Raw genomic sequence first — 144,179 nt, 5'->3', positions numbered from 1 at the left:
ACAACATAATGTTTTCCAATCTACCTGTGTGAAGGGGAAACGGATCACACTACTTAGGAGAGAGACTAGAGTATATTATTAGAGCGTAATTAATGCCAAACTGATTAGATTTGATTGCACTTTGCACAATAATATTGTTAAGAAATTTATTTAAAAGATATATTGCATAATGCTATATTTAAAACAACTGGTCTAGACCTGAGTGATTTGACCAAAATGCCACATAATGCAAATAACAGGTTAATTAGTATAGCACTGCTTACATTCTGTACATCTTAGTCATCCAGTACAGCCCTCGATCACCTATGAGAAGATAAAAGTGTTTACCATTTCTGTGACATAGAAGTGTCCTATTTCCTGTAAGGAAAGAAGCAAATGTGCATCAAAACTGGGAGAACCTTCATACCCTCAAAACTATCAACAGCCAGACCCTGATGATAACAAGGAACAAAGTGACCATAAACTAGCAGGTCCAAGCTGAAAAGGAGGTTTTTGTTTTGTTTTGTTTTGTTTGTTTCTTTTCCCCCCTCTATCCTTAAAACACAGTGTTCTTTTATTTAATATTAATTGAAATATTACAAGCAGGGCTGACTTTGTCCACCTTTGGTTATCTATTCTCATTTAGCATTGTAGTTAGCACTTGCATGTATAGCAGTACATTCTGTGTTAACAGTAAGCATTTAGGCATTCTGTGAAACCAGTACATAGTGTAGAAATACCAACATATGAGCAAAATAGACTGACCATGAGATGGCCATTACACTAAAATTATTGATGGTCACTTCATTTTTTTCAGTGGATTCATTTTGTTAATGTAACTTCAAGGCATATTTTGAGACTCTGACCTGAAACAAATACATTTCTAGTTTATGCATTTATAAATATCTTTAATATAACAAATTCTGGCTTCTCCTTTGTCAGATTTTTTTTTTATCTATGAAGAGGGAGCGATTATTAAATTAATAACTCTTATTTTAAGATTTATGCTCTTTGTAAATGGATCTTTTGTCCCTTCCCATGAAATGGACACACTTTTTAATGCTAGAAAGACAATTTTGAAATTACAAATGCAATATTTTTTTCTGCTAGGCCTATTTACTAGATAAGTCTTTTACATTTCTAGTCTTTTTACATTTATTTTACATTTAGTAAATTTTTATATTTACTAGATAGTCTTTTACATTTCTGTGATTGTGAACTCAAAGGCTAAAATCATGGCTACAGTTAGTGAATGAGAGTTTTGCCAGTGCCATTTTGCCACTCAAGCCATTCCAACAGCTTGAGATTAGCCCATAATGTATATACAGCTTTCGACAACAACAAAAATAATAGCCACTTGTGCTTTTTTGCTTTCATTCTAAATGAAATTGCTTTTCCAAAGTTTTTTGGTTTTTGTTTGTACTTTTAATTAAATTTCTTACAAATATGCCAAATAGAAGCTTTTTCTTGCATTCTTTCCTCCAGTCAGTTCCCTAATTTATGTTTAAAATGTCCTCCATACTTGCTGTAAGTCATTCTATATTTTCAATAAACCAGAGTACATTATATCAAAAAATATTTTCCAGTATTCGTTACTATTTTGCATGAGTTTGTCTGTCAGGGTATCATTAGTTACTAAAAATGTCAGGTTTGATATTTTTTGTTTTCCTGACCAATCACTTTTTGTCTATTTCTTGTCTGTTTGTGAGGAAATCAGAGATTCACCTTGGAAAAATGAAAAAGAAGAAAAAAAAAAAAAAATGGGTCTTATTGAAAGCTTTTAAAATTGTGTTTCTAATACAAAAGACATGACGTTTTTTTGCTGAAGGGGAGAGAAAAAGCAAATAGTAGAAGTTAGTCTTCAGACACTAGGCACGCAGAATTTATACACAGATAATGATTTATTTTTTTGATTTTTTTTTTCAGTTTTTAACTTTTTACATCTTTCCAGGACCAGATCATCACCTTGGATGCCTATAATTATTATTATTATTTTCTGTCCATTTTAGTCTCTGTAGACCCTCTGAGTGTTCAGTCCTACTTTGACCCAATACGCTGTTGCCATTTCTGAGACCCTTAGTGATCTTGAAATGTTTGATTTCATTTGTCATTGACATAGCAGCAACTTTGGCGATGTTGCCAGTATGCAAACAGAAGAAGCAACAATTCTAGGACAGAAACGCAGTGACTAAAAGTCTTGAGAAAGGCAAAGTTAGTAGATTTCAGGCAACGTAGTGCAATGGTTCAGTCTGTATTGTACTGATCTCTTTTTATGACCCATATACATGTATATACATATGTGTATATATATTTCATTGGGAAAATAAAAAATCAAAGGTTATCATTGTTAACCAGTGCAGTAGTAACTTACATTACCATGAACATGTTAAAAACTTACTTTAAGTTACCATTTTACTTTTTTAGATTCAGAATGTAAAGTATATTTTATGCCACTGGAATTGTGCCAATTTACAACAGTTGAAAATATGTCTTAGAGAAATGCATGTAGGACACCATCCTCATGCGCATGAGTGGTTAATCATGTTCAGGCGTCTTAGCTGATCTCAGCTGATAGGATAAAACATACTGAAGAGGTCATGTTCTCTGAAACAGATGGCTCAAGCCAAAAAAGAACATTACAAATGATAAATATTTTCTCAAGATGTAATTGCATTCACCCTCAACAACATTGAACAGCCCCAGTCCAACATGCAATCTGTATGGTTTCTCAGGAATAACTCACCTCTTCATACAAAAGCCATCTTTTGAGGTTTGCTCTTTTATTCATTTTAAGATGGAATTATTATGATTTACCTATGAAATGAAATTCTGAGAACGTTCCTACTGCATCATCATGGCTGAATCTTGTAATATACTGAACCCTCATGACTCTCCTAAAATTCACTCACTGCAGCTGCAGATTACTTTATGTATTGATTCTCAGGATCAGGTTGATGTCATCACTATTCCTGAGACCCAAAATATGTTTTATGAAGCATGTGAAAGCTACAGAAATCCTTGAGGCAGTTTTCCATCAGCTGGTATAAAGTGACATTAATGGAATAATGCCAACTTATCCGAACTACAGATTTGGCTTCCAAAGTGGTGCCTGAAGCAGAATTTCATGTGAGAAAATATGTTGATGCCAGTCTTTGAAAGCAGTAGTTATTTTCTGTGTGAAAGTAATATAAAATTAAAAAAAAAAAAAAAAGAAATAAAATAAAATTATACTACATTTAATACTAATGAACAATGTTGACAAGAAGAGGTCACCTATGAAATTTGAGATTAATAAACTAAGGTGACAGGGAAATGAACATTTGGAGAATTAAAGTAAGTCTCTAATAGAGTTAAACACAAAACATTTTGTTGGGATTTTTATGTTTCTGTCTCTTTTATATAGTAAAGTAAATTTCCACCACAAGAAACGTCCTGATCTATATTTTAATGAGACTTTCCACGTGACATACATTTTTTGTTTTATTACTGTTAGTGAATGACAAGTGAAGGATATTCATTTAAACTTGAAAATGTCAGGTATGCACTTTAAGAGATGTATTTTTCCAGTTTTTAATGAGGTGGTGTTTCTTTTTGAAAGAAATACCTATCTCTGATGTGGGTACTATGCAGATGACAACTGATATTTAATAAGTGATGGTTCTTGTATTAGTCGTAGTTCACTAAAGAAAATGTCTCGGATTGCTTTTGAAAAACTCCTAGCGTCACTAGCCCAAAGGCAAGATGTGACCTTTTTATTACATAATGAGAATCATTTATTATCTTACAATGTATCTTAAAGTCACAGACAAAATGCCACTTTGATAATTGCTTTCAATTAGCTTTGAGCATAGCATACATTCATAAAATGTCTTCTCTAATTTAGACTTGAATTAGAGAAAATTGCAGACATAATCTACTTTAAGGTTGTCTCATTTAAGGTGATTCGTAGTTTTATATCAAAGAAATCAAAACGGGTCACTTTAGAGCAGTCTTGCAAAGTGTTTTAAATAGGCTTTTCAATATTTGAGTCTATTCTATTAACAATTAATTAACAAATTGGAATGCTAGTTAATCTTTTTTGACCTTTTTTGTGTGTTAACTTTTGACTTTCATTCATAGTGGCTATTTTGAAATTAAACAGTATCCTGTGTTAGAAGAGAGGTACAGTTTGATTAGATGTATAAACAAAACATACAAAGATACAGTTTCTATCTTAGTAAAAAGCAATGACTTGGTCTGCCAGCACATATGTCCTTTCCAGCTTTTAAATTCTTATTAATCTTGTAAACATGTAAAATATTCAACAGCAAGCAATAAATTCCACAGTCAAGAAGTAAGGTGATATATTGGCATGTATTTTATTGTATATGATTTTTAATATTGATTGCATGTATAATTTAAAGTATTTGTGGTAACGATTATACATACATTGGCTTACTGCACATGTATCATCATTCATAAAAATAAGGATATTTTCCCTTCTTTGATTAAATGAAAAAAGGTTGAAAATTACATATAAAGATAATTCAGGCATTTCAGATACTTGCATGTAGAAACTGAACTACCTCAATGGATAACTGATTTTCTTCTTTCTTCCCCCAGATAAAAATTACCCACAAGAACCAAGCCCCTATGTTGATGGGACCTCCTCCAAAAACTGGTCTTTTTTCTTCTATCATCAAAAGAACAAGGAACCACAGCAAAGAATAAGCCTGTGTAGTTTAGTTTTTAGAAAACCAATTAGCTTTGTTGGGCTTTGGAATATTTATGCTGGAAATCTTTCAAGAATTTCAGAATACATACTACTTGCAAAATCATGGTTTTTGGTTTAACAGTTTCTGTGACTAAGCTAATGTAAAACTATGCTATTAGGAAAAAATAAATAAATAAATAAAAAGCAACAGTTTTGTAGGTATTTTGCATGAAGAAAGCAAATCTTTACATGAAGTGATACAATATTTTTTTTCTTGTTGTTGTTGCATGCAATATCATTTACTAATTTATGCGATAATTCTGCCATGAAATATAGGAAGGGAATGCCATGAATAATTCGATTTTCTCTCTATTCTATTTCTGTCTTCTTTTTTTTTTTTTTTTTTTTTTTTTTTCTATTACAATGATCATATTCAATAAGTTCAACAGTATCCCTTGAATCAAACATCTTTATATCAATAACAAATTAGACCTGTTTCAGAGTAAAGTTTGTTACAGGTCTCATTAACCTGCACTTTTAGTTTATCATTTGTTTCTACCCTAAGAATATTTTTATTCAGATAAGTATTAAAATCTTATATCTTATTCTGATAACTCCTATGTATATGAGTAATTGTATCTGTTGAAATCTAACTCAATGTGTGCATTATTCAAATGATCGTGATTATTCGTGTGTAAGTTTTAGCAAGACTGGAAATCAATGGAAATTTGAGCAAAAACTATGTGGTTAAGGAGATCGTGCTAAGAATGAAGATGTTAATACTTGCAAAACCAAGCATTGGAGTTGTTTGTTGAAACATTAGAATTATCTTAATGAGTAATACATCACTGTAACATGGCAAACTTTAAATCGCTCTGTGTATCGACCGGTAGTATAGTGCATATGCACACAAATAACCAAAGCTCATGCCTAATAAAGTGCATTTCCCACCAAAGATTTAGTGAAGGATGCTTCAGAGAAATGGGTTAATGCATAATTAATCAAGCTCACTGGAGTAGATTCACTTCTGAAAATTTACAGTTCTTTTGATTATGTTGGCAATGTCCAGACAAATGTTGGGGTAGGAAAAAAACATTGAATTAATTGCAAATAAATACTCACTTTTCATTTGTTTCATAAGCTGATAGATATAGACACATACTCTAAATATTGACATTTATAGATACTTTAAATATTGGAAAATTAAACTTATCTAATTTTGTTTTTGTTATTATTTATACATCTGCTCTATCCATAATTTACTTGTCCTCTAAATTCATCTCTTAGGAAAGGATAAATTGTTATCTATTTCCCTTTTGTAGTCTGTTGTCTGGAATCAAATCATTTATTGTCATAAATTTTGTGGAGGCAGTTTTTCAAGTCTTTACTTTCCTAGCCCTCTGAGAGACTTCCTAACAGCTTAAAAATCATAAATCAGGGATTTGTCTGAGGATTGCACAACACTATCTAATGTTGAAGGGGAGTCCAAGAATGGCAACTTATTTTCAGTCTTGTATTTAAACAATCTTAATCAAAAATTTTGTGCAGTCTTAACATTGTTCTTCGTTCAGAGTGAGCTGCTTCTCTTCTCTGCATGCTTTAATGAAATTTCATGAAAAAAGAAAAAAAAAAAACTTTGCTTGAAATCCATGATTTCCCATTTTTATCTAGATTTTAAAATGCTAATGATTTATTAAATCTATTTTTCTATTGATTCATCCTTCCATCAGAAAATAGTATTTCATCATCTTGTAGTGCACAGTATTGTGCATGTACTTAAATAAAGTTGATATCATTAGTTCCTCAGTGTAAGAATTCAACAGGGTCCTAATTTATATAATAGACATTGAAATGAAAGTCAGTATATAGGTAAGGATTTTGTCTTTGAAATATATAATCAGTGTTTTGTAAACATTAGGAGGTAAATATTAAGTAATGTTATGTTCAGCATTAGGTAGAAAAATAAGAGGGCAATTATTTGCTAAAATTAAGATCTTGTAATTCCCCATTCTTGGGTCCAATGGTGTTGACAATTAGTTACCATATGAGTGAACTAATATTTTTCTTGTGCATTGCAAACACACACATACAAAACACATTTGATGCACTTCTTGACTGCACATATAAATATAGAGTTAAAGATACGAGCAAAAAGGAGAAACCTGCTGACATAATATTGCATAAAGTGCACAGTGGTTTTATGAAATTATGGTTACAGGTGATATTTTCAGATAACTTGATATAGCATTTTCTACCAATGCTCCTTTTTTTTTTTTTTATTATTATTTTTCTTTGTGGCAAAAATGTGTTTAAGGACTATATATAATGTGTTCTCTATGATTATCTCATGAACATTGTAACTCTGAAAAAAAATAAAAACATATATAAGCTATTCTTTAATAATGTATGCAATTTTAAAAGTGCCAGTCTGAATAGCAAATTGATCATAACATGCTTTTCCATATAAAGAGATGGGTTCATGTAATCACGATTACATGTAACTCTGACTAGATCTAGAAAGTGTAAATCAGATATGTTTGTCAGTGTGTGTCTAATTCTTACAGTAGCAAAATATAATGAAATAGCCATTTTATTACATACTGACACATTGCAACAGTAACATTCTTTCTTGTGTTTTTTTGTTTGTTTACAATGGCCTTTAACAATTTAAAACCATGATCAAGATGAACATGATGATGATGAATAGAATATCTTAGAGTACATAAAGCATAGTGTGAAAGGAAAATGCTTGATTTAGTGAAAGAGAACTTCCCTTCCTTGCTTCCTTCCTTTCTTCCTTCCTTCTTTTTCATTTCAGTGTGCACAGAATTAACATTGTGAAATTATATGGTCATATACAGTGAAGTGAAATACAGAAAATATGTACATGTATGTATCTTCATTCAGGTGAAATAAATGCAATGTTCTGAATCTTAAGAGTAGTAGCCCTAAACCTTCCACTGTTTACAATGGGACATTCTTTAAGGCCTCATTAATGACATTTTCAATATACATGGAAATTACAAAGACGTAGGAATTATACCTGACATTGAATTTGCAAATTTTTCCTCTTCCTACTAGAGCGTTGCATGTGGTCAATGTGCTGAAGAAAGAACATGATGTCTCCGAAAGAAATCTAAGTTGTGAAAGTGATTAGCATCACTCTCCCTTCACATGAGTTCCTGTTAAAAGTAGAGTTCAGTGCAGAGACAAATACAGTATTGCTGCTTCTAGTACTTGTAAGATGTTTGCACACATATTGTCGCAATTATTTAAAGCTAAGGGGTTTGATGTCATGGTTTGTGCTTGAGTGTGTATGTGTATATGCGAGCTACATCAGGTAGCATGCTAATATGCTCAGAACTTTGATGAGCTAAGAAGAACTTTGTTTCTGAAGCAGAAATAGATATTCTATAACATTGTCTCATTCTTATCAACTCTGTATTATTACATGTAAATCATAATAGTGATTACCTAATATTTAAAATTATCTAATGCAAATAAAGTCACCGAGTTCATCATGTTCCAAAATATCAGTGTAAGTAATACAGTCAAAGAATATCTGCATTCGATATTATTACTGTATGAAATGGAGAAAAAAAAGGCATGCTTTAATACATAGGTTGTGTTGTTGCTGTTTTTGTTTGTTTGTTTTACTGAGATTGGAGATATTCAAACAGTTACAACAACATGACATATCAGTGAATAAGGATATTTTGTAATTTACTGCCTTCAATCCCAAACAAGCTCTGGGACTTGTAATTTTGACACAGACTATAGGGAGGCCAAGTCTTTCTGGAAGAGAAATACAGTATACCATCTCTCTGGAAAAGTCTGGAAAGAATGGCTGAAAATCTGGAGGGGGGGGGGTGGGGAGGAATCAGACATAATTACCTTTAGGCAAGGAACCAGAGGAAGAGCAAAGAACTCTGCTGAGGAGTGACAAAACAGATTTGCAAAAAGGTTTAAAGCAGACCACAAAAATTGTAGTGTGGGGCCTGAGAGGCCAGATGAAGGCATTCAGGGCTAATGAGCATTGATGTGCCAAGGAAGTGAATTAATTACATTAACCTACTGTCCTATTCTACTTAGGGCTGAAGGACATGGATGTTTGTTTGTTTTGTTTTGTTTGTTTGTTTTTTGTTTGTTTGTTTGTTTTTTAATTCATGGGGTGAAAGGCTTGTGTTACGCCCGAGAGGAAGATAAAATACTGAGCCCTTCCAGTGAAGGGAGAAAGATTTGTGAGAGAAGGAAAGAACGGAAGGATGATGAAGAAAAAAGGTAAAGAATTTGCTAGGCTTTTGTTTATTCTAAATATTTGCATACACTGGAGAGAGAAGAGAGGGAGGGGGGGGAAAAACAAACAAACAAACAAACAAAAAAAAAACCACACACACTTTTGCCCTTGCTGTTAAGTAACAGTTTTGCAAAGCTTCTAAGCAGTTAGATGGAAAATTAATAAATAAATAAATTTAGAAAGCTGAGATGTTTACAAGAAGCACTGCTCAATGTTTTATGCAAGAGTGGTGAAGAACATGCCTATCTCTTGTCAGATAATTGCTGCTTGTCTCTAGCTCTGTGAGGTTTGAAAGCATTTTGTTTTCCCTACACATAAGGAAGGAAACTTCTTGTGGTCCTGCTGAGGTGAGTAAAAGCCTTACTGTAGCTCTGGCTGGAGAATAAATCAAGCATAGATCAGATCTGGAAGCTGAATCTCTGTTAAAGAGACATAAAATAATAGGTTAAAATTCAGCACATGAGGACCTGAGGGTATTCTCTGTATGCAGAAATACCTGACTGATAGTGCAAGCTCTCTTTGGGTTTGCCAAGATTTCTGGTTTCTGCCAAACCTGGTCTTGTGTTATGGTGTGCCTGCTTGGTCATATACCCTCATTTGCAATCAGGTGCTGGATTTTCAGTTAATTTTGAAATAAGTAGGTTTGACCTTTCCTGCAAAGCCAGTTCTGTGGCCAGTGAACCTTTTGGAAGAAGACAGCATTCAGGGTAGGAAGATAGAAACAGGTTTTGTTGGGGACCGGCTAGTCCCCAACAACTCTTTCAATTGGGTTGCAGCAGTACTGTCAACAGTTTGTGGAGGCTTTGTGGAGACTTATGCAAGCAGCACAGTTAAGCTTCTTTTGTGTGCCCATTGGAAGACCATATACTGTGAAGTTAGCTTCTGCTTTTCAACAACTCCTACGCATCTTAAAAGTGTCTAAGGCAGGTGGTGCTGAGATGACTTTAAGAGAAGGGTGGTCATGCTTGTGCAGTATTAACTGAATAATCTTGCCAGACACCAATGTCTCTACAGGCATAGGGTTGAATTACAGTGTGACCGGCGGGGGGGGGCGGGGGACGACTTTGAGTCCAAGTGCTTCCTTTTTCAGAAAACAGTAATGACGTATAATGTATCATGAATAGGAGTTACTACTGGATTTGTGTGCATGTGGCATGGGTATGGACATAGCTTTTCCATTATCAATTTCTCAATTTAACAGGCATAGCGGAAGTAGAGAAACTTCTACATGACCACTGACTTCCATTTTACTCTACAGCTTGAAATTATAAATAGGAGAAAGTACGTTGTAGGCATGGAGAGTCTCGGCATGGTGATATTTCAGAGGCTGCTTCTCTTCTTTCTGATTCAGGATTCAAAGAGACTACCTGAGAAGCACCTCAGGGTGCTCTTTAAATATGACTCATACAAAGAGGAAGTGATAATCACTAGGCTGTGTTATTTATAGAAAGGTGGTAGCTATGTTGATGGTGAAGTAGCAGTTTCATTGTGAACTACCCATTTCTAATAAGCATTGAAAATTATTTCTCATGTCTGAGTGAGAAGTAAAGATTTGGAACATTATATCTTTTTTTTTTTTTTTTTCTTCTGTCTAGGGTTAATAATGACTCAAAATAAATGCTTAGCTGCTGGTTGTCGTACTTGAAATAAATATTATTATTTTTTTTAAAGACAGGGTCAAGTGGTTATTCTGTGAAGCAACATAGCAATTTATGCTAATCGGTAGCTTTTCTGGATTGGAAGTGAATGCTTTTTACTTTCTTGATGAAACATATACTTATGGCCCATGTCCTGCTTGTCAGTAAGAAAATAGAAGTTGTCAATCTTCAGGTTTGTCAGCTATTTACATTGACTACAAAACAAACAAACAAAAAAAGAATATTTGTGTCGGCAGTGATTTGTATATTTCTTAGTGAGGTAATCAGACTTTGCAAACACATCATTAGCACTGTACTAACTTCATGTCCAACTGTGAGGTTGTCTCTTGCAAAGAATAGGTGTGTATGTTTGGGGGGGGGGGGGGGGTTGTTTCTATGTGTTTTTGTGAATCAGTGCATTCCAAACGCTTTTTTTTTTTTTTTTTTTTTTTTTTTTTTAAACCCTGGAATTATAAAGACTTGGAAACTTGATTCAGAAACACATACCTATGTTTCTGGTGTACACATAAGCATGCAATGGCAGGAAGATCTATACCATTTGACCTGAACTTACATTTGTTCAAACTCAGTCCATCAGTCACATTAGGAAAGGAAACTTTAATGACTTATTAATTTTAGATAGCTTGGGAGGAATTCAGGGGAAGGGAATGGTACTCTGGTAGGTTTTACCCAAGAACACTATCAATCTTGTTATAACAATATATACTCAAATATTAAAGGAACTTTCACTTCATTTACAACAAACATTGTTTTCAGTGACTATATTCTGAACTTTTTTCTTTCTTTTTTTTTTTTTTTTTTTTTTTAAACTAGCTTAATCAATCTCTGAGAAGAGAGCTGATACCTTCATACTTTATCAGTAGAAATGGTCAAAAATTCCTTAGCCTCTGTTTCATCAGAATATGCAAATTTTTGGAGAGGACCTCACTTAACCCAATTGATCTAATTTTTCCTGGGTTTCCTTTTCAGAGCATAACCAAATTTACCTTTATAAATGTCAAAATATTTTGTTCTGAAATGTCAAAAGGAAGTGTAAGGTTTTAATTTGTATTGCTGTTTCATTAATGTAGTGATTAACTAATATTGTATTAACTGGCATGATGCTCTTATTTCATCTGAACATAATGACTGAGAAAGTTTGCGCATCCATATATCCATAAAACTTACAAACCTTGTATCTACAAAGTTTTACTGTGCCGCTGGCCAGGATCCAAACTCTCCTTCCTTTCACACCTGGGTACTCTCGTCTTCTTTTGCACTCCTCTCCTCTGTCCTGAGTAAGCTTGTATTTCTGTCTCTAAAAACTTAGTTTGGCTTCCCTGGGTTTTTCCATTGGTTGGTGCTTAGGCATTTTGCTGAGAAATGTGAATTTGAAATTTCTTAGACTAAGGAGGAAATTAAATGCTTCACATTTACTCTGGCATTGTAAATACTGTCACTTTTTTTTTTTTTTTTTTTTTAAGAGCCAGTTAAAGACCTCTAGTCAGACTCCACTCTTTGAATCTCAGGAGCAAGAGGATGTTCAAGCTCCAACTAGGTGCAGCTCGCACAAAATGTTTTATTTTGCATGCATCAATTCAAATGCAGAATTCATGGTTTGTGTATCCAAATATCCTTCTATTCTCACTATTAAGGGCCTTAAAGATCTACCCTCAGTACTCTGAATCCCACTGCTGGGGAAATGTAACACCAAGGTTTGGTACACATAAATACTTGCTTTGAATGTAGCTCTTAGGACTTATATGTTCAAGGGAATATTGACTTGGTATCAAATTCTGTATTGTTGCCTTAAGGGACTCCCACGCAGAGCTGCAAAGCCATGTCTATGTACAGCATAACACAACCCACTCCTAATTATTTTTGCCTAGAGTAGCTGCTGCTGTTGTATTTCTTGTCTTTTATGCTTAGAACAGCAGTGACGCATAGTGAGTCAGGCCTTTACCAGTGCTTATGTATCTTATGCTAGGTGCTATATAAAAAACATCACTCACACACACACACAAAGAAAGCATGTGTGCAAACCTTGAATAACATGTGTTACATCAGAAAGATATGTGAATTTTGTACAAAGTGTACATATTCATTCCCTTGCAATTATATACAGCTTTCTGTTTGCAATGTCTTTTAATGTCTGTACTCTGACTGCTGTTTCGTCATCTTTGGTAGCCGTTGTACTTGTTCAAACTCATGCTGTCCAAAGGTATAAAGCTAATCTCGTAGCTCATTCATTTCACTGTAATTGGATTGTTGGTTAACATTATCAAACAGCACACTAAAACATAACAAAACATATTTTATGGCATTTTCTCCTCCATATCTATAATCTGAGGAAGAACAGCAGTTACTTTTCATTAGATCAAAAAACAGCATTCCTAAAAACTGATAATCTTTTTCCTCAGAAAAATGTTGAATGTGGGATTATAAATTAACTCATTGATCTAATCATTTGGTAAAGGAGAAGTGAGAATAGATATTTAAAGTAGTACTTTTAGTTGTTACATGACCACACTGAATGCTGAGAAGGTACAAGGTTCTTGGTTTTATTTCTTGGTTTGGCTTCATTCAGTTATTTCCATGCACATCATTAGGCTGGCCTGCTACTTAGTATTTCTCTGAATTCTGGCTCATCCCTACTGAATCTTTACTTTCAATCATAAAATTGAATTTGCATTCAATTGAATTCATTGAAGGCATTCTTTTCAATTTTTGAAAATTTTGTTTTTCCATTGCTTCATTTTCCCTCTGTTAGTTTCCTTTCTTTGCTTTGTTCACGTACTTCTAAAGTGCTCGTTATTTTGTGTCTTCATCAAAATCCTTGTAAATTTTCTTTCCTGTTCAGATCCATTCAGGATTCACCTCTCAAAGATCCCCAGTCTGTCAGTTTGCAATCTCGTATTTTCTCACATGCTATATTCCATCCCCCCCCTTTACAGTAGATACAGTTCATTTGGCTTATGCCTACCTTAACAAAAGGTGGTTTTGTATCTGTACCCAAAATCATGCTAGATTTAGAGTGTGCATTCTATGTAATATGTTCAATACAAAGGCAAGTACCTATTTGTATGAGATATCTAATCAAGCCATGATGACTATCTAATAAGGTAGACCTTAAAACAAAGATTTTTAGTCTTTAGTACATGGTGTATTGAATACATTTGAATAAAATTCCTCTGGAAACATCTAAAAAGTTACTCCATTGTTTTCTTTCAAATCCTTCCTTCAAATATCTACAAAAAGACCATGTTTCAGGTATTACCACAAAAACTGGAAAGTTTCTTGCATAATCTTATGCGTCTTTATTTAACTGTCTCTAACCTATTTTTAAATCACAAGGTTAATTTGTTGAGTCAGGGAGAAGAGTTATGGCAGGGCCTTCTCCAGATTGTGTAGTGTTGTAACATCTAACACAGCAGTGGTTCTGGTCCATAACTAATTCATTCCAGTGTTACGGCAACAGAAGTATATCTCTTGTTGCTGTTGGCAGGTGAATTTATAGCTCACTGACTATACTGCAGGTCCCATCTGTGCATGATCTGCAGAGAACGTGAACCCAGATACAGAATTTACTCAGTCACAGTTTCAGCTTTCTTTTCTGACACTCTTCCAAATATGCTCTGTTTTGTTGGCCAAGACAACAACTGTGACATATAAAGGGATTTCATTTCTTCCTATTGCATCCTCACTACTAGTGGAAGGAACTGTAGAGTCTTTGTCACACAAGGTCCCCCTGGACATGTTTGTAATAGCAGATTTAAAAATATATATATCTTTAATAATAATAATCCTAGACCTGACAACCTTGGAGAGTTTTTGTAGAATATCTGCAAGAGAAAAAAGGTATTGTATTCTTGATTTTGACTTGAGTAAAAATACAAGACATTTTACTTTAACAATGATATGGGCATGCAAGATCATATCATGAATGTCAGATACTAGTACCTGAAGTCACAAAGACAAAGTCATGGCTTAGAATGCCTACAGAATGACAATGTAGTGGTAATTTCTGGAGTTAAGTATATGTTCATTTATTTTGATACTCTTTATTTCTCTGAACGTTTCATTTCCATTCCTTCAGTGAGAAGATGCATTGTTAAGGCTCATTCCGTAATTTTGGTGGGGGACATCTGCAAGAATAAAATATATATAAAAATAAAGAGAAAAAACAAAACGTAGAGTTTGTCTTAACTTCCAGTAAGCTACCTTTTTTGTAGCCCCCCACCTGTTATTTCCCATTGGTGTTCAACCAAGCAAGATGTGTTCAGGGATAAAAGAGAGAAAGTGAGATTACTTGGAGTCAGGGGAAATTAATGTGTTATTTGCAACAGAGCTGAAGTGCTGTGCGTTGTATAGAAGGTAGCTTTAATTAAAACCTTTATTTCATAAATATATTTTTTTTAAAAAGTTGAAGTCCACATGAAAGAAAGGAGGAAAAAAAGTTGCATTGTCTTGCATTTTTCTATTTTAGAGACTGTCTACAAGATGAAGGCACTTTCTTTGTCAGGCTGCATTGGTATGTCACAAGCTATGCAGCCAGGTGAAAACATTAGTCTGATGTTAGCATCCTTAACTGCCTGCCTGCAAAATAGCCTAGGTTTCTGCAACTTTATCAAACTACTTTATAAAGGAAGAATCCTATCTTAAATCTACATAGTACTGATTATTCCCTTGCCTTCTCTTATCTCCTGCCCTGACCTTTTTTATTAAAACTTAGGAAGACTAAAAATAGTTTAATGGCTGCTTTCTGCATTGCATTATTTCTTGACCAAGACTTTCAGGGTATTTTGCATGACTTTCAGATAGCTGAAGTCCTTGCTTCTTTACATTTTCCTGGATGGTTAATTCTTCTTCTATAGCTTCTTAATGTAGGAATTAAAGCTTCAGAGAAGACCTTCGCATAGCCATATTTCTTTACCAAATATTTTTATGCAGGGAAGAAATGAGCATACGTCTCCTCCCTCTCATTTATGGTCCACGTGGTGTGTACAGAGAAAGTTAAGTACTAAAAGGGGTTAAATATCTTATTTTTCAAGATTCCAGTGGTATTTTTTTTTTTATTTGTTACAATCAGTTCCCTGAAAAAATAAAAGTATAAGGGAAATGTCACTGTTGCTCCATTATGCATTTCCTTTGCAGAAATTACAACAATTGGACTGGAAGCTAATCTCATTTACTGTAATGTAAGTCAATGGCCATCAGCCAAGTTGTTCTAGATTTTATGTGAGATTGGAATCTGACCTGAAAGGTTAGTTAACCAAAATAAAAGAAGGATAAATAATTGTAATGAAAAATACTTCAGACTTCATCTAACCATCTGGATTGAGTCTACCAGCATCAATATGTTTTGCAGATGTGGGGAAAAAAATATCCAGATTCTGCTAGCTGTACTGACAATGTTTCCTACTGCCTTGAGTGGTCCTTCCTTTCTGTAGTGTAGGTTGCAAAGCTTGTCCCATCCCTGTCCTATATGCCTGCCTCTGCCTCCCTCCCTCAAGTAACCTACCTGTTGGAGAAAACATTTGTTCAGCTGAGCTGTCTTCCTTTAGAAGCATGGTTTGTTTAGCTCCATGGATAATTATTTTTAACTTACATCAGAAATGCATTAATAAAGTGAAAGTGTTAAATATGTAATTATTTATTTATTTCAAGAAAAATGCCTAGTTCTTACAGAAGGGCTTCCTGTTTGTTAGGGAAGAGAAAGTCAAATTAATCTTGTGGCATTAGGGTGTTTATAATAAACTTTCTTTTTTTTATTCTTTTTTTCTTCCTTTATTTTTTATTCTTTTTTTTTTTTTACACTTTTTTTTTTTTTTTTTTTTTTCAGTTACATTGAAATCTTAAGTATAATAGTATTTGGCTTTAACCTTAAAAACTGACCCTCTAAGTGATCTAACAAATCCTTACTAAGAGATCACTTAGCTCTTATCCAGGCAAAGTTTCTTTTGGACCATGTTGTGAACTTGCCCCTATTACATTTGTAGCATTCAGTTAATTTCAAAGATAGACTTCTTATTGATGTACACAGCACACATAAGGAAGGGATACAAAAACTTGACTGCAAACTTTGAAATTCTAAATAGTCTACTTTTAGAGAAAGAATGTTATCAAGATGTCTCTTAATGAACAAAACCAAAAGCTGCAGCCTGCAAAATCTACAGTATAAGGCTGATTTTGTCAATAAAACATCTATCTCACCATAAGCAGCTAGGACTTGAGACCTAACCTGAGATGTGTGGCTTTGCTTGTTCATTCACTCCCTGCAAGCGTTCATTTACTGCCATGCAGATAATGCATTGCATTTCACAGCACAGCAAGTTTAATCAGGACATGTCATCATTAATTTGTACTGATATGCACTGATGGACAATGTTTTCCAGGAGCATGACTAGCTGTTTATCAAACGATCGTCAATTCTGGAGAAGAAATAATGCAATCCCCTTGTTGCTTTACAGCATCTGTTTTATCATCTGCTCACGGGAGCACCTCTTTTTTTTTTTTTTTTTACCTTCCTCTTTCTCTGGGTTTCCCTTTATAGCTGTTGCTTGCAGACAGCTTCATTTATTTCTCCTGATTTCTAATTCCTTTAGGAGAGGTGTCTAAAAGGCAGCTTTGATTTATTGAGCAATGCTGTGGGATTGAAATGGTTAACAATGGAAAGACAAGACTAAATACTACAATCTGTGTTTGATTTCTGATGCTTTCCTGTTATTTACAAAGTGTTTCTTTGAGTATCATAAATAATTTACAGTTCAAAGTGAACACTTCTAAGTACTAGAAAGCCAAATTTACTTTTATTTCATCTGCTAATGTTTCCACAGTATAACACAAAGCATAAAAACTGTTATTGCTCTATAGCTTAACAAAAGACTTATTAGATTAACACACACACACAAAAAAAAAAAGACTCTTATAATAGTAAGTTAAGGAGCAGAATTAGTTATTTGTTCACTCCTGTAGTCCCTACTAAAACAAAATTCTGACTCAAAGCATAGGACTTTATCTGAGGACACCAGAGTTAACCCTTTAACATGTAAAAATTATCTCTCAAGTATGTTGTTTTACTGCTTTGGGGAGTTGTGCAGTGAGAATAACTCCAAAAGCTAATCTTGGAAAATATTTTTGACTTTCAAAATGAAATAATCATAACAAATACTTAAAGAAAAGAATGCCATGGAAATTAAATTTTGTCACTGATATGCAGTTAGGTTCATCCACTTTAAACTCTAGTTCTAGTTAGTATCACATAGATCCCTAAACTGGGCTTAGACTTCTAGAAGTAGTGACTAGCTGAACACTTTCAGTACTTTATGAAATAAAGACTTGAGTATTTTAGTGGCTAGTTCTTTTTGAATAAAACTTATTCCAAATCTTTCTGGTGCAGGGGGAGGCAGAAGAAAAAAAGAGGACATTAATCTTGTGGGCAGTGAAGGGGAAGCAAAGACATAAACTAAAAAGGAACATAGAAATTCACTATTCTATTAGCATTAGAACTGTGAAAAGATTTAACCTAATATCTTGAGCTAGGATAATTCCAATGTAGATAAGTGACCACATCAGGAGATGTGTTGAAGGAGGCCAAGCCCCACCCCTGTTTTTTTGGTAAAAAGATGGATATTAATTCTATCCCATATGTATACACCAAACAAATCACTTTAAGGTTTACTAAAGTTCATCTGAAATAAGATATTTCTGTGACTGATATATAATTTTTAAAATTATGTATAACTTTTGTACTACAGTGTCAAATATTGACATTAATCAAATATCTAAAGAAATTTTGCAGAGAAAATGTAGTTAGGGATCTCTCTGTATTAAGTTTATTTTAACAAAATAGTATTACTGATGCTGGCTTATGAAAATAGTGATCAGTCAGACATATTTACTATCTGTCATTATTTATACGCTATCCTTTCATGCTGAATGATTGCCATTTACTTTACCCACAAAAGCTGATAGAAAGAATCACTATGTTCACTGTTAAAATTGACCTGCAACATTTCACAAAACCTAACAGCTTTGCGCAGCAGTAACCAGGGGGAAGGTGAAAAGAATCGATGCCCAGAAGGAATTTTAGGGAAATAGATACTAACTCATCAGATCGACACTTCGGCACTGGGGACAGTTCCTTAGCTGAGGTGAATAAGAGTAGTTGCCTCCGAGTCAGCAGAGTTGATTTATTACCAGCTGAAAGACTAGCTCCGGAGTGACGGCACCCCAGCCCCGTGAGAGGACACATGCTATTCTTGGTGAATACAAATGGGGTGGGCTTTTTAAACAGGCCTGAGTGGAGGTTTTGTGTGTGCATGCCATTTGGCACATGGTTCATTTTCTGAAGCCTGATACGATTTGCAAATTTGGAGAAAGAATTCAACTGGCAATGAGGAGGGGTGGTGGGGGGTGAGACAGAAGACCAGACCAGACCAAATTTTTTTTTGGTAAATAAAACTCCTATAAGTACAGAGTGCCTGTGCAACCCTTTTCTCAAGTGGGATAGAGCTAAGAGTACTTGCATTTCAGGAGTCAGCCTTGAAGCCTGTCTGCCTGAAGTAACCTTTGTCATCCTCTGGCTTCTAGGAGAAGTCTCTCTCATTAGTCCTGATATACTGGTGGAGGATATCCCTTTCTTTCAAAGCTGCACTTTAAATATACTTCGGAGCAATCCTGGTGTGTGTTCATGGGAAGGAATTACCAAACATTAATGCCTGTTCTATAGGGAATAAATTTCTCAGGGCAAGGACTTCTCAGTGAATTGATGGGTTTCATATAAGTGTTTTAATTGACAGCAAAGGAAGTTTTTAATTTGTGGCAGGCTCAGCAGGCCTTCATAGTAGGCACCAGCCTCACCTCCAAAGGCCTCCCTTCCCTCCTGATGGAGCTCAGGGGTGAAGGAAATGGCTAAGGCACATTGAATACTTAGGCTGTAACAGCTCAGCTGAGGTTAAAATACCCCAGTACGTACAGTGAGATTCTTTAATAGTTTATTTGATGGGAAGAATGGGAAATTCCAAGTATTCTTTCTTTTTTATACCATTGTTCTTCTAATGCTTTAACTTAATAACAGGAGCCCCAGTATGTGAAATGGGGAAACATTGCTTTTGAAAAATTTAGTTTCTTCAGGCGTCTGAGGACTTATTTGTCAACATTTTCCAAGAGATTTGCAGATTATTGAACCTGGGCCATTTTCAGCTGACAAAATTTGGCAAGATGGTAATATTTTAAGTATCAGAATAGTATGGCAATATAAAAATAGCAATAAAAAGGTATATTTACAAATCAAAAACTACTATAAATGTAGTAGTTATAAATGTAAGTGTAACATCTAATTAAAAGGTGTAGTTTCAATGAATGGAACTGTGTAACTCATTTTTAAATCCAGTTTACATCTTTAAAATAGTATTTACTGTATTGATATTATCTTCATAAATAAAGATGAAAATATTTCCTTTTTTAAAAAATAAAAAATAAAAGGATGGGGAGGGAATGAGTAAAATGCCCCAAATTCTTGAACTGCATATTCATAATTTGAAATACAGTTAGAACTGCAGGCAATTTTAATGATGTTATTAAACCCCACCCTCACTACTAAACTCCCATCCAGCTAACATTCAAATTCACTATTTCTACTGGGTTTAGTTTGGCAGTCACATCCCACTCAATATGAAGGCACGTGAGAGAGAAAATCAGTCTGCTAGCATACTATATTGGACCCAATTTCTTACTCATCTCATGGCACTAAGACTTCTTTCATCTGCAGGAATGCCAACTGATAGAGCAAATGACAGATGAAGCAGTCATTTGCAACAGTTTGGCTACGTAATTTAGGATACTTTTTCTCCATTGTGAAATGCTCTTTGTACTGGAGAAAAAAACAAACAAACATAAAACTTGGAGAAACAGTCAAATTTTCAAAGGCTTGCAAATGATCTGGCATCCAGATCTCAAATTCCTTTGTACCATTCCCTTCAAATGTTTTATTTTCCTAGATGCTCCAAAACTGTTGGGGTAAAAGCTACCTATAGCTAAGTTTTTAAAAGAGAAGAGTTGGGTATCCTCAGTTTTCTGGGATGCTTGGGTTACTTTTATTAACTTGACAGTACATTTTCTGCTTTCACCAATAGGGTGAACATAAGAATTATACTGCAACATGGGGAGTATATACAACTTTTGAAAAGGAAGTTCAATATTTTCCTGTCTTAAGTTCTTTTAACGTTATTCAAAATATTACACCATTAATATTTGTTAAGACTTCTGGTCTTCTGAAAAAGAAATTTCTCATTGCAAAGCTTTTATAAACATCTTCTATTTTCACTTTTATTACTAATGTAATTTGTGCCAGTTTTAATGAAATATTCTGGCATCTTAGAATGGCAAAAATACTGTGATATTTGGAGCTCATCTGGTCTTAATGCCCTGTGATATGTGGTCTTTATCTGAAGTTAGATCAGAACCTCATCCAGTTGCATTTTGAATATCTTCAGGGATGGAGATTCTATATTTGACAACTATGTTTGACAGTGTTTGACAACCTTCTTTGGGGAGACTTCTTCCTAGTCTTCTTCCAACCTTCTAGTTGGAAATTCTTTTCCTGCAAATTATGTCTGTTGCTTCTTCCCTGCTTCATGCATTAAGCTTATCATCTTATAGTTCTCTGCCTGTATTTGCTTGTTTCTGCAAACAAGTTAGACTTCAATCTGTTTCCAGTTCCTTTAATTTAAATTTCCTTTAATACAATTGGGTTTTTACACACTTGCATCTCTTGCCATCTGAGTAAATTTTCCTACTTTTACTTGTGAATTTTCAGGAAATATTTTTGTAACTTTTCTGGATAGCTCAACACTACTTCCATACTCTATACACTTCATTTTTGCATTTGAACTCATTCAGGAGTTCCCCATTCAGCCAAATTGGCTTTTTGTGCTTGACTTTTCACATATCATAATGGACAATTCTTGTACCTTGAGATTATAATTACCAAACAGCTTTCTTGTGCCCCTTTGTCCTTCAAGGCAGTCTCCTATGTGATTCTACTTGTCAGTTTCCTGAACATGGACTTCAGGAGAGTAGCCTGGAGCTTAATAATTTTTCAGTTACTTGACTTCCTCGTGACTCTCAGATACTTAAAATCTACCGTCTTCTGCTCAGTTTATCAAGACTACCCTTGACCAATATATTCTCAACCCATTCATTCTTATATGTGATTAGCAGCTAGGCATACTGGAATCTATCTCCACAAGATGAAAAAAATTGTCCTTGATATACTCCATAATTCTTCTGGATTCCCTGTGTCCAGAGATGGCCTTATTCCAGCAAATAACAGTGTGGTTAAAATCTCATTTAAGAAACAGGGTCTGCAGTTATGAAGTGTTTTCCAGCTATTCCAAGAAAGCTTTATCCACTTCCACTTCTTGATAAAATGGTCTGTCATCAACCCATTGCAGCCCACCTGTAATGGCATCATTCCCTATCATGTCCCCCTAAGTGTTGTCTATGAGTACTGTATGACTGGTTTTGACCATTGAAACTTAGAACAGGCCTAAACCTGATTTATTTATTTACTTACTTAATTTTTGTTGTTGTTTACATACCTTCCTAGCCCTCCTAGAAAAAATAGCTTATGTAGATTGGTGCCCACATTAAACACTAAAATCTATGTATTTCCATTTTTAAAACACATCTGTCTGGGATGCAGTTTAACACACAGTTTTTCTATAGCCTGTATTTTAAAGTAGGATGCTGTCTAAATTTTATGAGTGCTGAGAATCCTCCAGCAATTCACAAGTTCTCCCCAAAAGGACATATCCATAATTGATGTGAAAGTGGGAAAGAATACAACAGTGTCATCTCTTGGAGAACCACAGAATATACCACATTCATGAGTGAACATAATAACAACAATGTAGGAAGCAGAATATGACATTTCAGTGGGGCTCTTGTACCAGGCTAGTTAGTTATCTCAGCTTCCAGTCTCCAAATTATTATACTAAGCAGGCAAAGTTTTTGTGTTTTTGTAAGGTATAACTATTATGTCTTGAAAAGTAATGTTTTGAATTATGTCATGAAAATATAAATTGTATAGATATGATTTTGGTCTACTGGAATTTGTTCTTCACCCTCATGATGCATGATGAAATCAAAAGAATATTCCAGTTTAGGTTTCAGAAAACACCATGAGACCTAGATGTTGTTTGTGTTGTGAAGAAACCAAAATACTTTCATATACAAGGCCCTAGCAGAATAACTGAATTCTGGAAGAAAAAAAAAAAAAGGCAGCTTCACAATCCTGTGTTAATGTTCCACTTACCTATTGTGTTGCTCAAGGCTTTCATCCTAGCAGTTGCTGAGCATCTAGCAAAAAAATGAGTGATCTCTAGGAGTAGCAAAAAGGTAGAGTTATTCAATTATATTGCAAAGACCGGCAGCAGTCTAAGGGCACGAGTTGACTGCAAATCTTAACAAGTGTAAGATTCACTTGCGAGCCTCTAAATATACAGACATTATAGATGATATTTCCAATGCATTCTTGAACTCTGGGAACAGTCCTGACATGACAGTATCCTTATAACTTGTTTGCAGTGAGTGGAAAATGCTGCTGCTTTTTCAGAAAGCTCCCTTTTGTTCAGTTTTTGTTGGTGGTGTGTTTTTTTTTTTTTTTTCCCTCTTCAATACTTCAAATAAAATGATAAATATTTCTTCAGCTTGTTAAAATTAGTATAAGCTGGTTGCTAGCTATAGAGATGGTAACTTGGTAGATTATAGATTATTTTAAAAGATCATTTGAGCATCTGAATGCTTTACTTGATGACAATGGGTCTATCTTCATACTTGAAGTTCAATATGTTTTCAGGTATTTTTGCTGTTTTGTGGTTCCTCTTCTCAGACAAATTTCATGACCCAAATTTTTCTAAGTAATCAGAAGGTACTCAGCTACTACAGATAAAAATAGCTATAATTTTTTTCCCTTCTGTAGAGGAAATTGCTCAATTAGTTATTTTTATTTGCTTGTTTGTATGCTATGCATGAGAGAGTAGTTATCATCCATGCGGAAGTTAGATCTATCCAAGACAGTGAGTCAACTGAACTTCATCATCATCAAATGATACTCTTCTATCAGTTTCTTCAGGCAGATTTTGATGTCCAGGAATATATGGTTTGGTGAATTGTTGCTGAGGTTAATTTTGTCTCTGCTTTTACAGATTTAAAGAACTCTCAGGGCTTTGTTTGGAAAGAAAGGCCAGCAATCGCATCTGTCAACTCACTCAGCACCCTTAGGTGAATACCATGTGGTTCCATGGACTAGTGACAGTCCAGGTAGAGCAGCAGGTTTCCACCTGAACCATGGGGGAGTTCTTCTGCTCCCCATCCCAGACTTCCATGTCAGGAGGCTGAGTACCCTGAGGATCGTCTGGCTAGTAAAGACAAATGCAAAGAAAGCAAATGAAGCTGGGATCTTGGATGTTTATGTGTTGATAAATAACTGCTAGGAAAATGTAGTTAATCATTATGCTAATATAATGTTCTTATCTCAATGCTATGACTGCACTTTTCCATTTACTAGCTCTTTGATGGCAGTGATGACTTATTCCAGCCTAGTTCTGACTTTGAAATGGCACACATACTGGATCAATCAGAAATGCAGGCAATGTCCAGAAAATGTCAGAGTCTTTTATTTTTCTGAAACGTGACTCAAAACTCAACAGTATGAAAACTAGAAGAGAAGCCCAGCACAAAAGAGTTTGGGAAAGACTTCTGAGTTGTTTGGCTATACATATTATTAAAAAAATTAATCAAGTAACCTACCAAAATAATAATGCAAAGATCAGAGAGAAAACCAAGGCTTAGACTTTGTAAGGACAGGAACAAACTACTACGCTCTTCTTGCCCTTATTTCAATAACTGCTTGTCTGGCATACTGTCTGGAAGCCTTTAATTCAAAAACATCTGGCAATAAAACTTGGAGATTACCTTTCATGTTTTCATCGCTTTCAGTCTGTCAGTCTTTGAGCACTTTGCTTCCTTGTCTTTCCAAGAATAAATCTGAGGCTTTTTGAAATTTTTTGCAAAAGTTCATGGAATTGGATTTCACTTCTGTGTAACAACACAGATATTTAATCACTGCAAATGAGTTTCAGGTGTTGTAATCTTCACTGCTCAGGCTAAGAATCTCTCCATGGAATAAGTCCACCTCAGCAACTTTGTTAGCATATTGTATTTGTTTCTATGTAAAAAAAAAAAATATATATATATATATATATATATATATATATATATTCATCCCCTTTCTCACCTCTCTGTCACTTGGTGGTAGCATTATGTACCATTAAATGACAAACTGCAGCTCATCTTTTTAATTCCTACTTTCTCTTCCAATGTGGAAGGAAAACATTACATCATCTTTTTTGTGTGAACAGGTCTCTCTCTGATGTACTTGGCCCACTGTTTGAGGCGGTGAGGAGAAGTGAAGCCAAAGGACTTCCTTTTCTTTTCTTTACTTTCCCAACATCTTGTTACTGGAGCCACAAAACAAATGCTACTGAGGGAGGGGAGCATTATTTCCCTGGATAGTATAATGAAAGCAATAACAATCTCGATCTGTTGTAGAGAGAGAGAGTGGCCTTTCCTCCCTGCACTTCTAATTACAGTCAGTAATCTAGGAAAGATAGGAAGGGTCCTTTGGAAACAAGGATCTTGGGTTTTGCCTTGAGCTTCTGTCAGGTCAGGAAGATAAATACTTAGGTAAGGAATAAAATAAAAATAGTAATTCATTCACTATTTGTTCTTTGACATATTCACCATACTTACCTTTTAAGTGGAGGGGGAAGGTTGGAGGAGGTAAGGTGAGATCATTTTACAGTGTTTTGTTCTGTTGTGTAATTTTGGGTTTGTTTTTGTTTGGTTGTTGTTGTTATTGTTTTCATGGAAAATTCTAAAAGCAGCTTTTCTCTCAGTGAGCAAAGTGGTCACATCACAGGCTTGGGGAGAGGACAGATGTGGGAGCACAGTGGCTGCTGCTGTTGCAATGTCTTGATAATAGAGACTCAATAAGATGGTGTTTACTAATGCATCTTCTGGCATTCCAACAGAATGGGCTTATCTGTTCACTTTGTCTTATGAGTAGCAAATTAGTTTGTACTAGACTTCTTGTTTGTTGTTGTTTTTAATATGTCAACACTTTGGACATTTTTTTTTTTATTCATGCTGCCTCTCTCAGTCTAATCTATTATTGAATTTTCCGTTTCCAAATATGATCACCATTCTTTCTCAAACTTTCACTTCAACACGTTTATCAGACAAGAAAAACACATTTTCACTCTTCTCTATCTTAATTTAGAACACAGTGTACTTTTGATCCCAATTTGTTCTTTTTTTTTTTCTGACTTAGAAAAATGAACATTTTGTTCTTTGTTCTTTCATTTATTTATTTATTTATTCCTTCCAATCTGCCTTTAAGTGGTATATTTTGTTCTCACAGCTTAAAACACATCATGTTGTCATGCCATTTGTTTTCTGTCATTTTCTATGTATACATTTAAAATGAAAGTGAAGGTCTCTGACAACCCATTAAGAAGATACTCATAAGTAATAAAAGGAACCTGCATTCTGTTACATATCTTTTAAGAATTAATAGTTGGGATATTTCATTTGTACCTTGATTTTCATTTGTATCTTGTTTGTGGACATATACAAATGATAGACAATTTGACTGAAGCAAACTTAATATAGTTGACTCATTTATAACGAAGACTTCCCTGTCAACAGCATTCCACATTTCTTTTTATGCCAGCCAACTGATCTAAATTCATATGGTTTAGTTTCATTCAGCAGTTCAGGAAAAGATCATTGATTACTGATTCTCTAAAAAAACTCCCTGTTGTGCTACTTCTAATAAATACTTTCTACCTTGACTTTTTTTTTTCCTTGTATTGAATAAACCATTTCTAGTTCTATGAAAACTGTATTGCTGGCAGCTTAGCTTTTGAAAATAAATAATAATAATAAAGACTTTTTTTTAATGGGTTTTACTACAGAAAGAGTGAGAAACATCTGAGTGTGTGTATTTACACTTCAATATATACACTTCATTACACTTCAATATATACCCCCAGAGATCTAATAGTTACACTTGCTATATAAGAAAGGAAGCCATAAGAAAAGATAGCCAGCAGCTCTGCATCAGAGAATATGAAGTTAATGGTGGACAGTATTTTGATGACAACGTTGACAAAATGATCCAAATATTTTACTTTTAAACAAAATCTAAATGTAATACTTCATCTTTCTTAGTTTGCTTTGCAGTATAACCAAGCCTCTCAGATTTTTAAATTCTACAGTACATCGCAGTATCCACCTAAATTATTTTTCTGTGAATGGTAAATAAAATGGTGTTTATGAGCAGCTGACTAGAATTACTCCTCAAACTTCCCTACTACTCTTTCAAACAGCATAACAATATCCATCTATTCTTTATTTTGAGATTAACCAATACCCTTGGTTAAAATGAGCATGGGGAACTTCTACATTTAAATTTCTTGCTGAATCAAACAATTCTGTTCTTTAATGATATGTTTTCAGATTTTTTGTGTAGGTTCTACAATAATAGCACATTATTTTAGAACATTTATAATTAATTGTTGTATACTTAAATTTCTAAAACAACTTTGCACAACAAATAAATGCTCTTTTCCAATTCAATAGGTATACTGTACATTTCTATTTACTAAGAATGTATCTATTCCTTTCATTGGTAAGGACCAGGAGACTGTATTTATCACTTTAAAGTCATATTAACTGGCTTTCTTTCTGCTTTCTGTGTTGATACTGTTATTAACCAAATATAATTTTTATTTTATTATTTTTTTTGGTGATGATAACTGAGGAGAACCTAGTTTGACTTTTGGATTCCTGGCTGAATCTATGACATCTCCTTTTCTTTGAATCAAGCACATTTGATGTGCAAAGTACTACACAAAAAGAACCTTACAGAGAATTTCAGAATCCACACACTTCAAACTTTAAATATAGATTCTCTCAATTTAAGGTGAGATTTGTCTTCCTGCTGAGAACAATTGCAATACTAAGATAATAGCTGTAACTTAGTAGGTCAGAAGGAAGAAAGATATCCCAACCTAGAGCTTTTCTATTTAAGGTGGTTGAAACCTAAGTATCCTGAATACATGAAGCTAAATCTTTCCTGAAGTCACAGGAAATATAAACATATTATTTTTACCTGGGAATGAGTTAGGTCTGGTGGACTCTTTGCTTTGAAAGAAGTATAAGGAGGAACATTTGCTCAGCCTGGAGACTAAACATTTTCCACTGGATGTCCAGATTTTCTGCACAATTAAATTAGTAGACTCTGCAGATACAGCTCATGTTCCTTGGTGCACATAGGTCACAGACTGACCTAGTAAGCTGTGGTACTCTTTTCTTTAGTTCAGGAATTTTACCATCCAGACTAATACTTTGAGAACAGAAATCTACACATGTATCTTCTACCCTGAAAGAAGGTAAGAGTCAACTGTGTGTCCTTGGACATCACAGCTGACTGTAATATCTGCTAGAGTAGACCATGTAAGTGTGTATGAGGATACAAGTTCTATGGGTACACAGAAGTCTGTGCATATTTCAGCATAGTAAGCACCATTTTCACACAGTTCCGTTACACTTCCTGTGTTAGTGAATTTGCTACTAGTAAGTGTTTCCTCAAGCTATCTGAGGAAACTGTTCCTTAAAGGATATCTCTTATGCTGTTAATCTGTACAGAATTTTGGAGAAAAACTTACTAATGTTGTCAGCAACAGAGTGACAGTGAGATTTTCTTTTGGAAAGGGACATTTGCTTTCCTAAGATTTTTCTTGCTATATACCAAACTATATATACAACAAAATGAAAATTTCAGCTACAAGATTTCTAGCTTAACTCTAGCATTACCATGGAAGTTAATCATGTTACAAAACAGAAATATAAAGATTAAATTTAAAATAACTTGTTTTCATGGTAAAAATGCCTCATACATTGGTCAGTCCTACTCATGCAGAACAAGAACATGATGAACCCAGAAAATTTTTGGACATAACAGCAACTTTCTTAGTCTTGGATAGCATTTAAAAAAAATCATACTCCCAGACAACAGACATTGTTAGCTTTTGTTTGTTTGTTTGTTTAACTAAAACTAGACTAAATATCTCTACAAGATTTCCAGTTTTGTAAAGGGAGGCGAAATTGTACTTCCAAAGTCTAACAATGGATTTAAACATTTAAATAAGATCTCAGTGAAATTTAAATTTAAATATTTATATGAGAATACCTAACCACTTTCTGTGTTTGTTTTCAACATCTTCATCAATGCCATCAACGTTTTTGTGGAGCTGGGCATTCTTTGTCAGTGACATGCCTACACAGGATTGAAGGATGTAGTCAATGGGACCTAGCAAGTAGCGTTGAAATGGCATGACTTAAAAACAAACATTTAATCTACTTGCCATCAGACTGTGACTCAACTTTGTTTTTGTGAACCATATGGTTCAATTGTTTTCACCCAATGGTTCACATTTAAAACAAACATCAAAACAAATTGCTCAAACTCCAACAGATATGCACTATATGAAGCTTCCATTTCAAAAAGATCTGTTCTTTTTTTTTTTTTTTCCTTCGACTTATGCATGTATATATTTTCACTAATATTGCAAGCTTTATTTTGTTGTTACCAACTTAGCAACAGGCTAGTATGGCTGATTGTTTTTTGCTTTTTATTTCTTTTGATGCTTCTTAGCACTTTTTCTTCAAAGAGAAACATTTTCTACTTGAATATTTTTTTGCTGTGATACAGAAAATGAATCCATATACCTTTTCATTCTTGTGGAGTTTGTGACTTTGAAAGCAGAAGAGTTGTTGTCTGTACTGTTATTTTGTCTACATTTCATGATCTTTGATCTTTCAACCCCTATTCAGCAGAAAATCAAGTTTCCTCTAGCAGAAGCAGCTCCTGAAGCATCCGCTTTAGTCGTATTAAACCTAGACAGGTTTCTTGAGGGTGTTCACCCTCTGGTTTCACAGACTGTGAAACAGGAAACAATTTAGTGAACTTTATTTACTTGGAAGGGGCAAATGCCCTTTGCTTAGAAAAAGACAACTGACCTAACACACATTACCATCTGAGTGGAAATAATTCCTTGGGCCTGCTGCTCAGTAACTTTTGTTGTCTTTGTTACAGTACCAGAAATTTTGTCTTATTTCCATGAGTCATTTGCATTCTTCACGACACTACTCCTGTCATTGTGTGTTTTGCATGAACAGAGTTGCATCTGGTTGGTAAATGGTTATTTACCATCTATATGTTATTTATACTTAAATATGGACAGGTGCATAATACATTACTTGTTCTCTCATTCTGTGTATATTGGGTAAAGGAGGTGGGGGGAAATTAGGTGTACAGTTTCTATTAACAAGTTTAGGAGTCATATTCTTCAACCTACCATTTAAGCTATGTGAATGATGTTAATATACCCAACTTTGAAAACTGCTTTCAAAGCAGATTTTTTTTCCTTATCACTGAAGTGGGAAAGAATGAAGCCTGAGTTTTTTCTAGAAAGTCACATGTACATTTACCTTCTGCTAAAGGCAAAAACAGAACTTTCTGAGTTCCATAACTATTGCTTTATCACTATGCTTTTCAGTGAATAAATACTGCTCATCAATAAAACCTCAGGCAGGAGTTCAATAATGGTTGAATAAAAATAAAGGTAAGACTACAATGAATGTCTTGATAAATTTATAGGTTGGTGGCAAAAACAAGAGAAATTTGAGAAGGCCAAACAAAATATTTTTAATCAGTAGAGATTAAAGCAAAGTCATTTGATGGAAGTTAGGTAGTTGTTTATCACTGGGAGACCTAATACTAAAATGACACATAACACTTTGAAATGTTGAAGAAGAGTAATCTCAACAGCATTGTTCTGTCCTAAAATGTCTTGCTTAGTTCTGTATAAAATCTTATTTCTCACTTGTTACTTTCAGTGATAAGCAAGATAGATATTTGCTTGCCAGACACTTCAATGAGTTACATTTTGCATAGCAGGAATTTTGTTTTATATATTCCAAATGTTTTGCAGGGTACTTTACTGTTAGATGTATATGCTTTGCCATGCTTGTTAAAAACTCAGATTGTTAATCTGAGTAAGTAAGTATCATGAGTAAGTAAGGTAACAACAGCATAAGTCAAATTCTGTGGTAGGTTAGACCATGTAGATCTCCCTGTTTCTAATTCTGTGCTTTAAATGTAAATTTATTTTTTGTTTTTCCCCTATATTTATAGTAGTGGGTATAAAGTAAAGCTCTTTCTCTCTCTCCTTTTTTTTTTTTTTTTTTCTTTTCCTTTATAACACATAACAGGCATATTATCCTTGAGCTGAATTTAAGTTGGACAACAGAAATAAGTATAAATGTACATGTTTTGGTAATCTAGGTAAGAAAGGGAATTTTGAATTCATCCTCCTGCAGTACAGAAACACAATAGAAAGCCGTGTTCTCATATTATGCATTTTTTGTTGTTGTTGTTTTCATCCTTTTGGATTCACAGCCATTTGACCTGGCTGCCAACAGTATTAGAAAATCCTTATTTATCAGCCTGTCTGGAATAGGTACCAAATGTAACATTGTCTAGAGCTCATCTGTGTTTTTCCTGGAAAGTTAGCAACACAATATATACACAGTGGAGTAGCATTTCTGTCCATTTCTGAAATGTTTTCAGAAACTTCTCGTTGCTCACCTGTTTTGACTTCCTTCTCAGCAAACTGAGGATAGCAGAATATGAATTTGTTGTTTTGTGCCTACACAGTCTTCTTGACTAGTGCTCTTTGTGTTTCCATCAGGAAGTTGTGTATGACTCGTATAAAACTGTATTTAAAACTGTATTTTCAAGTGTAGAAAGGTCCTGATACCTGCTTGTATACCAGCAACAAAATAAAACTTTTATTCAAGTGAAATGTAAAATGCATAACTAAAGCCCATACTGTGGATTTCTTTATAATTACTCTGTACATTTTAAAAAGTTGTCATGATCTTTGACTGATAGGTACAGAATCCTTAAGATATAAGGTATCGTTATTAGAAATTGAAGAAAAAAGAGTGCATTCACTTTTTAAGTAGGAAAGGAGTGAATTATAAATCTAAATATTCCCTGAACCTCCATAATTAAAACATCTGAGTATCATTAAGTCATTAATTAATTCTGTCTTCATAAATATGAAGAAGTAAAGTCCTATTCATTACCATTCTCTAGGTATGTAATCTTTGGGGGATATAAAGGGTATCTTGAGGGGAAAAGTTAACTTATAGAGGAAGGCAATTCATAGAGAAGATAACTTGTCTTAAAAGGCAAATATATCTACCATTTGGAATGGGTTATTCAAGAAAATGACGAGGTAGCTTTTATGTTTTGCATATACCTATCAACCATTTTTAACTACTTTCTATGTGAGGTTTTTTGTTGTTTTATTTGTAACTTGGACCTAGAGATGATTCAGTGGACTATATTTATTTATTTATATGTGCAGCACTACTTTTTAAAGATATAAGCAGAAGTATCTGTCTTCAAGGGCAGCGTCAGAAATGTAGGAATGTCCACATTTTAGTACATAAAAAGGATGAATCTGCAAGAGGCTCCTTTTTGGAGTTTATCCACACAAAGATGAAGTCTGCTTGATAAAGAAAAGTTCGTGGCAATTTTCATTTTCACTTGTATCCCATGTGAGGGTAGCTAAGACTTCTATGGAAAATAAGGAGAGCAAAACTACATTTTATCTTTTTATCTTTATATTTTTATCTTTAACATTTTATCTGCCCTTCTGTTGTTGAAAGGTAGCAATATATTGTGGAATTTTCTGGTATGATGATGTTACTCTGAATCAATAAATGAAACCTCATGTTACACAAAGGATACTGAGCAATTTTGTTTTATAATAGGTTGCAGATAGTGACCACACTTTACATTTCCTGCCCTTATAGTGGTTTTTGGCTTTCAAAGTCTCCATCAATATGAAGAAAGTAAGAGTCAAGTGAGATACAGCCTGCAGTGAAGAGACTTGAAAACTAACGATAAGGTAGGAAGCAGACAGATCTATACCAAGGTTCAGGTTTCAGTCATACCTCTGTCTCCATGTATGTTGTCACACCACCCTGAAATGCTGGAGGCTGGTGCATACTGAAGAATTTATTAGACTGAGAGACAGGTGCTGTATCTGAAGAATAGTAATCACAAAAGATATCCATTGAACTCTGCATTACCACATTGCATTTAATTAACTAGCGAAACACCCTAAAGTAAAATTAAATTAAATGTCTCACTTAAGCCAAGATAGGTGAAAAGTTTCAGAGTTAGATTTTCCACATGTTATTTCATTATTTCAAAAGTAACCTCCAGCTCTTACATAAGATCACTTATGGCTAGGTTGGTCTTCGACATTGTAAAAGTCTTGAATGACTCTGTGCCTTAAGCAGAGTTTCTTCTTTTGCAAAGAGTTTGTATGCCAACTCCATATTGGCTGTGATGCAGTAAGTATATTCTAGGGTCAGGAGATAGTCACTGTTTCTCTCCCTTTATTTGGGTGGGGAAATGACAGTGAAATTCTCTCTTCCCTTTCACTTTTGGAAAATCCTAAACAAAGGAATATAAAGCTACTTTGGAGTGTAGGAGGAAGTTTTTGCTTACCTTTAATCTTCATGTAGTTTTTGGTATGTATGTCAAACCAGCCCATCATTCAGCATTTGTATCATAAAGACAAAAATGCCCACTTTTCAGATTAAAAAAAAAACAAAACAAAACAAAACAAAAAAAAAAAAACATAAAGCATTGGAAAAGCACAGAATGCATTGGAAATATACGGAAAGCTTTTGTATTGAACTTCTCAATTTCTGTCATTCAGATATGCTAGTAGCATAGCTTATCTAAATGTGCTGAATATTTGCATTTCAAATATGAAAGAAGATGTTAAAAATGTCCTCTGTCTTTTTCCTTCCTTTTCAGTAACTAAATTATGATGTCAATGGAAAAGTCTATACATAATGGTTGAGAGTCAAAGGAAGTGTAGGAGACAGTGATCTATTATAATATCAATGGAAGTATATGAACTCTGCAAATAGCATCCTCAGTGGAAGTTTAAAAGTCATTTTACAGAAGTGTAAGATACATTCATTGACATGTATGGAATACATCTATGGATGGACTCAGTCCAGTGTAATTTTGGACTATTACTGTATGTCTTTGACAAGTAAATGATATGTGTAAAAGCTCATAAAGATATCTACCGTTCATGCATATTGGCTTTCTTTTAAATGCTCACTTTTTACAATACATATTTTTCTCTTTTACAGATCTTATATTTTCCACACTTTATCTTAATATGTTCAGTTGCATGATGTGTACTGTGGACTTCAACTAGACTATTCACATGAGTAAAGATACTTGCAATATAAATGCATGTATATTGCAAGATACTTGCAAGATACAAATACTGAATACAGTAACCAACAGTAACTCTGTATGGCTAAAGTACGAAGAAATAGTGTGGGAAACAGAAAAAGTGGTCTTATTTTATCTTATATTTTTTAAGAAACAGGTTCAGAGTAAACATAATACTGCTTTTGAGTGCTCTACAGTTGGAAAGTTGGAAAGATGTAGAAAATGATCATAATTAGAACAAAATCATATTTTTGGCTAACAACTTTTATGTCAGATTCTGTCTTCTTTGAATTTAGCGTAACTGGCACATGAAAAACAAAACCTCTGTAAAAGATGATGGGGATAATACTGATAACAAAAATTTCTTAGAATGCCTAACTACATGTATGGTTAAGGAGCTTTCCTAGTAAATAATTTATGGCATCAAATCAGAACTTCTAAATGGTTCATAACTGCCATAGCCTCCTTGATTTATGTACATTATTACATCTGAAATACTTTTTTTTTCTAAAAAAAAAATAATTTTTTTTAGAATGTAGCTTTTATCTATGAGCTACTTTATTTAAAATTTTGTATTCAGATAATGATCTTCGTTTCAATGTAGATAGATATAAATACCCCCTTTTATTTAAGCTGCCATTTTTATGGTAAGGAGATCACACTTCTAAAATATATATTTGGTGAAGTTTATAAGATTAAGTAAGTATGCATTTAGCTTCATGGAAGAACCTATCCCTACATAATTGTGGTTGTGTGGTTGTTACTTTTCTTTGGACTACTTTTAAGGTTGATCTAAATTATACAATAAGAAAAACTCTTACAGGGTTTTGCTAGCTCTGCTAAGTGGCAACATAATCAGCATATCTCAACACACAGCTGTAGACTATTGGTATCAATATTGGAACGATTACTATTTTGTATTATACTTTAAAATAGTGTAACATTTTATATTATAAGTACTATTTTATATTTCTATCTGCAATACCTCCCTTCATATCTCCCCTCAGATTTTACCTAATTTGTTTAATCTTTATTATGAGGACTGGAAGATGAATTTTATGCAAACATAGAAGAATCTTTAGCACAGAAAACTCCAGAGAAATGTTGGAGCTTCTATATGTAAAACGTTGGTGTTAAAAGGGAAAGAATAAGCTCTTTGTCTGTGGACAGGGCAAGAAGCTATGGATAGTGTAACTATCATGAACAGCAATGTTACTGCAAAGGACAGTTAAGAATAGGAATAGTTTGCCTAAGGAGACTTTGGAGTCTTCATTGCTGGAGGTTTTTAGGAAAAGTTTAGACAAATACATTAGCAGTAGGTTTACTGCCATGTGTGGCGTGGGCCCTGGGGATGGACTAGATAACCTCCTGAGGTGCACTCCAGCCCTAATTTCCAATTTCTTCTATAAAACTTCCAGGATAGATTGAATGAAATCTTTCATTAGAATCTACCAAAACAATTAAAATCATTTTACCAAGCAAACATCTCTTTCAAATCTTTTCATAGAAGGCTTCAGTTTATTGTGGCCTGCTAGGTTTTATTAATTTGATCTTATTCATTTACCATTCACCATCTTTTTCTCTCTTAAGTGTTTGCATATTGATTTCTTTGTTACTTAAATTTGACCTGGTAAAAAGAAAGCCATCTTGTACAGTCTACAGAGAAACAATAAAAGCAACCTACACGTGTAGCATGCCCTCCCATTCCTACCATGTTTTTACATTTTTAGATCCATGTAGCTTTTCAGTGGTCTAGTTAGTTCTTCTTTGTTGGCCTGAGTAACCGCCTAAATAATAAGAATTTCTTAAAACAGAAATATATAGCCCTACAAAAAATGAAAAGGGGGGAAAAAAAAAAAGAGGACAGTTTGTCTCAGCTAGCTACACAAACTTGAACAAAGAGGGAAGGGAAGAGATCCCAACTGAATCTACTTTAGGTTTTGTAAAATTGAAATATTAACTTAAGACAATTTAATAAAAGCTGATCAGAATATTATGACATTATTTTGTCATTCCTTGACCCTTACAGTTCAAGTTTCTGTTCACTAAGATTTACATATTCAGTCCAGAAATAAAAATCAAGCATAAATGATTTTCTTTTCATCAGAAAGTCAGACATATTTCAGAATTAGTGTAGGTTCAGATGTCAACTGATAAGGCAGCATTGTTTTAAAAATTATTGTGGCACATTTCTATAGAGTCATTCATTACTGTGCACTATAGCTATACAAAAATCAATTCTATCATGTTTACCTGTTTATTCTATTTATTATTATATTGTGTATTTACCGAGTTTTAGAATAACTGACACAAAGCAGAAAAATGGAACATTGAGTGCAGAGGTGATGTCAATACACTTCAGTGCAATTTTCATGGCATAATCTGTAGTGACTGTTAATTTGCAACATGATGAGACACCCCTGAGATAGGAATATGTCTGACACATCTGTGACATTTTCAGGAACCCAGATTATTTTTGCAATGGAATTTAATTCACTTAAATCTGCATATCCTCAGCAATTTACTATGGAAATACCCAGTGGAACAGAGAGCTAGAGGGCTTGAAGCCAGCCTGAGGGAGAGTATCTTTGCAGCAAAAACTTCACAAGATTGCCTGACATCCCTGTCCCCAGAAGCTTTCGTTTTAGCCCTGTCTATTAAAGAAATAGAAGTAAACTGGATTCTTAGTATGAAAATGCCTCTCTGTCACAGTACGCATTTTAATGGAATCAGTAACAAGCTTTTTGTTATGACTAGTTTATGTTGAGTTTTAACAAGTATTCTAAAGCATGTTTGTGGTACAAAGCTGAGGTAGTAGGATATTCCACTAGATGTAGTATATATTCCAATAGATTGTGGGAGATGGAGTGAAAACACAGATTAAGCACAGTGTGAATGTTAAATGGACAATTTTAAATCCTTTAGGCCAAATTACTAATCTACTGTTAGAGTTGAATATTCTCATAGAGGATATAACCTCTATTCCAATTAAGTTTAAAACAAGCAACTCTCTACCTTCACAATCCTACAAATTTAAAATTCATTTATGAAGGTAAATTTAATTCCTTCATGGAACTCAGTGAAGCAGTAAAGTAGATGATGTATATATGCCTCATATACATGCATGTTACATTAGCATAAACATTCTTTCGAAAAGATGTACTGGAAGGGTGAAAAAAATAGAATGTTCATAGGTTTCTTTTCACTGTGATGAAAGTTCTGAAGTTTACAGAAATGTTTCCTCTGACTTAATTTGGCTTTACATGAAGATCTAAGGGGTAGATCAAACAAAGAACTTGCTAATTTAAAGTGGGTGTAAGTGTAGGTACTTTTTTTGCCAAAATTGATAATAACTGATTGCTACCTCTCTGTCCTGTTTGTCTAGAGGCAATCAACAGAATAGGTATCTTTTTTTCCTTCTTATTTTGAAATTAATCAGAATTATGTATCAGTGAATGTGTAAGATTGAAAGGACTGGGCAGATGAAGAGTTACTATGCAACAAAGCTTAAATGGCATCCAGAAACCTTCCTTTTCCCAAAAACCTTCTCTGTGGATGTAGAAGTTGTGTCCACACCACTGCCTGTTATTGCTGCTTATGTCACATGTTGGCACAAACTCATTATGTGACTTCACCTGCATGTGTATGAATTACACTGTTTTTGCACATCAGTTATTGTTGCTGTTGTTTTAATAGAATTAAACTTGAAATACATAGGGATGTTATTGTTTCCAAAAGTAGTACAACAAAATACATACCATATATATTTACACACATACATACACACACGCACACACACACACACACACATATATATACGGCATCTGTTTTATGTATTTATAAGTACTTATATATATACACCAGAATGGGAACCTGGTGAAGTCCAATAAGGTGCAAGGTCCTCCACCTGGGTTGGGGCTTTCCCAAACATCAGTATGGACTGAGTGTTGAATGGTTTGAGAGATTCCCTATGAAGAAGGACTTGGGGGTACTGGTGGATGAAAAACTTGACATGAGCCAGCAGTGTGCACTTGCAGACCAGTATGCCAACTGTATCCTGGGCTGCATTAAAAGAAGCACGGCCAGCAGTTCAAAGTAGGTGACTTTTCACATTCTGTTCTGCTACTGTGAGACCCCACCTGGAGTAGTCCTTTCAGCACTGGGGCCCATAGCACAAGAAAGACAGAGATTTGTTAAAGCAAGTCTAGAGGAGAGCCATAAAAATGATCGGAGGGCAGGAGCCTATCTCCTACAAACAAAGGCTGAGCGACCCTGGAGAAGAGAAGGCTCTGGGGAGACCGTATAGTGGCCTACCAATTCTTAAAAGGGGCTTACAAGAAAGCTGGGGAGGGACTCTTTACCAGACAGTAAAATAGTTTTAAACTAAAGGAGAACAGATTTAGATATTTGGAATAAATTATTTACTATATGGGTGGTGAGGCACTAGATCAGGTTGCCCAGAGAAGTTGTGGATACCCCATCCCTGGAAGTGTTCAAGGCCAGGTTGGATGGGACTTTGAGCAACCTGATTATGTGGAAGGTTTCCTTCCCTGCAGATGAAGGTTTCTCATGGCAAGGAGGTTTGAACTTGATCTTTAAGGCCGTTTCCAACCCAAAATATTTGATGATTCTAAAATTTTCCACATGATTCTGACATGTATCTGCATTGACTATCTACAGTGAAATTTTAGTCATCCTACAAGGAATATTATTTTGGTATACAATTTCTATATGTGGAAGTAAACTATTTACTTCGTATGCAATTATTATTTTTTTTTCTTTAAGATGAAGAGGTGTTTTAATGCTGAAGGTGAGAGGAGTTACACTTTCTCAAGTATTACACAATGACCTTTTTTTAAAGTCCTCTTAAGCCATCACTAGAGAGTAGATGATGCTCATACAAAACACTCAATTATTGATTTTTAAGCACTTTTAAGATTCTCAAGATGCAGTTTATAGTTTAAAAGATGCACCACAGCTCATGCTTTGGAAAAGATGCCAGGTATTTATGGTTGTGTGTCGCACATGACCTCCCAAGGAAGTACTCATCTATTTGAAGTGCAGTCAAATCAAAAGAATAGAAAAAAAGTGAATGTTTTAACAATAATTAACGGCAATACAAATTCCTCAAATGTTTCAGTCTCATAGACTAAAAGGTGTGACAATATGAAGCACGAACAATATTTCTTTTCCATATATTTTTTAAATGTTTCTCAAAATCCTTGGAAATTTTGGCATGCAATCCCACTCACATATTTTGATGATGATATTTTCTTCCAAAACTGTTGACTCATTGAGTAGATTCACATTTGGTTTTAGGCTTCTGAATATACTAGTAACACATAACCCTGATTGATTTCAGTAGAGATTACAAGCTATAGTATCTATCTCTGTCTTTAGACACCTCTGTATCTGTCAAACCCATAGCTTTAATTCTCCAAATATAAAATATTTCTTTTCAAAAGCATAGAAATTCATTTGTTAATGAGTTATAAGACTAGTTGGTCTAAGTAGTATTTGATTATTTTCGTAAGTAGACATAGATCTGAAAAAAATTCTCAAATCAGCATCTTAAAGTAGTTCTCAGCATTAATTTTAGACTCAAATTTAGGGAGGAAAAAAGGATCATTTTTATTATTTTAAATTTTTTGTCAATTTTAAATGTTTATATACAGTTACATATTAACTATACCTATAAATGCTATTTTCAGTTTCTGCAATATATCAGCAGAAAAATATTAATAGCTTTATGTTTCTTGGATAGTCTCTAATATAAATTTAAATATAATAAGTAATTTTTTTCTGTGTGTGAGATACATTTGTTCAAAGATGAGACTAAATTTTAGCTAAGGTCAAATTTGTTAGTCATCTTATCAAAAATAAAATTCTTAAAAGGATATGCAGATTACTATAAAATCTATCTTGTAAGCTAACTTTGTGTGTTATTGTTATAAAATCTGCTACTTTTGTTAGAATATTTTTAAAATCACCATGATCAGTTTTCATTAATTATTTATACCAATATTTTGATAAATATATTTATCCATAATTATTTCTGTATTCTTTTCAGCAGAGGATGAGTTACACAATATATCCAGGTAAATAAAGTGACTAGCCTAAGGATAAACAATCCAGTTTTGTGTGTTCAGACAGAATGATCCAAGTCCATATATTTACAGAATTGAATGGTTCTTTAAAGGTTTGAGGGGGAACATTAATTTGTGACTTCATAAATGAGAACCATACCTCACAAGTTTTTTGTCTGTCCTGTTTCTTTACAGCCTTTACATCCTCTATGTTGCAGCCTGTTAAAACCCTTGCAGTTTGGAAAAGGAATGCTTGTCTACTGGACAGGGAACCCTTCCAGATGAAACAGGAGACTAGACCTTCCCCAGTAGCAAGTGATCACGCACAGATGGCAGAACCTTCTGTGGTACAGCATGGAGTAGTTGAGGTGCTCACTTTAAAGAATGCAAAAAATCCAGCTTTAGAAATGTCAAGTTTTTGTTTTTTCTCAGAAGAAGAAGGATAAGCACTCACTTCAGCGACAAGTTGCAGAGGAAGTTCTCCATAAGATATTGGCAAAATTGGAATGTCATCGTGCAGTTAAATAACAAACCATATGAGTTGTTTCTTGTCAGATACCATTTGTGTTGTGCTCTAAAAATTGCTCTACTGATTAGAGATAGTAATAGTATCTCCTCTAAAAAGTAGGCCTTACTGAAAACTTTCTCTAGGTTTTCTTATTGATTAAAAACAAAGAAATGTGAAACAAAACAACAACAGCAAAATGCATTCAGTTGCAAACAGCACAGTTGGAATGGCTAGGTGATACTACCAAGGGTTGATCTCAGTTCTTAGGGTTGGCCATGACTGCAGTGTTGGAGGATAGAAGGAGATGTGCTATGTAGCACACTCTCCATTGTTTTGATGTGCAACAGAGAACATATAACCCTGACTAGTGTTTTGGGGTGACATCCTTATCTTCCTCCTTTTATGCCTAATCTGTGTTAGAGATCTAAGACATTAAAATTTTTATTGAATCTCTGTGCAGCATACTGGTTTGTCACCTACAAAATGAAGTTCTGGCTCGAGTGAAGATTATAACAGAATGCAGTCAATGTTTGTTAAATTTATCTATTCTGCTCTATTGGAGTTTCACTATGCAGCTGGGAGTTTTTAGCAAAATGGCTGCATACTTGTGGTACACCAAAGAGCTCAGCTATGTTCTCAGAAGCATTTAATCTGTGACTCTCTGAGGACTTTTACTTGCAGGAATGAGGTCCCAGCTTTGGCCCCTCAGCACTCTGGGCTATGCTCCTTGTGTGGGTGATGTTTCTGGAAAGCATTGGCAAGGCTGTCTCTTTAGTTTGAGACAACCATAATGTGCTTTGATGAATGCACCCTCTATGCACCCGGGGGTACTGAGAGACCTGGTGGAAGTGCTCGCCAAGCCACTTTCCAGCTTTTATCAGTAGTCCTGGACATCAGGGCAGGTCCCAGACAACTAACAACTAACAAATGTGAAGGCCATCTACAGGAAGAGCTGGAAGGAGGATCCAGGGAACTACAGGCCTGTCATTCTGACCTCAGTCCAAGGGAAGCTTATGGAACAGATTATTTTGAGTGCAATCATGCAACACTTACAGGAAAAACAGGCGATCAGGCCCTGTCAGCATGAGTTTGTCAAAGGCAGGTCCTGCTTGATGAACCTGATCTCATTCTATGATAAGCAAAAGGCTGTGGATGTGGTCTATCTAGACTTCAGTAAGGCTTTTAACATAATTTCCCACAGCATTCTCCTGAAGAAGCTGGCTGCTCAAGGTTTGGACAGGTGTACACTTCATTGGGTTAAAAATCGGCTGGGTGTCAGGGTCCAAAGAGTCATAGTAAATGGAGCTAAATCCAGTTGGAGGCTGGTCAGCAGTGGTGTCCCTCAGGGCTCAGTACTGGGGACAGTTCTCTTCAGTATCATCAATGACCTGGACAAGGGGATTGAGTGCATCCTCAGTAAGTCTGCAGATGAAGTCTGCAGATGACACCAAGTTGGGCACGAGTGTTGATTTGCACAAGAGTAGAAGAAATCTATAGTGGGATCTGGATAGGTTGGACTGATGGGCCGAGACCCATGCTTGAATACTATGAAGTTCAATAAGGCCATGCCAGGTCCTACCTTTGGGGCACAACAACCTCATACAGTGTTACAGGCTGTGGAAAGTGTCTGGAGAGTTGCCAGTCAGAAAGGGACCTGGGTGTATTTGTGGACAGTTGGCTGAATATGAGCCAAGTACCCATTATTTTGGCCATATTCTTTCCATCAGATTGTCTAATGCTGATGTGATAACGTTCTTTTTTTACTTCATGTGCTCTTTGTTTTTCCCATCTACATGGGAAAGAAATATTCCTGTAAATGGGCTCTTCAGGTGATATTCTCCCCACTTGTCCCTTTCAGGACAATTTTATTCCTCTTCTGTTTCACTGACTACAAGGGTATAGAAATTGTAAAGATTTACCTCTGTCTTTCAGTACTAGATTGAATAATTGTATTTGACAAGTACATACTTTCATAGTCCTATCACAATTGTCATAATTTCCTAGTCCCAGCATCATTGTCATCTCTATGGAAATTTTAGGCAGAACAAGAAACTAAATATAATGTTTTAGGCTAGTATCAGTAATTAAAATGAAAATAAATACTGTTGTATCAAATTTATACTGACAAGGCAGATTAGATTTAGGATTAGTGAAATGTGCTCTGTTCTGAGGCTGATTTGTAAAATGTGATCATTTAAAGCAATGACATTCTTAGCATTTTTTTTTTCTGCTAGAGAAAGAGAGACACTTTCAGATGACGCCAAAAGACGTCCATGATCTGACAGTCTATGGAGTCAATTGGTTAGCTCTTACTCTTTTCCAAATCTCTTCTCAGGGTTGCTAAATGTGGCTAATTTGACGGTTAACATTTTTGATAGCACTTTCTCTTTTACTATAATGGTTATTTATACCACAATTTGAAATAACTGAATATCTAAAAAAATAAGTAAAACAAACAAAAAACAACACTTCTATTAATAAACCACATATGACACTATCATCATCTCTCTGAGAAAGCAAGCTACATTTTTTTGTACTTGTCATTCTGATATTTACTAATTTATCTTAACAGTGATAAACAGGATAGGATATGGTTTTGTGTTTATGGTGAGGTGAGTTATGTTTAGTGTTTCATTCTAAAGCTTTATGTAGTATTTTTATAATTGCTTATTCTCAAATGTTTGTAAAGATAAGAAAGGGCTTTTGAACATGTTTCTATATTCCAACATTAAGCATTCAGAACAGCACATGATATCCATATGGAAATCATGACAAATATAAGAAATTCCATGTTCAGACAAAAATTGTGTTTAGTGGTCTTGCAAAACCACAACTACAGTTGGCAAGAATGTTTTCCTTGTTGACAATCTTTGCTCAGAAGCCTAAACCTAATGCTCGTCAAGACTCAACTGCACTCTTTTCTCTAGAGGTGTTCCTCTTGGAAAAGCTGAGGGATGTTTGTCAGACAGTACTGGCAGCACAGATTTATCTGTGTTAAACCTAATATAAAACTGCTAATTTTAAATGCATAATGTGGGTACTTTGAGTTGCCATTCCAGTGTTTTCCCAAAGTGCTCAGTTCACTACAAACAGATGCATTTTTCTTCTTGTTGTGTTGAAGTAAATGCCAAGAGTATTTGGTCTCTCTCTTTTGAGCATGAAGATTCAGAAGAAAATTTTTAATTTATCCACTGATAAGGGCTTTGAGTGAGCTTTCTGAATTTCATAGGGTGCATAACCCTGTAAGATACACTTAGCTGAGGTCTTCCTCTTGCTAAAAAGAGCCACATAAAAAGAAAAAAAAAAAAAAAGGAGAGAGAGAAGTATTTGGAAGTTATAACAATTTATCCCTAATAGTCTTGACTTAATGTACTATTGCAATGAAGTGGCATAGAAAGACTATTGAAGAAGTTGGTTTATGCAGAAGTTACTCCTGTATCATTTGCACCTTTTGCAGAATGAAAAGTCATTGAAAGCAACTATTAGTAGAAAAATGGTGAAATCACATTTGTTTTCTAAAATAGGCCAAAGAATTTTGCAAACACTGGCTTAGTCTTTTGTGACCTGAGATTGAGTCCATTCTTCAACTCTGAAGAAATCAGTGCAGTCTACAACTGCTCCTTTGTAATAAGGAGGAAAGCTAAAACATTTTTATTTTTATTTATTTTAAGTATTTTATTTATTTAAATTAAATGAGAGTGAGAGGATGAGGCAACAGGCATAAACTGAAGCACAGGAAGTTCTGTCTGAATATGAGAGGGCACTTGTTTAACTGTAAGTTACTGGCACAGGTTGCCCAGAAAGGTTGTAGAGTCTGGAGATACTCAAAACCCTCCTGGATGCCAACCAGTACAATGTGCTCCTGTTCAGCAGGGGCTTTGGACTAGATGTTCTTCAGAGGTTCCTTCCAACCTTGGCTATTCTGTGATTCTGTGATTTATGTGTCAAACATTAGGATGTATTCTAGGGCAAGAAATGCTTTTAAATTGTTCAGCAGTTTTGAACACTTTTTTTTTTTTTTAAGTATTACTCTTTTTTTTTTTTTTTGTCTCTTTTGTTCTCTAACAACATATACAGTAGATATCAGGAAAATGTAATTGTGCATATATTTATTCCTATACTTGCTTACGGGAAACTTTCAGTTCCATTTAATAATAAGAAGGTACTAAAAATATATTAATATATCCCTGTGGTAATAAATTTAGGAAGATATTGGGGGTTATTTTCCTCTGTTTTTGTAATAAACATTTATCTGTATTGTTTGTCTTTAAATGGTGACATCTTTTTTAGAAAAAAAAAAAATCACTTTCTTAAATTTCTAAGCCTTCAACTTCAAGGTTTAGAGCTTACTCCTGTTTTGATTTCACTGGTCTGGATTGAATATTGAATCTGGTATATGCATATGAACATCTACATTTTTCATTCTTTGAGTCACCTAAAATAACTAGATATTTTGTCATTTTATCATTATAAGTTGTTGATAGCTTTTTGAACTGCTTTAGTTTTATGTGGATAACTTTGATATATGTTGTCAATAGTATGAACTGAGCTGCACTGTGCCTAAACTTTTAGCTTAAACTTTTTTTAAGTTGCATTGCCTAAACTTTTGATCATTGTCCAAGAACATCCTAACAAACTGACCAGTATCTGTCAAGTGCACAATTTTTATTCTCCTAAGGGTAAAACTCTTAATGGTATATTTACTATTTGTATAATTTTAGGTGTTCTTGCATATAAGTGCTTCTTTGTGTCTATTACTGCACCTTTATACCCATGTTATATAAGGAGCTTGTACTGAAGACAGTATCTTTATGATACAATGACAGGAACATCCCTGGGAGGTAAGGATAATTTTCAGAAACTAAAAGATACAGGATGAAGTTAATATTTTTGACACCCTATCAAGAGAACTTTGATAGTAAAGAATGGAATCCAATGAAGCAACAGATACATTGTACTAAGACTGAAAGTCCTCCTTTTAAGGGATTTGTTGTTGTTGTCCAGTTGAAGACATCAAATATCTTAGTACATACTTTTTACCATTTTGATATCAATTACACTTACAAAATGCAATTTAGAAATTAGAGTTGATAAAAACAAGTAAATGTTAAGAGAAAGCATGTGAGAATGTTCCATAGCTCAGGTATGTTTTCTTTACATCTTCCCTGTGAGTGGGGAAAAAAAAATAAAATCACAGTGACTCAGGGGGCTGTGCTTAGTAAATCTGAGCTTTCCTTTGTAAGATGTGAATAGATGCCAGCTTTCTTCCTTAGGCCATCATCGAAAGCATAGTGATGATAATAGAAAGAGTCAACGGAGTTTGTAACTGGAACACCCTGAATAAAATACCAGATTTTGGAGATTGTAACCTTATATCTAAGAAGTCTTGCATTCTTATTGTTTTCCTGAGGCAAATTTACAATCTGAGGATTTTTTATGCCATCTTGAACTTCTGTTCTTATTTGCACTGGATTCTAACTGAATGAGAAGACTCATTATTACTATTATTATTATTTTTAAATATAGCCTGGCCCTGTTCACAATGGGATTCCAACATTTCCTGTTAGAATGTGATTTACCAGGAATTTAATTAATCTCCAGTTCAAACTGTACTGCAGGCCTCTAAAATTAAAAAGAATACTAAACATAACAATTAAAGAGAGCTAAACTTAGCACTTGAAACTGCAATTACAATAAATAAAGATGAACCCAAACCAAAATCGAAAAAATGAATGTCAGTGAAGGTTATTATGTTCAAAAGCCAAATATGGTTACTGTGTTCTAAATCTTAGGTTAAGAAATAAAATAGATCATGATAAGAAAGGCATAAGGTAATTGTATAATCTTTTTTTTTATAAACATAAAGTGTACCTTTTCTATTGCTGTTTTTCTTAGAGATGCTTATTTCTTCTCTTTCCCTCTTTCTCAACCAAGTTGTGATTTTGAAACACAAGCAAATAAATGTCAAATCCTTCTGCTTCTGCTCTGCCATTCTATTTCTGAAACTCTGCCAAACTGAAAATTTCCATTCAAACTGACTGGCATTTGATGCAATTATTTTATTATTATTATTATTTTATTTTATTTTATTTTAACACTCATTTTCAAAAGTAGTGGAAACTTTGTGTGACCCTGATTGTGTCTGTGCATGACATTTTAAGAGCAGCTGCTTCTGTGGATCTTTTTCACAATAGTACATTTTTTCTGCAGATGCTTTGAAAAGCCTCCACAAAAAAAAAAAAAAAAAAAAAAAAAAAAGCAAACAAACAACCAAAAAAACCAACCACTTGTGAGCCTTGGTCTTTGCTGTTTCCAAACACACATATAGAGCAGGTACGACACAATTTAACACTATGCCAAGATATGAAATACAGAAACAAAATCAAAAGCTACAGTAAAGAGTAAATTAAATTAGTGGAAAATTTGTTAAAACCTTTACCTTATCCTTCTTCTCTGAAACAGAACAGAAGATTTTACAGATTTTGGATTCAAAGTCTCTGCTCTACTACTCAGTTGTTTTTTTTTGTTTTGTTTTGTTTTTGTTTGTTTGTTTTGTTTTGTTTTGTTGTAATGATAAAAATTAATAGAATAATACACACAGGGAAATGGCTGTAGCAGAATGGCTTATGAGGCCTTATGTAAAAAGGCTTTTCATGTTTACAGTAGAGTAATTTCTCCAGTCTGCAATGTTTTAGAAAGAAAAGTAAGACTATGAAATATCACTATGCTACAGGAAGCCTTCTCGCTCTTTGTGGACCACGCAAGTTATTTGCTCATTAAGGTAGCAGATGGTTCTCAGAAGGTGTACCTTTTTAGTTATAAAACCATTTTTTTTCTTTCATAAAATAAAGAAAAGCCACAGGTGAATTCCTCTATGGTTTTGCAGACCTGAAAAGCCTATACCACTTTTGTGTGGACCCATAACAAGATGTTTCACAGAAAAAAATGCTCCTTTTCTGGGCAGGTTCCTTTAAGCTGCAGTCATCTCCACCTATTTACTTCTCTATAGTGAAGTTATCCATAGCTGTAACACCAGCAGTAGCAAGTGGGGCTAGACCATATTTGCCCTCATCACATAATGAAACTTCAATTCCAATTCCTGCATCCCAGTTCATTTTTTTGTTTGTTTGTTTGAATGCAGGATAATTTAAAATATAATTTCAAATCAATGAAAAAAAATATGACAAAATAGAATCCGATATGAACCAGTAACTTAAATAAAATAATGCCTTATTAAAATAGGAGAGTTAAAAAATAATAATAAATAAAGTTCCTAACATTCGAAGATAAAGTTACATCTTCCCTTCTCCCCTCTTTTTCAAATACTGAAAACTAATGAATTGCAAAGTTCCAAATGATGGTAACCTTGTGCACTCTATGTGGAAAAAGCTTCTGAAATCAGAGCTGAGTTTGGTGACCCAATTGCTCTAGGTCAGAGAAGCAATGAAGTCCTTGAATATGACTAAAATTCTCCCAGCATGCAACATCTGTCCTTCTCATTGATCCTTGATATACTCGCAAGAGCTTCACTTTCCTTTTTAGAAAAACAGGGGTAATTATGCTTCCATATCTTGCTAACAGATTTCAGGAGGTGCAAATGAAAGTTTTTAAGCATATTAAATTCACTGAACAAAAAGATTACTTCCTGCTTTTAAATGTTCCATGCCTGTTATGTTTTATAATTCTGAGGGTTCAAGTGTTACTGTGTTGATATGTCTTTGTGACATTTATTATTTCTGTGAAGTTTTGCACAACTCATTGTGAGGGACTCTTGCCTGCCTCTACATCCTACTCCTCTCTGTATGTACAATTTTTGGTTCCGTTTTTAGGTGATTTCTTCCCATCTTTAATTCCTTTCCAATGAGACATTTACTAATCATATCATACTTCTATTGTATGGGTAAAACTGTTGTTTATGCCTCAATCTAAACCTTGCTTGCAAGAAAACATTAGCTTGCAATTTCTATACCTCTGAATGTCTTTTATTTTTTTTTTTCTTTTGCCATCTCTGCCTGCACACATCTTATAGTGCTATCAAGCACTTGCTCCTTGTCTGTATTGCCATCCTCCTCTTGTTCCTGCAGCTTCCATGCTTTCCTCAAACATCTTTCATAGAAGCACTCTGCCTTTGGCCCTTGACAATGCAGTTCACCCTAACACTGATATTATTTACTCTAGTCAAATAGCTGTAATAGCCATTCAAGCAGTACTGAAAGCCTGCAGTGTTGTGTTTTCTACTTTATTTCTGCTTCGTATGGGAGAATTTCACGTAGAAAACGTAGGAACCTCTTACATTGTGTTCTTTCCAAGGCTTCTTAAACCTGTGATTAAGATGTCTCTGTCTGGCACAACTAGTAACCATACCTTTCTACTACATATTTTATTACCTCTGTCTCTCAAGGATACCAGTTTTGGAAGAAGAGGGAGAGCATGTTCTCATTTGCTTCATGAAAGAACATACATACGTGTACACTCTCTGGGGCAGAGATGGGCGTCTTTATTCAGCATCTTCACAGACATGACAAAGCCATGCTGCAAGGTTGGCATTCTTGGCAAGTGCAAATTACAGAACATACTCAATATGGCAAAACTGAGAACTTAATGTATATGATCTGATTATCCTTACAGAAGTTATAGTGTTTTTCTCCCACATTAGCTACTCCATAACAAACACATATGCCCTACTGCAAAGAGAGACAAAAAACTAATTCATCACCTGAACAAAAAAGGCACTACACATCTACAACTCTTGCCAGCAAAGCAGCTTCCCAAAGAAACAGATATTGGGGAAAGGTTTGTCTGAAACAGCATTTACAACAAATATATTCTTCAGCTAATGTTATGGTTTACTCAGGTCTTTATTGTTTGTTTCTGTTATTAAGACAAGATTTGCTTCCTATTTAGGAATGCATGAAGATATAGCATTCACAGTCTTTTAATTTTATTCTTTCTATAACTAATCCATATCTGCTCTTTGTTTTATTATATAATGTACCTGGAATTGCGCTTAGATTTTGTCTTTTCTTTGACACCAGTATCATTTCTTTTGGAATACTGAGATGTTGTAGTCAAGCACCTGTGTTTAAGGTTGGTAGGCATGCAAAGGCAGAAGGTTAGGTTATAGGTGTTAATGGTTATAGGTGTTTATGTAATTTCACTTGTACTCATCCAACTGGGGAGACTAGGGTATAAAGAGGAGAGAGAGTCACAGATAGTTAATATAAGAATAGTGTAGGTATAACAATGCCAATATAGGTATAATATATGCCAATGATTTAGTATCAATATAGACATTGCCTGCTAATAGTAGTAGTTCTGACCATTGCTGTAACTGCCAAAATTCATGAATGAACATTTGTAGAGAGAGGGAGTGTTTTTTGCTAGCTCTATTGATGCAATTACTAAAAAAAAAGTGCAGATAAACTTAAAGCTCATAAGTCCTTCTTTGGGTTCAAAAGTTTGGGTTATATATTTATTTATTTATTTTGTGTATGTGTGTAATAAATGGCATTGCAGATCCTGCAGATCTCTTGATGTTATTTGTGCTCAAATCCTGAGTGTGTCCAATAGTGAACTACAATTCTGAAAGGGCACTTTATATCATCTTTCTGTCTTTAGGATCTCAGGTTGTCAAGAAGGCTGAAATCATGACCAAAATCACATGATGTATACTGAACAACTTCTAAACAACAGATTTTCCAGCAAAGTTAGTAAACACAATTGATAAGCTTTTCTCTTCCTTATATTTCTTCCATGTTTGTCTTAGACTATAACTGCATCAGGAGATTTGAGGTTTTGTACAGGCCACATGAATATGGGACATAATGGGACAGAAATCTCACATAAAATATGTGAGGGATTCTGAAGTGTTTGCATGATTCTCTCTCAGTATTCATAAGGGAGGACATGTAGATTAAAGCCATCTGTGAGATTAGGGTTTTTGCACAAATTCTTTGACTCGCCTGATATCCAAATGACTTTTAGGGTACTTCATTATCACTTAATCATGGCTGGCCATTTTGTGAGTGTAATTGCAATAACAGCAAGCTAGGAACTTCACTGACCCTGCAAGAATCCACTGCAGTTTACTTTATATGTTTTTACTTGGTTTGTTCTTAGTGACTCATATATTGTTATGTTAAGTCTGAGGCTAGTATCTTTTTTATTTTATTTTGGTTTGCCCGTTCGGTCAGGAAATGAATATTGTTGAGACTGGAGAGTAATGATTTATACAAGTTGATCAAACTGTCATTTAACTTGTTGTCTGTTATTTTGTGGCAGAGGATTGCTTACTGCTTTGGTTGTGATGGTATGCACAGCTGAGTGTTCTTTCCTGAGCATCAATTCAGAGGTCTGGATGACCCACTTCTGTTATGTAGCAATGTTGTTGAAGTTACTTTGTATGTGTAGCATGACTTTTGCCCTCCACCAAGTCAGAAAGACCTAGACAATCCAAGGTGCTAGGTGCAGTCAGAACCTGGACTAGGAATAGGTTTTCTGTTATTTTCAACAATAATTCTCAAATGAAGAAAGAATCATTGTCTCTCTTCATAGGAACAAAAAAGCAGTGAAATGCCAGGGTCTGCCCCTTCAGGGATTATCCAGCAGAGTACTGGTGGAGCCAGAACCACAGTAAGTTTACTTCGCTCCTCAGTGATCTGCAACAGTGCTCTGTCAACAAGAGTTGCCAGGCTTTCTCCTCAATAAAGCTTTTATAGCTTTAAGTCTTAGTTATGATGAAAGCTGAAAATATTATTAAACTGGGTTCAGTTTTCACCAGTAGTAAAAATAAATAAATAAATAAAAAGGTGGGGGCATTTGGTTTCTTGCACGATTTATGTCATATCTTAATTTTAGTTTTCCTGTCTACCATAAGTTTCTTGCACATAAATGTTTACTTGAAAATTACCTTGCACTGCATTAGCAAGTAAACAGGCATTTACATGCAGTTACTTAGGAAGGCCTCCAGGTTTGTGCATTGATAATACTTAACTACAATGATGTATGCAATGTGTTATTAATCCATATGTTAAAAACTAACTGAGATTACTTCTTTGTCTTTCTTCCTTCTTTCTTTGAAGACACTTGTTTGTATACATTATTATTTCCACATCTGATGGTTTTACCATATGGATATAATCATCGTGTGTTTCCTTCTTATTAGTACTTTTTTTTTTTTTTCTAGTTTAAGTTTTGGTCCTGGATGCTGTATTTGAATCAGAGGCTTTCTGAAAAGCCACGCTGTTGGGCAAATATCTGCCATTCTCATTTATCTTTTTTGTTTATTTGTTTGTTTGCTTTCTTAATTTTGTTATTATGTTGTTAATTTTGTTGTGTTCCGGTAGCATTATGATAAAATAACCACTGCTAACATGCTGAAAGATTCATCATCAGTAGGTGGTCAAGGGTTAATTTGTCAGAGAGAAATCTCATTAGCTTTTCATAGTTTTGCTGTAGTCAGTCACACATTTAGTTGTTATTTTATTGAGTCTGCTACAGACTATGCTTTAAATGTTGCTGTTCAACAGTTGTTTGGATGGATGGCATCCCCCCCCCTTTTTTTTTTAACAGCAAGTTCATAAATACATCACTTTTTCTGGGAAAATGCCTGAAAGGAATGGTTAAGCTAAACAGTGGGGGGAGGGGGGAGGGAAGAGAGAGAGATTTTTCTGTTTTAATTTAACATTGTTTTAAAATTTACCTTGCTACTTGTGATTATCCTTTTTTTGAGGCACTTTGTGAAGGTGCTTAAGGGGCTAATGTTTTTCAACGTAAGGCATTTATTAGTGTAATTCTCTGTTTTGCTATCAGTTCAGCTGTTTCTGTTTTGTTTTGTTTTTAATTGAATTTAGTTTTCATCACACTGGATTATGATAATTTATTTCTTTATTTGAAAATGTGGTTAAATTCTTCTTACATTTTCCAGGAAAAAATACAAGGTTTAAAACAAGGTTTATTCACTTTACTCTGCCTGTCTGGATTTACTTTTTTTTTTAATGTTAAAATACTGATTTGTTTCATATCGAGCAAGAAATATATATTTCATTGTCCTCTTTAAGATATGTGTTTGAAGTATACATTGCCATTATATTATAATTATTACCATTATATTATAATGGCAATGTATGGAAATAATATATTGTTTTCAATACAACAGTGAAGGTTTATATTGTAATTTAACAACTCTGTTTCTAAAAGAAAACAAATATTTTATTTCTAAACCATTGACATTAGAAAATATGAATTAGTTTAAAAATATATTAAAATAAATTCGCATTTGTGTAGAATATATTCAACTTGATCAAAACTGTTCAGTGGTTGTTTTTTTGTTTGTTTTCTGTTTTTTGTTTGTTTGTTTTCTGGAAATAGTAGTTAAAACAGAAAAGTTTTATTTATCATGAAAATGAAGCAAAATTTCAAGATTTCTGACGAAAATGCAAAATTACAAAATTACAAAATAATTACTGATTATTGTGGCTGCACCAGTTTACATATAACGTACGTATGACTGGTGATGGTACAAGGCTGCATTTCTGCACAAGGACCTTGGAGTGGGTTACCACTAGTTATGTTTTTTTTTTTTTTTTTTCCTGTAAGCACCTATCTCTTAATAGTTAATGAAGTTCCTCTGAGTACCACTCAGCACAGTGGATGAACAGAGAGGAGGATAAAGAGGGCTTCAAAATAGCTTTACTCTTCTTTTTCTCCTCAGCATGTGTGAAAGGGCCAGAGATGATGATGAGGAAAGGCAGAGGCGTGTGATGTGAGGAGCAGCAAGCACAACAGCATGTCTCCTGCCAGGGTACCTGTAATGCTCATGTAACTCTTGGAGTTATAGCCCAACCAGGAGCACAGAGAGTTTGGCCGTTGTAGGGTGTCAGCCTCTTCCAGCTCTGTAAACCACCAGTGATGTGCAGGCCGCAGTGCAGGGAAGCACAGGATGGAATCGAGCTGAGCTAAATCCACAGGCAGTGACAAACACCTGATGGGTCTGAGGTCCCTCAGAAACTTCATCTGGGGAACATACACACCAACAATCTTTAGTGCACTGTTTAGAGGGAAGGCAATCCATCACTGATTTGGATTTAGACTAGACAGTCTTGTGTTTCGGGAGCTGATTGATGAGTGGCTCAGACAGGATGGGACAGACAACCAGAGAGCTTCATCAGCTCTGCCAAAGGCAGCTAACCTGGCTGGTCTGTGGGTTAATGCCAGGTGCTCCCTGGGGACAGATCTGTAGCCAGAGCCCACTGTCTTCCAAGCCCATCATGTTCCCCTGACTCAGCAGCTGCTCTAGTTTGGGCATGGGTGTAACTAAGAGAATGATGGAATCATTATCCAGGAAACTGCTATTATACCTGTAGATTTTTATTTCTTTATTACATACCACAAAAGTGATGTACAGGAGCAGCAACTTAGAGATTTGGCCAAGAACACAATTGAATTATTATCTGTTTGTACGAGGTTTAGAATATAATCAAGTACCCTCCTGTAATTCCAGGTGTGCTCACATGCATGTGGGGAAATGGCAGCAGCAAGAACACAGAAAGCCAACAGCAGGTCGTGGAGATTTTTCCTGAAAATGCAGTATGGGAAGGAGGATGTGGTGGCAACATGGGTCTTCACTCTTCGTTGTCTGGACAGGACCAGTAGCAAGTGAGTATGAATAGTGAGATCAGAACAGAGCAGAGAGGGGAAAAAGTTGCAGAGGAAAGTAATATACTTCAGAATATAGAGAAACGACTGTCATTTTCAATACAAATTAATCTAGAAGAAGTAAACTAAATTTTGTTAATACCAATGTGGGCAATCCGAACAAAAGGAGATTTCTTTAGTTGCCTTTACACACTTAGCTGTAAAAACCAACCAACCAAACAAACAAACTCGGAAATGGCTGAGAGCAAAGTTGGACCTGGTCACTCAGGGATCTGTCTGTTGGTTGTGAAACTGCATCAGATCTTAAAAATCTGAAACTTTGCATCTCACAGCAAGCCCTTGTCAGGAGTCCTAACTATGCCCTCCGATTGCTGCAATACCTGCAAATCTGTGCTCAAAGCATAGGTATGGCTGCTATATGAAACCACACAACCTGCTTTGTTGAATTTTGGCAGTTCAGAAAATGCAAGTGTATTCAGACACAGCCTTCCAACAGCCACTCTATGCAGAGAAAGAAACTTACTTTGAGAAGCCATCAGAAATCCTGAGCTTTTCCAATCCTGGCACTACTGTACCAAAAAACACACTCACTCACTCTGGTGCCTCGATGCAGCCAAATTCTGTCCACAAAACCTAGAAATTGTGTCATCCTAGGAGAAGTAACAATTGCTTTCTATGATTCAGCTAAAATATAATAACAGTAACAACAACAAGAACAATAACAACAACAACAATAATACTAATAGTACTACTGATGATAATAATAATAATAATAATAATAATAATAATAATAATAATAATAATAATAATAATAATAATAATAATAATAATAAACAACCCTGGGATGCCACGGGGTCGTGACAGAGCGGTGCAAAGCCTCTGAAGTGCCGTGAGCCTCTTGCTGTGTTCACCTCATCCTCACCTCTGGGCTCCTCGAAGTTTGGTGGGACTGCTGTGCCATCAGAAAAAGCGGGGCAGAGTGTGGCGGGGGAGGGTGTTTTCTTGCCTTTCTGGAGCCAGGGAGGCTAAACTTTATTTTATTTTATTTTTTGGAGGGGTGGGGGGTGAGGTGGGGGGTTAGACCGGGGCTTTCCTTGCCACCCGGGGGCTGTGGCGGCCGTGGCGCGGCCGCAGCAGGATCCCGGGATCGGTGTGGTGGCACGCCGGCACATCCGAGCTGTGATTTCCGAGCCCCCCGGCGGAGGAGCCGAGGGCAGGGCTGAGGTTCGCCCTCGGGGCCGGGGCCGGGGCCGGGGCCGGGCGGCGGGCGGCGATCCGGCGATCCGGCGGGGGGCGCGGGGAACCAATGGGCGGCGGGGATCCGCCGGCGCGGCTCGGGGGCCCCTGGAGGAGGAGGAGAGGAAAAACCACGGGATTGAGCTCTGTCAGTGGCGCTCGCCGCTTCCGAGGGGGAAGTGCTGGGGGATAATTAATGTTTTTATTAAATTTGGAGGGAATTTTTTCGCAGCCGACCGCCGCGCGTGGCCTTCAGGTGGGTCTTCCCCTCAACTTTGCCCGGCGCCTCTGAGGATCGCGCGGTGCTGGAGGGTGGCGAGAAAGCGATCGTGGGGGAGAAGGTGGCCAGGGGTGCGTGTGGGGGTGTGTGTGTGTGTGTGCGTGGGTGCGGGTGCGTGGGGGTGCATGTGTGGGGGTGTGCGTGGCGGCGGCCGGCGGGCGCTGCCGTGAGGTGCGCGGCGCCGATCGCCATTTCGAGCCGAGCCCACGTTTGCGAGCCGGGGCTGCCACTCGCACGGCTCGCCTGGGGCTCCGGGGGGAGCGTGAGCAGCCCCTGCCTCTCGCCTGCCTTTCCGCTCCTGCCTCCCGGGGCTTTCGCGCCCTGTTTTCCTGGCAGAAGTGCGGAACCCAGGTGAAGGCAGAGAAGGGAGGGTTGTTTTTATGAATGGGACTCTTTGAGGTTAATTAGCTATGCAAATTCGAGCAGTTCATTCATGATTTTTTTTTTTTTTTTAAACCTAAAAGCCATCTTGTATTCCCCTCTAGGCTGACTGGAGGCCAGATCCCGAGGAAGTCTCCAGATCCAATGCCCAGTAAATAAAACACTGGGCTAAGACTTGTGGAAGAACCGCAGGATGGATGGATTTTATGACCAGCAAGTGCCTTACATGGTCACCAATGTGAGTGATCACTTCGAAGTTGGTGTTTATAAACTTGACTCCGACTTATTTCTGTGGGGGAGTTTTGCAGACAGAGTATCTGCTTTGTTACTGCCGTAGGGGCGACTCTTCATTTGGGAGCTTTGCCTACAAGATGGGCTTATCTTCTTAGTTATTTCAATAAAGCATCGTGTTCTTTTAAAGACAGTTTTGGGATGATTAAAAAATCATGCACACGCTTAGAGGATCAGAGAGGCAAGAGCAGCAGCTGCATTCAAAGTTTCTGGCTGCATTTGCCTGCAACACTCAGAAGAATGAAGTTGAGGCAAACCTTAACATTTTATTTTTCCTTTGCTTTCAGGACTTTGAAAACAATTTTATAAGTAACACAGGAGGGAAACAAAGCTATCAATTAGTATCTTATATTTGGATTCTCCTGCGTAGCGTATGCAGAGAGGATCTATGTGCTATTGTGTAGGTTTGTGTGCTTTAGATGCTAAAAATACATGGTTGGTATTGTGTTGCTACTCGAACACATTACATATGTATCTGCACAAATAGTTGTCTACATGGATAGCTAGAAATGTGTTGTATTTAGACACAGGAATCTTTTGGAAGATGTTACATACTCAGCATCTTCTGCTAGAAGCTGGAGGCTGTAAGACGATCATTTCCCTGTTTGAAAACGTAAAGAATTCATGCTGGCTTTGAGTATTCTTAATTAAATGGAAAAAAAAAAAAAAAAGAAAACAACAACAACAAACACAACTCAGATTTCTAAAGTAACTGATCTTTCCTGTTTATAGAATCCGCGTGGGAGAAACTGTAATGAGAGACCGACAAATGTCAGGAAAAGAAAATTCATTAACAGAGACCTGGCTCATGATTCAGAAGGTGAGGGCTTGTTCTACTCTCCTCTCCTCCCTCTTACTTACTAATGCAGAGAAGCTTTCTGAGAGCTGTTTTTTTAATTTATTTTTGAGGTATATTTATCTAGATCAATCTGAATAAACAAGACAAGAAAATTTCATTTACAGTTGCAAAGCAAACTGGCAAAGGCAAAAACTGATAAAGTTGATATTCTTTTCCTTGACTTAGCCAGTTGCATCTAGGTATCGCTGCACATGTGGCACATGGATGTCATGCGCTGAGGCCAAGCCTTTGCAGCGTCTGACACAAGTCACAGAGAGAGTTCACCTGGCTCTTTCACCTTTAGGCCTCATGAGATTCAGGGCTTTCCATATTTCCTCTAGGCTTCTAACATCTTTTTCGCTGTTGTGTGTTCACTGGTGGTTGCAGGAGTGGGAATGCTGGTGTGGAGACCACTCTAGCTTTTCTGCTAGTAGTCAAACTCCTGTTGTTTCTGTTACTGTTCCAGTGCCAGCATAACACTGATAGGGTTAAAAGCCCTGGAAAATTTAGTTAAGGAAGCCTAGAATGGAAGATGAGAGCCAGAGGTTTGTGACTTAGTCCCATCAGTAGCTGCTCGCGTAACCGGTGCTTGAGATCTGCAGTTTAGTTAACATTTCTCTAGGTTAAAAGGTCAGTCAGTAATTATGAAAGACATACAGGAGAGTATATAGGGGCCTAAATCTTAGTCCTACATCCATCTTATCAGGATGAGGACACCATGATATGCTTTTAAAACCTTAATTATTTGCATATTGCAAAAGTTTATTCTAGGGCAAGTGCAAAAGAAAACCACTTTCTGCTTGTCAGCGAAATGATTTCACAAAACGAACATGAGGTATCAGTCCACAAAATAAATGAATAGCTTCTGTCATTTAAGTGTATGTAAATAGCTATATGTCAGCATTCATAAAAGAGGAAGTCATTCGCAAAATACAGTAAATTAAAAATAAACCATTTGTCAGTTCAAATATCCTACTTAGCTGTCCATAAACAGAGTTTTCGTAACTGAGTTTCTGAGCTTTGCAAATAATCAGAATGCTGCTCTGATATGCACCCATTATAACCAACTGATTTCAGTGAACTGCAAAAAGGTTATGCTGCTGCAGAACTCAGTCCATGGAGAAAGTGGTTTCACTTTAAAGAAGTACAGTAAGTACAGTATAAAGGAAATAGTGGAGATTCTCCTGTCATATATGGTAAAACATGAGGGGAAGTACAAAAGGTTTTCCATTTCTGTTTGCTGTTGCAGCACCTCAGGTCGTTGCTTCAAAATTTTTATATGATCATTATGACCCTGCTAATAAAAATATTCAGTCTTTGCTCAGGCACAGCTTGCATTAAATTCCAAGAGAGACAGATATTGCAGGAGGAGGCCTGGGATTTATAAGGAGAAATAGTTCACCTGTATTAGAAATACCAGCAGTTTTAACTTTTCTCTGTGTTGCTGAATAAGCCTGTTATTTTGTAGAACTTGATGAATATTCTGGTTATTATTTCAAGAGCCAGTAAAATAATACAGTAAGTACTTGTTATACAGGTGTAGAAAAATCATTAACTGCAACCAGAAAATATCTAATTTGTCTATATGTTTGATTGCCAAAATAGAATTCACATATTCTTCAGGGGAAAAAAATATATTTTTGAATATATTTTAATCTTATGAAGAGATTAAAGGTGTGAATCTTTTATCCCTGTGTTCATCTTTTCGCAGAACTCTTTCAAGATCTGAGCCAATTACAGGAGACATGGCTTGCAGAAGGTAAGGGAAAAAACTGCTTGTAAAAAGAGGAAAAACAACTCTGGAGGGAAAGAAAAAAAAAAAAAGTCCTGAACTTGCTGTCTTAATGTTCAGCCCAATTAATTGAGCTCTAAAAGAGCCACCTCATGTGTCATGCATACATTAGAGCCTCTGATGAGTTTGTCTTTGGGGACTCTGGGGCTGCTCTACCCAGTGTCATCACAAATTACCAGGAGAAATTGCTTCCAGCTCACAATCACATCTGCTTTTGGCAAGAACTAATGCACCAAGACTTCAAGTTCTAAGCCTCTGTTCAGATTTTAATTGCAATTGATCAGGTTTATATTATTGTACCTCGAGAGACTACATACAGCCAGAACTGGGCTTGCTGTTTCCTTTAGAGCAGCACATATAATTATTTGGTGTTCTGGTGGAGTACTTTTCTGATGGCAGAAATTAGTTTCTCTGGGTTCATCGGGACGGGATGCTTCAAGATTTAAGTGCAAGTGTCTTCTTTCCACCTTGTTCACAACACAGAACATTAGGTGTGTATGGAATACTTTAAAAGTACTAATTCTTTATTTTATTTTTTTTACTGAAAGCTTAAAATATTTTGCATGCTATTTTTTTCTTCCTATTTGTAGTTGTGAGATTGTGTATTGGATGATTAGAGAACTGACATCGGTCTTTTTTACACCTGTTTGTGCTTTTAAGTATTTTGAATAATCTTTCAGAGCGCATTCTGCTGAAGAGAGAAGGATTAAAAACAATAATTTAGAAATCTGAATTTAGAGTAGCTATTGAGAGATTCATTTACCAGTAACAAAAAGATGAGCTGCTGCTGTAAGATAACTTTAACAAAATGCAGAGGAGCTTTCTGCTTGTTGAAGTGTTTTTTTCTATTCAGCAATGCTTTCTGATATTTTTTCCCTTTATATTTACTGTACTGTTTATTTCAAGCACAAAGATTTTTATACATTTTCTGTTCTTAATATTGCTGGTTTAAATTTGAATGTAAACTTCTGAAATAAATCTAATTTTGATGCATGCTAGCATAATTTTTCCAAATTTGTCCTGATTTAAATGAATGTGGGTATTCACATATGTTTATTTTTTATTAGGGACTGGACTATGCACAATTGTTTATAGAATAGATATTCAGCTTCTGTGGGAAGGGAGAGATGTTGGGGTGAGCTGCTTGCTGCTGGTTTTCATAGAAAGAGGGAAATATTGCTGGTGACTACTTGGCTACATACTGATTTTTTTTAACAGCTTTATATGTAGTTAGTCAAGTTCTTAACCTACAAATAAGTTGTGGGGTACTGTTTATTCTGCTGACATTCTTATTCTCCTAGCATTATTTTTAGCATTTAGTTATTTTTTGTGTAATCAAAAAGTCCTTTTTAAATTAATGGAAGTGAGGTTGTATTTTTATGAATTCATATGATTCTTTCCTGGTCGTTGGAAACAGAATGTCCTGCAACAAGATAGTTTTTTGTTTGTTTGTTTGTTTAGTTCTTTTTTGTAGTGTAATGATCATATATAATTGTAACTGTCTCTCTGTGGTAATTTTACTAAGGATCTCTTTATTTTGCATCAGCTCATTCATTTTAACTAGCCAGAAGTATGTTAAAATACTATTAGAAAGATACTATTTTTGGATGGAGAGGAGAACTTTTACTTTGAATTTTCATTGGCATAGATGTTTTTGTTACTGAAAATGATTTGATATCTTTGATCATAAGTCAGAAAAATGCAGGAAGATTCATAATGCATGTGAAGATAATGTAAGTTTGAAAAATAATATGGAATATAAAATGGATTTAATAATTTCTACAGGTACATAAATTACTGTAATGGCAAATGGGGAAATGCTTATTTTAGACAAGAATGAATTGTTTCAAAGCATTCTTTTCCCTTTAGTTGTGCCTACTTCACTTAATAAATTTAGACAGGATTTGAGAAAGAAAAGTGTCTAGTCCTATGTCAGCTAGGTGGAGAAGCCTTTGTAAATGCAGATAGCATCATCTGGTAAGTATTCAAAAATAATTTTAAAAAATAGGAAAAAGTTGTGTTTTCATATAGAAGCATTAAGCTGCTGTATGTTATAATAATATTTTTTTGACAACATATTAAAACAAAATATTACAGATTTTTTGGTGTTCCAGAAATACTTCATCTGTAAGTTTAAGGCCATGCCATGTTTTTAGCTGTTCCATAAAACACAAACCTTGCACAGCTTTTCTAAAGGCTAAGCTAAAACCAGAAGAGTCGAGATGAGAAAATCAAATACTGTTTTATTAAATTGAGCACAAAATTTTATTAAAACAACCAAAAAAAACAAAAACACAAAACCCAACCAACTACTTTTGGTAGTCTTTATAACATGCTAGTGCTTGAGGATATTGTGGCTCTGCTCAAATGTCTACATGGATGAGCTTAGCCAGGAAACAGATTTTGAAATCAGACTTGTTTACCCATTGCTAGATGTGTCCATTTATGTTCTTCTGGACCTTCATAGGCTAGAAGTCTGCCAATTTGGCAGCATCAGTAATGTTTACATATTTCTTTTCATAATGCTCTGGAGCCAGGGAAATGACCATGAAATTTTAAAACATCTTGACCCTTTTTAAGAAAAGCAGTGGCAGCTGACCAGGTTTCTCCCACGAGTTCAGATCCCCAGTGGGGAGTAACCAGGTCAAAAATCTACTTATTAGTTAGGAGAAGAAAGTGAGTTGCATTTTATTACATGCAAAGAATGCTTGCTGATTTTTTTGTTTTGCTCTTGTTTTATTTTTCCTGAAGCTATCCATACTACATCACATATTTTAGCCTGGAGATCATTTACACTTAAGGTCACCTGTGAAAAGTTGGTAGCAAACAAAAAAACACAAAAGAAATGTGTTCTTTTCCACTGAAAATGGTGAAGGTTCATACATATAAAAGAATTAATAAAAAATGTAAACAATTTAGTAATCTCTTTAATATTTTATTACTCCATAATTAACAAGGTAAATGCTACTTTCAGAAAACTTACAAATGTGTTCTGCTAGCTGCACAGTAGATTTTTATGGAAATGAGTTTTGCTTTCTACTCTGTGTAGCATTAAATGTACAAGAAAGAATTAAATTATTTTGATGTAAAACTTGGTCTAAATAACTCTTGTCACTTGTTATGCAGGACAGAATATAGATTATAACTGTTTCCTGAGGCCAGAAATTGAAAGTGGGAAGCCTTCAATAATTGCTTCAGCCTTCAAACTTGAAAGGAAATAGTTAAAATTACTTCTTGCTATCCAAGGCAAATATTCAGATATTATCTTTAGTTTTATATTTAAATAACTTGATGGCAACATTTTGTCGTGATAAAATTATAAAATGAATTTATTGATTCCGTATATTTGGAATTAGATTGGTTTTGGCAGATAGCGATTCCTTCAGTGACTTGAAAAAATTGGTTCAAATATTAATCTAATGTTATCTCATCATGGTAGCTGTTTTTATTCCATAACAAAAAGAAGAGAGAAAACAAATTCTTAGTGAGTGAGAGCCTCCTTTGCGTGGTGGAAGCATTTGGGTTTGGGAGAATAATAGATTAACCAAGAAACAGATTTTTTATTAAAAATTACTCTTTCAGATACAGATTCCTCTTACACTCTGTTAAAGATATGTAAAAAGCATCCCAAGCGAAGACAAATAGTTAATTTATTGACTGTATCTGCTTCTTAGAGTGGTAGATAATCTGCTCTACAGCTGGTAATAAACTGAAAAAACAAAATATTATGTTCTTTGGGTGACTTGAGAAAATACAAAAGACTTAAATGAACAGTAAGATGTTTGAAATAATAGCTACAGGTAATGGGTTCATGCCTCTACCATAGCTTAGCTAAATTAAGTGAATGGCTACTACCGGCTACCAGGATCTAAAAAAATGGTTTTTGGTATCTGAGAATAACTTATTTTTATAATTAATATAAATAATTAATACCCACATTTGAGGTGGACTTTAGGAGGTAAGTTTCTGCCTTCTAGTTTCTGCCTTTCTTTTGGTAAAGGATGCACCAGTGTTGCCTAATCTAATGTTGACTTCTAGTTTATTCCTTAAGGAATAAACCAGAGGAGGATGAGGAGGTATGAAAATGACTAGTTTCTAGTTCTTAAAGAGGTCTTCAATTATGTCTCTAGTTAAAGTGGTTTCATTTAAATCACTGAAAATGTGTAGCAGCTTACTCTGACTAACTAGTTTTCTCCTGCCAAAAAGTTGTAAAATTGAGCCAGTGTAAGGCAAATGCTATGTAGCCATATTCAGCAACTATCCATGTTTTCCTAGGAGCAAAAATTGTTGAGAAAGGATGCCTTAATACCTTCATAGCCGAGCTCTGGGCATACAGTAAAAAACAGTGAAAAGAATAGCTTTTTTTTTTTTTGCTTTTTTTTTTTCAGCTTTCAGATACTCATAACTCTTGATCTTAAGTATTTGTGCAAAAAAAAAAAAAAAAAAAAAGGGAGAAAAGTTAGATTAGGCAAAATGGGAAGGGTGTGTGTGTTTTCTTTTAAAAAGAAACAAATAAAACCACCAGAAATCTACAAGTTTGAAAGTTTGTATAATAATAAACTTTTTAATGTTTTCCTTGTTTGCTGGAAAAGTAAATTCTTTTTATTCAAAATAATAATTTTCAAAGGCATAATGGGCTTTGCAAACCGTGAGGGATGTAGCAAAATGTTAAATGCAAGTGTTCCTTCTAAGCTATTTTTTTTCTCATTTTTAGTATAGCACCAAATGAAGAGCAGATTCCGCAAACCCATCTTCATATTCCTAGGGATTATTCACATAAGAAAGAATTTTGAGATCTGGAGCTAGTTTTGAACTGCATTTAAGTTTATTAGTCAGAGCATCTCACTTATGTAAAAAGGGCTTGGTGTTGTTTTGACAGCAAATCCAGTGCTTATGGGAAATAATTTTTTTTTAACCATCTTGAAATTTGTCACTGTGTTGCCTTCTGAATGTTCCTTTGTTAGAAACAGTTGTTCCTCTGGAGAAAAAAAAAAGCCAAAAAAAAAAAGCAACAAAAAAATCAACTTCCTACCCCCTTGCCCCCCCCTCCAGCTCTTTCAGGAATACTTAAAATTTATACAATCTTTCAGATATTCAGAACTGACAATGAATCAAAGAAAACTCAATAGACTCATTACTTCTGAGGCCTGAAGTCTTATTTTAGCTCCAGCCAAAACAGTACTGGCCATGTATAATTTCCTGTCAATTTCAATTTCTTTTGGCACTTTGAATAAATCACTGATATTTTAAAACAAATGTCTCTTGGCTCTAAAAGTGTAGCTTGAGGTCAGAGAACACAGCACCAGAGGAAGTGTCATGATACCCAAAATAAAGTTTTAAGTGAAGCAAGGAGGTTTGCAGCTCCTTGTTTTTCTGGAAAGTTGCTGTTTTTTAACAGGAACACCTTTCCCTGGAGTGTAGTTTTGCTTTTGGAAGCAGTTTGTAATTGGGAGAAGGAAGAGTTAAATTTAAACCCTTTATAGCTCGCTTAACTTTTCATTTATTAAATACGTTCCTCAGCAGGTCTGCGCTACATCTTGAGACAAAGCAGTGAAATCAGTGTGTTTATGCCTAAAGTTCAAGTTTACTTTGCTGTAGCTTTCTGGAAGGGTGTGACATGAAAAGCTTGTGGTTGGGGCCACATGGTTCATGCTGGACTGTGTTTTTGTGAATGGAGGCAGAACTCCAGTTCTGACTGCTTGTCTTGAGGAATTGCTTCGGAGATCAGCTGTCTCATTCACTGGCAGAAAGAATGACTCATACATCTTCTGCCTTGTTTGGCTCCAGGTCATTGTTACAGTGGATAGAGCTGGTTTTAATTAAATATTAACTCCTCTTGTCCTGGATGCTTGTTAATAGAGACTTTTTGTTTACTTTCAGGGAAAGCAAGCTAACAGGCTCTGGGTTAAAACTTTTTTTTTTCCTTTTTTTGAATTGCTTTCCCCTTGCAAAATGTGCTGTCAGTTCAGCTTTTTAAAGGTTTTTAAAGCTCTGAAAACTACAAACAAGTATTATGTATTTTTGTGCTGTAAATGTTTGCTTTTGGCAAACTGTTTTTAACTGAGTAGGTAGTAAAACTGTAAAATCTAAACTGATAATGTCCTTGAGATCATCATTAACATCTTTGTGCACTTCCCAAATCCTCTTGAGATGGTATAGCTATAATCAGAGGAAAAAGAAAACTTTTGGTAATAATCTAGACAGAGCTGGATAGTTTGTGCTGCAGATATTGTCTACTTCAGGAGTCTGAGACTTGATGGCTATGAATGCAGAATGAACTGAAGTAGCTGCTTCTGCTATTAGCAGTAAAAGCCACGTGCTTAATATCCTTCAAAACCTTTTATTAGGCTTTTGGTATATACTTCCCTTCTCAACCCCCATAATTAAGTAGGTCAGGGAAATAGTCTCACTCAGTTAGATGATTATTTCAGGTATCTTTTTCAATTTTCCTCTGAAAGGCAAAGTAGAAAAAAAAAAAAAAAAACAACAAAAAAACATAAGTTTTGTGATCTATGCATTAGTCCTGTATTGAGTATGTTAACAGAAGGCCAATGAAGATTTTATGGCAGCCTTGCTGAATTGCAATATTTATGAATAAAAGAAAAGAGGAAATGAATGACATACGTCTATAAATGTGCAGACTGTTGCAACACTGCAAGTTATGTTTTCCTTTCAGACATTCAGGTTAAAGTGTCTTTACCTGTCCTTTTAATTTGCTGCAAAGGCTGCCTGTAGTTATCCAAACTCAAGGTATAAAAGCACTCTTTCCTTTGAGTAATGGGATGATGTATCCAAACCATTTGCCTTCTCACAGCAAGATGCTGTCGGAAAAAGGCTATGTATTGGGTTGACGGTCACTTGCATTTATGCAATATAATCATGTGTAAGTTGCAATTCTGCTAACTTAAACAAACAAACAAACAAAAAAAAAATTAAATGAAGGAATAATTTACTTTCTCATCTCCAAAAGTTAGTGGGTCCTTTTAATTTCTTTTTATAAGCTTGTGTGCTTATTTGTAAGGTACTGATGCTATTAAAAATAGATTCCAGTAGGAAAAGTATGTTCCTGGGTTGAACATTTTGGATGTTATTCTTTGTTTTGTTTATATTTGGCAGGGTTTTAAACACTTCCTAGCTTGCTGTATTCCTTGTCCTACGGAGACTTTTAAGGCTATGTCAGTATTGTGTTTAAAGTACATTTTGACAGCACAGTCTCCACCTGTTTCTACCGTACTGATGTACCTTGATTTCTATTAAATATGTCTTCATAAAATTTGGAGATCCATGAACGAAGTGTATTTTTCTTGTTTACTCCAGAGCACATCAGGGGTAATGCTGGTGTCTCTGGCATAAGTAATAAACTGGTTTTGTGTGAAGATTCAACCAGATGTATTTTATTTTTTCTTACTCTTTCACTGGGAAAAAACAGACTTCATTTCCTAACATAGTAAGTACCAGATTTACTTGAAGTAAGTCACGTTAAACTGCTAAAGCCAGAATAAAGCACCGGTGAAGCAGCCCGACGCACAGAATATGATCTAGAAACTTATATGAGATTGCTGTTCTAGTTCTATAATCACTAAGTGTAGCCTTCTGATTTCAACAGGAGGGATTTTTTTGTTTTGTTTTCTTTAGCCTTTTTCAAATATCCCAGCTTCACCAATTAACATATATATATATGCTCATATGTGTATAAAAAAAACATTAGAGTCATACTAACCTCCTTGCTGCATTCGAAAATGATAGCTGGCTTAAGAACAATGTGTGGGATATGTCTTCTGTAAACACGAAATTACTTGATAGAATTGCTTTAAACTCCGAATGTTTAGAGTACAAACCTTTCAAAAACAATCAGGAATGTATAAAAAACATAGTAATTGATTTTAAAGTAGAAAACCTTGTTTTCATAATTGGATTCTTCAGTGGCAGTCAAATAGTTGGCATTTTTATTAGGAAAATGCCTAACATTTGAATGTAGCAAATTACATCAAATGTCAGAAATTACGGAGTGTTAATATATGGACTCATGTTGTATACCTGAGTTCATTTCTGATAGGAGTCCTGTGGTTTCTCTGGAGGACAGAGAAATTTAAAACATCAAAAAAATTAAAACATCAAAAGTCCTGGGAGTATTTGGTTTGGTAAAATGAATGTTTTATACAGATTCAAACTTTGAGGAGCTAACATCCTCAGAGACACTGGCTTCTAAGTCTCTGTAATGTTTTTTGAAAAAAACAAACAAACAAACCACAACACAACAATAGTTATGTGTGTTTTTTTTTCAGAGTAATGTTAATGACCCTTCATGTACCTTACTCTCACTTCCTTTAAAATCTGTGTTTGCAGAGTTCCCAAGGTCATTTGTTCTTAAGAGGTATTTTCTGCAGTTAAGACACTGGAACATTTGTTTTAAAAATGAGAGCAAATAATTTTTTGGTATGATGAGCCTGATTCTGAGCTCTTTACCCAGGAAAAAACCTTCCAGATAAGTCATTAGAAATATTTCCTGAGTAAGGAGTGGAGATCTGGTCCACGAAGAGTACTGTAGTGCACATTCAATAGAATTGTGAGTAATTATAATTAAATCTATATTTGTAATTCAAATATATTCTGCTAAAACTAGTATCAATTGTACATATATGAGAGAGAAGATACGTGTCTTAAACTAGAAAGTGTTCTGAAGGGCATTAAAGTTATATTTTATCATTTACTGTATTTCATGTTTTGGTAGTCACTGTTTCAATAAATGATTATATAACCAGTATTTACCTCTTGAATTTTGTTGGGTAACTGGATCATGGCAGATGCTAACTTTTAATTAAGATCATATGAATTATTTGCTTGTCTTTAGACAAGAACCGTGTAAATGAAAATATTTTCAAACATATTTTATGAAGCTTTGCTGTGATGATTGTAGTTAGCATGTGTTGAGCAAAAGATGACAAAGTTCAGACATGGTAAGATGAATCTCCCGTAGGATGTAGCCAGGACCAGTCATGCTCTGAGGATGCCGTTTCTTAGAGTAATGTTCTGCCGGTATTCAAATGTACTCACCTGTAACATACGTACAGTAGTATTTCAGCTTAAATGGTTCAAATGAGTTTTCAAGACAGTATGGCTAATGTCCTAGGTACACAGTGAAAAGGAACTGTGGTACCACAGAAGCAAAATTATGTTATCAGCAGGCCAGGATTGTATTTTGTAGCTCACATTTCTGATGAAAGTTTAAAAGCAAAGATGATCTTGCAGAAGATGAATGTATGTTAATAATGATTCTTGTTTAAATAAATAAACATATATATGTATATATTTTTATGTCTGAAATGTTGTTGTTGAACCAGCAAAATTCTGTGGTCTGGTGAAATAGCTGTTTTTGAGTATTTAAAATAATAACAAAAAGAACCCTACTGTGTTGGCTGACTGCCACAAAAAACTGGAATTGTTTTGAAGTATGCCGAAGATGCGGTGGCTTGGGGTTAAAGATGCATAGGTGTTAAGCGCTAAGATTTGGTGTTACTCAGACTTCCTGTGTAAATGTTTTGCAAATGAGCACTGCTGGTTTTCAGCAGTGGTATGGCAGGTGCAGACCCTGGTGCAGGCGGTGAGGCAGGGCGGGTGCCAGGAGCAGCCTTCACATCCTCTTGCCCCAATCGCTCTGTGCCGGGGCTGCTCAGGGCTGCCGCTGCACCACACGGCTTCATCCCAGCGTTTGTCCGCTTTGCCTGATTTTCATGCCCAACAGTGACAGAAATGAAAACCCTAGTTTTAACCTTGGCAGCGCTTCAAATTAAGCACAAGAGTCTTTATTTATGCTTTAATGGCTTCTTTTAATTCTTTCCTTTTTTTTTTTTTTTTTTTGTTTGTTGTTTTTTTGTTTGTTTTTGTTTTCCTTTCTTCAGCTCAGGTACCTGACAATGACGAGCAGTTTGTGCCAGACTATCAGGCTGAAAGTTGTAAGTATAGTATGAATCATCGCTTTCGTACTTGTATATTTATATTTGGCTCTTTGTATTTGTTATTTATTGTGTCATCTGTAATCATGTGATGGTGCCTTTTGCTGGGCAGTGACATCAGTGCAAGGAATAGATAAAGCAAGCGGCGATTATCAAGAAAGAGCCCAAAATGGCTCTTTGGTCTGAAGGTATAACCTTTAGAGGGGGCCAGCAAGTGTCATTTCCAACCCCAGGGAAGCAAGGGAAAAGTCCTGCCTAGAGGCAGAGGGGCTTTCTGTGTCCCTAGGGTATGAGGAGGTGGACGTTGGCCCAAGTCAAATGTTAGGGACGTAGGAGACAACTATACTGGGCAGAAATTGGGCTGCTTGATAGGTTTTGTGTACCAATACATAAATGCCTGCACATAATCAAGTACAGAAACTGCTGGAGCATTTTTAAGTAATTCTAGCATGTGGCATTTTGCTTTGAAGTAAAGCAAAAAAGCAGGAGTTGTATTAAGTTGGATGCTTTGTGTTGTTTGCTATTTTACTAACATGTCCCCAGAGTTATTTTGTTAACCTGTGTCCCTCAAATCTTGCCCATACCTGCTAAACTGCTACTATTCTGGTAAGCAGAATACTGTACGTGCTGGTCTGTGGTTTTAGGTGGTTTCAAGGGCATTTCAAAGATACGGCATGAGAGATGCTGTGTGACCAAGGCACAGGCTTCTTGCAGCTTCTTCACGCATCTTTCTTACTCACGGCAAGTCTTCTCTCCATCATCAGGTCTCTTCTAAACAGTGTCTGCTGATTGCAGCAGAGCGCATGGTAGCTTTTCCGTTTTGCTAAATAACTTAAATAATTTATCCTATCAGAGTGAATTACTGCAGTTCACTAAACCAGATAGCTGTTAAAGACAGTCATGTACTGATATGTTGGGATTAAAGTTTGAGAGATCAGAAAAAAATGCATTACAATAGTCTTTAACCCCTAAAAAACAAGTTCAGAATTGTTAAGTTTTGGTATAGGTCTTGTAGAGGATTTTTCCAGTTATTTAGAAACAGTTTTAACAATATATGGAGCATATGTGACAGCATTTCATGGAGAAAAAGAAAAAAAAAAATGTCTTCCCCGGAATGCTGATAGTATACCTAGTTTTTGTTTTTCCCTACAAGTTCCTCTATATATACCAACCAGCAAGCACAGTCACTTTTAGAGTTACCCTTTGTAACATTTTTTTTTCCCACCTCAGCCTTCACAGATTTTATTTTATTTTATTTTTTAATATAATATGAAAGCTGAAACTGTTCTATACATTGAAAATTAAATACTTTATCCTACATATGGAGCTGTGTCCAAATGTAGTCATGTATGCATACATCCTTTGTGTAAGAGTACAAAGTACAGTTAGGACTTCTATTAGCCCACAATTATTGTTACACAACAAGTCAATGATTCTTGGAAAACAATTTGTGAACTGTGAATGAAAAGCCCCATTGAAGCTTGTCACTGCTTTTGGTGATAAAGAAATTCTCCTAATATAGCTATTTCATTAATGCTGTTGTATTTCAAAGTTCCTTAGCCACAGCTTACACAGTATTATCAAAGGAACATTTATTTCTTCATTTCAGTTGCTTTCTTTATCTTAAGTAAAGGTCAGGAGAGCTTCCTGGAGAGTTACTCTGGCAAAGGTTACGGAGTTTCAGACATACACTTGTATATAATGTATGTAGCTGTGGGCTCTGCAAAACAGGAATGGAGATGAACATAACCAAAGCCATGGGGAAATTACTGTTGCAAAAGTGCCGCGGTTGTGACTGTTTTCTCTAGGATCCAAACCTGCCTTCAAACTGTATTATAATTACTTACTATATATAATCTGTAAGTCTGAGCAGCGTTAACCCTGTTACTGGCAAGAATCTGGCAGAAGCACTTGGCTTTTCTTTCTCTTCCTCCCTCTCTTTCTCCCTCTCTTTCTCTTTCGGGAGAGGATGGGTAAGTTTTCATTGCAAAAAGTGAACCTATGTAGGTTCAGTACTGATACACTCATTTAGGCCCTAAATGGTGAAGGACACAAGTATTAAACCATTGAAGGTCGTAGTCATTTTCTGGTGCAGATGCAAGCAAACCATACATTTTTGGTGCACTTTTCTTCTCCGGCCTCATTTAAATTTTCTGAAAAAATCTCATTTATGGTGCCATGTACAGATAAAGGAGATGGGTTAATGTGATTTGCAGAATATGTAAAGAAAAGTAGGTGCTCCTCTGAAACAGCTACAGCTCAGGTATAATCTTAGTTACATTTTACTTCTAGTTTAATTCCTTGAAAAATGGGCTTTAAAACTGAGGTAGGTCTTAAATTGAAACTTGCAACATTTGAAAGAAATTGTAAGAAACGATGTAACAGTGGCAGTTCTGGGAAACTCTGGTTAAAACCTTGCCTAGTTAGAACCAGGGTAGTCAAATCTGGAAGCAAAGATGTGGAAGGCAGCAGAATAGGTGATACTGCCAAGAACATGTGCTGTGTCCTGGCACTGAGCAGGATTAAATGCCCCTTAAAGTGCCATGGGTTTTTCATTTCTTTTCTGTAATAATGATTTGAACTAGTGAAACTGCATTTGTATTAGTAACTAAGGGAAACATTTAGTTTAGATTAGATATACAGTCCACTTTATCCACTTAGGGATTTAACTTCAAAGCTAACTTGGGACCATGAATATTTCAATTATGAGTTGCTATTAAGCTTCAATCAGTTTTTAAAAAGCAAACATAATATATGTATTTATAGTTAGGTGTGGGCTCTAGATACTACGAGTGAGATCAACAGTTAGCATAACTTCATGTCATATTATTGACGTTGCTGGAATTATATATATCCTAACAACTAAGGATCTAGCTAGTTAAGCTTCCCCTTAATGCTTTAAACTTCATTTTGCCTCTTTAAAGCTGAATTTATTTTGTTATTCCAGTGTGCCTTTTGGGAAAAGGTCCTTCCTCCTAGAGAAATCTTAGACATGTCTACACTTATAAACCTTTTTTTTTTTTTTTTTTCAGTGTCCAAAGCCCTGTCTTGTCCATCTTGCATTACTTTTTTATTATACTTCTTTTTTTAACCTTGAATACATACTACAAAGAACAGTTTTTTAGTTTAGCTCAGAGTGAGAAGAATGAAGAGTAGATAACAACCAGTCTGTTCTGCTGAAATTTGAAAAACAAATCACCATTTAGTTTCTCTTAACCTTCTGCTTTCTGCAGTAACTGAACTTTTTAAGTTCTGTGTGAGAAAAATGCATCACAAGATGTTTTCATCTTGCAATTACGCAGGAAAAATTATGGAAATTGCATATTAAATAGTGTAATTTTCTTACTCTTTCATGTCTATTCTTTAAAGATATACAAATTTCACAAAAAAGAGCAAGGAATCATTCTGTACTAAGCAGGGTGGTTTTGCCCCTCTCTTGAATCTGTTTCTGTACTTCATGCAGCAGCCAACCTGTTTGCTATGTTTTAAGCTACCTACAAATGTCTCTTCTTCCAGCAATTATGTGAAAAGTGGCATAAAGCAAAAATGCAAAGACTGTTTCTCCAAGAAAAACAGCTTTTTGATATTTTTTTTTAACGACTATAGGATACATTTTTTCTGAATTCTTAGTTAAAAGCTGTTTTTCTGGCCTTATAAGGTCTCTATTTACATGTCAAGAAGGATAACCTGTGTTAACTTCCTCAGATAAGGTTTCCTATTGTTGCCAGTCCATTTTCATATACTGAGGAGGAGCCAGATCTTGAACTGGCTGTAATCAGTGGCAAGGTTTTCAGATACCATAGAACAGCAAGGACTTTCCAATCTGGGAGTAAAAATGAATAAATTTTTCAGTTTGCTCGAAGTTAATAGCTGTTGAGGTGAAGATTGCTTGCTCCTATTGTTTGGATGGTTTTGGATGGAGGAAGTAGGTAGGATTTGCTGATGTCTAAAGGATTTAGTTGGCAGAGAAAACTTAGTATTGTCAACAGTGCACTGATTTGTAATTTGACCTTGGTGCTATTGGTTATAAACGGGGATTACCCTGCACCAAACCAGATTGCCTGTTGTCTTAATAGCATAATCATGTTTTGCTATTTTAAAATAATTTGTATTTACATTGGTCTGTTCTTCTAGAGTTCTTTTTTTTTTTTTTTTTTTTTCCTCCTTCTTCTTCTGCCCTAAAACATTGGTTACTATTTAAAATTCTGGATAAAATCTTGCTTTCACTATTTATTATTGAATTTATGCTCATGAAGATTTGTGCTGTGCTTCGTGTTCTTGACCGGTGTCCTTCCTGCTCTTTCCTTTTGTGCCTGTATCATTTCCCTGGCCATCACAGTATTAACTTAACACTGCCAAGGGGTAAGTGTTAATGTTAGACCACATCTGTTGACAGTAAATGGGAAGGGCTGGCTGTAAAATCCCTGCTCCTCCATGTCTGATTAAACTTTAAGATAGGAATAATACTTTTTAGCAGTGACTTTGTTGCTGATCTTTCAAGACCCTTATTCTTTCTCTCTCTTTCTCTCTCTCTTTTTCTTTTTTTTTTTTTTTTTCTCCAGGTTTAGCAAAAGAGCTCTTTCAATGTAGATGCCAGGAGCCTTAAATTATTCAGGGATGTGCTTTTTAGATGCTCTAGCTTGCAATCTTTAAAAGCCTGTTAAAGAGAGATTCTTTACAAAGGCTTCAGGTAGCTGTATTCTTCTGTCATTTTAACTAATGGCTAAGGATATTCCAAATGCAGTTTAAATGAGGAAAAGCTTTAATATTTATTTACATGTTTGCAGCATATAAGATCATGCACAGCTTTTTGCACCATCAGGAGAAAAATGTTCTGTTTGTTTTATTTTCTTTCTCTTTCTGTGACTTAAGTTTCAAAAGTGAATTTTACAACCTGAAGAGCATTTCCTATTTGCCTTAGTATAACAAGAGCTGGTTTGAACAGTTTGTGGAGCTTAATTTTCACTTATTTTTACATATTTTGGAGAAGAAATATGCTATTAAAATGAAATAGAAAATACCAGAATAATGTAAGTTCTGATGGACCTAACAAAGTTAAAAGGAGATCTGTTTACTGGGTTTGGTTTTGTTTGTGCTGTAGAATAGTTTAATTTTGCAGCTTCTAGAAAAAAACATAGTGGACTGAAAAAATGTCAGCATTTTTAACATGATGATTCAGTGCATAGGCAGCTGGTAGTCATATCTTGGTAGTGCACAATGTCCTAGAAATCGCAGTTGGTAGTATTTTGGTTTTCTGTGTGGCAAGTTGCACACACCCAGTGTGCTTTTAGTTTTCTTTTTTTAATTTTTATTTTCTTTTTTTCATTTCTGCTGTTGGTGTATTTTTCTTTAGAGACTACGTGGCTGGAATTACATTTTCTTTAAGTGTATTTCTGCAAGAATGGTACTGCGGGTGACAGTCTGACAAATATCCTACAGGGTGGTGCTAGTTCTTGATACTCAGCTATTCCCTGTTAGGGCTTTCTGCTGCAGCCGTGCTTTGTTTCTTGCCACTCAACTTTGAAACTACTTCCTTTCATAGGTCAGACATTGTCAAATACAGATACATTTATTTATTTGTTTTAGAGTATGCCCAACTAACAGATTCTTCTTAAACGGCTGTGAGAGTCAGAGCTCTGTAAGTTTGCCCTTAGCTTTGCATGACCTTGGGCATGTTGCTTAACGTCTTTGTTTCTTGGTTTGAAGTAGGTGCAGAAATGCATGTATCACTCTGCTGTGAGGTATACAGCTTTCTTAATGATCACTTATCTAGAGATCTCAAAAGCATTTTACAAAGAGTCCAATGCAATTGCTGTTGTAAGAGCTGGAGAGGTCAGACTGAGGAGTCGATGCTGACCACCTATCTCCCTTCAAGGTTCCCTTAGATAGCCTTGCTTCTTTCATTGTGTTCCTGAGCACTTGTTTCCTTTGTTTAAAGCAGGACTGAAACTTTTATCAACTCTTTGCTTGCTTGCTTTCTTTTTCCTTTTCTTTCTTTCTTTCTTTCTTTCTTTCTTTCTTTCTTTCTTTCTTTCTTTCTTTCTTTCTTTCTTTCTTTCTTTCTTTCTTTCTTTCTTTCTTTTCTTAATCAAAATATGTTTGGAATTGGTGTCTTTCAGAGAACTTTGTGGGCTCGTTTTGTGGTTTGTTGCTGGGCATTAGTTTATGCTAATATGAATTATTTTTCCTACTCCTTCCTCTAGAGGATTTTTGGAAATATTTAATTCTACTGGAGTTGTGACCTGTTCTATCTTGCAAGATTTAATTCTTGGAAAAGTTTTACCAAGAGGCAACTGGTGGATTCTAAGGCCTTTAATTTGTGACCTTAATGGCAGGGAAAAAATGTTGATTTGCCTTGATTTTAAAAATTAGTTTCTGTTTATATGATTTTCTGACTGTATTTTGGTGCTACATTTTCACCTTTGAAAGAAGAAGGATTTAGGTTCTCCTGAATTGTAGCAGTGGCACTGGGTCACAAATTGTGCAAGTACCTGCGGTGGCAATAGCTCTGTGAAACAAATGACAGGGCATTGTTGAGCACGTGGCTTTTTCTTTCTCAAACTTTTAAAGTTGAAGCCGTTCCTTTCAGAGTGCTCCACATGCCGTGATGGGAATTTTATTGCTAATTGTGAGGTACCCCTGGGCGTCCCAGTTGTGACAATGCAACCATAGATGTGGTTTAACGTAGATGTGGTTTAACAGCACAGGGCCAGGCTGTGAAACCCGTGGTTTCCAGCACTGATGTACAGAGGATCCTAAGCAACTGGATGGGGCTGTTGTTGTGGGACTTTTGTCACCCTGTCCTCCCCTGGCCTTCCACCCGCCCGTCCTTGTTAGACCAAGCTGACTTGGTGCTCTTTCCTCAGAGCCCCATCCTCATTTGCTGTTTTATTGCAGATTAAAGGCTTGGGTTGCATGTGGAGGTTATCAGCTAATGAATAAACTTCAGTCATCCTGTCCTGTGATAAATCTGTCTCGTAGATCAAAGATGAAGCATGTAGACCTTTTTTCTTTCAAATGGTAATTTCTTAAGGCTGTCAGATCACTTCCTGAGGTCTGTTTACATAAAAACAAAAAGCATTAAACACATTTTATTCAAAATGTTGGATTTTTAGTTTTGAAAAAAACTTTCATTTCCTCTCTGAGGAAGCTTCCCCTCCTCCCATCCTCATAAGGACTCTGTGAAGATCCCATCTGTGGAAATACAGGCAAGCCTCACGCTGTAACTTGTAGTCATGGCAGTATTTTCTTAACACAACAGTTATTTCTGTTTTAAAACAGATAGTTGTTTAGTTAATTTCATCAGGAGCATGTATATGTATTAGAGCATCTGTTCAGCTCCAGTTGTATTAAACAAAGTATGCAGATTTTTTTTCTACTGTATTTTCACAGAGAAATCAAAACCAAACAAGGCAGACTGAAGGGTCTCTGTGATTGTTTGATACAAAATCATTATTCTCTTTAAACTGATTTCCATGCAGTATTTTTGCAAAAAGTGTTTTGTATTCCAAGAACAGCCTAAATAATGATTTGAAAATCCACGAGTTCTGGAATGGTGTAAAATAAAGAGGCAGTCTGCAAGCTGAGTCTGCTTCAGTTTATTTTGTGTTTCCATAGGTAAAACATATTTACAGGCTGTATCGTTTTTGTGTCTTTTTTTTTTTTTTTTTTTTTCCTACTGCTTGCTGCATCAGCAACAGAAGACAGAAGTCAGGCTCTCCTACAGACTGCCGTGAAGTTTTCAAAGGGTGTAGAAGGAAAAAAAGGCAGGAGAGAGTGACAGTCCTCAAAACATCCATTAAGTGTTGGACAGTTAGTGATACATTCATGGCATGCAATACCGATTTTGCTAGCCTCAGTGAGCATACAGGAAAATATGCCCCTTGCTTGAGGTTCTCTATCCTTTTGTTGTGGTCACTTTTGTTGTGCACTTCAGTGCTGGGAAGTAATTTGGGTGGAACCTTTTATAAGCTGTTAAATATGCATAAATTATGATATTTGTTAGACTAGCTACTCAGTGTACTAAGTAGGCAAGTTAAGCTTTTCAGGTTTTAGAAATGGTCAATGCTTTTTCCAGAAATAAACCCAAACTAGTCTAAACTTGTAAATGGAAAACTGATTCCTTTTTAAAGGCATCTGCTCTAGTCTTTTGCCTAAGAAGTTTTCTTTTCCTTTTACTTATTCTTCTTGATCTCCGTGTCTTTGACACATTACTCTTACCCATTTCTGGATTACAGTTGGACCTTGATTTGAGGTGAAAAGAGAAGTGAACTGTCTTGGTGAAGGATATCTTTTTTCTTATGTATCTATTTTTTCTGTAAACTGAGGATTATGCATGTTAGAAAAGAGTGAATGATTAGCAACTTTATTTCTGGTTCCCTTTTTTTCCTGTGACTGTTTATGAACTTATTCAGCAAATGTGGTTGCCAGTAAGTTAATGTAGTGAAATATTTTTTAGCAAATTTACTGCCAAGTCCTGCAGTCTCTGAATAGGAAGGTTACTGACTGGCCAGGTTGTTGTCTTTAAATTTATATGTTATGAGTCATCATCAAGGACATTCAAAAATTTACATGTGCAAAAACAATTCCCAGTCTTACTAATTTGATCCTCTTTGCTCAAATATTGTTTCTTTTCTGCTTCTAATGTATATCTGAAAAAGATAACCCCTTTTTTCATACTCTAATGTCTTCTTGCTGAAACTGAGTGCAATATTTTCTTATTAACCCATCCGTAAAGCAAAGTTCACATAACTAAAGTACTAACATAAATGGAGATATAAGGAACTTCAAAACAGTGCCAATATTTAGAAAAGTACAAAAGTTTTAAGTATTTGAGAGTAGCATTTGTGAGCCAGATTTGTACAAGTGCACATTTTCAAAGTGTACTTGTATGTTCAGTATATAGGAAATGTACACGCAATGTAGTTTTCAGTCTTACTGGTTGCATTCATGTGTAAAATAATCACACAACATCAGGAATGATGAGGTTCAGAAAATATGTGTAATGTATGTAATGGTTCTGTGTATTCCATTGTGAGCCCCCTCTACAGAAAGGATGCTTAAAGTGGCAGAAGCCTTTAAACGTCTGTGCTGAAAATCAGAGCCTGGTTGCAGGTGGTCAAAATTCCACCAGCTTCAAAAAGAGCACTTTTCTAAGAGTCTTTAAATATCAGGCTACTTATTTAAGTCCTGACTTTTTGTTCCCAGACGTAACCACTTTTGACAATGGCTTCTTTGTTCCCCTGTTGAATCAGTGATAAAAACTTGTGAGCTGAGTATTATTGTTGACTCATTTCAGTGGCCTGCACCTTTTACAGTGGAGAATGCAGGGTTTTGCAGTGTTTTTTGTAGTTTGGTAGTAGACTAAGGATTTAGATTTCAGCCTCACTTTTTAACAGATTTAGGTTAAGATTGTTAGAGTTGCTTTACTGGTGAGTATTCTTGAAAATTTAGCATGGAAGTATGAAAGACACATACATCTGGGATGGTGACAGTCTCATTCTTCCAACAAAGTAAACAAAAATCCCATTAGCTAGCCTGCGTTAGCGTGTACTTGTTTTATGAATGTATGCATGTTCTTACTGTAAAAGTCAGAAACAAATTAAAAATCATTTGCTGGAAATGCAGTTTTCTTCCTTTTGATGCCTGTCTTTGAGATTTGCTAAAATAAAAACAAATTGTAAAGAATATTTTAAATTAGTTGTTTAATTTATGCTAGAGAGGTAACTGTGTAGTCCATTATTTATTGGCTTCTCTTGCTTTCACATACTCTTCAGTAGCTAACTGACAGACAGGCATGATTATCCTTAAGGGTAATCTATTATTATGATGTTCATTTATTATGAGGATATTCCTATTTTACAGGGAAGCAAATTAACACACTGATTATGAGCCTCTGAAGGTAGGCTCCGAAGACTGAGATACTTAAAACTAGAAGAAATCTTCTAACACCAAAAAGATGTTTTGGTTACAAACAAATAATGGCAGAACCAGATATTAAATCCAGCTTCTTTCACTTCTTGTTCAGCTGCAGGTACAAGATCAGTTGCCTTCTCACATGTAGGTGGTTATTAGCTCTTTGTATGAATATGTGTGAAAACATACAAACAAAACAAAACAAAGCAAAACCAAAACCCAAACTAGGTTGATGTGACTTGAAACTTCCGTATAAGAGGGAGATAAATCAGAATCAGTTCCTGTTTGTTTTTTGCTGTCAACATGCTTTCCTAAATTTCTAGATTTCATGCCTTTAAAACAGAACATACATGCACAAAAAAAGTTTATTTTACAGATGAGTGTTATATCTGCCAAATATATTTGTTAGAATTTCCAAAGTTTTCTTCATTGTATTTCTGTCTGTGCATCCTATTAAAATCCAGACCTGAAACCCCCACATTGCTAATTTACCTGAAGTCAAAATTGCGTGTGTATAAAACGCTGGGATATTATCTCACTTGGATATTTTAGTAATGGAAGTTATGTAGTACTTAGCCATTACCTCTTGCAATTTAAATTAAATTTTGGAAATTGCTGCAAATGGAACTCCTGTCCTCAGAAAAGCACACAGACCCTGATTTAGTGGCCAGCTTTCTTTTCTTCCCATTTAACTCTATTGATAATTCCCAGGTAGGAATACAATTTAAGTTTTCTCCCAGGCTTGATTTTACATTAAGACTTTCAAGGAGGTTTTGCCTCCCCTTACACCCTGCCTGGGAGCCTTTGGAGCCACATACCTTGTAAGTAACTGTAGGAACAAATGCTCCTGATCTCCTCCCAGGACTGTAACACCACAAGCTAATGCACATGAAGAACAAGCCTTTCTCTCTGGGGTCCTGGATGCTGCCAGATCCGGTATAGGGGGATTACAAATTCTTCAGATTTTTTTCCCTCGTGATCATGTTATGCTATCCATGGGTTTTAGATCCCAGTTGGTTTAATTTTTATGAGGTTACTGCTTCCTCCTTAAGAGAGCCCTAAGCCTCTGTTTGTTTTGGGGGCAGGGGAGTGGGGAGATCTCTTCCTCCTGCCTCACCTGTTCTCCTCAAACACTAAAGCAAGACAGTTTGCTCCTCCTATATTAATCCTCCCTTTCTCCCTCCTACCAATATTCTGCAAATTTCCTTACCTTATTCGTAGAGTTACCGAGTGTCTGTGGTATTTATCAGCAAGTTAAACTTTTGCCCTGGAGGTCCAGGTGTGGGGCCTCTACCGCTATGGCAGCACTTTCCCCTGGGCTGCCTGCGTGGCAGGCCTCATGAAGTCAGACAGGTAAATGTCTGGAAGAAAAGGAGAGCATTGCATGAAGGGGACGTAAATCAGTATAAAGCAGTGCCCATGACAGCATTTCTGTGAGATTGCCGATTTCGGAGGCTAAGAAACTGTGTCAGTGACTGCAGCTCCCAATGAATAAAAATACCTTCTGGACAATTCTTAACTAGAAGCTGAAATCTTTTGGGGGTGGATGAGGAGAGGGGGTCAGCTAGGCAAAATTGTGTCAAATTAGTTCTTTGCTTGGAGGTAGAGTATAGGCAGTTTTATAATCCCATGGGGCAGTCCAGCCTGCTAGCAGCTGCCTAAATAAAGTGTTAGTTTAGTCCAAAAGTGTTTACCAGCAGCCTGTTGAAAAGTTTGCCTTGTAATTGTTCTTTGGGTCTGGGGAGTAGGTTAACTTGTATTGATATATTCTGAAACCTTTCCCCTTCCCCTTTCTCTAGCCAGGTGGGAAGGGTTGGCTTTTTATTTTTTTGATACACACAACATAGTTGCAACTTCAATTTTCAACCGGCATGGCCCTCTTAAATGAGAAGCCAAGTGGCTACAAATATCCAAATTATCTCAGTGGTGCCTTCAGCACTGCCAGCATCAGAAAGCTGCAGGGGTACCCTCAGTAACGCTAATGAATATTTCAAAAATTGCAACTGTGCAGACAAGCAAACAAGGGATAGGTATCTTTTTATTAAAAATGGGGACTAAACCATTTATTAAATTATATGGGTATAACCTCTAATATTGTATCCCCGACTCCACACAGAGGTGGAGTCACCTTCAGCCTCTCAATAAGGCTTCATCCACTGCAGCAGTGTGTGTAGGGTGTGTGTGTGTGTGGGGGGGTCCTAGGTTAGTTGCCCAGAAATAGCTAAACTGGCACCAATTTTTAGAGTCCTAGCACAGAAGCTTTAGGAAAGCATGTTTCAGTTAAAGAATGACATTTATTTCCAGTTCTGAAGAAGTGTCTAGAAGAATTTATTTGCTGAAAAGAGGCAGGAACATCATTTTTAGGAGTCACGCAAACTATACTGTAGGGAAGTGGCAATCATCTGCTCTATAATTGTAATTTTGCTGGTCACTTTTTCCCATGTACAAATGCCCTAAGGTAAACCTGCTGTATTGGATACTTATGCAACCTTACCACAATTTCGACATGCTGTAGGTACAATGAACCCCTCTGTTCTCTAAATAAACCTTCTTTTTGGTTTTATTGTTATTCTCAAATGCTTTATTAATATATATCTTAATATATCTTAAATGCCAGATTATAGTAAAGATGGAATAATTATGGTTGATATATAGAATTAACATAATCTAGAGATGAGCAGGTAATTCAATTAGTTTAAAACTGATTTTTATCAATACTTGTTTTTTGTCTTTTAGTCCTTAATATGTAATGCTTTGTGGTTTGCATAAAAAAAAAAAAAAAGAAAAAAAAATCAAAACAAAAGAAAACCCCTCCCCCTACTCCTAAGCAAGAGAAATTTATTATAGCAAACAATCCTTGTTAATGCAGGGGCATTACTGCCGACTTTAAGGTCCAGAATTATCCAGTATTAGTTGTAGGAAAATATGCTGTTATTTTCCATCTTGAAACTCTGCAGTACTACTCTACTGCTTTCAGTGCAGTTCATCTTTACCTGCTTACTGCTTTTTCCTATTTCAAATTCAGAATCAGTATTTTTTTCTTCTTATAGCATGTTATCTGAGAACAGTCCATGGGGATTTTGCAAGCAAAATCCCCCAATTTTGGACTGTCTCTTATTCTTCAACCCCCCATCCTTCTCCACCCCCTGATGATTTTAAAGACTATACTATTTTGTAGCATTCTGGCAATGCAGTATTCAAGTAGACTGTTAATTGACATGCACAGTATTGTATGCTTTAGGCTGGAAGAGAAAATAAGCAATTTGCTTCATTTTGCAGAGTGAGTTCTAACTGTTATTAAAGTGCATTTGTAGTTGCATATTTTCCAGTAAAGGTGACAGATTACTTCAAAGCTGGTATTTTCTTTTTGTTAAACAAGGTTCTCAAATAGATCCATCTTGCCCACGTATTCTATTCTTGCCAGTTGGCTTTGAAAGCTGGTGCTTGGGCTCATCATTCAGAACTAGCTTCCAAAAAAATGAGATCCCATGCTGTTTCTATCTATTGAGCTGGTAGGGGCTGGAAGGACCTGATCTGAAGCCAAGGCAAAGACTGAATTGATGGAATCATATCTAATAGGTTTGCCAAGTACTGCCCAGTCATGAAGTTCCACTTTCTGGGAAGGAGCACCAAGGTGAGGCATGGCAGAACATTCACAGTGATGCATGCACAGATTTCCTTAGAAATTTGACTTAGAGCCAGGCCCTTACATACGAAAGGACTAGCTAGAGGGAATTATTATACCTTTAATTTTTGTTCTGCATGCCTCTTCCCCGTATTCTTTATAGTTGCATATATATATGTAAAGAATAAAAACCTTACTGCCTTTTATTACAGTATTATATGTATTTTGACTGTACATATTGTATTGTTGCAGAGGCATTCATACACATTCACTGTGTTTACTTCCAATTGATTCTCTTTGCACGCACACAAATGCCCAAACACTGATTCAAGCTCTGATCCAGGTGGATGAACCCCACCCATGCAGTAGGACTAGATGGAGGCCAGTTGTCTTTAGGGACAAATTCTCTGTCTTCAGTAAGTTCTGATTTTGTATGTGTAACTATAAGATGGGCAGTAGCATCATATCAAAATCATATATTTCTTCTTCTTAAAAAAAAATAAAAAAAATGACAGGTTTGCTTAGGGATATCGCTTTTCTAGCAGCTTGTGTTCATGAGATCCTGACAATTCAGGTTTCTTGTCTATGTTCAGTTTTTTATATAAACTTCCAGAAGAGTCTCTGAAACCACAGCGATGATATACATCTGTGTGTCAGATATCCAATTTGTCACCAGTTTCTTCCAATATCTGGCAGAGAGCAGGACCTAAATGAAATCCAGTTGACTGGAGCTCAGCTAAGATCTGATAACAGTGACTTTGATAGATCAAATGGATGGAGAACTTGGTGGACTGTGTAGATGTAATCTGCTCAGTCACTTTTGAAACAGTCCACAGTCTTCAAGTCTTGCTCATCATCATAGCTGTTTCAGTGGTCAGAAGCAAAAGATTTTTTTATTTTTTTTTATTTTTAAGCCATTGCCTAGCCTAGCCAAGAGATTGCGTAGGGTGAAAACAATTGCAGATCTTGCCTTGATCTGTGTTTGCAGTCACTTCTGTCTTCAGCTATTGCAGTGATCTATATGTGTAAGCTATCATTCAAAATCACTGGGAACAGGTTAACTGGAATGACTCAGTTACCACCCTTTACTGTCCTTCTGTCCTGCAACCTCTCCTCACCTGGCATCTGCCCAGTGTGGTGTTTTTATTTCATTTTTTTTAGTACACTAGGCTGTGTGCTACATTCAGCTGTAGCATCAGTAACCTCCAGAGTACGAAGGAGTGGTCAGCTGGGTCCAGCACCTGCTTCAGCTAATTCCTCCTCTGCATCTCACCAATTACCAGCAACATGTCATCTTAAAGTATATTGGAATGAAATGGAAGAGCACCCTGTTTAGGCATCCTTTTGTCTATAGTCAGATACTTATTCAACGTTTCTTGAAATTCAGAAAGCTGCTGTCTTCAAAGGTGTGTAGTTCAAATCTAAATGATGTAGAAATAAGTATTCAGTAAATAATCACCAGAATGCAGAAGGCAATTATTCCATAAGTTAAATACATATTTTTGAAACCTCTTCAGAAAATGGGTATAAATTCTAGCAATCCCACATGGAAGGTCCTGTAGGAAGTATTTAGTTTCATAGTTCATTGCATCAAATTCTTAAACACCTATACTGAATGTACAGTTTAAATGGTTACTGTTGCAGAATTAGATTGTTTCAGGCCTCAGATGAACCCACATCATAATCGGCTTTATTTATTTATTTATTTTAATGTCTGCTAATAAGAGCACCTAGGGTCATTGCTATCAGATAAGTAACCATCATTTTATCCTCTTGAATGAACCGTTCAATAAATGCTGGTTTATTGAAAACAGATTTTCTTCCTTGCCCTTTTCTTTTTTTTTAATTAAAATATTTACCTGTTGTACTTATAACATAAATAATTTCTTTGAATCATCAGGTGAGTGCTGTTCAGTTACACTGAGTGAGGAAAATTGCAAAAACATGTATTAGGGTCCCTGTCCTTAAGTGTATTTCAGTTTGCATTTTGATAGCAGTTTAGAAATGTTATCGCCTGTTTTGTCACAGACATAATTCACATCTTTCTTCAGGCACTGTAAACAAGAGAAATGGTTTAATGGCTCCATAAAAGGCACTCTGTGCTGATAGCTGAGATTAGACCCTTTAGTAATGGATTTTTGTGTGCTGGGGGAAGGGGAGAGCTTGGCAGAGGTAAATGTACTGGAAAAGAATCTTTGAGAGACTCTGATGTATCTGGAGTGCCTGCTGCATTTCTGCGTGCATCAGGAGATGGATTCAAAGTGTGACAGTATTGGCTTTATCGGTACAGGGACCTGCTTTTCTTGCTTTTGAAATTTTACCGAGTACTAACTTCAGTTAGTCCAGCACCTGGAGCTGTAGTGGTATTCACACAGAAATTTCTCTGGTTTTGTCTTGCTTTTATGAAAATCAAACCCTATCTATTCAAACGTATTCAGGAAAGCTCTGTAAACTTATGTTGCCTATTAACAGTTTTGTCTCAATTAATCAAAAAAAATGAATCAGTTTATTTGCAAAGTTGGGTTTAGACAGTGGTGTGAGGGCATAAAAGTGAAAAGCAATTCAGAAACACAGAGCAGAAATGTCCAGGGCATGATTTACAGTGAATTCCATGTTGCATCCTTTTCTCTGAAGGTACACAAAGCTCGCAAACTCATTGAAGATGAAAGTAGTATTACTTAAGAGTCACCGGAGTTCACTAACAAGTGAATTTACTGTTCTTGGTTGATTTAATACCATATAGTAAATGCTACAAATGTTGATAATAAGACGTTTTTGTCTTTTTTGATCTGTGGAGTCAAGATTGCCTGATGTTCACCAACATTGTTGAATTACCAGAAATATTTAATGCCCTAAAAATATGTTTAAATCTGTTCCCCAGAAAATAAAATCAAATTTTATATTGTGCTATGGGTAGGAATCTGAAATTTGTTATAAATTGTTATAAATTTGTTATAAAATAAGTTATAAAATATTTGTTATAAAATAGCTTTTTGCTCAAAGGAGAAATGACTCAATTTCATTTAAAATATTTTTGATTTCTTCATCTTGAATAATCGTTTCTTGAAATAGAATAGAAAAATATGAATAATTGAAGAGAAAAATATGTGAAAACTTGGCATTTACATTTGATGCAGTGCATTTCTGGGGCTTTCTCAAAAGACGAGGTTCAGTTCTGTCCATGATGGTACATTTCCTGTTTGTCAGCCTAGGGAGTATACAAATCAGTCTCCTCTAAGACAAACAGATTTCTTCTTTAATTTCAAAGTTCTTAATAATACTCTGCTTCATTTGGGTCTTAAACTGGGTTTTGTTATGAGCAAAGTGATCGTTACGTGTTGGCAGACTAATCCCCACTCCAAGGAGCGGAACACTTCAAAACGAGGGGTAGCAGCCCATATTTCTGCATGTTCTGTGCAAGTTCATAACATGGTGACATAGTCATTGATTACTATAAAAACACTTAAAAACACAGAATACTAATGTAAGACTATGGAACACCATATTAGATATAAAATACAAGTCCTCTTATTCTGCAAAGCTACATAGATATATCTATACACAGAGAATATGCATTACAGTAATGCATTATAGCGTAATCAATTTGTTGCAGATGGTAGCAGTCCTTCTGCTTGCCTTATGTCTGCATGTTGGCTTCAGAGAAGCTCCAGGCAGGAGCATTGAGCATGTTCTGGTGCTAATAATCCTGATTTTCCCCAGTATCTGAGATGAGGTTTTGAAGATGGCCATCTAAATACAGGTTCTAAGATTGTTTGCCTTCAAGTTGGGAAGTAGTTATCTGTAAGTAATCACTTGGGATGAAATCTTGGCCCTTGGTCACTTCTTAATAAGGTCGTTATTAAGGCATAGTGCCTGTTGCTGTAATAGGGTTGAGACTCACTTCTGGGGTTAAGTAAAATGAATTTGCCATCAGGAAGAATGAAGTGGTGAGGAGCTGGTTGCTCAAAATGTCATATTTTTAATTTGGATGTTGGTAGTTGGGTATGCTGCACTAAAATTAGATTATATAAATAAGCAACCTTGCTCTCATCAAATGAAAAGTGAATGAAAAAGGAATATAAAATCCAGCTTTGCAAAACTATGTGTGTTTAAAAACTCTTTTAATAGGTACACTATGAAATAAGTGTCATACTAAAATGAAGAGCAATGGGTGGAGGTGGCAGTGATGATGTGAGGAACTGTTTTAAATGTTTGAAATTTTTTAGTTGGAATAAGTCTGTCATCTTCAGCCACACTTAAGATGTGGTTTCAAAGGTCAAGTAGCCTTCATGAAAGCCCCCTCCCCCCCAAGCATAGAAAGTATTTTTCTCAGACTATCTTTTTTCCTTTCTTCCTATAGAACATACACTTAAAAGTTACAGATAAAGCTTAGCATGGTGACTGTGTCAGGGGACTGCCGGAGGAAGGTTTTAAATTTTACAGCTACATTATATTTCTGGACATAGTTAAGATAAAGATCTAATATAAAATCACTTTGGACTATAATGCTTTCCCTAAATGAAATGAAGGCGTTAACCTACTTGATTTGATACACTTTACCCTAGCTTATAAAGCTGGGAGGAAGGTGAGGTAAACTTTAATTAAAACTACAGCACAGATGCCTCCTAGCACTGTGCCCTATACCTTGCTAGGACTGTACAGTAAGCAAAATAAAATGTACCTCGCAGCCGAGGCAGCAGGCTGGAGCCGTGTTCAGTGAAAGTAATTTAATTAGTGTTGATCATGACTCCAGATGATGGTGATTTGATAAGGAATAATTTAGTACTTAACAGCCTTTTACATGCACCAACTCCATGTGGGAAGGTAAAGCAAATTGCACAAAATGAATGTGCTGCTTTCACTTGTGCCTGTGCCAGTGAGCTGGAAAACTGCCTGTTAGCAGACGTTCAGGCTCTCAGCGCTGTGATGAAATACCCAGCCAGTTCTCCGCACAGGGCTGTGGTGTGGGAGTCTCTGTACTCCCGTTATTTAAAAATAAATAAGGGAAGTAATTTTTCATAACAGATTAACTCTGAGGAAGTAGCAAAGTTAAAATAAAATAATAATAAAATAAAAAAAAATAGAGCAGCGTGTGGCCTTTGTGCAAGTATGTGATACTGGCTTTAGAAAAGTCTTGTTACAGTTGTGGTTTTAATTCTCCGATCCAAGTCGAAGAGTTTGCCTGCCCCTGTGCCGGAGCCACGGTTCTGGAGATGTGGGTTCCATCATACACATTAAACGCACAGTGTGCATTATTATCTGACCAAGACGTGTGAAGATAGTCAGCAGTAAAAGTTCACTAGTGTAAACCCAAACCAAGCTACTGGATGTCAGCCTCTTTTGCAGTAGAAAGCTGACCATGGGCTGCAGTTTGCTTTACTACTACAGTTAAAAACCTTGATTCAAGAAGTCCCAATTGTCTTTTGTTTTATTGTAAATTTATACAATTGTATGCAGAAAGATTTATTCTCTTGTGTTGTTCACCACTTTTCATCTCTTGTTTCTTAAGTTACTGTGCTGTGTTGCTGTGTTTCTGTGCCTGTTTTACTCTCTGCTTTTCGTATGTAATCTTTCTAGATAGGTTACTACTGTCCACCAAATACAGTAGCTGAATAGCAGTCTTAGAGACAATTTTTTTGCATTCTGTGAAAATACATGGGAAAATAATCCAGCGATATCTTGCAGATGTCTCAGCTGAGAGATAATAATATGAGCTGTCATGTAAGAGGAAGATGATCAGTTTGTGAAAAAGTTCTCTGAACATTGCCCAGTTGTGGGAGAACCAGTGGTGAGAATCAGGAATCAAGATCTAGCATAATAAACTGGGGTTTATTTGTTCTAATGCTCACTTCTTAATGTTTCATTTACCTTTCCCTCACAACAACCCTGTCCACGTGCATGCACATCCCTTAATAGAAAGTATATAGCATGTAACAACTTGTTTTTCGGGTCAGGTGCAACGGAAAGGACAAGATTCTTCTTAACAGTAATAATAATGACCTAATTTTGCATTGAGCTTCTCTAACAGAGACTTTTGCATATATGTGGATTTCTGCAGAGGCGTACCTGTTGGTGTCAGGCTGGAGCATGATGTCCAAACTGGTGTTTTGGTGACAACAGCAAAACCCAGTCATGAGAGTTGATCCCCAAACTCTAGGCTGCTCAGAGTTCAAAAATGGATTTGAAATCTCTTTTTTTAAAAAAAATAAAAATAAATAAATAAAAAATTGAAGGGCATGTTTTCAAGCTGTTAAACATCTGTCTTTAGTCCTTTGTCCTCCTAGCCACTAAATTTAGATTTGCCTACATTAGGTGAACTTTGAATTTTCTTCTGTTTTAATTTTGGTTAAGGTTACCTTTGAAATAAAGGAAAGTTGGCTGGCTTAAACTAATATGCTAGTTAACCTTATCTTTACCTTTGACCTTTAGCTTAATCCAGACCAATTTGTGCTTCTCATTAACGATGCATTTCTGTCATACTCCCTATGTTCTTTTGGCTATTTAAAAAAGCATGGCTATTTTTTTTTTCTCCATTTGTGTCTGTCACATTTAGTGTTGACTTCGGCGAGGCCCAAATTTTACATTGTGCATTTTTGAGAAAGCGTACTGAAGGCATTTCTCATGTGTTTTTTCCAGATATTATTTGTATAACTAAAGAAACATGTAATCACCCAATTTCATAAGTTTCACTGCAAATTTTCATGTATTCTGTGGGAGAAAAAAGTGACCGAATATAAACCTGAGGCTGGTATATGAGAAATTTATTTTGGAATAATTTGTGTGGCATTCTTTGAAGTGATCTGCTATTGCATTTATAGCTAAAAGCTACCTCACTAATAATACTTAGAAACATTTGGTGCCTGGAAAGTATTTTGCCTCTGACAACATTTACAGTAGTTAAGCCAAATATAAGTAGGCTGTTATTTTCCTGCTAATGAGATGGGATCCTGGCCATCATTCTATTAAACAATAAAAGTGCTAATAGCCAATGCAAAGGATCTCTGGTGTCTATTTTTCAGTTGACACATGAAGAAATCCTTGAAATGTTTATTTCCTATATTGTTTTTAGTATTACAATGGTTTAATTAATCATGTGCTTAATTAGCAGTGTCTAGTTTACTTGAGAAAGCTCATTGTTAATGTTGTACTTGGTTTTCAATTATATTTTCTTTCTCTTTCCAGTGGCTTTTCATGGTCTCCCTGTGAAAATCAAGAAGGAACCCCATAGCCCATGTTCGGAACTTGGCTCTGCTTGCAGTCAAGAACAACCATTCAAGTTCAGTTATGGGGAAAAGTGCCTGTACAATGTCAGGTAAAGCAATCAGGAATATGTTTGCAGTGAGAACTGCTGATTTAAATGAGGACTGACTAAAGAGTTATAAAGCCATAATAGAGATCTTATAAAAGTTCCCTCTTCAGCAGATAGCAGCCTGATGAGATAATGCATTTAGCTGATGAACACTGATGGTGTTGTTTACAGTTATATCAAACATATAACTATTTTAAAGCAGTGTTTTTCATCAAAATGCGTATTCTCTATTCCTCCTTCATGGGAGATAGCCAGAATTTAGAAACTCGGGGTGCAAGTGTGAAATGGAAGGAGTGTCTGGTTTTCTATGAGTTGTGTTGAAAGTACTTTCAAAATGCATTACACACATTAGGAAAGAGAGCAAGATCTGTGTAACAAGCAAGAGATTGGCAGGTCTGAGGTATTTGACATGTTTTGCAATTATATATGTGTGCATTCAAGGATGATTACAATTTGAAATAGTATTTCATTAGGATCTGCATCTTTGTTATCTTTTCAAAAGCAAATTGTCTTTTATAAGGGTAAATAGTAAAAACTTTAATAATTCTGGGGGCTTGATATGACTGCATTCTTTATTGACGTTGTTTTGGTTTGCACTTACATGTCATTCCTTCCTTTAGCAGTGAAATGTCTTACTGACATTTCAGTCAATTTTAGAATGTTTAATCTTGCTAGTGAGTTTTTGTTCTCATTAACGTACTACTAAAACTGATAGCACTTAAATAATTTGCATTTAACTTTTTTACGTGTGAAAGAAAACTAAAAACAGACTGGCACCTTCGACAGTCATAGAGGAATGGTTTTGATTTAAAAAATCAAATGTGTACATTACCAGATTTGATGGGTGCTGGGAGATCTGACACAGGAAAGTATGCAAGTTCATGCTTACTGTCTGCCTTTTGTCTGTGTTTTTCCTGTTCAGAAACAAGAATAATCAAAGTGTACTAAGGTCCATTCCTGTTCTGGAACTCCTTTATATTTGCAGGACTTAAACTTTATTTTTGAGACAGAGACAGAAAACCTATCAGGAGAGCCTGCTGACATCTTAGTGTGGGTAGCTAAGCCAGCATAGCATTGTTTTTCTGGGTCAGATCCCTTCCCTCTAACTGCATTCATTGTTTTACTGTTTCACTTTGTGGTTTTGTGCAAGCTCTAAAAAAGAGTCTTGACAGGCACTGCCAGCTCTTTGCACTCTAGTCCAGGTGCATATAATACAATACCATGTTTGTGTATTTTGTGTATCTCTTGTTAGAATGTCAGTGTAAGACTGAATCCTTTAAAAATACATTTCTAGGCCCCAGAGAAAAAAATGCTGTTTTGAACCACTTGCCTTTAAAATTATTTTTTTCTGTGCTCCTCTTCGTGTAGAGAATTTCTCTGCTCCAAACTGCTTAATAAAGTATCTGTAATAAAAAGCTTATATGTGATACTTGCATTATTTTTTTTTCCTGAACATACGTGCTACATGTTTTTGCAGAGAAAATAACCTAACCTTCTTTCTCCTTGCTTTTCTAATAGTGCCTATGATCAGAAGCCACAAGTGGGAATGAGGCCCTCCAACCCACCAACACCATCCAGCACTCCTGTGTCACCGCTGCACCATGCCTCCCCAAACTCAGCTCAGACTCCTAAACCTGACCGGGTTTTCCCGGCCCATCTCCCTCCATCCCAGTCCATTCAAGACAACAGCTTCCCTATGGATCACAGGTAAAACACAGAATGTGTGCAGGACCTATGCAGAAGTTATTTCAATGGTAGATGTGTGTCTCTTATATAGGGCAGCACTGGCTTCAAGCCAGGTAAGGTCAGAATGTCAGAAATGTATGTTTTATGAAAGACTGGCACCCTGCTTGAGGGGCTTCAGTAGGAGTTGATTTTGGCAATGATATGGTTTTAGTGACCTGCTTCTGCTGACTTCTGAGGGTGATTCACTTGAGTCTAGTAAGCCCCACGAGATGAAGTCATCAGCAGGCATGATCCTGGCTAATCTGTCTCCTTGCTAAGAAATTTACCGGTCCAAGAGATAAGTAGCCGTATGTGCTACTGCTTCAGAATATTCAATGGAAGGGTGGATCATTTTTCCAATCCCTTTAGAAATATAGTATTTCAAACAAACTTACATGCCAACATAAACTGTGTTCAAATAACATTAGTCTGAGTAAAAGCCACAAAACTGGAGACTAGAATTAAAGCTTAAACTGTCCTTAAGTCACCCTGTTTTGTTTCGGTATGTTAGAAGTCCCCAGACAACTGACTGTCTTTTTTAGCTCAGTTTAGCAACAAATATGCTTAGTGAATTTCCCTTATTTTTGAGACCAAACACTTGTTTGTGGAATTCTATTAATCCTAACCTTTATTACATGAACCTGTTTTTGTTTGCTGTGTTGTGTGATTGCTCTGAGCATTTTGAATTTCAGCTATATATAGAGGTATATATGTTTAGAGACTTGTCTTAGCACTTACACATTAACAAATTAAGAAGCACCTGAAAAGAAAATCACAGTTGTCGGGAGTGTGAGTTGCATGCTTCTGCTCTAATAAGGGCTATTATCTCCAGGGATTTGTGCAGATCAAATCTGGAGGAGGTTGCTACAGTTTATATAGCCATTTTGTCCAAAATTAGCTGACTCAGGGCAAAAATCTCATTTTTCTATTTTTTTAAAGAAAGTATGATTGTAGTGGAAGATACATATTATTATTTTTTTTCACCATTTTCCTCTTTACTTTGAATCTTCTCCATTTTTTGAAACAAATATGTACTTGATATTTTTGTGCAATTCAAATCTTCCTGATTTACAAGATGATAGCTACAACAATGAATGTATTCAGACAATGTCATTTAAACAAATAACCTACCTGTGTAACTTTGTATATAAATCTATAACTCCAAGCATTTTTCTTTGGAACATGCGTTGGTGGTATAAGATAGGATCAGTATCTGGAACATACAGCCCATACATCTTCATACAGGGCATGAATATAAGTGGTCCTAACAAGTACCAACAGGAATCAAATCCACTTGTATAAACAAATGGCTTGATTCCATACAAAGCTTCCAGTACAACAAGTATTATTAACTTCCTTTGAGGCTTTGTGAGTGAGCCTGTTTCTTATTTTAACTTCAAGTTGCAATTTTCTGATTCACTCCTTGACAGTTCTTAATGATAATTTCTGCTTCTTTTTTTGGCTAATGAAAAAAGGAAAAGAGGGAAATGAATGCAGTGCCAGTCAGCCTAACTGTTTCATAATACATTTGAGTTTCTAAGTTTATTTTCTGCAGGTGTAGGTGGAATTGCAAAAACCAATGTTACAGTGCAGTACTCTTTCTATTGCAAAACAGATTATTTACAGCAGCATTAAAAAAATAATTTTGTCTCCAGTGCTACATTGTAATAGTTTCTATCCCTGTAGCTCCCACAGTATTTGTAATTAAGCTATGACAGTAAATATTTGTCAGACCAAGTTCACAGCAGTATTTTGACAGATGTTAGTAGGGTTAAAATTGTTTCAGAAACACATACTACATATAAGATGATATTCAAGGACTGTGTTGCTTATGCAATCAAAACCCTCCTTTCTTCATGCACCCCATTTTCTCCAAGAGAATGTCTGCTTTTGCTGTCATGAGGGAAAGTCAGTTCTGCTGCAAAGTACAGGAAGCTGAAGAGTGATTAATTCTTGATTTTTAGTGTGACGGTGTGAAACTGGCAGAGAAAGACGCAGGTTTCTCTTTTTTTTTAAAAAGAAAAAAGAAAAAGAAAAAAGTATGCTTTCATGATGAGTGATAACAGGGCTAGTAAGCAGTTTGTTGCAAGAACATTGCATTTGCTGTGGATTAGTGCAGACACAATTCTGGTGGCGATGGTTACTACCACTGCGGTAATCTATAGGAGATGACAGGAACACTTTGTGCAGTTCATCAGAGCATGGTGGGAAAATAGCATCCTTATATTCTCTAGGCTTCTGAACCCACAGATGTCCTAATAATTACATTCTAAATTTTTCATTCCTGTTTTATGGAAGAAACAACAAATGTAGGTTCTTGAGCAGTGCTGCATGGAAATTAAGTTGATTTAAAACTGAATTCTCACATGTTATGCTTATTGAAGAGTATTTTGGAGTAGTAAGTGGCGGCTTGGTTTGTGTGGACTACTTCTTTTATGTGGAAATAACTATGGGAAGAAGTTAAGGCAGGAGGAAAATACTTAGGCTTTGCTTCTCTTAACAAAAATCTGTATGCTGTCCTTTTTCTGGAGTGCTTATATTCTCTTCTGGAATACAATACCAGTTTTGCAGGTAGACCTCCCACGGCGCTATCCCCGAGAGGACAGAACTGTGGACTTATACCCTGGCATGATTCCAGGTGTTTCAACAGACAATACTCTTTGTTCAAAATGGTTGTGTTTGTTGTCATGGTCAGAATGGTTTCCATGTAACAGTAAGAACTGCAAGAGTAAATTAGAGTACAAGCAATACGTCATTCATTCTCATGAAACAACAGAGAGCTCCACATAAGCCTCTTTCATGTTACTGTGGTAGGAAAATGTCAGTCTTTCTGCTGGTTTGAAGCTGGTACATTTTTGGTTGGCCTCTTTTGATGAGAGAGGACACTGAAGGAAAAGAACATGGTGGTGGGGGCAGGTACTAGAGCTGGTATTAATAGGTGGGGGGTATGTCACTTTGCTTCTTGCTGTTCTGCAACACAGCCATGATCATAATCCTGATGGCAGCATTTGGCATTATCATAAACAAAATGTTTACTATTGAGGAAGCGATAAACCCTCTTGCTAATCATGATCTGTGAAGATCTTTGTGAAATGGAATGTAGCTTAAGTCCTTTACATGACCTCTCTAACTTGTGTCCTAGATTTCGCCGCCAGCTCTCTGAACCTTGCAATTCTTTTCCACCTCTGCCTGCAATGCCAAGGGAAGGACGTCCAATATATCAGCGGCAGATGTCTGAGCCAAACATCCCTTTCCCACCTCAAGGTTTTAAGCAGGAGTATCACGATCCAGTGTATGAACACAACGCTATGGTTGGCAGTGCAGCCAGTCAAAATTTCCCCCCTCCTCTGATGATTAAACAGGAACCTAGAGATTTTGCATATGATTCAGGTAGGTGAGACTCTCCTTATTTATGCATAGTAAAGTAATAAATGAGTCCAAGCTAGTGCTATTGATGTTTTGATCCTATGAATTGGAACTTGCTCTTCTGGCTTCTAAATCTCCCAAAGTAATTGATGTCCAATATAACTTGAAAAGTAGTGAGATTGCCACATAGTACAAGGTGTCTCGTGCCACTGTTGCCTTGTCTTGCTCTGTGGAGGTTTTCATTTCCCAGAACTCTCTGTCCAGACAATACACAGGTTAAAGAAGCTGGAGAAGAAATAATCATGGGTGCAAAATTGAGCTTTGCTTAAGAGGGGGCTTGCTCTGCATTATCTCATCTCTGACCTCTAAATTTGTATGCTCCATTTTATGAGCTCTTTCATTTGTCCGCCAGAAGTAGAGGACTCTCCTCTTGCCTGCACTGCTTTAAATCAGGAGTAACTCCGCTGAAGTGGGGTTTATACAGCTATAAAACCAATGAGGGAGAAGAATCAGCCAAATTGGTGTCAGCTTCTCAATTTGTGCATACTGCTGTGTTTTGTGGAGGTACATAATCTGTGATGCCAGATTGCTGATGTAGAGAATAAGCTGTTGCTATTAATAATGTTTATTATTATTATTGTGCTCATAGGGCAACCAAAATGAGCGTTATTGCTCTACAAAATAGAGGAGGTGGTGGCAGAGCCCACTCTGAATAGCTTCTGGTCAAAAAGGATAAAAACATGAATCAAAGGAATAACATTTGAAATTTTAGGTTACTTTGCCACAATTTAAAAATAATATTTATATTATATTTGGGGAAAGAGAGAGAGAATTGGGGAAGCAAAAAACAGATTAGTGATGAGTACCAAGTAACGAGGAGAGGGAAGCTAAGGTTAAAATTGCATGGAGCAGGCTGGATAGGGTAAATGGGGTAAACAGTATGGTGTTGACAAAATTCAGTCAAAACACATCTTTCAATTCCTATGTAAGCGATTTCTGCAGCTCCTCATCAGTCCATGCCTCTGTCCTGCTTCGTGTATGCCACACTGTTAAAGAGAAGGGTTTTCAGTGAGTTCTTATGGCACTCCCAGGGGAGGGTGCATTGCTTTCATACACACATACCCTAATTTGGGGCAGCGTCTTTTTGAGCCTTTTTGAGCCTTGCCTGACTTCTGGGCACTGCAGTGCCTCCAGTGCTTACCTTCTGGTTCAGTTCGTGGCTAGATGCTTTTGCAGTTTCTTTTGCAAACACTGTGTGGCTGTTGAATTGAGGTCTCCTTTGGAAGTTTAGCCTATGACAAATTGTTTTGCAGTTTGATACAGTGAAAAAATTGTTTTTATCATCTTTTCTATAGCTAACTTAACATTGTCTATTTAGTGGAGTATTCTTTGGTATCTTTATTATAAAGTGCTTGTTTTAGAACTGATCCCTATCTTAGACCAGGGGAATTTGGAAAGTAGAGTTTCTCCTTTCTTATTCTTCGCAAGCAAATAACCAATCCTTTGATGAATTTGAGTTAGGGATATACAAGGAGGGGAATAAGGAGGAAATATGAAATATTTATCCAAGCTGAAGTATAAGACAACATGAACATAGGTTCAGATTAAAGGATGAAAGCTAGAACTAAACCTGTTCATTGATTAAGGTTCTGAGATATGTGGCTTTGGCAGTCGTGTATCTTTAGTCTTACAGAACAGCATGGGAGAGACTGTCTGCATAGTTAATGTGGCTATGGATAATAAATAGGGGACTGCAGCTTCAGGCACTGCCAGTCCCTTGCAACCTTCACAAGCACCGTTATTCATCCTGCTAAATTAAAGGGTGAAAAAAGGCCCTTTTGTAAGCATGCTTCATATTTGGCTAGGAAGTGGGATCTCCTTATTGCATGCTATTACTTTAAATCTGGGTTGGCTGCTAGCATTCATCTTTCATTGTAATATTCTTTATGGGAAAAAAAAAAAAAAAAACAGCAAATTTTATTCTGAAAGGAAGATGTGCAAACTTGTGTCAATTCTAAAATGCTCTTTTTTTTTTTTTATTATTATTTTTTATTTTTGTGCCAGCAAGAACAACATTTTGCTTTATAGTAATGACGTCTGAGGAAGATTGTTTCTTTTGTGACGAATAATTAGTTTTTAAAAATGTAATAGCTGTGTAACCAGTGGTCATGAAAAATTAATCTGTTGGTATCAGGAAGTACTTTTATTGGCCTCAGAATCACTGCATTTAAGTTGACACATCTGTACACTCCATAAATTGCAGTCAACAACTGTGGTCTGTTGATATTTTGTCTTGTTACCATCTGTTCTCTAGAAACCATCATTTTCCATCCTTACTAGGAGTACATTAAATAACCCCTTAGGAAACATAATGTATTTGTCACTGAATCATTGATTTCATTTTTCACCTATGGATGTTCAGGGAAGGAGGAATGTTAGAGTGAAAAGTCTTTTTTTGCATGCTATTTTACTGCAGCTCAGATAAGAATATAGAAATATATTTAAAAAGTTCATTGTAATGCACCAAGATGTTCCTTTTGGGATGTTTTTGAAAGAGCCTCATAAAAGTTCATTGCTTTTGTGCACTATACTTTTATATTTTGTGGGAAGCTGGTGAATGAAAAGCATTATTATGGAATGATTATAACTCTATTAAAACATGACATTAATTATGACATGGGAAATGGCAGATCAATTAGTTGTAATTGTAATTGCAGGTATGCAATTTCTACTGCAGAATGTTTGAGATAATGGAAAAAGAAAAATGTCAACAGAGTAGAAGCTCTTCCTTATCCATCTACACTTCTAGAAGTCACAATGCATCATACGTGTCCAATCAGACTTTTTCTGCCACAATTTTTTTTGGGCTGCTAGTCACAGATATATTTAGTACCTAATGGTATATCCAGCAACATATAGAACTTGGAGATTTTACATGGTTGATGAATATGCCCTAGAAGCCTTCCCAAGATATTTGTTTACAAGGGTTAATAATGGAAATTCTTGAACAGTTAGTACTTCTACAATTCAGTCCATGTGTTTGGTTATTTTAATGAAAAGGTCAACTTGAGGAGCTTTGAGCTTCCTCTGTTCTAGGCTTTATTTTGAGGTAGGACCCTTGAAGGCTTGATGCTTCCTACTTCACTTAGTCTATTTGCAAATATACCAAGTAATGACTTCAGCTATGCATGTAGATTAATAATAAAAATAATTTTGCAATGACATCTTCAGTTTCAGTTTAAATCTCACATTTTGTTTTGCCTGATTAAAACAGTTATTTTGTTTGGGAAGTTCTTTTGTGCCTGTTTCTTTAACTGAGAACTTTTAAATCTGTCACAAGGTAGTGTTAGTCAGAGATTAGTAGACAAATTGCTGCTTGTATATACTTATTACTGATTGCCAGGAATTCATCTGTTGAAATCTAGACAAAATCAGTCTCTCCAGAGCAGATTAGAGGCATTGACAGGGCTGTTCTTGCATTTCAGTGTAGTCTCGTGAGTAATACATTTGAATGGACCTTAGAAAATTTGGATTCTATCCCTGTCACTTCCAAAATTTTCTTCTGAGTTACTAGTCACATCACTTGTGGAATAAACTTTTGAGACAGAATTATTAGCCCTTATGTCTTCCTTGCTGGGTTGCTCATCCTTCTAATTTCTGAGGCCTCACAACCTTTTGGCAGCACCCAAGAAAGGGTAAGAGATATGGTTGTAGGCAGAGACACATTTGATAGAAACCTGCTTATTTGGGGTACCCAATTAGCACTGGAAAATTCTTAAAGAACACTATGTATTAGACAAGTTCAAAATTTAGCTCCTAGGGACTTCCTTTGTATTTAGCAGTGAGAAAGTATAGAAACATCAGATTAGTATCCCAGTCCAAGGACCACAAATATAAGAAATACATAATGTGAAAAAAATTTGGCCAAGATGACTTGACTACTTTGGCAAACTTAATTGGAGCTGGAACAGCCTTTGTTGAGTCCTAAAATTTACCATTCCAATATCTTGAGGTTGTCTTTTCCTTTCTTGAAATGTTCTGCCTCATTAATGGCACAACTTCCAATGTCTGTAACAACTGAAGCAGGAGCTCCACCTGCAAAGCTGTTCACTGCACCACTCTCCTTCCCCAAAACAGTTTTGACTTGTGCACTCAAGAGGCAAGAGTCGTCCTGAGACAAAAGGCTATATCATAATTCATTAGCAACAAAGCAGTTGTATAAATGTTGCCCAGGAAGATGTAATCATGACACTTGCTAACCACCAACATTTCCACCTTTAGGTATAAGATGTTGTTAGCATTCTACTATCCATGCTATAAAGGTGTGTTTACTGGAACAGAATAAAAAGCAAGAGTCCTTTCAAATACCTGATACAGTGCTCTTTGAAAAGCAAATCAATGCAAATTAACATTGAAAAAGTTTCCTAGTAGCACATTCTTCCCTTGAGATCAGCTGACATCTCTTGAAATTTGGGAGTTGCAAGAACAACATTAGAGAATGTGTTGAATTAAAATAGACTTTAAATGTGTTTCTTGGAAGTATATTTATTTTCAGTTTTTCCTTTCCTTTCCTTTCCTTTCCTTTCCTTTCCTTTCCTTTCCTTTCCTTTCCTTTCCTTTCCTTTCCTTTCCTTTCCTTTCCTTTCCTTTCCTTTCCTTTCCTTTCCTTTCCTTTCCTTTCCTTTCCTTTCCTTTCCTTTCCTTTCCTTTCCTTTCCTTTCCTTTCCTTTCCTTTCCTTTCCTTTCCTTTCCTTTCCTTTCCTTTCCTTTCCTTTCCTTTCCTTTCCTTCTCTCTTTCCTTCTCTCCTTCCTTCTCTCTTTCCTTCTCTCTCTCTCTCTCTCCCTTTCTCCTTTTCTTCCCTCCTTCCCTCTTACTTTAAGAACAGCAGTTGGATATTTTATTGTACCTCTTGCAGGTACAGGTTAGACATTTGGAGATGCTAGTATGAAGGAAGAAAGGAAATCTTAGCTGGCAGTCAGAGTCAATGCAGGTTGGCTTTTTCCAGAATATCTTCTAGTGCCTTGACTAATGCAGTATTTAAAATGACAACTCATGGTACTTCTACTGTCTTTAATTATATTGGCTAATTTTTCCACATTGCTTTGAAAATGTAAAGCACCGTGTGAGTGCTAAGTATTATTACTACAGTTATTCCCTTGGGAGATTATTTCACAGACTTCATAGTTAAGAAATATTTCTTGATAGTAAGCCTAAATTTTCCCTTTGATCAGTCTCATTCCACTGCTCATAGCTACACCTCTTTGGCTCATCCTAAACAATTCCTTGGTATTAACATACCACCTCTAAATCTCTGTAGACAGTCTGCATGTATACTTAAAGTATGTCTGTGTGAATTGTTGTTGAGATCCTGCTTCATAAATCCTCTAGCTGCTTAATCTTTTCCTCAAATTCTCTCTAGGTTTTTCCTTTTCTTTTCTTATTTTTTCTTCCTCCCGCCCCCCCCCCCCCCCTTTTTTTTTTTTAATTTAAGTCAGGCTGCAAATATTTGCAGTATTTTCAGCATAATTTTTTAAAATGTGAAAATGTGAAACAGAACTAACCTCATCCTTTTACAGGATGTGGTCCTTCAGTACGTGCATCCCAAAATTGCATCTGCTTATGGCCTTAAAGAAATTCTTTTACACGGTGCAATTGTTCTGAATGAAAATCTGGCTGGGATAAAGGCAGGAGGGGATAAGGGCCAAGGGCTTGCTCTTTAGTTCAAGGTTTGCAAAGTCTCCCCTCCTCATTCTTGGTTTTGCAGTTTTCCTGAGTCTCGCTTCTGTGGTTTAAAATATTTCACTGTCTTGTTTCAGGAGCTTGTCTTTAGTGTGTTGTTTCAGTGAATGAACATGGGTTTCGTTCAGTTGTTAAGCTGTGCTGCACTTTGTACTTGCTCTTAAAACACATAAACACAAATCTACTGTTGGATGGTACAACAGTAGAAAATAATGGCATCTGAGGATGGGAATTTGAAAAACCTGGACTTAGGAAGATTGCAGTGGCAGGCAGAATTTGAACTTTTCTCTTGCTTTCTATCTAGCCGATTCCTTCTACTCACTCAATCTGTCTACAAGAAATTTGTATTTAGAATAGAATTAATTTTGTAATTTATCCTCATGAACAAAGGGAAATCTGAACACCGAGTTAATATAAGCATATAGGCAGGAGGCCATACATCTATTTTTCATTTCAAAGCAGACAATATGATCTGAAAAATTGTCCTGCAGTCCCTGTTTTTTTAAAGAAACGGATAAATATTCTCTAAATCTACAGTTACAGTAAGTGGCACTGGCTAATGATTTGATTTGAGGATTGAGAGCACAGTCTGGATTTACTCTTTGTGCATTAACGCAGGTCAAATGGACACAGGCTGCATTTTAAATCAGTAATGGAAGGCTGAAGCCTGCCTTAAACCAATCACATCAGCCTTACCCAAGACCGATTGATCCCGGGAGACCGAGCCCTGTGAGCACAGCTTTTATATGAATGGACTTTGTGCAGCCTGAAGTTTCATTCATAAAATGGATGCTGAAGGGGAAAAAAAAAAAAAAAGAAACGCACCAAACCCTGGAATGTCCATTTATACGAAGCTGAAGGGTGTAGTGTTCCCTCAGCTGCTGCTTTTTCCAGTTGCCTTAAAGTAATGATTAATGCTCCTTGGCCCTGCCTGCCTGTAACCTGACTCCATTTATGGCCTTGGTGTGTTTCTAATGTATAGTGAATGAGAAGGCTACATTCTCAAATCAGAAACATAAACAGGAACTGGTTGGTCTGAATTCCATTCAAATATGTCACTTCAGCCGTGCAGTGTTTGTCCAACTTCAATTTTACAGGCATGGGATGGGGCGGGGGAGAAAAAGCAACACAGACAGTTTTTTGCTGTAAGATTACCAACAAAAGGAGAAAGGGAGAGTGAAAATACTGCTGTGTTTTGTTGAATTCGAAAGGAAGCAATGTTTAAAATACATTTTACAGTTACTGAGGTTAATAAAAGCAAATGCATGATTTTAAAGTATGCTCAAAAGATCAGTTCCATGTGGAATTTCAATTCGGAGCTGAATGTATGAGCCTTTGTTTTCCTGTTCTGCTGTATAAAAAGTTACACATCGCCTAGACAGGCTGTTGACATCTGGTCTCAGAAAATGCATTAGATGTTGTCATAGAACTAAAAACCAAAGTTGCAGAAAGGAAGCTGTTTGCTTAAGGTTTTCTTTCTGTGTGTGTGTGATAATCGCACTTAGACACGAGCTATTGAGGCCTAGATTTTTGTCAAGTAAAAAGCAAGAAATCGAGCTTAAGAAATCAAAATTAGTTATCTTTTAGAACGGAGGGTGTGTGTGTATTTATGAGTGCACATACTTGTAGATGTTATTGTTTGTTTAATTGCTGGTGTGAAGGTTAGTAGCAGGCAGAATGAAGAATGAAATCTTCCATTCTGAATGTTTTTGAACTGCATAATGATTTGGGAAAAGCAAGATTAATTTTTAGATGGATTTTTAGAGGAGACAGTGACTGCTTTTACCTCTGTAACTTCAGTGCATCTACATATTTCATACTGACCCTGCTAATACAACATTAGTGCTGACTTTTGTTTTGCCAGGATTTTAGCAGTTTGTAGCACTCTGTTGAACCATGTAGTTTCTCAGGGGACGGTGCTTTCAAAGGCAGTTGGACTAAAACCTGATCCACCAGCATTTGAGCTGTGAACATGCATAAGCAATTCCTGTTTAGGAAAACTGTCATTAGCTCTTGTATTTCTACCTGAATCTCTTTTTATGCAGAGATATAAGAGTTTTAATTTCATTGTGTTCTGCAGGCTTACAAAACCATAGGTTCTGTATCAGATAAAATCATTAGGTTTGTTTCCCTGCGTAACACAGATCATGCATTCTACTTAGTGATGCCTGGTGCCACTTGTTGTGATCTAGTGTGAAGAACTGCCTTTCCTACCTGAAAAATCCTGTCTGTTTTCCCATGATTTTAGCATTGCTTTTGATCTATGAGCTGGTCAGAGCTTCTCGGTGGCAGTAAATACTGCTTTCCACCATGAGGCTAAAAGTGTTTCAGTGGTGGATTAAGCGCTCCTTTGTAAACAGTTTGTCAGCGCTCTTGGAAATACATGAACAGAAAAGTTCTTTGCAGTCATATTGAGACATTACCAAGTTTGAGGCTGAAAGTACAATGCCTTTTAACTTGCTCATTTTATTTTAAAAAGGCTACTTTTGTCAGGCTACCTTTGTCTCTGCATGCGGTAAAAACCTCTCCCACTGCCCCGGCCATCTCTGTGCATACCAGAGCTTGCACTGCAGAAGATGGGAGGAGGCAGTGTGGGCAGGACTGGCACAGCAGCAGGGTTGGGCTGTCACATACTGGTATCTGCCTGGCAGCTGAGTGTCCCAGCCCCTGAAGGGCTTGTGTGTGCCCCCCTGCACCCAGTGGCACCAGTGAAAGGGTCTGCACGTGCTGGATTTCTTGCCTCTGGGAAGAGAGGTGGCACAGCACGCTTAAGTGTATGTAGAAACACCAATTCTGAGTCACTGAAATAGGAGCAAAAGACTCCGTAATTCTTTTTCAGACCAAGAAAGGATAACTGAGAAGGCTTCAGTTTCCAACTGTGGCTCAGTTTCCAACTGAGAAGGATATGGTGTAAGTTAAATTACAGGGTTGGCGTTATCCACAGCCAGTGGAGTCCCTGAAAACTTTTGGGGAATTTTTCCTGTTGTTAATATCACTGAGTTAGTAATAAAGTGTAAATCAGAGAACTGGGTGAGCAATAGTAACACGGTTCCAGTTTTAGTGCCGTCACATATTTGATGCCTGTCAGGAAGGAGACAAGTTTCACATGTGGGTTGAGGTGTTTGATGAATGTGAGCAACTTGTTCACAGGCTCAGCATGTAAGGTAGCCACTGGTCAGGACACCATGCTGCTCACCAAAGCTGCCATGCTGTCTTTTCACCCACCCAGATTAAGCCTGCATGCACCTGCTGAGCCTTGGTCTCTGCCTCTCTGCACACGCACATGTGTAGTGCATGTACACCTGTCACACTTTGCACTCTTACATCCATGTGGGTCCTGCCCTGGGCCTCCACATCTTAAGATGCTGATGATAAAGTGAACTGAAAAGTAATTCAGTCAGAGCATAATGTGACAGTTTGTGAGACAGAGTGAGGAACGCTGCATAGTGTCAGAGTCACAGGAGCAGCCAAAGAAGAAATCCTGATGAGGGTTCCCAATATCTGCTGCATTCAAGAGGAGAAAGTCACTTCATTCGATTTCTTGAAGAAGCTTACTTTTCCCTGTGTCTTCCCCAGCAAGAGAGACGTGGTGGAAATTGTTTTTGTGCAGGCTGTGATTGTGGGTCTGAAACCTGGTCCTTACCTCTGCATAAAAAATGGGAAAGGATTTAATGATTCCCTACCCACCTTGAGTTAGACAGGGCTGAGACAGCCTAACCCTTTAAATTCCACTATATTAATTAATACAAAATGCTTCCTTACTAAGAGACTACTCAAGTGCTTTATTTGATAATGAAACCTAGAACCTGTGCTTGCTGAATTTGGCAGCAGGTTTTTCTGGGGAAGTCTATTTGGCCTTTTTCTGCTTTGATATATTTTAAAACACAGCAGAGCATATTTCTAGTGGATTCTCTGTAACATTCGTAGATAAGAAGGTATTTATTATATAGATTACATGTAATTTTAAAGTAACACCTATTGTGGAAAAATAGTTCCAGAGCTACATGATATAAGACCACATTCACTGTTTTAAGATGACTGCTATGTTGCTGTTAGCAAGAGGAGCGATGAAGGATGATGTCTAGGTATTCCGAATTAACAATAAAAATATTTTTTTTGTCTCCATATTTTTAGTTGCTTTTAAAAAAAAAAAACAAACAAACAAAAAAAAAAAAAACTGGACTCTGCTGTTCTTGAGATGATGTAACTTCACAATGTGAACTACTTCATTAAGAATCTGAAATAAGCTTATCGTGAGTCCTAAAGCCAGGCGCGTTTTTCTTCAAAGACTAAAAATTACTAAAAGGTGGTAGAATTAGTCACCTCAAATACTTGGACCCTGCCCTGGTGGTATTTTATGCCTAATTCTGTCTTATTTGTTGTCTTAAAACAATACTTTAAGGAGAAGAAAACATATAATTGCTCTGTAATTTCTGCACTAAAATGTTTTCTTTTGAAGTAGCTCCGCTTAGCTAGTAAAAATACTTCTGGGTCTTAGTTAAGCATTTAGTACAATTTAAAACTGCAATGCTAAATTTCATTGGTTGGACTTTTTATTAGATAAGGTAGAAATGAAAGCAGCAGGCAATTTAATTAGCAGTAATTTTTCTGGGCAAGTCATTACTTTGATGAACTTCAGAGCAATGTTTATGGCTCCTAATTAACCATGTTAGTCATTTGATTGAATAATCACTTTGGAAATGTTTCTACAATTTGATTAGAGTCTGACCCACTCTGATAGTCATAAATTAACTGATAGCACTTTAGGATAACAAGACTCTAGTTACTTTACGAGAAATAAACTCTTGCCTGCTGTATTTTTCAGCCCTCTGTGGACTGTTTAAGCACAAACTAACCAAAAGATTAAGTAATGTTGGTACAAACAATGCTTGTCTTAAAAAGACTCCAGATGTTAATTATAATCGATTTTAGGAGCATACGAGATGAAACCCCAAATTGGCTAAAAACACAGCTTCTTGGATTCATACATAATTCTTTATTCTGTATACTCTGCTGTATCATTTTGCAAGAGTGGAGTTCATGAGTCAAAAAGGGTTTTGCTGCCAATACTAGTGAATTTTTACCTAAAATAGAAAATAGCATCTGTTTCAGTTCTGCAACTTCCTTTTTTTTTTTTTTTTTTTTTTTTTTTAACGTAGATTTTTCCATTCTCCTTAAAATTCAATCTACTTGGTAAGATGAGTGATTCTTTGCAGGTGAACCACTACTTGTAGCCTTGACTTCTACTCTACAGAGCTATACTTGACTTGTGTGATCACTGAGTCACCGAGTCCTGTGTCTGCTCAGAATAGTTGTCTGAGACATTAGAGATCCTCAAGGCCTGAGCAGGCAAGCACTGAGCATGTAATCGAGAGAGGAGGTAATAAAGAGTTTGGCATAGATGTGCAGGAGAGATTGCGGACTGATAGAGGAAACTTATTCCTGTTCTGTGTTTCACTTGTTTTGTGAAGTCGGTGTCAAACCTCATTTTCTTAGCCAGCCAAATCTTTGATATTCATCAGTAGTCAGTGAACAACAAAATTTGGAATCACATTCTGAAAGAGTAGGTAGGCAGCATTGGAAAAATAATGGCTGCTCTTTTCACTTCTGTTTGCATCTCTTAAAGAGTTACAACTTACTGGTGTCAGATTGTAGTTTGGGGTAGGAGTTTATCCCAAGATTGAATAGATGGTGTTAAGCAAGACTTTCAATATTCAAGAAGCGGTTTAAACATAGTCTAGAAGGGCAAATGTATATGGTGTTTGCAATTCCCTGTGCACAACATGTCACTATTGGAGACAGTGTAAGACAGGAGGAAAAACAAACAAACAAACAAACAAAAACATTTAAAGAATACCATTTTAATTAGTTCTGGTTTGTTTGTTTGTTTGCTTGTTTCCTCATTCTTCTTGCATATTTGAGTAGACGTGAGGAACTGCAAATAGATTTGTGTATTATTTAAAATGTGCACAATATTTATTTATTTTTTACTTTTAAGGGGTTTCTTTTTTGGTTAAGGGTACACAAGCAGAGGGTGAATTGGTGCAGCTGAATTCCTAGTTTAAATGCTTAGCATTTGCAGAAAATTTCTTTAAAGTTTCAAGACCTTAAGCAGAGTCTAAAAACCAATAACCTACTGTAGATTCATCCTGACATTCCTTGTATTAATGATACTGTATTTGTAGAGTTTATAAGTGCCTACTGTGATTGGCAGGCTTTACTGTGTAATTGATTAAAAACGGTGTGTTGAATTAGTTACAAAGACAGATATACGAGCACAGAGTTTAAAATATTCATACTGTTTGTGTGGATTTTTTGGTCTGTGAATGATCTCAAATATGTTGTGGGAATCAACTTTTAGCAAGGTTGATTGCAATAAGGGTATGAGTTCAAGTACCAATGTTGTGTGGGTTCTGTGATCTTTATGGTTTTCTCTTTTGCCATGCCTTGTGCATGCTGCTCTGAAATGCTTACTGGGGGTTGTCAGGTTCCTTCCCCCTTGCTGTAACTTGCATCCTTCTTAGTGTTCTTCTGCCTGCAGCTCTTGTCATTGATAACCTGAACATTTCAATTCCAGACAGTCTTTTGACTAGCGTTGTCTTCTCTTTTTAGAAGTGCCTAGCTGCCATTCCATTTACATGAGGCAAGAAGGCTTCCTGACTCACCCAAACAGAACAGAAGTTAAGTTTTCTATTATGTATCACTTATTATGAGATTATGAGAGAAATGGGGGGGGGGGGGGGGGGACGGTGGTTAAAGCCTGGAGAGATTTGGGTTTCACTGGTTTGATCCTGCTGCTGGGAAGACACTGTCATCTTTCTTTCCCTTCCCAGTCTAGAGTTTCTGCTGAGCTGGTCTTTTGTAGTTTCTTCTAGTGACATAGGTTGGTTAGGATAGAAGCAACTTTGTTATGAATTTATTCATTCTACTTTTCAGTGCCTCCAGCTGTTGAATGGAAGTGATGCTAACAAATTTGTCCATATAACCCATTCTATTTAAATGATATTTTCCAGGCTACTAGTGTGACAGGCTTGGTTAACAGTTAAGTAATCCATTTTACACTTCAAAAAGTTTTCAGTTTTTGTCTTTTTGTTTTTTCAATGTTTTGGTGCTTTTTAGACCATTTAATATATGCAAAAGCTGTTAAGGACTTCAGTGAGGAAGAGCTAAGATCGTTGTCAAAATTAATAATTGTAAGTGATAGCACTTTATACATATTAAAAAGGCCAGCAGAACTAAGCAAAAATGGCCACTGAAACATAGCTTATGCCATTCACTCTCCTGCTTTAATGCATCCTTTTTGTCAATATGTGATTTTTTTGTTTTTTAGGGTTTGTTTGTTTTTCCTCCAAGGGGCGAATTTCACAAACCTGAGGAAAATTGTTTCTGAGATAGATGGGAATTCAAACAGATGTATGAGTGAAAGTCCTGTAGTAAGGCTTCATTCGTTAGTAAAAGACACAACAGGAAAGATAACAAAGCTAAGTAAAAGCCCATGTGCGTCTGGAGTGGAATAAAGGCAGAAAAATAGAAATGAAATTTAGTGTATTACAAGGAGGATGAAAAAGCAGGTAGCAATTTGTAACAGCCTTGGTATATGAAATTCTATGATGTATATAAGCTTGATAAGAGAGGTGAAAGACATCAGTGAAAAATCCACAAACTACAGGGCGAGGGTTAACAGGTTTGAGTTTTAATCGTGGCATAGATAGGGGAGAAACAGACTTAGCCATGTTATGTACTCGTAAGCTCTTGGAGGTGGTAAATTTGTTATGAATGACGTAGGAAAAGCAGCCATGTTTGGGTCAATATTTGTTTTCTGTATTTGGAAATCAGTCAACATGATTTTATGGAATAAAGGTCATGTCAAAGAAATCTGATTTCATTCTTTGTTGAGATTAAAAGTTTGATTGATAAAGATACTTGTCTCTTGTATCATGTAGTTGGCCATTTATATGGCATTCAATTTGCGACTGTATTACATTGTGATTAAGAAGTTAGCACTAAGCAGTATCAATAAGGTACACATTAAATACATTAAGACCTGGCTTACTGACAGATCTAAAAGTAGCTGTCACTGGACAATCATCACAGAATGGATTTGTTTCTATTACAGTTCTGTATAGTTCTGTGGGAATTGATATCAGTGCTACTCAACATTTTCAGTAAAGATACAGAAAAATGTTAATTGATAACTGTGTGGCACAGTGGTAAATAACAGGCAGGACAGGGCAGTCACACAAAGCAGTTTCGATTGTATGGTAATCTGGGCATGTTAAAGAAAATGTTTTTTCAATACACTGAATGCAGACCGGGCCTATGGAATTGGGAAACAGTATATTGGAAAAAATGATGTTGAGATGGGCCTCCTCCTCCTCAGCTTCGCAATAGGAAATCAGCCCAACCAAACATTGCAGCCATACGGCAAAAAGCCCTTCTACAATATTTGTACAGTCAAACGGAGAGCCGGAGGGAGGCAGGAGAGGAGGACTTGTTTTGTCTCTCCAAGTTGCATTAGCAAGGCTGATACTGGCATCCAATACAGTTCTGGTTAACAAAAACGTCAAAATAATACTGCAAAATAGGAGTGTGCACAGAAGAGGGTCCTAAAAAGAGTGCAAGGTTGCAGGGAGTGTCTTTTAATGAAAAAAAATAATTTTCAAATGATCTTAATTGAAAGAAACATCCACTGAGTGACTTAGGTATGGGGAGAAAATACAGAGTAGAACTTCTCCAGTCTAGCAAGCAGAAGACACACAGGAACCAATGGTTAAAATGTGAAGCCATGCTAATTCAAATAGGAAATGAAGCAAACATTTTGGAATAAAGCGTAAAGAAAAACGAGTACTTTTTCATTTTTGCAGGTGGCGATTAGCAGTCTTTTGGGAATGCACGCATTAATTAAACACCCCTATACTGAGGCCAAAATGTTGTGATTGGGTGGTGTGTAAAGGATGTGGGATATAAATCTAATTCCTGTATGACTTACTGTTCCCTCTGGCATTAAGCCTATGATCTCGTCTTTCTCCATGCATCTTTTAAATAAACACCTCTTTAACTTACAGGTTGTATGTATGAAAAGGGACCTAGGCAGTTTTATGATGACACTTGCGTTGTTCCAGAGAAATTTGACGGTATGTATGACACATCTCTCGCTCTTTTCATGTGTGGCAAGATAAAAAAGAAAGAGATGAGGGACTTTTCTCTGTTGGTGATCAAAAAAGGTCAGTAACGTTCCAATTTAGGATTCCTTAACACACCATTTGCAGAGCGCCCAACCAAAGCTGACCTTTGTCTCTTGAAACCAAAGTCTCCTTTACAATAGGATGTCGTTTGACTTTTGCCAGTGAAGGGTTCTATATCCAATGTTGGGGCACAGGAGCTCAGTTCCTGTACTGGAAGAGAAGGAATAGGAGGATTTCCATTGCACTGATGATCACATACTGCTTGTTGTTAGAGATTTAATGAAAGCTTCTCTTATAATTAACAAAACAGAGGAGACGGCAGCAGCTTTGTTTATAGTGAGGAGTAAGCCTCTTGTCCCATTGTCTGTGAAGATATGAATAGGGGGGAGTGAGTCCGTAGGACATTTCTGTGTTGGTGTGTTTGTGCTACATTAGGCATTGTGCTAGTGGTTTATTTTTCAGTAGGGTTCTGGGGTCAAGTAAAATAAATGGCCTGAATTATCCTCAGTTACTCTGATGTAAAATCAGTTTCCTGGTGTAACTCAGTTGATTTCAGATTTATTTCATTACAGACAAAGTAGATGGACTCAGTATTTTTTGCCGGTGACTCTGTTAGTCTGCAACTTTGGGAAGTAATTTGGAGATCAATTACTTAAATTTGCTGGAGTGGCTTCTTAAGTTAGTGTATGTATGTCCAGCTTTATTTATTTTTAAGCAGGAAGGATTATATACCTTCTGATAGCTAAAGGAAAGCTGGAGAATTTATGGTGCTATTTTTTTCCCCTCCTGCTTTATTTTTTTTTGTTTGTTTTCCCCTGAGAATCACTTAGATGGATTGCAAAACTATTGTGTGTATAGCAGCATTTGTTGTGTTTACTGAAGAATGGGAGACTCTAAAATGAAATTAACCTGAAGAATTGTATGTTTCTCAAACTGAGGTGTCATGAGCATTTCAGGGTTGGTAAGGAATAGTAAGAAATAAATAGAGGATTTTAAATAATACTAGCTTTCACCTAACTCTAAATATTGCTCAGTCCAGTATTGCATTGTCACAGGATTTACATATTCACTGAAAGGGTAATTTATTGAACAATCTACTTTATATGTTGGCTTTGGAATTTTTATTTTATTTTATTTTATTTTATTTTATTTTATTTTATTTTATTTTATTTTATTTTATTTTGTTTTGTTTTGTTTTGTTTTGTTTTGTTTTGTTTTATTTTGTTTTATTTTATTTTGTTTTATTTTATTTTATTTTATTTTTTTGGTGATGATGGTGGTTTGTTTGTTTTTCCCAAGTGCACTGTGTCAGGTTCCCCCTCCCAAAAAACATTGTGGGCCTCATACGTTTTCAGTATCAGTGGCAAAATCATTTTTATATTTATCAGCGTGGGATCAGACCCTGTTCTACAAGAATATAAAAATATTCGAGATGAGTACTTGTTCATGCCATTCTTGAAAAGCGTTTTTGTTTATTTGGGTTTTGTCCAGGGAAGGGAATGAAAATGGGAAAGAAATACAAATAAAGTTAAAAAAAAAAAAAAAGTTTGGAAATATTTGTGTTCTTGCAAAGCAGGCAGTCTGCTACTAGCTGCTGTGAGTGACCATTGAGATAACACCTTGTACTCTAGAAGACTGATGTCATGATACAAATATGTGTGTTTATACTTGTAGCACGATGACTTTTGAGGAAAAAATAGCAGATGTGTCATTATGTTTTGGCCAGTAAAGATAAAATGGGATAATCCTAGGAGTAGCTTTGTTGTTTCAGAAGTAGATTCTCAGCTGCTTCATTCGGAATCAAAGATCGAAATAGGCGAAGAATCTGATCCTCTGTAATACTGTACTTGCTATTTGCACATTGCTCAGCTATCATTAAAAGAAAAATCCTGTCCTTGAGAAAGAAGGCCTTTCAGGACTGGAACTTGAACCTCACATAAACCCAAAAGCCTTGTGCTGATTTATTTGTTTTCCACAGCTATTGACTCAATTTTCTTTCCTGATTACAAAAGGAAATGCTCCATTTTTAATACTATTATTCTTACTTTCACTACTTGGAGCTGTTCTGTAATGGCCATCAGAGCATCCTAATGCTGTGGTTGGATGTAACATCCTGGCTTTCTGTATTAAACAGGTCATTCTGCTTATTGGCAAGGATTGCAGTTCTGGTACTCAAAATGAGGAGTTTTACCAGTTTATCAAGGATTGCTGTCATTATTCAAAGAAAAAAATAAATAAATCTCTGCTTCAACATCAGACCTTTCAGCTGTTTCTGTTTGGCTGAGTTGTTTAGTATGAATATGATTTAAAGACAACAGAGACACGGTATGGATGAAGCAGGACAGTTTTTCATTGGCAATTTGTGGAACAACAGAATATTATTGTTGGTTTTTAATAGCTTCCTCTGGATTTGAAATTTTAGAAAACATTACTGCTTTTCAGGGGGAATACTAATCTAATATGTAGATACAAGTAAAAGTAATGTGTGCTTATATGCAAGTCCAATATACCACAGAGGAACTCGCATATCTGCAGGATTTGCATACCTATACGTAAAGCACATGCTGTTTAAATCCAAGTCAAATACTTTGTCAAATTTTCCTCTAGAGAATTTGCATGCAAAAGAAGTTTCACTCAATAGGGCTTTGCAGCTTTATGAAGCATACATTACATTTCCAAACAGGGGCTTGTTCGAAGTACAGTACACAAACGCAGTTCTTCAGACATCAGAGTTGCTTACAAAAATAGTTCATGCTCTTTCAAATAAAGGATATTACAAAATGGTTTGCAAGCAAGATTTCCGTGTATCAGAAGTGAATGGGGGTAGGCTTAGGGAGACTTCCATAAAGTGTGACTGAATTTAGGTACTTGTTAGTATACGAATATGTTACTGTAAGAGTGTTTACAATTAATAGCAGGAGGGGGACTTTTGCATTTATAGACAGCTGGGTAGTAAGAATTCTTTAATTTTATTAACCCTAATGATTGCTTTGCCAGCTTATTACACAAACTGAGTGACGATGCTTTTTGTGCGTTGGTCAGCTAACACTCTTACTCTGTGCAGGTGACGTCAAACAGGAGCCAGGAATGTACCGTGAGGGACCCACGTATCAACGGCGAGGCTCACTTCAGCTGTGGCAGTTCTTGGTAGCACTTCTTGATGACCCATCAAACTCTCACTTCATAGCATGGACTGGTCGAGGCATGGAATTCAAGCTGATCGAGCCTGAGGAGGTGAGATAGATAAACAGCAAGTCTCAATGTCCACTGCTCCATCCTGCAAATTTAAGAGTGCTTTTTCAGAGCTAGGCTGTGTTTTCCTTCAATATTTAATTTCACAACACTTCAGAAAGATAATGGAGAGAACTGGTAGGGGAAGTGTTGGGACACATGCATGCTTGAGCATAGACTTGATTTCCTACTCACATGAAATAATAATAATAATATTGCAAGTACCAGAATTTCATAATACTCAGCACTAATTGTGGGGCCCATATTTTACAGAACCATTTTCCATGAAGAATCATTCCAAATTACTTTGAAAACTTGTCCCTGGATAGTCTTGAATAGTGCCAAATATTCTTTAGTGTAAAGGTGTGGGCAGTTGGAACTCTAGCTGTAGAATGAAAGACCCCATCTGAAACAGCTGACAAAGGAGTTTAAGAATGCTATGCAGTAAAATCCCATTCAAATTATAAATAAAAACTCTCTCTTTAGAGTCTTATTTAGAACCTTCTTGCTTAACTGTATCATTAGATTGCTGAGTGCATGTTTAGGTCCTAGTATTGCAAACACTTGCACATGCACAGCTTCCCTGAACCATGAAGGACTCATGGGGTAGATAAAATTACTTGTATTCATGAACATTTGCTGAACCATGACTTAGTTCACTTGTGTGATAAACAGGAATAAATTGAACATTTTATTACATAAACTATTTTGACTAGCTAACATTAAATAATCTATGCTGTGTTCTAAACAGCAGTGGAAACTGTTAGAAAATCTGGTGTGTGTGAATTTTATTATAATGCTGATGTGGATGATTTGATGAATGTTGTCAAAAAGCAGTATCATTCTGGTTTACTTGTTTGCCTCTTGGAAGGGTTTGAGTATTAGAGGAGACCACAGTAAATTTTCATTCAGAATCTTCTCTGAGTCAGAAGCTTCGGGGGTGTAAGGCAGCTTCTGTGTTCCACCAGCTATTTCTGCCATCCATCTGCTGCCATAAGCGATATGAAAGCTTTCTTGCATTTAAGTTACATGACGTGCCAACAGCCCTAAGGGTAGCTGAGGATGGAGATGGTACTGATGTTCCTTTTCTTCCTGACATGGTCTGGCTGAGGGGCAGGCTGCTGCAGGGACCCATGTGCCGGCTCTGCTCTGACCGAACATCCCCCATGCTAGTGACAGTCACCATGCAGATCCTGGCATTGTGCATTTGAGGATTTGATCACAGAACATCTGATTCTTTCCTCTGGCCAATATTGGCATTTTTTTTTTAACTTCTAAGTTTTGTCCTGTCTTTAAGGTATGTCCAGTATTTTTCAAGATCAAAGAGATTTATTGAACAATGCTTCCCAGCATATGTTGCAAAAACTTTATAGATTTAATTAGTTAAAGAAAGGAAAATAACAAAATAAAGCCCCAAGAGTTACATATTGCAGAATTCCGTGAAGAATTAGATACTCACATTTAAGTTAGCCAGATCATCTGCTTGTCTGACTGCACAGCAGTTGCTTTGTGGTTTTGAGCAGCGCTACATCTAAGATCTGGAGGAGGCAGACAACTTGAAACTTGCTTGCTCCTCCGTGCTCTCTGTGAATGCAAAGAAGACTAAGTTGTTTTCATGTGAATGTCATGGATCTGACAAAAGCTGTCGATTAGAATAAGAATAGCCTGTGGGAAGTTGCACACTTCTGTTGGTTGCCAAGTGTGAATCGAAGGCAAATCAAAGACCTTGTTGGTTCAGCTGTGTAAGTGAGGATGTTAGTGGCATGACCTTTCTATGCCATCCCTTTCTGGAGGTTTATGTAGGAAGGGTGATAACAGAAACAAGTATGTATCAGCTTCTCAGGCACCATAGTTCGTTCACAAAGCACGTGACTGTGAACTGTGGAGGTTAAGAATTGGCATAGGTCCACTTCCATTGCCTTATCACCGGCACAGTAACCTTCAACAGAAAAGTGGGGTGGAAGCCTTGAACCCTGAATCTCTTCCCCAGAGCAAGATTTGATATATGTTGTAGTTGAGGGACAAGAAGATTTTCTTACCAAGACTAATTCTGGACTTGGTTGCCTATTCATTTAGTCAAGATACCACACAATATAGCATATTCTCAATGATTATTTTGTTATAGAAAACTTTGCTGTGTACTTACTTATTATGCAAACCTGATACAGTAGTGATTTTTAGGACTTTGTTTAATGCAGGAATAAAACTTGGCAGGAGTAAAGAAAGAGAGATGTAGGCATGTGTTGCAAAGATGAATAGGCGAATCAAGGTTACATATCTAGGCCAAATCTACAGCTGGAATAAATTGACATGATTTGGAGGTATGTTTTGATACAGCTGTAACATAGCTAAAGTTAGCAGAGCCATGATAATTTACATAAGCCTGAGAAGCTGCACCATTGAAAGGAAATAATTATATAAAAAGAAATTTTAAAAATTATTGTCCAGATGGAGATCAAAGTCATGGCTTTTGCTGTTGCTATTTAGTCCCCTTCAATTCTCAATGCTGCATGTCATCTATGGTTTGCATCAAATGACTCCAGACACCTGTGGGAAAGTTTTGTAGAGCTGTCTGCTGAGAAGCTGCTTGGCTTCTCTCTCCCTTTCCCAGAGCTGTGTGCATATGCACCTCACAAACATTTCTATAAAATTTGCTCTAAAGAGCTCATCGACTCTTATTTTTCGTCATAATCTTTTTTTTTTCTCCCCTCAAGTGACATGATAGTCATTTGTACAGCCAGTAAATAAAATGTCACAAACAGCCGATTGTAATTTTGGGTGGGGAATAAGCAGTTAAGCTCTTCAAACAAAAACTCTCTTTCTCCAGAACTACCTTTGACAATAAAACAGGAAGCATAGAGGCAAGTAGAAATCATAGGAGCAGAAGGCATATTGTTCTCTGAAATGGCTTCACAAGTTAATTGTGGCTTCCTTTAATATTAATTTTAAAGAGAAATACAACCACAATCATGTAGTTTCTATCCTGTTCTTCGTACTGCCATATAGTTCCTCCAGGTGATTAGCCTTCCTCTTCTGATAATTTATTTTCTGTGCTGAAATTGTACTTAGGACTCAGTTTTGACTCCTATCTTGTAGCCATCTCAGCATTGCCATCGTTCCAAGTTACGGTCTGTATTAGTTCATGAACTAAGCCTGTATGTATGTGTGTTTAATAGAATTTGGTAGTGTTAAGACAGGAAGGAAAACTCAAGAACAATTATACATATTTTCAAACTAAGAGAAGTTTTCATCTTTTTTGAAAGTTTTCTGATGAAGCTTGATGAATATTTTTTGTCTATAATTTCTTTATATGACATGAATTTTTCATTGCTTTCTTTAAAAAGGCAAAATAATCCTCCCACCCCCCTCCCCCCCCCCCCAACAAAACAAAACAAAAGCAAAAAAACAGTCACATTTGCTAATGAGTAAGTCTGTTTCAAGTTTAACAGATGAGTGGTGAGTCCAATTAAGAATCATGTTAGTACATGGGAAATTCAGGTCATGGCAACATTTTCGCTTTTATTTATGCATTTTACCTGCAGGGTTCCCCCGCTCCGTCCCCAAATAAAATATCTGATGATAAGATCTGCTTGCTAAATGCATTTAACAAATCAATGCTAATCCATTTATGTGGCAGGTGGCACGTCGCTGGGGGATTCAGAAAAATAGGCCAGCTATGAACTATGATAAACTTAGCCGATCACTTCGCTATTATTATGAAAAAGGAATCATGCAAAAGGTGAGCATCTAATTCTGTATTAAATTTCACTGGAATATTGCATGCTAATCTGCATGTTAAGTCAGTTTACAAAGAGTACTTTTAACTGCATTGCTTAGATAGGTTTTTCATCTATTTAGACAAACAATAAGCTATATTTTTCACCTACCAGGTATATGCATCAAGATATTTTTTTCAATGTAAAAAGTGTCTGTGGTTTCAGTTCACACAATGCACATCATGATTACAGGAAAAGAGGTAACATTCAAAAATATCCAAAAGAGCTTCCTGGCACCTGGTAAAAGCAAACAGCAGCATACACTATGAATAATATTTTGCAGATCTAAATTATCTGCCCAGTGCTTGGCTACTTTGGTAACTGCAAGATAAGGGAGAAAAATTATACCTATTAAAATACCAAATACTTTAATATTTTATTGATGATGTTGTAATAATACTATTTTTAAGTGGAATTTAATATTTTATAATAGGCTGAATTATGGGAAGTATTTAACAATAATTTATGTATATCAGTCTTGTCTTGCTGACTGTATTCAACCTCTTCCTGTGGCTTGCTGTTTACATGTATGTTTTTAAATCTTGCTATGTAATGCTATAGTCTAGACTGAAAAGTCACTGGGAGAAACCTTCTGCACCAACGAAATTTGTAGATATGATCAAAGATCATAAGAAACACATTGTATTATATAACTTGTTCCATAGCCTGGCACATTAGTTTTGTTATCTGTGTTGACTAACATGTTTAAACGTGCCATTTGCCAATTCCATGAATAAAAACAATGTCCTCCGCTCAAGTTGCTGGGTAACTTTTTCTGTAGGGTTTGTGAAGTCTGGGTTTGGAGTTGCCTGCTCCAGATTCTGTAGCTATGACTATGGGATCATTGTAGTGCTTGCCTGTTTCACTCTCTGGGTGTCTGCTTGGTCAGCCCAGGCTAGTACTGGCTTATGGCCAGTGCCTTATCCCCTTCTGTGTCTTATCCCCTTAGTCTTTGTAAAGTGGACTGAAAAAAAGGTCCAGTTGGGGAGAAGCAAAAATGCTTGGTTTTACTCGGCAGTGCTTCAGCCAGAGGCATGCATGGCCACAGCTCAAAGGCAGCACGGAGGCAAGAGTAAGTGGCAAACAGAGGGAAACTAGTTGAATAGGTGGGAACAGGAATATAATATGTACATATACATTTAATATGGAAAGTTCTTCTGACAGCTAGCTTGCTAACTCTTTGCTACTTTTTTTTTTCCTTTTTTTTTATTTTTAATCTACATGAGTGTATTTAAAACACATTTCAAAAGCTAATTTGAATATTTATTTTTCTGGCAGAGCAATGTTTGAATTTTCCGCTGGGATCATCTTAGCTGACCACTTACTATATGCTAAAAAACTAATGGAGATTATAGATTTGCAATAGGCTTCTTTACTTAAAAAATTGTATGCACAATTTTCCCCTTTTGTTTAAAGTTAGGCAATGGTAATAAGCTATGCAAATGTCCAGCTTCCAAATGCAGACTTCAGTCTGTCAAACCTGTTGACATTAATTTGATGAAAAAAATCTATTACAGATATACCAAGGCCCTACCAAGACATAACATTATTTGTAAATAGATAAGCTGAAACTTTAAGGAGGTACTTCAGACTATTTTACACCTTTAAGAACAGAGTTAAGTTTGCAGCACTTTTGCCACCTTCATTCGCTTTCAATCCCATACTAGCTCTAGTTGCAGGAATTAGACAGTATGATCTTTATTTTCAAATAATTTTAATAAATGATGAGCATGCAACGTGTTTTTTTGCCATAATTCCTTAGTGTGATTGAGAAGACATGATTGACCAGCTTTCTGTTTTGTTTTTAGATGAAGCACATCCATTTAATGGTATTTCTGAATAAAGGAAAACTTTAGGATTGTTGGATAATTGTCCCTCCATAAGCAAATCCACATGTCACAGGCTTTGCATGAGCAATTGCTAAGTACATATTAGCCTACGTATTTGCTTACGCTGTCCCTGTACAATCAGCATACACTATAACTAAGTGCTTTTATACTTAAGTATGAATCAATTTACATAAAGTGAAACTCAGATCTCTATCATGCAATGTGATTCTTTTTTCCACTTCACAGTGTGTTGGACTTAGTCATTTTATTTTGCCACTGTAGTGACAATTTGTTTACATTTTCCAATATGAACAGTTCCATTTGTGGTTAAGTATAGGAAACAACCGCAAACAAAGTTTGAAAGTAGAAGAGCTAGTTCATCTTCCAACAGGATATCATATGTCTCAAAATCAAGACAAATCTGCAGACTGCTTCTGCAGATCCCTGGTTTTGCTAGGTCATTGCCTTACCCATTCTTCTGTCTCATTATTAAGTGAAAGGGTGTATTCTTCAAGAGGTCTGTTGAACTTGGAGTTGCAAAACCACAAAGCCTTACACTGCACTTTTTTTCTTACTTCTGTTATCCTAAGGTTGCTGGAGAAAGATATGTCTACAAGTTCGTTTGCGACCCTGAAGCGCTTTTCTCCATGGCCTTTCCAGACAACCAGCGCCCCTTACTGAAGACTGACATGGAGCGCCACATCAATGAGGAGGACACTGTGCCTCTGTCCCACTTTGATGAGAGCATGGTCTACGTGCAGGACGGTGGCTGCTGCAACACCCACCCCTATAATGAAGGCTACGTCTATTAACAACAGTGACAGTGAAGGGGATATTTTCCCCCTCCTTTAGGCTTCTCCTCTTTCACAAGACCCAGAGGAAAGCTGAAACGACTTCAGTTTGTTTTTTAAATAGTACACTAAAAGGGGCTTTTCCTGTTGCATTACTCCTATGGTCTGCCATGGACAGCGCACTTTATTTGAAAGGGGAGGGTTGGAACTTAAACGTTATTCTGTGTAACAGGAGGAAAAGGGTGGGTTTGCTTTTTACTTAAGTTTGGGAAGGGAACATACAGGTTTTAAGTACAAAAAAAGCTATATCATGTCTGTTTTGTTTCATATCAGCATAAGATACTGTACATTTTCTCTGGGTATCCGTAGTACAGTTAATTCTCATTGTGCAAAATAACCACTTGCTGATGATATCAGCACAGCATGCCTCGGGCATTTGTTTCTTGCCATTCTTAATTGCCTTTCTACAGTTATAAAAGAGAAGCAAAGCATATACCATAGCATTTAATTTAGAAACTTGAAGTGGCAGACCTTGCACCTTGCCTCTAAAAACAAGCATCTTGAGAGGTTTTTTTGTTTGTTTGTTTTTGGTAGGGCTTCAAAAAATCCAATTTAATGGCAGATTGGCTGTAAGTACAGTGACTAAATAACAAAATCCATGACTGCAGACCACAAGCTGCATGCTGTAACTGGTGCCACATTGCTATTCATATATGGCCCATGCTATGGTTTAGACCTTTCAAGATCCATTTGAGGGTAATAATTACATGTGGTAGGCTTTCTGATGATCATGTCAGCATTAAATACAGGATTATGATCAGGAGGGAGAAAACATTTTGTATCCTTCCATTTCCTTTGGTACATAAATAAGTTATTTAATCAATAGGAATTAACTGTACTAAGTCACATATCTAATTATGCTGTTTAGACACAGCAAGCACTCCTTGAGAAAAATATCCAATACACTAAATAGGTACTTTAGTAATTTTTAGACACGGTACCCATTAATATGCATTTAAACCTTTTACTGCTGTGTTATGTTGATAACATATATAAATACTAGATAATGCTAATGCTTCTGCTGCTGTCTTTTTCTGTAATATTCTCTTTGATGCTGAATTTACTATGACCATTTATAAGCAATGCTGTAACTACAGGTAGCATTTCAGGACAAAATAGATGACTTGAACCATTTATTGCTTAGAAAATAGCTTACGCCATAGCTGTGCTATAAGCAGCTTTTATGCGCATCCACAAATGACTAGTAAGCTTCAGCTTGCTGAGGAAAGCTCTGCAGAGCCTTTTGTAATTTTCGGTGGAAAAGAGACGAACTGTCAAAGAATACCATGAAGTCGCTGTATGACGTTGTAGTGCTGGCACTGATGTTACCAATCAACTTGTTTTGGACACTAAATGTAAATGTGATCTGATATGCTCGGAAGACAATTTAAATTTTGAGTTCTTTTTTTTCCCCCATTTTTTTTTTCTTTTTTTGAGAGGGGTAATCTGAATACAAGCCAAACGCAATATTCTGTACGTAAAATGAAAAAAAAAGAAAGCAAAAAAGCAAAAGTTTTAAATATGTATGAGCACCTTTTCTGAAATATAATATTTACTAGTTTGAAGGGAGTTAGAGAGGGTAAGATGTGGATTTCTTTCTTTGCCCAGTGAAATTTATATAAGTGTTATATGGATTGCCTCATTTTCCTATATTCATGAGAAGTGGGAGGAAAATGAATGCATAACCATAAAACAAGAATAATTTTCATCACAATGGATGGATTTCAAAGACAATCCTAGGTGGTGGGTTAATTTTCCATCCTGTGTCAATTAAGACATGAGTTAAGCTATGAATATTTTAACATGCAATTAATCAAAAGTACAGAAGTAGTGATCACTAGAAATCACGGGTGCATAAAAAACATTTGGGCAGGTATTTAATTTACTCAGATACATAAGACAACATATTTTATGGGACTGTGTGTATGCCTTAATACACCACCTAATTCTGTTATCTGTAAGTCTCAATGGCACTTAAATTTGCAGTGATCAACCCAGAATCACAAATCTCAAACTGCATAATTACCAAGGAGGAAAGGGAAAAGGTTAAATAAGATTGTTTAAAACAAAAACAACAAACGTAGTTTCCATTGAAATAAGGTTCAAATGAAACGTGCTTTGATGAAAAGTCCTTGGATTGATTTTGTTTTTTTAATGTCATCATTGAGCGCCTCCTGCCTGTGGCAGGATGTGGGTATGGGAAAGGGGTTGGACAAAAAAAAAAAAAAAAAAAAAAAAAAAGCATCAAATGTGTAATATTTAAGAAGAAATATATATATATATCTGTATACGGTAGTGACTCACTGAACAAAACAAGCAATCAGACCAACATTACCATGATCTCTCAGCAGAAGATATAAAAGTCTTTCACTGAACTGATTAACCCTTTTTAAAATGTACCTAAGAGGTTTATTTAAAATCTGTTTTTATTCCACTTTTTTTTGTTTGATTGGTTGGTTGGTTTTTTTTTTTTTTTTGGTTTGTTTGTTTGTTTGTTTGGGGTTTTCAGGTAGAATAATAAATCTGGCAGCTGATTTCTGCAAGATTGTTGTGTATTGGATTCCTAACCATTTAGACTGGATTGGCCACTGAAGTAAGATTCTTCTTTTGGAAGAAGAGTTGACAATTGTCTGTTCCCAGTGCCTAGGAAAGCATCCCACGAAATGTAAGCCCCCCCCCCCCCCCCCCAAAAAAAAAAAAAAAAAAAAAAGGAGTACATACAATTCACTTGTAAGTATATTATAACTATACATTATAGCTGGTATTTAGGTTGTCAAAGCATTGTATTTGACTAACAAAAGGGAGGAGGGTGGACTCTGTAAATTTAGAGAAGGATTGATTCCAACTAGAAACACATACACATTTTCACAGAGCATTTTAATGCCCTACTGAATTTGATTGTGTGTGTTTGGGGTTAATGGGAGGGGTGCTTTTGGTTGGTTGTTTTTTTTTGTTTGTTTGTTTTCAAGCTGCTTCCTCAGCAGAAGGAAGAAAAACAGGCTTCACCTCTCTTTTAGGAACAACTGTTTTGGAGTTAGATTGTGCATGGTTGCTTGTGTACATTTACTGCCACAGTAGCACAAAGTAGTGCTACTGTGAAGCACATCTAGGAGACATCACTGCAAGACCCATGCGCGGAGGGATGGCTGAGGTGCTTGGACATTTTTTTCTCCACTGTGACAGTTCAGCTGCTTCAGAAACTGAAGAGGTACAAATAGATAAGGACTTGGCAGACAAACTTCAATCCATTTAAGAGAGTTAAGGTTACAGTTTTCTGTATGGCAATGCACAAATTTTGGTTTAGGAACAGAGCCTAAGCCTTTACTCTCCAAGGTCACCAGTGTAACTTTCCTGTACATCAACTACAGTGCAAATCTTAACATTGTATTTTCTAAAAGCATGAAGTTCATACACTTTTCAGACCAAATCTGTCTGCTTTACTGCACAGTTAGCTGTTGTACTAGTGAGGACAAATTGGGGTATAGAAACATTTTCTCCAGTGTTCTCTGAAAAACCCTTTGCTCAGGCTCTTTTCTTCTTTGGATTCCCAGATACCTAGGACCATTCCCAGGGGTTAATTCAGAGATTTATTGCCCCTTGACATCTGACTGGATTGAACTGCAAGTCCATCATCACAGGATAATATCATCTAGTAAATATTTTTGCCTTTTGTTTTGTTTATTTTCTTTTTAATAGCAGGAAATAGATCAATGTGTGCAAAAGGTATGATGAAATCTCCGAATTGTTAATGGCTATACTTTCTTCTCTGAAGCACATTAGCTTCAGTCTATATATTACAGGTAATAGCAATCATGAACAACCCTATTCAGTGCTCACATTAATAGCACCAAGGACTTCTCCAAATAATCTCCTTCAAAGATGTTTTGGGAGTCTTAATTAATGTAGTATCCTACACTCTAAGAATCATCACTCCAATCTATTTATTTATTTACCAGAGGCTATTCTGCTTGAAAAGGGAGTAACAGCTATGAGCAGGTGCCAGTACCTCAGAGTTCCCTGTATTCATTTTACTAAGGTACCAGGTTGAGACCTGGAGCATCTGTGATACATAAATGCACCCTGCTCTCCTTGTTCTCTTATGGAGAAAGAACTTCAGTGCATCATCTTCTATTGCTTCTGCTACAGGAGTGGTAATTTGTGGCAGAGTGGGAGGGATGGAAAGCTAGGTAGGGGCCGGAGCATTTTAAAACTACAAGATTACCCAGAGGATATCTGTTAGATCCCTAAGAATCATAAGTACATCTGCAGAGGGCTGTAGCTTACCACACAGCTTTCATGACTGTGTAGGTAGGTAAAGTTAACTTTATCTCTTGCTTCAGGAGGTTGAAATACTTGATTCTCCTTGAATACCAATTTAATTTCTGTGGGAAGGAAATATTTCTGCCATCTTGTTATATAAGAGTCTGAAAATTCCTATGAAGAATCTCATTGACATTTTCCCAAAGAACTATTTTTGTGTGTGAAAATGACACACCAAAAATCACCAAAAGAAGGGGTAGATAAACATGATGTTCTCCAAGATTACAGCATTATTTATCCTAGAAATGTATGACATTTTTCATACTGCTGCTGTATAATCCTTACTGAAGGATACTGAAGTCATTGGATTGACCTCAGCAATACACAGCCTACTCTGAAGTTTTTTTTCGTTTGTTTGTTTGTTTTGCATTGAGCATCCTGATGTTATTAGACGTTACAGGATGGTACCCCTGAGACAGGGTCACAGTCAGGTGTTTGGATTTAATGATTCATAATTCTGTCTTTGATTTTGCAAAGCTGTTTGGGCATTTCTGCCCCTGTCCATGCTTTTTACTTGCACAGTAGTGAAGTTATTACAGCCATTGATATTCGTATTTTTTTTTTTTTTATTATTTTTACTAGTTTGCTAGTAGCCTCAGTTTGTTTTGTTGCAAACTAAATGCCTTTCAGTGCCTCTTTCCATACTCCAAATAACCAGGTAAATGGTTATGGTCTAAAATAGCATGTTTGCTGTGTGATCTGTACTGCAGGCTGTGGCAGTTAATTTTCTTCAAGATCCCCAGAAAACAATGAGTAGGAGTCATCTCAATGTTTTTTGTTGTTGTTATTGTTGTTTTGTGTGTGTGTGTGTTCTTCCCCCCCCCCCGCCCCGTCCACTCCTCCCCCGGTAGGATGCAGCTGATCCATCTGAAGATGTTGTAAACCAATTCTTCACTCACCCCCAATATTTTAGCTAACACTGCCCTCATTAGAACAGTAACACTTTATAGAAGCTCAGGTACAGAGAGTTGAGTGTTTCAGATGTACCACAAAGGGCTCTCTGCAGTGGCTTTCAGTCAGTTTTGCCTGGGAAGTGGCATATGGCTACACAGCCCAAATGGCAGCAGAAAGAGGTGGTTTTGCAGAGGCACCAGCTCCTCAGAGCTAGAGCTCTGCTCAAATATGCAGTTAAGGCTGCTGCCTGGTGAGCTGGGGTGAATGTGCCATGGGAGGCCCGGTGAGGTCTGTGTCCATGTAGAAAGCCAAAGGAAGCATGATGCCAGTGAGAGAGGCACAGAAATGGGTAAAAGCTGGTTGGTGACAATCCAGCCCTACCAAGTAGCTAATCCAGAACTGATTAGTACAGGAAGGAGGAGGCTGTATGACCGATACAGTAAATCACAGAGATAATTACTTGAAAGACATGCTGCAGGAGAATCATAAGAAATGATGGAAAGTAATAAACTCTGTAAACAGTAATGACTTTTAAGACCCCAGTGCTTGAGGGAGTGCTTCAGGAAAAGGAAGAGAGAAAGTAAAATGCAGAAAGGGACAATAATATTAGATGAGAACAACAGGAGTCAAATCATGAGCTACATTAGGGGACCTGGAAGATTGTAGAGTTTTAGATAAGGAAGTAAGGGACCAAGATAAATACAGAATCAGTAAACTGAGATAAGAGGAAGAGAGGAGGTAATTGGAGGCAGTACACTTTGTGGTCAGTGGGCCAAATGTGCTGCACCAACAGAGCTGCACAAGGGGTTCAGCCCCAAGGACAGGAATATCAGCACTGCCTTTGGAGCGATTGTTGATAATTTAGTAAAACCATCTGCACAGTGTTTGGCAGCTGTTAAAAGAGCAAACAACATACTGGCATATGCAGAGAGTGTTCTGGGCTATAAACGCAGTGACTTTATTGTCCTACTATACATATATATTAAAAAAAAAAAAAGATAAAGAGTCAGATTGTAGGCTGGTGTAAATAATTTTGGTTTCCTTGAAGTCAGCTAAGTAGCTTTATCCAAACAGAATCCAATACTTGTTATTAGTAATGTGTATGCCTGTTTAGATGTGGTATCTGCATAGGACACTTTCACTTGTTACATTATTGAGAAAGGTATGCAAATGAATAAAAGTCTGGGAATAGCATAAGACCAATAAAAAAAAAAAAAAAGTGAAAAAAAAAAAAGTGTTCTTAATTCTACTGATGTAGACAACACAATTTTTATTTGTTTATTTATTTATTTATTGGTACAAAGCTCTCTGCGGTGGAGCTATATGCATCTCTTTAACTCTTATAGTGACATTTTGTGTCCAATGCTGGCAGACTCTATGTGCCAGGTGTCTCTGCAATAGGTGGCTTAGTATTGGCCTCAGCAAAGGTAGCAGGTTTCTGTAGGGTAAGACTGCTTTCCCAGCTGTTTATAAAGACTGTGTGGACATGCAGATAGCTTGAGCATACTAAGCTTCCAGCCATTCTCTGGACTAGCAAATTTCAGGTTCATTGCAGATGTACGCACAAAGGTTAGACTGTCAAAGGAATTTCTGCCACTGCTATGCTCCATATTATAAGGCTCTGTGAACCCAGACACAAGTTATTAGGTTATCTAAAGGCCTTCAGAAACTCTTTCAAATGCTGGTCAACTGAACCAGGGCTTTTCTACTTGCTCTGAGAATGGAATGTGGGAGAAAGACACAAAATGAGTGAAAACCTAGATCTGCATCTACAGAGAAATAAAGTGAAGAGAACCTTTATACTATGAATTTCAAGAAAGAGTTTCAACATGGCACTACAAGAGTTTGCCTATAGGAGTTAAAGCTGTCCTTGGAGCCCAGAACAGATGCCTACTCTTAGAATAGGACTCTCAGTGCTTGCATGTACCTGCTCAAGATTCAAGCTTTATGAATTTGGGTTTTGTTGTTTTATTCTTCCTAACATAGAGAGGAATATTCTACTCAGTAACATATTATCTGTTAGATGCTTTAATGCTTAACTTCACAGTACCTAAAGTTTCGTTGTGAATCTATCCTTAGTGACTGAAGAAGCAAGGCCCCAAAAGGAAAGGTCAGTTCCTGGAACTATGCAATCCATTAAACTGAGTAGTTTATATAATCTTTATTGACTGGTAAGTGACACAGCCTGGTTGTGGTAAAACCAGTTCCAAAAGCTAAACTTGGCTTATTAATTGCTTTATGCCATCTAAATGCCAGGAAAACAGTTCCATATAATCACTTCTCTTGTCCCTCTGGCCACTTCTACAGCTCTGATCATGACATCTCACCTCATGGGAGAGCTAGAAAAATACTGAGAGTTCACAAGACTGAGTAAGACTTGCAAATGGCTTGTGAATTGGCAGAAACATAAAAGGGATTTGCCTTGGGACAGATAGCTGAGAAGGGATGAAAATCAAGGTCTACAGCATTATGAAATATTTGGAGAGAAACAGGGAATCATAATATACCAAGTCTCAAAACACTAATTTACTGGGGGGCAATAGAAAGAAAAAAGCAGTCCAGGCACTGAAATAAAATAAAGGAGGTACTTTATCATATGGCACAACTATTAATTTGTGAAATTTATTGACATAAGCTATTTGGGGTGGCACAAAACCTAAATGAGTGAAGAATTAAAATATTGTTTAGAAATAATCATGGAAGAAATGGCCAACAGTGATTCTTGGCTACAATGATAAGTTCAACTTTCCAAATCAAGGAGTCCCTAACACAGAGCCTGTCAGCCCCTCAGAGGATCTACTTGAGTTACCCTGTTCTCATAATGTCTTTCTGGACATACTGCTGGTGTCCATCCCAGGACAGATGGACCTTTGGCTACAGAAGAGGACTTGGTATGGGTGAGTACTATTTGAAACAGAAGCACAAAATTCAGTTGGTTCAAGATAGTGCTCTGTATCGTGCATTTTGTTTGGGTCCTGTGATTATACTAAAAAGAGTATATAACAAAACTGGATGAAGTAGTTTGTGTATTATTTCAACACAAAATCTGTAAATCTGAAACTTTGTCTCTAGGATTTGTTTTCCTTCTCTAGCAAACATCTTCTTTACAAAAGGGCTCTTGTCAACTTGCACATGATTACTAAGCTGCTGATATTGGGATCAGGGTTATTTCTAAAGGAAGAGAAACATTGCCACATCTGTATTTGACTGGGAACTTTGTGTCTTTCAAAAAAAAAAAAAAAAAAAAAAAGACTAGTTTGTGAGTAATAGGTTCATTTTGTATTCTTGCCGCTTAACACCTAACATTTCACCATGATGTTTTCTCTCTGCATGGCATTTTTGTATAGAGAGAGCTAAAGCTGTTTTGTGACATATAGAATTGAAGCAGGACTCAGAAATTATAACCTCCCTCCTCCCCCAAAATAAGGAGAGAGAGAAGAAAACACTAATGAATGTCTTTCTCTTCTCATATTACCTCTAACTTTATCAATAACATATTCCATAATGCTCTAAGTTCCATCCTCAACAGATAACATTAAGCAGTACATATCCTAATTTCATCAGACTTGGACTCTTGCTTAAAAACTTAGGTGACTTCATGCATTTATATCAATTGTATCAACAGACCAGTGCATCTGACTCTTTGAAAGCAGGTGCGGATCCATACACAGATTTCTTATGACAAAATGGTTTGGATTTTGATGGGATGATTATGACAAATACAGACAGCAAGAGACTCAGAAGAAAAAACTCTGTGTGCATAGTGTCTTCAGTTAGTAATATTTTTGGAAGACAAGGGGCAGGTTTATTTGGCTGATTTAAGTGTTGCTCAGGTTTAGCTCAGGCTAAGTTTATGCACCTTGTGTATAAACTGTAATGGGAAGTCTGTATTTCTGAAGATGTATATAGCGTATCTAAAGATGTTCTGCATATTCTGAAGATGTATGTAGTGTATCTAGCTATAGAAGTAATATATATTACCTGCTGATTGATTGTCCCAGAATGGTATCAGTCCAAAATGTCATGGCAAGTGTGAGCCGAATTCCCAGAATCATATCAGTCCAAAATGTCATGGCAAGTGTGAGCTGAATTCTCATGCAAGCCCTGAAAGACAGCAGTTCCATACATTAAAAGAACATTGTGTTGCATATGTCTGTATCCTGTAGGGAGGGGCAAAGTAAGACTCCTGAGAGCATTAAGCATAAGAAAAGAAGATTAAAGTTCTCAGTATTGTTGCAAATTGGCAATTGCAAGGTGTAATTTGTAACTCATGAGAAGTAAAATTCAGCTCAGAACGTCTTGTTCAGAGATCTTTAATTCATCAGATGAGCACAGCTTCTGCTTCACTGTATATCCAGGACCTCATTCTATGTGGAGACATATGTAACTCAAAACAGCAAGAATTTGTATGAAATGGTCTCAGATTTGCTAATAGGAATAAACCCATGTGGAATATTTGGCCAGATACAATAAAGTAAATATTCATCATGTTAAAACCCACATCTCTTTATTGCTAAGATAAAACCGAATACAGGAATCAGTACATAAACAGTAATAGTATTGCAGAAAAAAAAAAGGAAAAAAAAAAAAAAAAAAAGGATCTAGAGGGACTTATACATACCAAGAAAAGCAACCTGGTCCAGTCATCCAGTCCAGTGGTGTCTTGTTTGTTTGTTTGTTTGTTTGTTTTTTCTTTATATATATATATATGAATATGGGATAGCATTCTTTATTTTATTTATTTATTTATTTTCAAGACTCTGCTTTATGAGTAAAAAATCATCTTCCCCTAAAAAAGCCAATAGCTAACAAGCTTCTTAATATTTTTCTTGATTCTTGTTGTTAGAAACATGGAATCAAGATTTAAAGCTGAAACCTGTAACCCACTCTTTACTGTATGCAGTTGTTGCTATGCCACAATTATAGAATACATCATAGAGCAGTGTGGTATAATGTTTTTATTGACATCAATGTGAAGGAGATGTATTACTCATACCTATACTGCTTGTTATTACCATGCCAAAAAATAATAAAAAAAGGCTTTTATAGCAATATTCTCATAGCATCATATATTTTTCTGTGCCTCATATGCTACAAAACAAAACAAAGCAAAACAAAAACTATTCATAGAATTCTTAGAAATTTTTAAATAATAGCATGGGTCTAATCATTTGTCTGCCTATGAAATCTGTCAGACTTTTCACACTGTGTCAGAAATTCTCAAGTTGTGACAAAGGATTTGGAGATGGATAAGTTAGAGTGGCTTAGAGAGGCAGCAAAGATGTGTTAGCTAGTACATACACATATATTTAAATGTTTCTTTCAGGAAAAGTTATCAATGATTTCAGATATCAGATATAAGTTGATGGTTCATCTCTTGCCTAAACATTTTCCAGAAGCTAAATTAATGTGGTTGAAGTTATCTCCAACTGTTTTCTTCCTCTGTGTTGTTAAAACAATAATGATGATCTTGAATTTGTCTTGTCATGGGTTGCCCATGGTGTTGAAAATCTCAGAAAATCTGTTGGTTCCTCAGTAGTAGACCTGTCCAAGCCTTTAGCCTTTGTGTTGCAGCTGTGGAAGTGAGCAGACAATAGGAAAGAAGAAACCTTATATCTACAAGAAGCTGAGCTTTTGAGACTTTTATATTTTGTGCTACATCTATTTTCTGTAGAAAGACTCAAAAACAACCACCTCATCTTAGAAATTTATCAAGATAAAATATTAGAAGCTTTAACAATGCCTTGAGAATGCAGGCTTTGACAACTTAAAATTGTATTTTAGCTATCTGAAAATCTCAATGTCTATAAGCTCACTAAGATGTCAGTTATCACATTCTAAATGATCTTCTAGATTGAGAAAAGCTGTTTATAAGGAGAATCTGAGCTTTGACCAAGTTAGTCTATTTTGATCAGTAGTCTGTTATAATTTTGAAATGAAACTAGACATTGTTGGAAAAAAAGAAAAAAAAAAAAAGATTGTTATCCCACATGCTGGAATGATGTGAGGCTGCCCAGTGGAGCAGGAAGAAGTTAAAAATGCATGGATAATTATAGCTGACATATAGCTTTGTGATTTACTACATGGATACTATTCATGTACATAGACTCTATAGGCACTTTATATAATAGCCATGTAATTAATGTATACATTATTAATATATAAGTGCTTCTATTAAGAGATGTCATTAATGATCCTGCCATCCTGAAGCTGTAAGTTACAACTTAGTGTGATCTCCACAAGGCATTTATTCCAGTCTGACATATTTAGGGAAAAAAAAAAAAAAAAGGCAAGAGCAAGCTCCTCCCAGTACATAAAATCTACTAATAAAACTGCACACAATTTTAGAAGAAGCCAGTCTCATTGTCCTAGAAAGGGAGTACACAAGATAAATTTTGGTGAGACGATATTGAAGTGTATCAAGGAGGACTTAAACTGATAAGTCAGATCTTTAGAAAAAGATGAGAGGAAGAACTGCATTGATTTATAACATAATAATAAGTAATAAACATAAAACTTTGTCCAGTTTCAAAATGGAACTGAAAATTAGGAAAAGACTGAAAAGCAGTTGTGAGGGGAAGAACATTTAATAAATTTCTGTTACTGATATAAGACAATCTATTTATTTGCTGCTAGTTTCTGCATAACAATAATAAAAATAATAATAAAACAAAAAGGGTTTCCACCAAGAACTTCATAAGAATCTTCATAAGACTGAAAGAAGATAGAATAATAATAATTGGGTTTAAGGTTATATTTAAGGCCACATGTTTGAGAAAAATTAAAGTATACAGTTGAAACACAGCTTTCTAATGAAATAGTGACTATATTGTGACTAATACACTGTAAAGATTGCAAGAGAAGTGTAAAATTATGTTTGCATCAGAGATTGTGAAAGAATCAGAATCAGAGATGGAATCATCTGATTCCTTTCCTAGCATGTGTTTCTGTCCATGATTAACCTTTAGTCAGGTGCAAAGTTATTCTAGGTTATTAGAATTAGATAGAGTACAGTAGGTTAGGTCTAGTTAGTAAAGTTATTATCTTACTAAAGGTCACTAAAGCTCAGTTGAGTTGAAGTCAGTTTTATACTTTGGAGATAGACACCGTGAAAAAGGTTTTGTCATTTTTTTCTCAGGTGACAGGTGATAAGTCATTAGGAAATGGTCTCAAATTGTACCAGGGGAGCTTTTGTTTGGATGTTAGGAAGAATTTCTTCACAGAGAGGCTGGTCAAGCATTGGAATGGGTTGCCTGAAGAAGTGGTGGAGTACCCGTCTTTGAAGGTATTTAAGAGATGTGTAGACTAAAGGTTATGGCTTAGTGATGGGCCTTGGTAGGGCAGGCTGGCAGTTGAATTTGATGATCTTGAAGGTCTTTTCCAAGCTAAATGACTCTATACTTCTATGAAAAAGATAAGCAATTATGTGAAGTTCTCCATATTCCTAAACTTAACTGTAAGATTCCTAACTGTAGTCAGAGTTAAACAATATTTCTTGACAATATTGTGGCTTCAGAAAGTATTTTCCTGCACTGTATGTACAAACTGAGGAGATATGCACGAGGAATGGTCATACTAAGATTTGTTTGATCTAGAGCTGAATCCAGCTGCATCCAGTTCAGTAGCTGAGCACTAGATGCATTTTCCACTTCTCCACACAAAGAATCTTTAGGGAATTATTCTAATGGGGGCTATGTGATCCCTGTGAGCAGCAATGCATTTAGGCAGAGCTCCTGCACTGAATCCCAGCCTAACCTTGGCTGTCTGCTGCGGAATTTAGCAGTCCTGCAGATGTAGTTTCATGGACTTTTTCTTAAACTAGACATCAAAATAGCTGACAGGAACACAGTGGGAGAGAAAGATCCTATGGCTTTTCCTATGGAAATCTGCCGTGTTTTAGCTGAGCAGCAGTTTCATGTCACTGTGTGAGGCAAGCAGTTCTGGGATCCAAGTACTCTACTTTCATTTTTAGTCCTACTTTAATTTGAAATGCCCACAAGACATTTTGGCATCTGACGTATTGTCTGATCCCCGAGTTCTGGAAGACTGTTGTTGGGAGATGCCCCCCTAATGGCAGCTCAACTGAAAAGAATTTTAATGTTTTTGGAGAATTTGTAAACTTAAAAAGAGAAAAGATCAATCAGAGTGCTTGCAGATTAGACATACTCTGTGTTTACTACGAGGTTGCTCTGTCCTCCTACAACTTCATTTGTTGCTAAGGTATTTTGTAGAGTCAAGGGAATGATGGAGCAATAATAAGTAACACCATTCTCTGGTTCATTAATCAGGTTCTGTTGCATTTGCATATATTTTACACATAGAGGAGGAGAATTCAGGACAACCATTTGTTTTTCACTCTTATTTTTAATAAATTCATTTAGTTGCTTATAAAAACAGAGGTTAAAAATCTACTGTGTGATGCAGCCAGATCACAATGACCTTTCTTTGGCTCAAAATTTGTTTGCTTTTGTGCCTAATAACAGAACTTAAACTCTGTTCTTATAAGGCTGAAAAGCTAATGTACTGATTTACAGTATCATATAGCCTATTTGGTTGAGTTTTCTTTTCTTCTCACAGAAGGTTAATTTCCATAAAAGGGATTTTGATTTGATTGGGCTTGTTTAGACAAGATTTTATGGGATTTGGTTTCAGTCATGGAGTTTGGTGTTTCATTGCATAAAGAAATACAGCACAAGGATGGAGAATACTGTTTATTTTTTCCACTTTTTCAATTAACAAGCCTACTAAGGGTCTTTTTTAATTAAATATATTTGCAGTGATCTTGTCCTAAGCTAGCAGAGTGTTTTCCTCTCTCTAACACTTTGAAGGCGTAAACCTAGAGCTTTTTATCACTCTGGTCTTTGTGTTGTTTATTTTCAGGGAATACTTAGAAGAAAATAAAAGATCATACTAGATGATAGGCAGTAGGAACCAAATAGCTCAACTAATCCCATCCAGGGTTCACAGTGATCTAGGGAAAATCTTTGATTTCTAGAATATTACTGCAGAAGTTTTCCAAAGCTGTGAGTTAAAAGTGTGGTGACTGGCATACAACAATCCTAAAGGGAGACAAAAAAATGTTAGATAAGTTGATAGATATCCACTTGATCAAGGCATATAGTTCTTGAACAAGTTTGTTTCTAATGGTTTGTAATAAAAGCTATTAACATTGATCAATAATACAAGACAGGTGAAAATCTGTTGACTTTTATTCCTCAGATTCAGTTGGTTTTGGTCTCTCTAACATGCCAGAATCACAATGAAGAACAAAAATTTCCATCAAGAACCTGTAATATAATTAAAGGTGAAGGAGGAAAGAAAAGTCTCAAAGCAGTAAACAAATCCATCTTCTTTAACTCTACTGGACTAAATCCAAGGTGAATTCAGTCCTTTACAACCTTGTTGAATTTAAAGCTGTTTGAAGGGGGATGCGGGATGCCTGTAACTGATGGCAGCATTTGCCCTGCAACTCATTTAGAAATACATCTTCATTTGGCACTATCCAGCAGAGATGAAAGGCAACAGCACTTTGTGAGTTTTACTGAGCAAAAAGGTTTAAAGTAGCTGAGGAGCATCACAAGATATTGTTGTACCAGTTTGTATTGATTGTGCTGGAGGGCACCTCCTTGTGGAAGAGGATTGATTTTTCTGTGTTTTCACAAAGAGATTTTAATAGTCTTTGTACTTGCTGTCATGTTGCAAAGGCCCACAAGCAAGAAATGCCTGATACCACAACTTTAAAAGATCAGCCCTTCAGCCACCAATAAGCATCAATTAATGTTGTGTAAAAACATCTCCAATGCAGTTTCATTGAATACAAGGTTTCATAAGTTATAAGGTCAAATTCTGTACTCGTGCAATAGCAAAGAAATCAGTACCATCCAAGAATTAAATTAGCTCAGGTTCAGAGACAGAGTAAGAGAAAGAGTAGATGGTTTCTGATTCTTTGTCAAGAAGGTCAAATTTTTCCTTAAATTTACAAAAATGTGAAAACTGTTAATTTCAATCATTTGAGATTTGAGTCACTGCATAGAAAATTGTTCCTAGAATTTTATTTTATTTTATTTTATTTTATTTTATTTTATTTTATTTTATTTTATTTTATTTTATTTTATTTTATTTTACCCAGAAACATACCTCTATCATTTACTGAGGTAAAAAGTTCTCAGAGAAGAAATGACTAGCTTATTATTTTTTTTTCAAGTTTGAATGGAAAAAACACTGAGCACTGTGTGCATTTTAATGCATTGTATATGCATGGTCAAATGACTACAGTAATCCTAAGGGTTTATCACAGATCAATACAATAGGTGTTCTCCGTATGGAAAATCCCTGTAGAAGTTAGCAGGGTTGAAGCCATCGGCTTTCTCTTGGCTTTAATGTATTAGGAAAATCTTTGAATGTAACAGAACAGGAAATATTATTTATAGATTTTGAAAAACATCTTTTTCAAAAATATGGCAACTGGAATCATCGTCATAGAACGTGTCATTCAATTCCTGTTCAGTTCTATCGGGCTTTTCTACAAGATGAGGAAAGCTTTCCCTTGTAAATCCAGGTCCTTCTGTCCTTCAGTTCTGGTGGTTTGCAGTGAAAAGTCTGCTCTAGCAGCTCCTCCTAACAGCCAGTGGGGTTTGTTATTTCTCACACCTGTGATGTCCCCTTTCTGAGTTAGCACTGAATGCTGGAACCACTTGGCTGGTGCAGGTGCCGTAGTTCAGTCATGAATCAGCTCATTTTGCATGGTGTCAAGCGCGTCCAGATAACACATTCTCTTATACTTCCATTCCTCTTATAGGTACAAATTTCAGTTTTTTTTTTTTTTTAATTTCATGTCTTACTATAGGCTTGCTATAGAAACTAGGGTTTCACCGCTGAGACAATAGACAGTGCTTCAACCCTCCTAATCTGATTTACTCCAACCCTTGCCATTCTGATTTGACTTTTAGAAGCAGCATTAGGCACATCCCTAAATTAGTTGCCTAAAGTGAAATAGGAAAAATATCCTCAGCTGTTTTATTTTTGTTTTGTTTTGTTCTGGCAGTGCTCTGAAAAACCTTTTGCATTTTCTAGAGGTGTGAGTTACAGCCATTGTAATAAAAATTACAGATTAAGCCCAAACCAACATGGAGGTAAACAAAATTATTAGGACTATTTGCACTGATGTCCATAGTAGGTTGGTCTGAGTTAACAAGATTTCTGAAGTAAGAGCTCTCTTTTACTATGTATTCATGCAGTATTTTGTGAAGTGATGTCTGGAATTTTTTTTTTAATGCTGCACTAAAAATAGCAATGATGTAATGTACTTTGTAAATAGTGAGCTTTACTGTGGAACCTACAGTTGTTGCTTCTTTTTTTTTTTTTTTTTTTTTTTTTCTAGTTTGTCACTTGTGGTAGCAGCTCTCTCTCCCTTCATATTCACGCAATGAAAACTCTAAGTGTTGGGAAAAGTGAAGAGCAAAAGAATGCAAAGAAGGAAAATGTTGGATGTTTCTTTAGAAATAAGATGGCTCCCATTCAACATAAATAAAATAAAAATTCAGTTAGTAGCTTGTTCATATAGAACATTGAGGATGTGAGGGTGGACAAAAAAGTTTCTTATTTTTACTGAAATATGTATTTTGAGACATATTGTGGTCATTATCAAAACCATCAACTCTATTTTTTTTTTCCAGAACACATACACAAAAATAAGACTGCTGTTTCTGTACATCACTGATGAGAAAAGTAAAGAAAAGAGCAGGAAAAACGTGGGAGACAGACAAAGAGGGAATAAGTAACATGACTTTGTGAATCAACAAGTATTGGCAGTGCTCCTTAAACTCTTAACCAGCTGGAAAAAGTTGGCTCTGGCTATAAATTTGGATACAGAATATTTATATTATGCAGAATAGCAGAATATAAAAGAAACTATATTAACTGATTGATGATTAAAAGAAATTATAAGATTAGCTAATATACATATAACGCTATTTGTATACTATATGCTGTATATTGTATATTTGCATCTTGTAAATAGGGAACAACTACTTTGAATCAAATACAACTACTATGAATCCTATCTGTGATATAAAATGGTGGTAAGCTTTCACTACAATGCAGTTTCCATCTTCCATTCAGCATCTCATTTTGGTAATGAAAGAATAAACTCACTTGAGCTCACTCGACTAGCTGAACAGTGGAAGAGCAGTGAAGTGATGAAGTTTTTCTCATTGAAACCATGCATAAGAACTCTCTGCCTCAATTAAGTTTGAAAGCTTTTATTGTTTTGTATATATATGTGATACAACCTGAAAAGTTTTTAAAAGGAAGTTGACAAGTAAGGAAGTTACCTATTGGATAAATCAGATCCAAAGCACTTTACTCAATCGAAATAGTTAATCTTAAAGGTCAGGTTGAGATGTTCAGGGATCAACTTCATAACTCCGTGACTGAAGGATATACCTGATCACAGAAGCTCATAGAAATTGTGTAACTAGTGATAGAAAAATATTGCACGTGGGTTACCTCACCGAGATGTCTGCTCTGTGACTGTTTCATACAATATACATTCTGCTGTTTTAAAAATATTTAATTTCCAACTGCCTTTAAAAACACTGCTGAGTAATTGAGAAAATATTCCCATGTAAATATGATGTTTTATTCTTAGAAGTAGTATGGAATAGGTAATAAGAACTAAATACTAAGTTGTTATAGTTGCACAGGTGATACTGAATAGAATTTAACCACTACTATTACTTATCTGAGATAAATATGTTTGTTTTTTTTTCTTTCCTTTTTTTTTTTTTTTTTTTTAATGCAGTCATAAAACATTTCATGTAATCTTGTACAGAAGCAAAGAAATCTCTAGTGATTTCTTTCTAGTTCCTCTGTACCATTAGAAATACAACAGAACTGTGTTTGTAGGACCTTGCAAAAAATCACGTATATCAGCAGATATATTTCTCTGACAGGAAGGTAGAATGATGGCAATTACAGGTCAACCATCTGAGAGAAGATGAGAAATGAATGAGCCCAAGGGCTCAACTCTTAACCCAGTGCATACAGTTGGTTTGCTCTGTTCCTTGTCAGTCAGCTTCTTTGGTTGCATGATGTTATCGAAGAAGCAATATGTTTTCACACTTAAAAGAGTAATTGGTTTTCCTATGTTACATATTTTTATCTAGGTAAGAAAGAAGATAGGTGACTTTTGTTTACTGTTTATCAGGGGGAAATATGCTTAAAATCTTTGTAAAATATTTGTCAAATGAGATACAGATGTCTAGGAAAAATGAATGACCCACAATGCTTTTTTGCCCAGAGACTTGTCTTTTCATTCTGATCCTACCTGACTTTACAGGGATGACCATGGTATTAATTTCTCTGTACTCAACTTCTATTGCTGCAAAATGGGAATAATATTCCTTTTTGCCTTCACCTGATGTTCCTAAATAAAGTGTATATAGTAAAATTAAACACAGAAAATAATTATTCAGCCTTCCACGAAAACTAACTTTCTCTAGAAACGTCTCCAGTGGGGGCTGAGGAAAAAGCACCTAAGCATCCCAGAAGTACTGAAAATGTAATAGTTTTTATCAAAATGTTGACTGATTTTTAGAACCTGGTTCTTGATATCCATAGAACACATGTATGTTATGACTGTAAGAGAAAGACAGAGGACTGGCAAGTGGGGAACGTATAGAGGAGTATGCATACTTTCCTGGAGAATATTGAAGAGGGAAACAAATGGGAAAAGAGGTAGACTGAGTGGAAAGAAAGTAAAGAAAAGGATTGTTCTGTGACTAAAGTCGAAGGGTTATTGGTGGAGTAGAGATTAGAGAATGCTTAGGAATTAATGAGAACGGAGGGAAGAGAAGTAGAGAGTCATAAGTAAATAAATGGCAGGTGCACATGAACAAGGACTCCTTATTTGTAATATCTTTCTGAACACCTAGCCTTGCAGCAGTTTCCATGCAGCTACAGGGGAATACAGATTATATTTTCAGGATATGGAAGAAACTACTTTAGTGAATTATTAAGACATAGATGATAAAGATTTTTAGAATATTTTTAAGGCAGGTAAAGAAAGGAGAGGTAGCAATGGGAATGTTGAAAAACTGCACAGTAGGAACAACAGTATTTACCAGTAGAATTCCTTTATACATTATTTTTGGATTATCTTGTTTGTATTTACAATCATAACTTTACATAAGAATGAAAATATCCTGACAAAGGATGATGACAAAAAGATAGATGACTATCAAAATGGAAGTTGATCAAAATACTCCTGGAAATAATTTAATCAGTGTAATGATTAGAATAAAATTCAAAAGACAATGGATTTCACACCTAATAGTAAGGAAGTTCTCTACTACACTGTGAAGATCAGAATTGGGAAAAAAAAAAAAAAAAAAAGCTTGAATGTTTTTACCTACTGCAGGAGGAAGTAATATGGTCACAAACAAACAAACATGGTTTTAAGCTGGACCAAGGAAATTGTCACCTTGAAAACCATCAGTCCTGACACTGTGTTTTGCTTTGTTAGTTACAAGTATGTACTTCCACAAGGTTCTTTAACTACAATGGATGTACAGAAAGGAATACTCAGCACATGGTTTTTCTAGGGTGATCAGGAGACTGTGAAGTCTCCTATTATTATGTGCAAAAAGACTGAAATGAGTACAATGGTTACAATAAAAAGATATCTGACTAGCACCATAAATATGTTAAGAAACAGAACTCTTTAAATTACAAGGAGTTTGCAGCAGGAACAGTGCAAGGAGTGAAGCTGGCAACTGTAGCCATATATCTTTGTACCTTTATCTGTGATAGCACCAGAGACTTCCAGGTCTTTCTGATTTCCAGCTTAGGTCCAAAATGTCATTTACCTGTCCCTGAGTTTCTGTGGTGCCTCAGATTGCTTCTTTGTTCTCTTTCCTCTGTTCCTAGCTCTGTCCCTATGTGGCCTATAGTATCTGTTTAGGATACCAATGGAAAAAGTGACATTTTCTAAGTGGTGCATCCACCACTCTCCTTAGTAATGATAAAAGCACCATAATATGACTCCTTTAAGGTTAGAAGGCATTTGGATTTATCATCAGCATTTTTTTTCTACGTTTGCTAAATATAGTAGATTCAGTCATAGAAAAGCTAAATACAGAATAGGACAGTATTAATGGTGGAGGAACGCTGTAATTGCAAATAATGTAGAGAGTTTCAGGTGAGTCATTCATGGTAGAATTCAGTCAGAGAAATACTGTTGAAAGCTATTTGAGACAAAATCTACTAAAAACAGATTAAATAGGGCTTTAGAAAAAAAAAGGAAGTATTAACGTTCTGAAAGTTATTAGAAGTTGCTAGTTAAAGAGAGAGTTTGGTCTCAAAGGTATGTATTTGGATAGTAAAAAACTTCTATATTAATCTACTGGTTTGTTACACTTTGAATAACTGTGGAGAATTCTGGGGGAAAAATGTTATATTTAAATGGACCATGGGAAATAATTTGTAACTAAAACACTGATGATATTTTTATGCTTATTAGCTCCTATCATTTCAGAAGATTAAGCTTTCCACAAAACCCATAAACATTTAGTTTGTTGTAACTACAGATTTTAATGGCTGAGAAACAGGCTCATCCATCTGTTGGAGACCAGCAAAATAAATACCTTGAGTCACCTGTATAAGCTGCCTTCTCTGTGAATGCAGTTCTAAATAGGTATAATGAGAGCAGGTAATACTGCTCATTTTTTAGACAGGATGTCAAATTTAGGGTAAATGATGCTAAAAAATATTGTAAAATGGTCCCTAGCCTCTGTCAGTGCAATAAAATGATCACAGCAGTTTTTTTTCTCATCAAAGCAGATGGCTTTAATGATTTTTCAAGCCATGCTTAATTCATCTGCAAACAACAGAGATCGGTTTGCAAATGTGTACTGAAGGAGAGAGATGTTACTGTTCATAAATGCTCTGCAAGTTTGTTTTGCCCCATCATTAGTGGCAAATGGTGTTTACTTAAGGTAAATTATTTTTGTGAACTATCTCAGAGTCAGTGTTTCAGTTGCAATAAATTACCTGTAAAATGAAATGAGCATCACCTGGTTCACGTGGCCAGTACAATTGACCTGATGGAATAAATAAAAATATCTATTTTATTTTGAATTAAAATTTCATTATAGAAATTATTGTCATCTTTCCCAAATGTATTTGCTTTGCACTTTTTAACTGAAAGTTTAATTTCCTTATAATTCTTCATTGTGAGTTTGTAATTGATGTTGTTCTTTAATACCAGACAGTGAAAATCGCATTATCAATTCACAATATAGGTTCATATTTTTAAAATAACTTTGTTTTGTTATAGCATCAGAATTAAGTTCAGAGAAGATCAACAGATGAAACATTTGCATATGATAACTTACAGGAGGGGAAGCTTTAAAATATACTAAGTAAATGAAAACATTGATTCTAGCTTTTTTGTCCCTAGAATTCAGTTTTTCCTAAAATTATAGCATTTCTCCATTTACCTAGTGATTGAAATATAACAGGAAAAATATACTTTCCTTTGACGAAACAAAGGATATATTTCTGAACAATGAAGCTTAGTTCTGAAGAGCCTTTCTAGTATTAAAAGTACTGGACTTATCAATAGCTGTGTTGCTCCAGGCCATAAAGGAACTGAATTTTTTGTTTCTGTCTATTGCTATATACCAAAACAACAACAACAACAAAAACAAACAAAATAAAAACAAACAAAACAACCGAACAAATAAAAAATGCCTTTTCTTTCACAGAACAGGCATTTATCACTTATAGATGTGAGTAATGTAACCAATTAGTCCATACAATACTTGTTTTCTTTCTAAAGTGACATTACTTGAGATTAAAATATGTTTCGTGATTTATGATTGATGTCTTGCCAGCTAAACCATTTAAAATGTAGCAAGAATAGACAAAGGTGTTGGGGTGACACTGACTATAATAAATAACATGAGATATGTGTTAAGAAAACTGTGAAATTAGATATTGAAGAGCATTGATGCTTGGGGTTGTAGATGTTCTTGATTTCAAACTGGAATTATAAACAAAAGAATGTTGTATTAAATCATTTAAAAGAAAGTTAGTTGCAGGTAGCATTCATGATAAGAACATTGTATGTTTCTTCATAATGCTAATCTTGGATAGTCCAAGCATTAAAACTCAAATCTCATCAAAATGTTGAAGCATTACTACAATTAATATGAATCGCTCATTTCCTTTGTATGTCATATTCTTTACTTTTCCAAGGCAGTCTTTGCTGAAGGTGTTATGAAAAGCCACATTCTCCACACCACTTGGGACAGAAAGGAAAGCTCAGAGCTCTGCCTTTGTGGAGAATTCAGGTATGCAGAGCACAGCTAATCTCAGGGGGTGAGGACACTTGACTAAATCATTAGATTCACAAAAAGAATTTATTGACCACCCTCATTTCAGTAGGTGATTATGCAAAAAGTCTTTTTTGATTTCACAGAGGGCAGATTTTTCAGATTTGGATTGCAGTCCTGAAAAGATTGGCAGCAAGAGGTACAAAATGTTTATTTGCCAATATAAAATTTTCATTAGGCAGACAATAGAAGAGATATCTTCCAAATAACCTCTTGTTTCACTGTTAGAAAGAATATTTTAAAATCATACTTATTTCCAAACCTTGGTGATATAACATTATTCATGATGTTCGTTGTCTGGGAGGAAGATAGCAAGCCCCTACATGCAAAGTTGTGACATTTTTGAGTCACAGCAATTAGTTCAGTTATCTAACACAATACAAGTAAAAGCAAGAAAGAATGGGCCAGAACAGGAATAATCCACAACATGCCTCTCAATTCAGATGGGGGGTCAGGGTTATAAAGATTGCATTCATGATGTCAGCAACCATGTTAGAGAGCATAATTTAGCAGCGACATCCATGTCTAATGCCAGGAAAGCAGCTGGCATCCCACAAGAAACACACTTGAATAGAACACAGTTCAAGACATTTGAGACCTTTTGAGAGGTGAAAACCTAGATGAAAATGCAGCCTCAGATTATAAATGGAGGATCTGTCTAGCACTGTGTTTTTGGCATCCTCTTAAAAAAAAAAAAAAAAAAAAAAAAAAAAAGGCAGTTGGAAGGTGGGAGGAGGGGACTGAATCTTAAACTGTGAGTTTCAGTAATAAGGCTTCACTAAGAAAAGTGCAGCATAACTAAATTTAACATACATTCTAGAAGAGCAATCAAATCATATAGCCAGAGCTTCAGTGAATAATTCATGTGAAACCTGATGAGATAAAAGGACTGACATGAGAGAACACCATAAATAACATACTGTAAAAAGACTGAAGACCAAAGATCTAGTCTTTCATCAGCAGATACAAGGCAACATCCCCCTTTGGAAATGCTGGTTCTTCTTTGCTCAGTCTAGTCAACTTGCATTTTCACAGTTTTTAGTTGGGAAACTGACAGAAGGCAAATTTCCCAGCAGACAAATTTAGTATTGCTAACTTGCTACTAACTCTAATTCTTGCCAATTCTCTAATTTTCTCAAATCGACATTTTGCTGAACAGCATAATAAATACAGAAACTTCTTTCTTTTTCCAGCAATTGTGAGCACCACAACAGTCTCTCCTGCATGATCAATAATCTATGTGACACCTTTAACCATTTCTCCTCTTTGGTGGCCTCATATGAGTCTCACAGCTTTTCCTGATCTGGACTTCTAGGTTTGGGAAGAGATATGAAAAGTGCAAACATACACACAAACACACTGATGCACACACTGAAAGACTGAAAGTCACCTTGGTGGGAAAAGTAAATATTTTTTGAGTATGTTTTTGCTGTAAGAAAATGTATATTCACTTGTATGATTTATTTATATATATATTTTTTTCTGTGTCTGTTTCATTGCTGTGTAGCTGTGTTGCTCTTACCTGGCAGATTTGGTTGTGACATTATGACTAAGACAGTCTATTTGTTTGTTAGTTTGTTTTTCCTCTTGGAAACTGCAAGCAAGAACACCTGGGTAACCTTTCTCAACACACTCCAAAGTGCAAGAGGGACAATACCACATTTGTGGTAAATGGTTAAAAAAACGGTTTAAAAAAAAAGTAAATGTCTTATACAAATGTCTTATACTATGGTGTGAACTTGCTCTCAGGTGCAACCTGCACTCTTCCTTCCCAAGCATTTGCCTTAGTCAACAAGCTTCTAACCACATGTTGGGACGGGGTGCAAGAGTGGTTCTTTGTTTTCTTTGTGAGTAATACTGATATACAGGCAATCAGGTTGTATCCGTGACTTGAACATGTTCTTTTGGTTAATCAGA

The 144,179-nt window shown here is 36.0% G+C and overlaps 2 protein-coding genes across 8 annotated transcripts in view; both read left to right on the top strand.

The window, feature by feature from the left end:
* DGKB (diacylglycerol kinase beta) overlaps positions 1–4,689 on the top strand; it is a gene marked incomplete at both ends in the record, with an annotated part of 326,775 nt that extends 322,086 nt beyond the window's left edge. For all 4 annotated transcript variants that reach the window (XM_084306831.1, XM_084306829.1, XM_084306830.1 and 1 more), the window contains one exon: positions 4,582–4,689. In XM_084306831.1, the coding sequence (XP_084162957.1) occupies positions 4,582–4,689 (108 nt within the window). The remainder of the gene's footprint in view (positions 1–4,581) is intronic.
* A 51,055-nt stretch (positions 4,690–55,744) lies between these two features.
* Positions 55,745–119,613, top strand: ETV1 (ETS variant transcription factor 1; the record flags this gene model as incomplete). Of its 4 annotated transcripts, XM_084282951.1 has the most annotated exons (13): positions 55,745–55,821; positions 56,331–56,464; positions 57,250–57,337; positions 59,067–59,114; positions 69,047–69,100; positions 89,823–89,952; positions 91,468–91,656; positions 94,817–95,064; positions 107,393–107,461; positions 109,846–109,914; positions 113,030–113,199; positions 116,834–116,935; positions 119,392–119,613. In XM_084282951.1, 12 exons carry the CDS (start codon positions 56,420–56,422, stop codon positions 119,611–119,613), a joined length of 1,434 nt encoding a protein of 477 aa, XP_084139077.1. The 4 variants fall into 4 exon arrangements, with proteins under 4 accessions (XP_084139077.1, XP_084139078.1, XP_084139079.1 ...); XM_084282952.1 differs by lacking the exons at positions 55,745–55,821; positions 56,331–56,464; positions 57,250–57,337; positions 59,067–59,114 and adding an exon at positions 59,578–59,638; XM_084282953.1 differs by lacking the exons at positions 55,745–55,821; positions 56,331–56,464; positions 57,250–57,337; positions 59,067–59,114; positions 69,047–69,100 and adding an exon at positions 59,578–59,638.
* Positions 119,614–144,179: the final 24,566 nt, after the last annotated feature.

The sequence above is a fragment of the Netta rufina genome (genome assembly GCF_964035555.1).
Source record: "Netta rufina genome assembly, chromosome: 2".
In the NCBI taxonomy this organism is placed as follows: Eukaryota; Metazoa; Chordata; class Aves; order Anseriformes; family Anatidae; genus Netta; species Netta rufina.
Note: the sequence above shows the minus strand (reverse complement) of the source record. Positions and strands in the feature narration are given on the sequence as shown.